The sequence below is a fragment of the Dendropsophus ebraccatus genome, chromosome 2, assembly GCF_027789765.1.
Source record: "Dendropsophus ebraccatus isolate aDenEbr1 chromosome 2, aDenEbr1.pat, whole genome shotgun sequence".
NCBI classification, from domain to species: Eukaryota; Metazoa; Chordata; class Amphibia; order Anura; family Hylidae; genus Dendropsophus; species Dendropsophus ebraccatus.
In genome coordinates, this window is record NC_091455.1 from 194,833,711 (window position 1) to 194,977,889 (window position 144,179).

General features: G+C 43.6%; 1 protein-coding gene across 10 annotated transcripts; it reads right to left on the reverse strand.

Moving 5' to 3' along the window:
- Nucleotides 1-5,732: 5,732 nt before the first annotated feature.
- Nucleotides 5,733-98,887, reverse strand: SVIL (supervillin). 10 transcript variants are annotated; one of them, XM_069958998.1, is made up of 41 exons: nt 98,737-98,887; nt 92,514-92,577; nt 86,467-86,558; nt 84,551-84,608; nt 84,327-84,457; nt 81,213-81,834; nt 67,041-67,871; nt 66,586-66,756; nt 66,138-66,181; nt 64,685-64,746; nt 62,176-62,312; nt 60,630-60,725; nt 58,618-58,870; nt 55,869-56,451; nt 49,684-49,900; nt 47,179-47,317; nt 38,132-38,179; nt 37,549-37,626; nt 35,473-35,541; nt 31,362-31,512; nt 31,156-31,245; nt 28,582-28,668; nt 27,253-27,430; nt 23,461-23,633; nt 22,809-22,964; nt 21,406-21,542; nt 20,579-20,726; nt 20,221-20,366; nt 19,066-19,241; nt 18,818-18,965; nt 17,938-18,217; nt 16,141-16,289; nt 15,404-15,509; nt 14,653-14,860; nt 14,176-14,309; nt 13,388-13,543; nt 12,299-12,442; nt 11,554-11,675; nt 11,030-11,185; nt 8,145-8,191; nt 6,758-6,844 (listed from the first exon to the last, which is right to left on the reverse strand). In XM_069958998.1, exons 1-40 carry the CDS (start codon nt 98,795-98,797, stop codon nt 8,189-8,191), a joined length of 6,804 nt encoding a protein of 2,267 aa, XP_069815099.1. In that variant the 5' UTR covers nt 98,798-98,887; the 3' UTR covers nt 6,758-6,844; nt 8,145-8,188. The 10 variants fall into 10 exon arrangements, with proteins under 10 accessions (XP_069815095.1, XP_069815100.1, XP_069815097.1 ...); XM_069958997.1 differs by having other exon boundaries at nt 6,808-6,844; nt 8,140-8,191; XM_069958994.1 differs by lacking the exon at nt 8,145-8,191 and having other exon boundaries at nt 5,733-6,844; nt 98,737-98,886.
- Nucleotides 98,888-144,179: the final 45,292 nt, after the last annotated feature.

The window sequence follows — 144,179 nt, forward strand, 5'->3', positions numbered from 1 at the left end:
CTCCCGACATACATGCTAAATATGTCCATAGTGTGGCTTAACATGTCCAATATTGTGTCTGTATACCAGTACTGGACAGAATAGTGTGGTAGCCCCTGCTACTTCCATCCAACAGGATCCTTTAGGAAAGCTCTCAGGATAATATATAGGCTTTCGGTTGACGGGTGCCAAGGTAGGGCATAAGCCATATGTTTAAAGGAGAAGCAAAAATTTTTATTAAAGTATTGTATTGCCCCCCAAAAGTTATACAAATCACTAATATACACTTATTACGGGAAATGCTTATAAAGTGCTTTTTTCCCTGCACTTATTATTGCATCAAGGCTTCACTTCCTGGATAACATGGTGATGTCACTTCCTGGATAACATGGTGATGTCACTTCTTGGATAACATGGTGATGTCACTTCCTGGATAACATGGTGATGTCACTTCCTGGATAAAATGGTGATGTCACAACCCGACTCCCAGAGCTGTGCGGGCTGTGGCTGCTGGAGAGGATGATGGCAGGGGGACACTGAGGGACACAGGGCACTGGAGGGACACTGAGCATCCCTCTGCCATCATCCTCTCCAGCAGCCACAGCCCGCACAGCTCTGGGAGACGGGTCGTGACATCACCATGTTATCCAGGAAGTGACATCACCATGTTATCCAGGAAGTGACATCCCCATGTTATCCAGGAAGTGAAGCCTCGATGCAGTAGTAAGTGCAGGGGGAAAAAAGCACTTTATAAGCATAATTTGTATAACTTTTTTGGGGCAATACAAATACTTTAATAAAAATTTTTGCCGGACTTCTCCTTTAATAGATCTCAAGTTTATCAATTTATATATGTATCACCAGATTGTCAAGCGGCACGGCTCCCCCTCTAGAACGGCAGTGGTACTACAGGGTGTGGGGCTATAGGGAGCCATCCAAGTAGCTGTCCTTTTTATTTTTTTATGTAACTGTCCATGTTAAAAAAAAAAAAAAAAAAAACAACAACTTTGGACCATAACCTGCTCCAGTTTTCACATTGTCCACTAGAGTGCACTGGTGCTTTCTTTGCTCAGTCTTCAGTTTTGCAGTGTAGACTGGGATAGGATGAGCAGAGTCAACTCATTATCACTGAGGAGGAGTCATGTCATGGAAGCTCTATGTCAGATCCAGTCTCACACCCTGAAAGTCATATGGTTTATTGGATTTCTGTATTACTTGACTCCCATTCATTTCAGCTGCCACAAAGTACTGTACAAGGAGGGACTGTATGTTTCACATGCTGCATTCACACGTTCTGTGTTCTGTCCTTAAATTACGGGTGTTGAATTCCCAACCTGCACGGTTTCCCCGCTTGGCATGATTTATCAATATCATGCCGGCAGCAGGGAAACTCTATGAATCGTCGCGGCTCTGTCATTACAGAGCCGCAGAGATTCAAACTGCTTCCCCGCTCCTGGCATGATATTGCTACATCATGCCAAGCGGGGAAACAGTCCATGTTTCACGGGCAGAACATGGAACATGTGAAGATACATGAACAGAACCAGAAGCAGACAGCGCCATACATTACTTAGTGGCTGTTCTGGGTTACTGCAGGTAAGATCCCATTCACTTCAGTGTAATAACACAGAACAGTTGCTACACAATGGCAGGTCACCAAATGTTGACACGCCACTAATAAATTGATTACTTACCCCAAGAATAGGCCACCCGTATGTTTAGACTGAAAAATAACTTTAAATTCTGCAATATAAAACACAACTCTTGGACTTTTTTTTTTTTTTTTTTTAAATATGGATGTACTAAGGAAATCCCTTTACAAATGGCATCTTCTAAAGGGGTTATCCAGATTTAGATAAAACACAGCTACATTTTTGCAAAAACAGCGCCACCCCTGTCCAAGAGTGGTGCTGTTTCTGAAAGAAAGCGGATATGTTTTTCTAAGGCTGGATAACCCTTTTAAATAGTGGGGTATGGAATAAACGTACCTGGCATGTTCTGTATCAGCATATATAGGAGATTTTATGACTGTACCTGCCAATATCTTCCACAATCCCATAAAAAGAGAGTATACAAGCTTCTATATTAGTCATTCTAACTATACATTAGGGAATCATTATGTATGCAGTCCCGGGGGTCAATAAATTGGAACCTATAAATCACTGGTGTTGATGCTACCAGCGGGTCAGGGTGAGGAGGACGGCCTGGTTGTCATTGACCACATGCATTTAAAAATATGACATCATGGACATAGCAGAGGAGTGTGGGGTCTGAGGACCATGTTATCACTTCAATAATTATGCGCAATACCAAATTATAAGTGAAGAGGAGAAGAAATATATAACACACACACATATATATACATATATATATATATATATACATATATATATATATATATATGTGTGGATTTCCTAAGTAAACAATGGAATTACTTCAATTTCTTGTACCTGTGACCCATAACAGACTGAGACAGTGAAATACACATGGCAACACATTACAAGTAAGGCTGAAGTGCCCTCTAGTGGGCAAAAGCAAAATTGTAAGTTACTTAAAAAAAAGTGCTCAATGATGATGGCCCACTGGAGACTGAAGGAAATCTGTCTTTTCACTGTACATCCTGTTCACACAGATTTTGCACAAAGTAAGCTGATTATATGGTACTCTATATACATAGATACATATACCACTAAAGTTGAGCAAACGTACAGGATTTGTTCCTGAATCCAATGAATCTTGTGTTTGCAAGCTCTGTTCAGCTGTAAAATTGCTGAAGTTGCATGAATGCAGTCAGGTATGACACGAGGCGTCCCAGGACTGTATCCTAATGGAGGACAACAGGTAATCTTCCAAAGAAAAAACTGTAAATCCAATACAACATCCACATTATTATCAAATAATGGATCAGTAATGCTGAGGGTTGTAGAGTATAAGCCTCTGGGGCAAAAAAAACTGAGAATGATTATTAAAGGGGTACTCTGGCGCTGATATATATATATATATATATATATATACACACACTGTATATATATATATATATATATATATATATATATATATATATACATATATAAAGAAACTAAACAATCATAAACACTTCCCACTCCCACTTACCATCCCTCTGGGGTCTGTCTCAGTTTGAATTTCCCGCTGTTTGCAGGTCCCTGAAGCTTCAGTTGGGGTCTTCATTTTTTCTTTACTTCCTGGTTTGGGCTTTCCCATGATGCACTTTGTCTCCTGTGATTTCTGACTCTGTAAAACTGTTAGATGGCTTACATCTTGTTCAGCCAATCAGAGCTGAGTCATCTGACAAAGGGAGGCTCTCCTAACAGGGCTTAGATCTGCCTCCCTCTTGATGATGTCATTGCCACAAAATGGCTCCCACAGAAAAGCCTGGGGTCAACAGTCATTAGGTAAAAATGAGTTTACTTCACTTCCTGGTGGGGGGATTGAAGGGGGCAGATAGGTGATTGAAGCATATTACAAAGTTATATAACTTTTTAATGTGTTTCAATTACTGGGAAAAAGCTTTTCGCTGAAGTAGCTCTTTAACCTTTGACCCTTGCAGGAACCTTCTGGCCCAAGGGACTAGGGAAGGATTGCACAGACCTATCTGATATGCTGGCAGCAGACTGCATCCTTGTGCCCTGTTATACGTGGCACCCTGCACTTTGGTGATTGAACATACACAGTGATGTACGATATATTGCTCGTGGGGCATCTAGCCTTGAAAGCACCCAGGATATGGCCACTAAAACTGGCCCTAGGCAATATATAGACTAGCCGCACAAAGTGTGGCAGTTTTTGCCACCCAGTACAAAAGGGCCTGGTGCTTTGTTTCCCCTTAACATGATTCTTGCACCTGTCCAAGGATTAGGATAAAAGTAAGTAAACCGTTTCCATACGTATGACTCCCTGTGTGAAGCATCCAGCATGGGATGCTTATGAAGAAGGGTTATTAGTTTAGCAAAGGATCAATAAAATCTATCATGTCTGTCATATAAGACGAAATCATGTTGGTCTTTGGAGATGGTTATTTTTTTTTGTATCAAACTAATATTGATGAAATGTAGAATGTGACCTATAAATTAACTAGGAGTGATATATACACATACATATATACACCACTCCCTCCTACTGTATAACACAGGGTCAGAATAATGCGCTTATTCCGTAGTGTGAACACACCCTAAGCACATATGCACCTTGTATCATCTACAGTTACCACTGACTTCACTTGTAGGAATATTGGCCCATGGGGTCAGTGTCACATCTCACAGTAATTTCACATTAGATCAGTGTTTCTCAACTCCAGTCCTCAAGACCCACCAACAGGTCATGTTTTGTGGACATCCCATACAATGAACAGCTGTGGCAGTTACTGGTGCACTGACTATAATTATATCACCTGTAAAATCCTCAACACATGACCTGTTGGTGGGTCTTGAGGACTGGAGTTGAAAAACACTGCCTTAGATGGAGGTCCTGACATGGTCTGAACAGTCTTGTTCTACATTGTCCCAGTGATGTTCTAGAGCAGGGATGGGGAACATTCAGCCCTCTAGTTGTTGGCTTTAGCTGTCCAGGCATTAGTTTTGCAACAGCTGGAGAGCTTAAGGTTCCACATCAGTGTTCTATAGGATAAAGGTCTAGGGTCTATGAAGACATGGGAAAAAAAGAAAAGCTTACAAACATGTTCCGACAACTAACAGTGAAATCCCAGCCCCAGATAGCTTAGCACTAGAGATGAGCGAACCTGGAGCATGCTGGAGTCCATCCGAACCCGAACATTCGGCATTTGATTAGAGGTGGCTGCTGAACTTGGATAAAGCCCTAAGGCTATGTGGAAATCATGGATATAGTCATTGGCTGTATCCATGTTTTCCAGACAGCCTTAGAGCTTTATCCAAGTTCAGCAGCCCCAGCTAATCAAATACCGAACGTTCGGGTTCGGATCGACTCGAACCCGAACCCGGTTTGCTCAACTCTATTTAGCACCCATGACCAAGCCTTGTTGAGTCACTAAGATCACTGGCGTTTCCCATTTTTTCTATTGTGGATTATTATTAAACATGATTCACAGGAAATAGATAAATTGATTTTATGTTGCACTTCCAGGTCACAGGTCCAACAGGCAGTGGAGGGGATGGGGTTGTCTTGAGAACCCTATGGAGGCATCCAGAATTCCGGAAGCACATCTGAAATCCGTCCGGAATACTGAATGCATTGCATAGCAGCCCCGACAAGCGCCAGCACCCAGGTAACTGCCGCCAAATGCTGACTCTGGCCCTTTAACTGTACAAGCTCCTTATCAAAAGCGCATACAGTTAATAGTGGCACTATGATTGACCGTGCCAGGAACCATTGGTAACTGACCCTGTCAATCACTCTTGTGGCCGGAATCAGCAATTTTATTTCCAGCCAAAAGAGGCCTCTACCTCCCCAGTGTTGTGATGTCACTCACGCACACGAAGAGCGAAGAAGCTGTTTTGATGGTTTCCTGAAGGCCCTTAAGAGGCTTTCCCATTAGTATTTCCCTGGCTGTGGGAACTACCACGGACGTGTGAAGGGGGACTTACACACTTTATACATTACTTATGCCTGTAGTGGCCTTTGTGCCGTTCCTGTCCATGTCACCAGCCGTGTCACTCTGCCTCTCTAAAATCTAACAGGTAATGTGGTACACAGCTCCTTGCGACATCGCCACTCCCGTGAATAAGTCACACAACCACATTCTGTGAAGCTTTTTTTTTTTTTTTAATTTGGGATCTTATATCACAAAATACATGTTTAAAGTTTACATCAGGTATTAGAAACTGAGATGTCTTCTATTATAAAGTACAAATATCAGATGCTTATTTTTTTTCTTTTTTTAATAACTGCGTCCAAAAAGGCAGACTACATTTTTCCTGTATATAAACTGTACACAAAAAAAAAAAAACAAGGCACTATACAGTCGGTTATGAGCCCCTTTAGTCTGACATGTAAGCAAAAATACAAACAAAAGTGAAAAAAAAAAAATCTAGCAGTGCTTCTGTAGGGGCCAACACACAGGTGGGTCGCCCGCACGCTCATGTATGACCGGGGACAGCTAGCTCGGCTGTTTGCCCCATTACAGGGCACCGTGGAGAGAAGCAAGTCCACACATGATGTGACCATTGTATTACTAACCACCACATGCAAAGAAAAGAAAAAAAAAATATGACAAATGCATATGGTATACAGACAGCCTGAGGTTATCCGCTGTTAGCACAGTATTGGCATTGGATTTCATGGTTTGTGTAATAACACACAAATCTTACACAGTGATTATATTGCATAGTTAAATACACAGTGTCGATATAAATACATTCTATTGGATCTGACAAACTAAACATTTACAAGAGAGAGCGAGAAAGAACCTCATCCGAGCTGTGACGTCTCCGGCCAAGGAATAAAGTCTGTATTTAGCTTAAGTGCATGGTATATACTTGTGGGGTTCCTTGGGGAAACGCTCCTCTTCTGATCGTCTCTTTCAGTACATTTACAATGGGACAGGAGTCACCAGGCAGTGCAGTAACCACAGTCGTCACACGCGAGGTGTCTGTAGCGTTCCTTTCGTTTCATCGTCCTATCCGCGACGGCCGCACACAGGATTGTAAGACGGAATTGTGCACATGCGTAAAGACGGCGAGTGCAAAACTCAGCAGTGATATAGTGGAGGCGTCTGGAAGACAACTGCGGGCTCACAGGTGATTAAGCAAACCGCGAGGGAAGGGCAAGACCACGCTATTGCTTTTTAGAAGAGTCCTTTAGCTTTTTTAATGTTGGATTGTTTCCAGGATGGCAGCGTGTTGTATTCTTCTCTAGACATTTCTAATGCAATCTGAAAAGAGATGATATATTAGAATAAAATGGGTTTCTGTAGTAAAAATAATATAAATAAAATCTCTCACAGAACAACAACAATAATAATAATATTAATAACAATAACAATAACAATAATAATAATAATAATAATAATAGATAGGGTATAACTAGTCAAATGTCCCCTAAGTGGAGCAGCAGTGCATATGCTTGGCCACAGCATTCTTCACAGTCTATGGGATCTCCAGACATTGTTATGTGCAGCTCTCAGTAATGTTTGGAAACCCCAATGACCATGTGTAGATCAATGGGCAAATATCTGCTACCACTTCATTCACTCATGATCAGTAGTCGGACCCCCACCCCATTTAACTAGTTATCCCCTATTCTGTGGGCAGCAGATGACTTATAATCTTGGGATAACACCTTTAATGCAAATCTGCACCAGCTGCCACCCACCCCCAAAACGCTGGTACAAGTCTCGGCCACCACCCGTTCCCAGTCGTCATATCCCGTCTCGGGTTCTGCTTTTCTCCAGTGTTTTGGCTAAAAACAAGTTTTACTCCGTGGCATAGTTAGGCGAGGCCTAGAGAGTCTGTGCCCTAGGCCTGCAGCACCTCTCTTCCCACCTTTATCCAGCCCGGGGGCAAGCAGAAAAAGAAAAGAAGCGGGGAGAGGGGTGCTACAGGCCTAGGGCATTGATGACACTCTGCCTCACTGCGCAACCAGAATAAAACTTGTTTTTAGCCAAAATACGGCCCCAGGAGAAAGGCCGACACTGGACTAGACATGGTAAGATAAAGTGTAGAAAACGATACCACCAGTTTGGCGTGGGTGGCAGCCAATTCAGATTCGCTTAAAGCAAGAAATATCCCACAACCGTGACCGTGCATGTGAGTGTACATGAGCAAGCGTGTGCCAACGTGAGCGTTTGAGTGTCTCTCTTTAAGTGGGACTTGTTTAAGTTTCCAATGCTAAGAGGTTCTTCGGAGCGCTATAGTGCCAAGAAACAACATGTGTACAAGCACTTAAGTAGCAACATGAAGGGTAACTGGAATGGGAACTGGACCCGTTTCCAGTCCAGTGTCCATTACAACAATTACACACAAAGAGAGCAAAACGCTTAACACTGATCTCTTTCTTTCACAATAATTTCATAAAGGAATCAGATGAGTGAATTTACAGTATAAATCATACAATGGGAAGCAGCAGTGGTCAAAAAGGTGAACCAGCCAATAGGTCAGACATGATACATACTTTTCACTGGGTATTTGGTGTGATATTTGGTGACTAAAGAAAGTTTAATATACCAACCATACACAGAAAACAAATAGCTGGTTCTGCAATCCAAAGTGAGCATTGGTCACTGAGAAGAGAGGATAAGAGAGGGGGCTGAGCATGGGCCGCTGTACTCCATACGCCATGTACGTTGTTTCCATAACCCCACATACAGAGGGCACTGCTCACACTACCCAGATTTTTCTAATTCTCCTCAGCCACTTTGGCTTGTTTTGTCTTTATATATGAATTTAAAAAAAATGTCAAAAGGTTTTGCCCCAGTACCGACGTGCCACTAAGTACTGTATTCCACCTGTCCAAAGGTAACTCTGTCAGGTGCCACACTCTGGGATGATGGGCGCCTTACTGCACCATTACCACTCGCTCTCCCCTGTCTGTTGGCACGGCTGAAGGAAGGAAAAGGGTTAACTTATGTGTTTTACTGTTCACCAAACACTAGCTTCAAGTGACATCAGTAGATAGAGGCGACAATAGCAGCTCCCTGTGGAATGACCTCTTCACAGGTCACAGAGCGTGCTCAGTAATGTCTCACATTCATCTCAAGGGGACAGACTCTATTGCAGTCTATGGGGCATATTTACTAACAAATCTAAAAACACGATTTTGTCAAAGATGTTTTGGCATAATTTCCAATTTAACCCTTAGGGGACACAGCCAGTTTTCATTTTTGCGTTTTCGTTTTTCCCTCCTCGTGTATATAAGGCCATAGCGCCTGCATTTTTCCACCTAGAGACCCAAATGAGCCCTTATTTTTTGCGCAACTAATTGTACTTTGCTATGGCAGATGTAATTTTTGCCTAAAATGTGCCGGGAAACCAGAAAGAAATTATATGTGTGGTGAAATTGAAAAAAAAAATGTTTTTTTTTTTATTTGGGGGGGGGGGGGGGGGGGGGTTGTTTTTACTATGTTCGCCCTGGGGTAAAACTGACTCGTTATATATGTTCCTTAAGTTGTTACGATTACAACGATATGTAACATGTATAACTTTTATTTGATTTGATGGCTTGTAAAAATTAAAACCTTTTAAAGGGAACCTGTCACCCCCCGTGCCGGGGTGACAGGCTCCCGACCCCCCGTTAGAGACCCCTATACTTACCTCATCCCGCCGGGTCCCGCTTCTGGATTCGGTCGGGTCCCGGAGATCTCAGCCGCTGCAGCCCGGCGCGCGCGCTGACAGATGAGTCCAACGCTCATAGAGAATGACGGAGCGCTGGACTCTCCTGTCATTCTCTATGGGTGTTGGACTCATCTCTCAGCGCGCGCGCCGGGCTGCAGCGGCTGAGATCTCCGGGACCCGACCGAATCCAGAAGAGGGACCCGGCGGGATGAGGTAAGTATAGGGGTCTCTAACGGGGGGTCGGGAGCCTGTCACCCCGGCACGGGGGGTGACAGGTTCCCTTTAAAGAAAATATATGTTCCTTAAAATCGCTCCATTCCCAGGCTTATAGCGCTATTATCCTTTGGTCTATGGGTCTGTGTGAGGTGTAATTTTTTGCGCCATGATGTGATCTTTCTATAGGTACCTTGATTGCGCATATATGACTTTTTGATCGCTTTTTATTACAATTATTCTGGATTTGATGCGACCAAAAATGCGCAATTTTGCACTTTGGGATTTTTTTGCGCTGACGCCGTTTACCGTGTGAGATCAGGAATGCGATTAATTAATAGTTCGGGCGATTACGCACGCGGCGATAGCAAACATGTTTGTTTATTAATTTATTTATTTATTTTTATTTATAAAATGGGGAAAGGGGGGTGATTCACACTTTTATTAGGGGAGGGGGCTTTGTGTTATTAAAAATACTTTTTTCTTTTACTTTACACATATACTAGAAGCCCCCCTGGGGGACTTCTAGTATATGCACTCTGATCTCTCATAGAGATCCATGCAGTATAGTTATACTGCATGAATCCATGAGATCGGTGTTCTATTACTTTTGGCTGCTGCAGCCAAAAGCAATAGAATGCCGAGCCGGGATCAGCGCCATTACGGAGCAGACCCCGGCCCGGGATAGATGCGGGGATCGCCCCCCCGCAATCACGCCGCAGGGGGGCGATCCCCCCACTAGACCACCAAGGATGCATATCAGCAAGTATTTAGAAGCAGCTGTCAACTTTGACAGCTGCTTCTAAGTACTTAATTAGCGGGCACGGCGATCGGACCGTGCCCGCTAATAGCCGCGATCCCAGGCTACATGCGGCACCCGGGATCGCGTCAGTTCAGAGGGGGGTCGCCGCGCGACCCCCCTCTGAACTCCCATAGCGGCACGAGGACGTTCAATAACGTCCTGGTGCAGCTATGGGTTAATGTGTTTAGTCAAATTTATGTAAATTGTCTAATAGCATAGTAAATGTGTCTTAAAAATAATGGTCTTTTAATTAGTCTAATAAATTCACCTGGTTCGGAGCAGACGTAGCGATGCGCCAATATATACTTTTTAAAAAATTGCGCAGTTAATAAATTTAGCTAAAAAAGAATTCAGGTGCACTTTTGATCTAATTAACAACAAAAAATCTATTCAAAAAGTTGCATCTAATTTGGATAGTCTTGTCTAAAAAAGCTTCATAAATACATATTAAATTTATTTTGAGCGCAAACTAGATATATTAGACTTAAAAAAGGCGCAATTAGTTTGATAAATGCCCCCCTATGAGTCTTGCTGTAAAGCATGTCACTAAATGCTGTTCGGAACAGCCCAGGCAAGATGGCAGCCCCACAATAATGTACAAAAAGGGAAATAAAAAAATTTGAAACAGATTAATAAGTTTTAGTATGTGACTCTAATCGGTAAAATGAAAGAAAAAAACGAAATATGTGACAGATTCACTTAAAGAAACCCAAATACCTACCAGCCTGAACACCCCAATAAATCAGGCAGCGAGCCAATAAATGAGATTTACCTCAAAATCTTTATCAGACAGATAAATTTCAAGCTTTAATGGGTCGACTCCCTCGGGCAAAGGGCGGGCGAGGAGATCCTCTAGAGGGTAGATCATCTTGCACAGTCTGGCCAGGACATCCTCCACAAGGATTATCTGATTGGAGACTTCAGCATCCTGTACAGACGCACAGTATACAAGCAGAACGTTACCTCATAACCTGTATATATGGAGTGACATTTATAGCAACTTATAACGTCAAGAGTTTTATATGGAAACATTCCACGTTTTGTAGAGGACTAATAATAAGGCATCATATCCCTACAGCAGGCATGTCCAAAGTCCGTCCGGAGGGCCATTTGCGGCCCGCGTTCCGAACTTTTACGGCCCCCCAGGTATCCAGCTTGCTATTATCTGCCTGTGTTATAAAGCATATAGCATGTAGCATGTAAAATGGTTGGCCCTCGAACATGTTCACTTCATCAAATTTGGCACTCTTCGAAAAAAGTTTGGACATGCCTGCCCTACAGCTACGAGCAGGTCACCTTCTCTGTGATCTGGGCAATGTCTTCTCTATGCTCCCAGCTGGGGAACATGTTGGTGAATGTCAGGGGTTCCAAGCCGGCGTGGATTAGATAGGACTTTGGTGGCTTTTTATTGTTCTTGCCTAAAAAGACAACGTAAATAAAAAAAAAAATAAAAAAAAAAGTCATAACATGAATACAATGCATACATTATAAAATAAAACACAAGACCCGGCTCTGTTCGGAAGTGAATGTGACAATGCAGTCTGATCCGGCGCCAAGGGATTACTGCAGCTGTCTGAGCAGAATTTCCCTTGTAGCGCTTAGAAATTTACAAGGAACTTTTCTTCCTATATCAAAGTCCGGTATAATGGAATAAATCTTCATTGTGTTGGAACAAGCGCGACAATGTAAATGTATCTAAGTGAAGATGTAGTTTTGCTGTAGGTCAGGAGATCTCTGTACTCTAACTCCCATCATGTCCTGATGGCCTAAGGTTTTCCAACCTGTGGCAAAGCTACAACTCCCATCATGCCCTGACAGCCTAAGGCTGTCAGGGCATGATGGGAATTGTAGTTTTGCTCTAGGGAGAAGAGTAAAGAAAACGCTCGGGAGTTGATTGTAATAGATACAGACTATAAATGATAAAGGTGACTGCACCTAATGGCCAATAGTTATACTGAATCTCAAAAACCAGTACACAGACTATGTATACTACATATGGATATAGTAATCCAACCCATCCTCACCATCTCCAGCTTCTCACCTTTGCAGTACTGTAGCACAGTCTCCATTGCACTTTTCCGGTCTGTGTCCCATCGTATCCGTGCGGACCCTGTAATGATCTCTTCCGAGGGCCACCAGCCCTGCCAGAGGTAAACCTCGTGATGGTTGTCAACAAGGAATAGAGCTGCAGTAAAAAGACATAAGACTTATAAGTATCTGTCCAAGGCAGGATGCATGGTCACTTTAATCACAGCAGCATCTTCACAATCCTGACTGCATTTTCCCTATTAATAGCTAAAAATTAAAATAATTAAAAATAAAAAAAAAACATGGCTGCTTTCTCTCCTGTCCTCAGATTGGGTGTGGGTTATGCAGCTCAGTTTCATTGAAGTGAATGGAGCTGAATTGTAATACCACACACAACCTGAGTATTGGGGTGGTGCTGTTTTTTTTAAAATCCTGGACCAAAATATTTCTAGTTTCATATGTATCAGAGTTGTGCCCCTTCTTTTCTGCTTTGAGAGCGGAGCAGGTGGTCTAAGGACTCACAGAAAGTCTATAAGACTTTCTACAGGTCCTTAGACTGCATTCTACGAGTCCGTAGACTGCAACCCCTTTATTCCAGTGATCATTAGGGGTTGCAGCACCCGGATCCCCACCGATCAAAACTTCTGAAGAACTTCAGGAGCTTATAAAAATAAAAGGTAACGGACGTGGTGGATTATAGTAGACATAGTAAAATTGGGTTGTAGAGAGACGACTGGAAAGAGTAAGTAACATAAGTTCCATAACTGACTGTAATGGCCAAAAAGGATGTGTCACTGCGAACAACCTTACATTCAATACTGTTGTTCGTTAATGGAAGAGTATGTTCATATATCACTACCAAATCTAATGTGCATTTCCGAGACTGATCCGGTATGGGAGATCTCCGTGAAGGATTAGCCCTATTGTCATTCTATGGTGCTAATCCTCTGCACAATCTGCACCAGTGCCAAAAGTCCACACCAAGTGGATGGGGTTGTGTCAGATGCAATTGTTGGAGCGGACACAAAATGTGCACCAAAATCTGTGTCCAGTCCAATATATGTGAACGGGGCCTAAAGTTACAAGAGCAGAGAGTACGTGCCTGGCTGCGAGGCTGTGTACAGGTCCTCCTGTAAGAACGGCATGGAATTTACCACCGACGTCAACCTGGACGGATACATGAATTCTGTAGCGGTGAATTCTCCGGATGAACTACTGAGACTGAACAACCGGGGAGTAAAGTTAAATTTCCCAGGATCTGTTGAGACAAGGAAAGAAATCAATAGTGTAGAATTACAAATCAAACACTCAAAGGGCTGAACCTGTTTTTCTAGTAGTCCCATGTAGCTCAGTGAAACACAGTAACCTGTGAACAGCTCATAGCAGTGAACATTACGTTTTATATGCTTTTATAGAAAACAACGCAAAAAACGGCTTTATAGAGGGTTTTACCCAAATGATGTCTGACTACTGGAGCTGTACCATGGACTCCGGTATAAGGGGGCATCAACAATCCAGAACTAGTGGTGCAATATACCAGATGTAGCAACCTTTAAAAGTGGTTATCCAGGCCGCTTTTTTTACAGAAACAGCACCTCTACTGTCCTCAAGCCTGGGTGTGGATTTTGCAGTTCAGTTCCATTGAAGTGAATGGCGCCAAATTGTAATACCACACACAAACTGAGGGCAGGGGTGGTGCTGTTTGTGCAAGAAAGTAGCTGTGCTTTTTCGAATCCTGGATTATCCATTTACTTTTCACATCTGACTAATCACATGGCATTCAAGAGAATGATCTGTAATTTGGTAAATGCAAATTTAAAGTTTTGGACATATGGATGCAGATAAAACAGTCTGGAGATGGTATAATGGGAATGTATAAGTAAGGATTACCTTGTAACATGCAGTCATAGGCTTTACGGTCTCTTCTGCCAAGTGCATCCCAGAATCCCATGGGTTCCGATCCCTCATCACATTCATATATAGTCACTTTACTGCTGCTGTGCAACCCGGCCTCTAGAGGACATCTGTACGGAAAAAATACATTCATCAGAGACAATTACAGCCATATTCTATGTCTTTATTCTATAGTAGGGCTGATGGATCTTTTATCTCTATCAGCCTTTCTACTTTAAGTCAGTGCCAGCGCCTCACCTGTCCTTGGGTTATGTCTGGTATTGCAGTTGAGGTCCACAAAAGTAACGGTCCTCCAGTGGACTCTAGCTGTCCACGCATAATGTTGTAGTTTTACAACACCTATAGGTTGGGCTCTGAGTATTTCCTCATACACTATACAAGTACAGGTCATGTTCGGGATACTTATAGGGTTACACACTCGCATTGGGCAGTGTATATTGCCTCCATACTCACTGTTCTTTAATCTTGTTGGCCGCCGTCCTCCCTACTTCCTTTGTGTGGCTTTGTGCTTTGCAGCCGTGCCAAAGGTAAATGACGGCTTTATTGACATTGAGCAGTATCATGGATGTCCGAGATCGCAGGCTGCTACAGTGACAAGCCACTTCAATAAGATTACCCTCCACGGGAACCTCTCCCCGAACACAATACAGTCTCCAGTCACCTGGTAGGGGAACAGAAGAGGCCATAGTCAGATAAATAGGTGGGGGAAGGGGGGAGCGACACAGCTGAAAATCCCTGGTATATAGCATAGATGCAGTATGGCCTGCAACTAAGTATGATTATGTAGATGTCTATGAAGTAAGAGCAAAACCATATTGTAGCTATGAAACACGACTAATGGCTATTACCAGGGACCGTTATTACAATGAGAACTGCACAAGTATCGGCATAAGCTGCATTCATGAACCAGCATGAAATGTAATGTTGAGATAACTTGCCAAAAAATTGCGTTCAGCAACATTCAACCAAACTGAAACACTCAACATTTGAATACCAGCGGCTGAAGATGTTGGAAGCCGTCCCAGGGCTAACAGGGAAACATGTATACAACATATGGCTGTATCCATATTTCCCAGTACTTCCTAGGGCTGCATCCAACTTCTCCAGCCTCCGGGAGTCAAATATTAAGCGTTTGTGTTTTTTAGATGAACTTTGCCGAATAAGAACTTAACGCTAATAAAATCTACGTATAATGGGGACATACTTTGGGCATTTTCTTCTTCCTCTTCTCTCCTCCCAGCATGCACGATCATACTCCCTTCAAAACACTGAAGGAAACATGGCGGCTCCTTCCCTTGAAGTACTTGAACCTGGAAAATTAGAGACTGTTAGTTTTGCTGACGTATACATCTATATAGTGACCACCCCAGGTACACATGGCATTCAAGGATCTGACAACACTGTCACTTTAACAAACTTTTGATATGTTGCTTAGTGCTGGGCTATAGATCCAGATATACTGTAGCTGGGAAAATCGCACGTCTGTGAGCTTCGCACCCCAGCTCGCTACTTCATCCACTAGTAGCAGGAGACAAGCGCTATTGTAAGTCTATAGCGTTTGTCTCCTGCAATGCATCAGAACAAGCAGCAAACTGAGGAGAGAAGTGCACAGCCGTGTGCTTCCCCCCGTTATATCGGTGCTGCTTCTATTATAGTTCAAGAACAAAAACACAAGAGAAGGTGACCACCCATTCCCTGAGGTGTTTCTATTTCATGGAAAGAGTAACTTTTTCTGTATGGCTGCACATTTAGGTTCCCCGCTATGATAGTTATGAGCCAACCAGGAACCTGTACAGGAAATAACTCTTGAGGTGGGGGTCATGTCAGTGTAATGTTGGGGGTGGATGCCTATTCTCAGGGATAAAGCTTCCTAATGAGCTCTTTCTCAGGGTCACTATAAATTTGTATAAGCAGAAGGGATATCTGATGGCCGTAACTTGCCTGCGCTCCCCGCTCCTCATCCAGCTCGATTGTCATTAATGCCGACGTGCCCTTTTCACTAACAGTCGACTGTCGTCCCTGCCAGAAGAAGTAGGCGCACTTTTCTTTTCCCGCCACCCTCACATGTTCAGTCTTCTGTCGCTGTCCAACTAAATCAGGAAGAGAGAAACAGACAGGATTTAGGAACTTACACAGTTCTTCGGTTTAGGGAAAACTTTGTAGCTGAACTTCAAACCCACTTTTTTTTAACACATCTACATTTATACGATTTTTGATCTAGAAGTTAGTAACTTTTTCATACAAAAATAGCCCTTGACTTGTACTGATCCTGAGTTCCAGACTGTAGTTTACTCCAGAGCTGCAATCACAATGAGGCCGACTCCAGGAACTCACAAAAGTGACCCAATTTCTCATATAGATGGATTTCAATTTTTAATCGTGTTCAAGGACCCTTTAAATGGGCACTGTCACTTAAAAAACAAAGCCTTTGACATATCCTAAAAGTTTTGGTTGGGGTCTGGGTTTTCTAACCCCACTGATCAGAAAGAGCTGGAGGAAGCACAGCTTGCTGCCTTTGCTCCACTGTAAGTCTATAAAGACTTCTTCTGCAATGAGAGGGAGATAGTAGTGAATCTTCAGGCTCAATCTAATAGGTGGTGGTCTGAACACCCAGACTTTGACCAATGAAAACTTCTAGGACACGTCAAAATATTTAAACACTTTAACTTCCTAAGAATCACCAAAGAACTAACAAGAGTTAAGCAAACATCAACCACGATCAGGTTTGTCTGAACAGGAGCGTGCAGCATTTGATTAGCAGTGGCTGCTCAAGTTGTATACAGAGTGTCCTGGAAAACATGGATACAGCCACTCCCATGACCTTATGGGGGCACAATGTGCAAAATAAAAGTAAAAAAATAAAGTAAAGTCAAAATGATAAAATTAAAATAAACAAAGTCCCCAAGAGTTAAGATCACTGGTTCTTGCTGTTCCTTCCTTTTAACCATAAAGAACGAAAATACAAAATACAAAAATAAAAACAAAAAATACAATAATGATAATATGATAACAACAATGATAATAATGATATGATAATAACAATGATAATAACAATAACAACTATTATTATTATTATTATTATTAATAATAATAGATAATATATCTGAATAACCTAAGATAAAACTTGATGTGTCTGATCATGGACAGAGGAAACTAACCCGCTCCTGAACTTGTTAAAGCAGAAACTAAGCAAACAACTGCATTTAGGAAGAGTTCCCCCTATAATAAGCAGCTATTGATTGTAATCCTGTTGGCGGCTCTCACGATGGGTTTGTGACATTCAGAGCGGATAATCTGGCAGTGAATGTAGCGGATCTACGTCACTAGGAATCAAAGCCAATTACTGAAAGGGAGGAACTGTGAGCCATGAGGTACGGGGAAGAGATTATACACGTTATGAGAAGCCAGGCACAGAATACTGTGCATTGTGTTGTTCTGCACTAAACACTTCTATTTATAGTGGCACAGACCGCCATATACTGTATCAGTACTGCAGCAGTCCTATGTAAGGCAGAGTTCACATATAAATCAGAAAGGCCATGTAAAATTTTGTCAAAATTTGATTGGTCAGGGCCTGGGAGAAGGACTCAGCTGTGCTCTTCATTCTCTAGCTCACTAAAAGAGATGGACTCCATAGGCTTACTAGAGAATTTTTTTTAAAGCAACAGTGTCCATTTAAGTAAGAGTTGACAAATTACTGCCGAATAGGTATCAAACTATTCATACCAGCCTTCTTACCTGTTGTGCTCACCATGTATTTCCATTTCACCACATACGCATCACCCTCATGGAACTGACCAATACTCTGCTTCGGCAGTCGGCTGTAGTCGAATTCCAGAATATGCCAGACGTCCACAGATACCGTCGTAATTTCATACTGTCTGCCGTCATCTCCTTCTATCAGCCCGTAACCGCGGCGCACATTAAAGCCATCCAAGACCGTCCCCACGGCCGCCTGAGACAACGGGACCATTTGCATGACATCGTAACCCTTGACATTTTCTTCTTCATTCTCAACCTGTCATAGTAAATGGATAGCCGGAAAGTTAGGTTTCGAGAGGCCAAAAGAGACTGAAATTACTATGAGATCTCATTTCAAGTAACTGGCGCTATACTGTAGGATTAGGTTTAACTGCAACTTTGAGACCCGTATTACCGTTCGCATATAGGGGGAGATTTATCAAACATGGTGTAAAGTGAAACTGGCTCAGTTGCCCCTAGCAACCAATCAGATTCCACCTTTCATTCCTAACAGACTCTTTGGAAAATTAAAGGTGGAATCTGATTGGTTGCTAGGGGCAACTGAGCCACTTTACACCAAGTTTCACTTTACACCATGTTTGATAAATCTCTCCCATAATCTATATAACAAGAGACACCAGGATACAAGCCAATGATTCGCCCCGTTCCTATATATCAGGGGTAGAGAACCTCGGCTCTCCAGCTGTTGCAAAACTACAACTCCCATCATGTCTGGACAGCCAAAGCTTTCGCTTTGGCTGTCCAGGCATGATGGGAGTTGTAGTTTTGCAACAGCTGGACAGCCAAGGTTCCCTACCCCTGATACATACAGTATATGTAAAGCTTAGTTAACATGATATAAATCTATCGCTTTTGCCTTTTGCTTTGGGGGTTCCTCACACAAAGTCTTCTCAGCGGGTTTCTTCATTTCTGTCCAGTCCAGGAACTTTTCTTTAAACAATATAGTCTCATTGTGTTCAGTCAGACGACCAAAGATGGCCCAGTCTGGACGACCGTGTCCTTTCCTGGAAAACAGCAAGATAAATAGAGGTATAAAAGGCTATGTGAAAACTAAACTGGAAAGGTATAAGACCCGTCATAATGTATAAAGTGTAAATATCTTACCTGGGTATAAGAGAATTGCATTCCCCAGGATCTAGGGGATTAATATCACAGTTCTCATAGTCAAAGATCCCATTCCAGAGGTGTTTGGCCAGTTGGAAGGCCACTTTCCTTTGAGCCAGCGTCACCTCCTTGCCGTGCCACACATACACCTCACTGCCAAAATCAAACACCAAAACCTGCAGAGAGAATTGTGTACAAGATGGTTACTGCGCCTGTCAGACTATTTTATACCCTGTACTATCATACAAGCCAAGCTTGGTTGTCACAAAAATCCTTCTCCTCATTAATTCCAAGGCTAGGTTCTCCAGGGCAATGCCTTTAATCCCTTCAATCATTTCCACCATTCTTAAAAGTGTACTCATCACTTTAAAAGGAAGCCTGTCACCCCAGCTGCCGAGGTAAGGCCCCTTATATTTACCACTTCCTCGAAGTCCCAGTCCCGGAACCCATCCCGGCTCTAAGAAATCCCCATTGGAGGTCGTGCGCTCGCCCACCAGAGATTAGTCCGGCGCCCATAGAGAATTACTGCTTCAGTCATTCTCTATGGGCGTTGGATTCATCTCTGGTGAGTGCATGCACGGCTTTTGATTGAGATATCTCGGCAGCAGGACGGGGTCCAGGACCGGGACTTCGAGAGGGGGATAAGAATAAGGGGCTCCACCGGGGGGGTCGGGCAGGCTTCACCCCAGCAGCCGGGGTGACAGGTCCCCTTTAACTTCTGAAATGTCAGAAGTTCATACTGCCAATTGCTAGTATAAAGGGGCACAAGTGCACAGCTCCTTTATGTCCGATATAAATTGCCATCATAAGCGGCCTACAGGAAGTCTATTGGACTTTTGGGATTACCGTATACAGAAAGACCCATAGACTTCCACTATAACTGTGCACTGCTGATTAGAGTGGATTATGAAGGAGCACGGCGTGTGCAGAGGTTTGTGGTGTACCTTCACTTCAAAACCTTTACTACGTGTCTACACCATGTAAAAATTTAAATTTTTTTTGATGGGTCACTAGAACAAGTGGGGAGAGAAGTGCATGGCTGAGCACTTCTCTCCTGCCTGCAACTGAGACTGTTTTATTGACTTATATTTGGAACTCTATCACAGTGTGGCGACATATCACAGCGAGTCTACGGCACGACTATACACCACTAACCTCCTTAGACTGCAGAAGAGAGCACTTGGGGACTTTACCCCAAAACTCATCGACAGGCACCAACTTATCATCCAACAGGCGGTATATACAATTGGTTTCAATGATTGCGTTTTCATAGCGTTCATCTTCTTCCGGGTTTCCGGCATCTGAAATTACAGAAACAAAACCTAAAACTCCTGTTCTTCATTGTTTCAGCCACAGCCTTCCATATCTGCAGAATCAATATCTGCCTGTATAGAATTTCTATGTCTGCCATTAGTTTTAGGTGGAGTAAAACCTTGCTCCCGGGACTGGTGATATTAAGACGCCATGTATGTTCCCGGTCATATGTCTAAGGTCAGCTTCACACAAGACTTACCCTGATACTCTCCCTGTCCACTCAGAAGTTTCCAGAAGTCGCGAGCGGAGTGGGTATGGGTGTTTATCCCCTCTTCTATCGTTTGTACATAGGACGCTCTACATCCCAATTCCCTCTTCGTCTGAATTATGGAAGCCAGCTCTGAAGCCTAAAGACAAGAATTTTTTTTTTTTAATGCCCTTTCAGCACTTAAGTAAAATAAAAAACAACTTTCTGTAAGCGGCCATAGAGATCACAGCTTATATTACAAGCCCATCTGTCCTCACATGGACCACGGCTTTTAGTATTCTTAATGCGCTCATATGTTCCTCATTTTCTCCTCCATGGTTGTTCGGGTATGGATGAACTCATTACATGCAAACAAATTGTAAAAATTATTGTCAAGATATCCCCCCCCAATGCGGGAATTTCCTGTACAGTATGTAAGGGGGGAGGGGGGTGTAAGCAAAGACTACAGAGAACCATTGTGCCATCTCCTCCACAAGAAGCATCTATGTACTATTCTCTACAAACAAACTACTCCGCAGGCTTGTATCTTGTCATCACTGTGCAATGCAATAGATGCAAAGAAACAAAAACATGTCCTCCGCACTGGTGGCATGTAACCTCCTTTCCAGAGGATTTCCTGGCTTCGCACTTCAAAGCGCCTGGCGTGTTGTAATCCTAAACCAATATTTTTAAAGCGTGCAGACATACGTCGCTTTCCTCCTGACCTTGTATAGTGTTGTGAGATGACAGCATCCCCTTAGTTGTTTATATCGCTGCCAGAACTAGTCCCATCGCTCTGCGGGAGAGGGGACAGCGGGTCAACATTGCAGCCCACTAACCTTTGCTTTCTCGATGACGTTCGCAAACTCTCCGACCCACAGGAAGCAGTAGTGCGGGGAGATCAAGAGGAAACAGTCACCGCTGTTCAGGGAGGAGGCCCGGGGCTCAACCAGCCTCGACTGAACGTGTCTACGACCTGAACAGAGAAGTGGTTACAGTATATATGTAATTCACAGGACAGTTCCCGACCATATACTGTATAAAAACTAGCTCTAAGAGGAAGACTATTATTTCTAGTGTCACCGATTGGTAGCTGCTTATAGGTGACATTACAGCAGTGCTCCCCAAGTGTTGCAAAACTACAACTCCCAACATGATGGAAGTTGTAGTTTAGCAACACGTGAAGAACCACAGGCACGAGGCAGACACGAGGAGCACTGCCTAAATCATTTCTATTTCCCTGTATCAATAGGAGTCTCCCTATACACTATGACAGCGTCAGCTCAGACTTGGCATAGAAGAGCCCCACTGAAATTATGCAAGTGTATATATATGTATACCTATATGTACATGTATATATGAGAGATGAGCAAACCTTGTCCGAACCAGAGTGTAAAGCATTTGATGGCGGCTGAAGAAGATGGATGCAGCTCTAGGGAGTCTGGAAAAAATAGATACAGCCTATGGCTGTATACATGTTTTTCAGGGAGCCTTAGGGTCCTATTACACGGAGCAATTTTTAACGATTAACAATGATCGCAAACGAGATTGTTTATCATTAACCCGAAATTGTTCACCATATTACACAGAACGATGGTCGCTAGTTACAATCGTTACTACGATAGTTATTGCGTTTGTTACTAAGATTGTTTACTCCTTCTTATCCCAGCAAAACAATGGACAATGTTCAATTACACTGAACGATTAGTGAAAAAATGGCGCATGCTCTGGTTCGGACATGGTTTGCTCATCTCTTGTATGCGTGTACATATTATAAAAGTGGAGATAAGTATGTACATATGTATGAATGCAAGCACTGCAACCAGAGATGAGCGAATCGACCATCTAAACAAAGTGAAGCCAGCTGCCTTTCAACTCTGCTCCGCTCCCTACTGCTCCACCCCGGGTGTTGGAAAAAGCTGGATCCAGTCCTGGAAATCTTTTCCCAGTTTGCCAGGACTGGATCCAGCTTTTCCTGGCACCCAGGGCGGAGCGGCAAAGAGTGGAACAGAGTTGAAAGGCCGCAGGCTGATAAGCCTCTTGCTGATCAAACGAAGTGCTTCACTTTGCTGTGTTTAGACGGGCGATTCACTCATCTCTAGTTACTACAAACTTATTCCAATCACATTTTAAATCCATATAAAGTGCACTAAGACTCGGGATCAGCAGGCAGACATCCATAACATACTAACATATACGTTACACCATGCTAATGTCTACTTGGCATATCCTATTCACATACCTTTAACCTGTATTAACATAAGCTTCTTATATGGCACGGCGCTGTTGTTGGAGTGCTGCTCCGTAAGGTTAACACTGCGTAAACTAACACTGCTGAAGTTCTCTTTACTGGCCAGCCCAGCCAGCGCCACTTCAGAAAAGTTGGAATTTTTTGACACTACAGGAGAAAGAAAAAAAAGAAAAAGATATCAAAACTCACAGAATTTTGCAGGTTCTAATGTATTGTAAGTTGTGAGTTGTTGGGCACAGTCAGCTGGCAATGTATCTAACAGCAGGGTTCAGCTTTGCTACATAGGGTCAGCAGTAAAGATGAGCGAACCTGGAGCATGCTCGAGTTCATCCGAACCCGATCGTTCAGCATTTGATTAGCTGGGGCTGCTGAAGTTGGATAAAGCTTTAAGGTTGTCTGGAAAACATGGATACAGCCAATAATCCATGTTTTCCACATAGCCTTAGGGCTTTATCCAACTTCAGCAGCCACAGCTAGTCAAATGCCGAACAATCGGGTTCGGATGAACTCGAGCATGCTCGAGGTTCGCTCATCTCTAGTCAGCAGCCAACTTTTTTTATATTCGCAGCTGGATTTGACCACTAAATTGCAGTGCAATATCCTAATCTTTACCATGGCACAGAATGGACAATGGTATACATACTTTTTTCCACTTTCATCCTCTTCGATTCCATGAACGCCACATTTAGCCTGGTCTCTGTGTACTCCTGCAGGATGTCCTCTCGGGCTGCCAGCATTTTGAGTGGGTTCCCTGAAGCCTGGACCTTTCGCGTGGGTCTCACTGCCCGCTTGTGTTCTGCAACTGCGGAGGTCAACCTGGGTTTACAACAAAAGGGAAAAAACTACTTAAAAGGGGTTGTACAAAGGAAGAAAACCATAAAAGCATCAGACATAGGCCCCCCCATACACAGAAAAAAGTTGGTTGAACTCACCCCAAAATTTTGGCAGGACTGATCCACTGTCTAATGTGTAGACAGGTACTGAAAGTGATATCCTATCTGGGGGTCTGACTACTGGGACCTCATGATCACAAGAACAGAAGTCAATTGTCCCCAGAGTAAATGGGGCAGCAGTGGGCATGTTTAACCATTTACTGCCTATAGGGCACCCAAATATAGCTAAGTGCTACATATACCAATTGACAGTGAATGAAGTGGAGGCGTACATGCTGCCACTCCTTCCAGTTGAGGGAAAACCGACCTTTGTTCTCAAGATCAGTGGGAATCCAAGCTAGTTTTCCCCTTTTAACCTTGGGATAGCCCCTTTAAACAATATGGTCACATGGTAGCTCCCACTTTTGCATTAACCCATGTCTCCCCAGACTACTGAACATATACTGCTAGATTTATAGCCTTCATCTTGTATCACACAATAGTTTGGGGAAAAACAGGGTGACAAGCTTTGTAGGCACGGCAATGGGGACCATATAGGTTGTCACCCAGCAAAGTCACTGAACAGAATTTTGAACAACCTGAGAGAAGAAACCACAACGGATTATTTTTCTAATGAAAAATCTACAGAGCTGTAAATAAGAAAAGGATCGGCAGAGAAGCGTTTCCCTCACACAACATATGGCAGGATAAAAGCCGGCAAATATTATGTTACAATAGATCAGCTCCCCTCCTCCATGTTCCTGGCTTGTACCAAATGGGGAAATATAATCCATTTAAGGCAAGGCACGAAGTATATGGGCTATGTAGCCGCCCGGCTGAAAGCAGCGATTCCACCGAGAGCCTGTAAACAGAGGAGACAGATGCCCTGGACGTTCCTGCGGAGCTCTATTAGCAGGCAGAGCGCCTCCAGTCCAAACAAGCAATAAAAAAGGCATGACATTTAATATCCATTAATGCAATTCCCACTGGCTCTGTACGGACTCAGCGCACGTATTAGGAGAGGACAGAAGCTGTATTTATGCAGAGAAATGTGCCTGTAAGGGATCACTGAGGACAACCTTCTTCTAGGGACAATGAGGCTTTATTCAAAAGGTTATGACTACAGGACAGGGAGGATGACCACAGGCCAGGAATCACATATCTATGACTATGGATGTGCATAATCCTTATTGCTGGAGGACACTGCATTGCTCTTTGCTACTGGGTGTCAAGCTAGTGCTAGTAACATGTAAAATGTGGGGCTTGTGCAACCCTGCAGTTTCCAACACAGCTATTAGTGGTAGCAGAGAGGACATGTTGCCCATACTGCTCACATATTAAAAATATATTACTATTACTATTTACTATACTGTATTACTATTTTTTAATATATACTAAAATTAAATAAAGTTATATTACGCAACCAGGAACAGACTATAAAATAGAGATCATATGTCATAAAGGAAAGACTGAGATCTCTCCTCTTTTCAAATCCATTCCTGGCCTTGGCTGGCCACCATTTATAAGCTCAACATAGTCTCATATTAGGCTATGATAGGTTTCTAGGTTATCTTTTCTGACCACTACCCATAACACAACTCCCCCCCCCATCTGTATTTTATCACAAGTTCTTTCTACTCTATAGAAAATCCACATTTTCCAGAATTATTGATGTATTAATATAATGAACCTACAGACCACCCGAGTGTTTGGTCACTCTTGTAATGTCTGGAAATTAATGTTCTTCAAGCGTGCCTCCAGCTGTGTACATATCTGAGCGGGCCACGGGGGTGGGATGAGGGATGATGGTAAATACATTGACCCATCTTAGGTACTGCAATATGATACCCAGGGGTCAGAAATTCATGGGAAAGTCGGGAAGCCAACTGAGAAAACATAGCTAGGAGGGGTATTATACAGCGAGACCACTCCTTATGTCAATAATCGACACGGTGCTCCCATTCAGTGCTCGGAGCCGGGAATGAAGAATGGCTGAAACACTAGAACATCCTGGATTATAGAAAACCATTCACTGTCTATAGTCATTTGTGTCCACTTAGTGTCCAGCCAACTTCTAAAAATAAGTTAAAAATATATAATAAAAAATTGCACAGCATGTGACTCATTCTAAAATTCAATTACGGAGTCGGAATTTTCAAGGGTCTAAAATACAGATTAAATGTAATGACGGATGGGTAGCCTGCAAACTCACAGCAAGCAGAGGAGTCCGAGCAATGCAAGATGGTCCAGAAGGTCAATCAAAAGTCTCATCTGAAGACTTGCTTAAACTCCAATGAAATCCATCAATTTGACAGTGGCCTGCAAACCCTGAACCAAGTATGCTTTATAATCATAGACTTAAAGGGATTCTCCACTTCAAATAATGCCTACCTGAAGTTGATTCTAACTGTCCCCTAGCGATCAGCTGTGATCTGTAGGGAAACCTACACATATTCAATTTTCCCACAGCGCCACTACAGGGAAAATTAGGTATTACACAGTGCCTATTAAAACTAATAGGCTGCCTGTGTAATGCAGGACAGGACAGATCCCCCCTAGAGGAAGAGATGCTCTTTGTAGCTGCTCTTCATTTACAAGAGATGAAGGTGCTGAATGAAGAACAGCACAGTGCCCCACCCCCCTCGGAGTTCCACCATAGAGTATATTAAAAAGGGGTTCTTTGCTTTATGCAATCCCTTTTGTCTTCTGGGACCCCCTAAGTGAACGGCCATGGCCAATAGCGAAACCTGTACGTGTCCAGTTATCCTGCAGCGTCACCAGAGGGAAGATGAAGCATAACACAGATCCAGTTCTAATCAATGGACTGTATGTAATGCCAAACACCATTCGTCTCACCATGCCACTCTTTGTAACCGCTATCCATTCTGGATAAGAGATGAGGATTCTGAATAGATGACTGCATCTATTAACTTAAAATCCTCTAACAGAGTATATGATATATTTTCAAAACCAGACAATCCCTTTGAAGTGACTCTGTACCCACAATCTGTCCCCCCCAAACCACTTGTAACTTCGGGTAGCGGCTTTTAATCCATGATCTGTCTTGGGGTCCGTTTGGCAAGTGATGCAGTTATTGTCGTGAAAAACAACTTTTAAGCTTGCAGCCCTGTGCCAAACTGGTGTGGCCTAGAGTGACTATGCATTAGGCTGGCACAACCTCTCTGTCCCTCCTCCCCACCCTCCTCATCATTAGGAATGCTCCAGACAGATTGTCCTATTCCTCACTTGTCTGAACACTGCACAGGTGCCTTAACAATCCAGCCCATGTGCCGTGCTCACACAGGTGATGAATAGGAGACAACCTGCCTGGGGCATTCCTAATGATGAAGAGGGCGGGGAGGATGTGCCAGCCTAATGCATACACACTGTAGGCCACGCCAGTTTGACAAAGGTCTGAAAGTTTAAAAAAAAAATTTCAGGACAATAACTGCATCACCTGCCGAACGGACCCCAGGACAGACATTGGATTGGATTGGGAGGTTGTGGGTACAGAGTCACTTTAAATGTTACTTGATTCATCATGACTGATCTCATTTACTCACTTTGGTTCTTCAGCACTAAATAAAAGATCAAAATCATCATCAAAGAAGAAGGGTGCGGGGCTGGCCTGGAACTCCAACGGGCGGTAAAAACGGGAGAACGTCTCGTCGTCATCGAGCTTCATGACTTCTTTCACTGACTTACTGGTGACTGATAATGTTGTGTCCTGCAGGCCTCCCACTAAACAAATAGAAGAGAGATACATTTATATCCGAAATATTGCATAGAACAAACATGCAATTAATCAACTATCCCAAGACCATAATGTATCAGCTGTACATAGGATAAGTAATAAGTCCGACTGCTGGGGCCCCACCGATCATAAGAACAAAGTTCCTTGCCCCTCACGTGAAGGTGAAATAATGCCTTGACCACTGCTTCATTCACTCACAATGAATGCTTGGCCATCTTCACCAGTCCCTAAGGCCACATTCACACGTATCGTAATTCCAGAACCATTCATTTAAATAGCCCCGTTCACATGTTCCATGATCTTTCCAGGTCCTAGTACAAACCTGTGAATGAGGCACGGATCTCTAGTTTCTATAGGGTAAGTCCGTGCATTGTGGACATCCTACTTATGCACTTTCGTAAGGTGTCCGTAGCTATGTACGGCCTACGAAACATGTGAGTGCCTGAGAAAGTGAACAAAACAGTGACCAAGTGTGCCTGAAACCGCGCCATTCTCACAGGATACAAGGGAATGCCGCTCTCTTTTATGACTCATAAGAAGATCATTATAACGTGCCAGCTCTGGATAGATTCTAAACATGGGATAACCCCCTTTAAAGTGAACCTCCATTATTCCAGCGAATTGCTGGCTAAAAGTGCCATTGTCCTTCTACAGTTTCCTGGTTTCAGGGCAGCAATAGAGGCCACAGGCCAGATCTTCACTATTAGGATACAAAGTACAGAATCTATGGAGATGCATGAAGTGTTTGCTCCTGGAATACTCTTATTAGGTGATTTTTATGTGTATTGATCACAGTATACTTTGTGACACCATTGTGAAGTTAATCTGGTGTATACTACACCATGGCAGATTATGCTTTGTGTGTCCCACAAATAACACACATCTATACATAGTCCAGGGGGTAGGGAACCTTGGCTCTCCAGCTGCTGCAAAACTACAACTCCAGTCATGTCCGGACAGCCAAAGATAAAGCTTTGGCTGTCCAGGCATGATGGGAGTTGTAGTTTTGCAACAGCTGGAGAGCCAAGGTTCCCTACCCCTGACAGTCACTTTTGGTCTAATGAACCCTTTAGCCACACAATGATATATGTTTCAATACTTTTTTTTTCCTTTTTCCTGGTAATCCAGTGACACTCACCTTTATTGTGCAATCTTCCCAAAAAGGATTCAAGTTTATCCAATTTTCTATCAGATTCCAAGTTCAGATCAGGCTTGGCTTCAATTTCTAGGGGGAAAAAAAAAATTGAAAAATAAAATCACAGGGGCGACACTGCAAAATCACAGGGGCGACACTGCAAAACAAAAAGGCAAATTACATGATCATATCCGACCAGGAACTGCTAAAATGAATGGGCCTTACAGTGTGTGCTGTCCAGAAAAGCAAACAAAGAGATGATCAATTCACCAAGTGAACTCAAGAGGGGGCTAAGACCCTAGAAGACACTCGGGCACAAATACTAGATGCTTAAAGTATAGTAGCATGGACACAATACGAAGAGGACTAACTGCTTAAAGACAGTGGTTAGTATAACGCTGCATACAGAGATGTGCCTACAACGGGGTGGGGAACCTCCGGCCCTCCAGCTGTTGCAAAACTACAATTCCCATCATGCCTGGACAGCAGGGTGGGAATTGTAGTTTTGCAACAGCTAGCTGGAAGGCCAGAGGTTCCCCATCCCTGCTTCAGATGAAGTGACCACTCCCTGCATCCGTATGGTCAGGAGTCTTATAGTAAAGAATGGCCTTGCCAGTTATTAGACTGTGTGACGGGCTCCGCAAGAACCGACCCCAAGGCACCAGAATCCGGTCATAAGAAACGGCTGACTAATTGACGCTCGCTGGGATTGTGACAGGTATTTTCTCATGAGGAAGCCATGTGGTCTGCTTTAATTTCACTAGTCCTATACGCTGCCAGATTACGGCTTTACTGCATAGCTGGAGTTTTCCTTAAAGCCAAAATAAACTCTGGCACATTGTTCTGGAACTGTACAAATAAATCTGTATTTATTAGCCTGATGCAAAAAGCAAAACCTTAAAGGGGTTGTCCAGCGAAAATCTTTTACTTTCAAATCAAATGGTGCCAGAAAATTATATAGATTTGTAATTTACTTCTAAAAAAAAAAAAAAAAATCTCAAGTCTTCCATTACTTATCAGCGGCTGTATGTCCTGAAGGAAGTGGTGTATTCTTTTCAACCTGACACAGTGCTCTCTGCTGCCACCTCTGTCCATGTCAAGAACTGTCCAGAGCAGTAGCAAATCCCCATAGAAAACCTCTCCTGCTCTCCAGACTGGAGAGAATACACCACTTCCTGCAGAGTATACAGCAGCTGATAAGTACTGGAAGACTTAAGATTTTTTTTCTTAAAAAGTAAATTACAAATCTCTGGCACCAGTTAATTTGAAAGAAAAATAAATTGGGTAAACAACCCATTTAAAAAGACATAAGGGAACAACCTGTATGTGGATAGATGCTTTGCCTGTCAGAAGCTTTATTCTGCCATTTGCTCCCTATACTGTACATGGCAGGAACGTCATCCTCTCTACAGTATATATGCAGTCCACCGCCTCCTACTCCATCTAGTGAAGCATCAATCATTGGTGGTCATTACCCCTGACTACCAATGAAACACAGTTCTCTTAACCATGTGACCAGTGGTGACTGAACTGGTACTTTGGGTCTCCACATAGAGCACATGAGTTGGATAGGCAGCCAGGCATGTCTCTCTCCACTCTAGTTTAGAAGACTCTTCAATGGAGATGCACGCATGGTATCCACCCATATGGAGTGTCCATCAGAGGGAGAAAACGGCCCTTCATTCTTCTACAGAGGAACCACCAATGGCCCCATGCTCTGACACAATGGGCACCAAAGATGGAGCAAACGGACACCCCTTTAGACCAGGGATAGGGAAGCTTTGGCTGTCCAGGCATGATGGGAATTTTAGTTTTGCAACCGCTGGAGGGCCAAGGTTCCCCATCTCTGCTTTAGACCTTAAAGTGTCACTGTCTGCAATAGTACAGGCGATTTTAAGAAACTTTGTAATTGGATTTATTAGCCGAAAAATGAATTTTTATCATGAAAAAGCAGTTTGAAGCTCTCCCCCCTTTTCCTATGGAGAGAGAAAGTAAAAGCAGCAAAACAGGACAACAAAGAGTTAATTTACATTTACATCACAGGCTCTTTCCTCTGACAGTCACCAAGGACCTCTCTGACCTCTAATTAGGGCTCTGAATAGCTCCCCAGCTGAGCAATCCTTTATTCTTGGCTCTCAGCTGCCCGCTAATCTCCCTCCTTCCCCCTCCCCCCCTCCCCTCTTCATTGACTGGACAGATCTGACTGATGAAAAAACAGTCGAGATTTCCTGATTCTGAGGAGTGGATGACAGAAAGGAGAGAAGGGGGGGACCTGGGAAAAGGCTTTTTACATGCAGATAATGGCAGATTTGGCTAATAAACCCAATTACAAAGTTTCATAAAATCGCCTGGACTATTGATTTCTGCAAAAAAAAATAAAAATTTAACGACAGTGACTCTCACTAAGTGGATGTGAACATGTTCTGTATAGGAGGCAGGTGCAAAGATTTCTACCAAGTGCCCGGGGCACCACACAGAGGTGGTCGCTCGGCTTTCCACACGTACTGCAGTATTCCATAACAATTTAGACGTATAGACCATAAAGTGTAACAGATGTTAGCTTAGCAATCCACAAACCTTCAGGGGGCTTTGCAACAACATTGATGGACTTTGGTTTCAGAGCTGTTGGAGATGGTATAGATGTTATGGCTGTGGGTGAGGCCAGGCCTAAAACAGAGAAATAGGCAATAAGAGAAACTTGCTTACAGTAATAACAGGATCATCTTTCTATCAGCAAAACTATAGGAAGATCTAAGAAAATTGGTTGTCAGAAGTCCACAAACCTTTTTTGACCATTCGCCCAGCGACAGTAAACTGAGTGGAGTCATTGGAGGCTCCCATGCCCTTAGACTTCCAGGCTTCTTCTCGAATGGTGATCTGCTGTTTCCTCTCCTCGATGCTCATGTGTGTCCCAGAGCCATCTGTAACCCTTTGCTTTGGAGAGAGAAAAAAAATAAAATCTATAAGTGGGGGGAAACCTTTCAGCATATCTCCTAACCATCTGAGGTCATCGGTTCCTTGTAGTAGAAACACGCCGGGGATATTATAAATCTGGTTTATAAAGGTATTTCAGATTAGTACTGTTCCTACTTGTGAAGATCACAAGCTGCTGTAGGGAGTCTTAAGATCCCCATACACCTTATACTTTTGTTGACCATACCCGCTGCTCGCGGCCGTTAGTATAAGGGCCTATTCACACTACGGAAAAGAGGCGGAAACTGCGAGCAAAGCCCCCTTGAGTGGAATCCGTCTATCTGTTTCAATGGGATGACTTGCACCCCTCCGTGGGCGATGGTTTCGCTTGGAGTATTTGCCCGTTTTCCGTAGTGTGCACGGGCCCTAAGGTTTATGGGACTCCACTGACAGAAGCTGGGCATGATGGAAAAAGGCTTATGGCCACCACTACATGCAATAATCTCTGGGAATGAAATCCCGTTCACATCCCCGTAATTTAATTTTGAGCCCCCAAACTCACTAGTAAATGAACAGTAGCCGAGTATTTATCTAGATACGTTATAATCTCCAAAAAGTTCCTTGGAGCCTGATCATAGTACTAGCACATTGAAGAAAACACAAAACTGTATATATTGGGGAACCAGGTTAGATGCATTAAAAAATCATATGTAAAAACTCTGATAAAAATAATCTGGCCAACGTGGGGGGGGGGGGGGTTCTATGGCGTAGCAATGGCCATTCTTACTCTGCTCGCAAACAATGACTGACTGACTGACTGACTATATCCCTATGGGTGGGTTCACACTATGGAATCCACGCAGATAAATTTCGGCGGATTCCAACGCTAGTACGCGCTCATGGCCGCACGCCTCTCCGCCCGTGCCATAGACACCATTCTATGCATGGACGGATTCCGCTGAAAGAATTGACATGTCAATTCTTTCGCGGATAGTGGAATTTCCCTGCCCATAGAATGGTTTCTATGGAGCCGTCTGAAAGGCGCGCGGCCGCGAGCAGGTACAGGCGCCGGAATCCACCGGAATTTATCCGCACGGATTCCGTAGTGTGAACCCACTCTATGACAGATCAGAAACCCACATCCTGACATCAATGTCAGTGGCTCTCAACATCAATGCAGCAAAGTGATTTCTCTTGACAGACAAATCGTTCAGTAGCATCCTAGCATTTTCATTCATTATGACGCCAGGAGCCCCAAAACAGCGTGTCAGTACAGTAGAGCAAAGACGTGTCTGATCTCCTGGCATCATAATGAACCATGATGCTGGGAATGCTAAACTTCGTTCCGCAGTACATAGTCATTAGGAATGCTCCAGGCAGATTGCTTCCTATTCCCCACCTGTGTGCATAATGAACATGGGCTGGATCGTTAAGACACCTGTGCAAAGCTTAAACAGCAGTAAATGTTCCTGGATCATTCCTAATGATGAGGAGGGTGGGGAGGAAGGATGGAGAGGTTGTGCCTTATGCATATACAAATGTAAGCTCCGGCCGTTAGACACAGCGCTGCAGGATTAAAAGTTGTTTTTAGGAGAATAACTGCATCACGTGACGAACGGACCCCAGGACAGATCTTGGATTAAAAGCAGCTATCCGAAGGTACAAGTGGTTTGGGGGGGTCAGATTGTAGGTACAGAGTCGCTTTAACACCAAACCCACACTTGAACTGGAGACAAGAGTGGTGTTGTCTCTGGAAGACAATGGACATGTTTTCTAATGCTGGATAACCCCCTTTAAAGAACTTGCTGAGTATTATTCAGTCCTTGTCAATTCTATACATCTAGGAATTGATGTATAGAATTGGTGACAATGTCCTTTATCATACAAGGAAGTTTGAGACAACTTATAGCTTAAGTGTTGAAAATGAGCCCAGCATTTGTCATCCCTTGTCCTACTTACTCACAAGCCGCTCAACCTCTCTACCTGTTGGTCATGTCTTAGCGATTTCCTGATGACACAATAGATGGAATACCGTAGATATGGAAGTAAATCATATTCTTTGGAGATGACTTGTACCGATTTACTATTATGATGGAAGAAGTGATGGCACCGAACATAACATGGGATGGTCAGAAGGTAAACGCTTCAGTACAGGACCACAAATAAATGCACTATAAGTATCACAACTTCAAATACATGCACTAGAAGTACCACAACTTTAAATAAAAAGACACTATAGTGCCTTTTTATTTGGTTGTGAGGCTTATAGTGCCTTTTTATTTGTAGTTGTAATGCTTATCACAAATACAAATAAAAAGGCACTATAAGCATTGCTTGGTAATATCTTCTCGTATAGGTAAAGTTACAGAAATATTTTTAATCAGCGGGATCTACCCCTATGTTGCAGCCGCCAGAAGAAACAGATTGAATCTCTCTTGTTCAACACATGGTGCCAACACATCCTCTAAAAAAAAAAAAAAAATCAGCTCTAAAAGGGTGTCTGGCCGCCCCTCATCTCCATACAATTACCATACCTGCTCATCTAAGCTGGATATAACCATTCGGTAATGAACTCCATGGACTGCACAGTCGAATTATTTCATACGCAAATATGTTTGTTTTACGAACTCTCCCCGATTCTCCCCAAATGGCCGATAGCAGATGGAGATGAGCCCTTTGCAGTCTAGACATATGGCATTTGACCTTTATTGCTCTCATCTAGCTTAGTGAGGGAGATGGAAGGGGGGTTAATCTGTGATGTTCAGGATCTGTTCCAAACGACAAGACGTTCTACCTGTGCCAACTCACTCTAAACTGGATTATATGAGATGGCGGGAGGCCAGAGGTACTCGCACTTGTTAGATAAGGCACGCAATGTCAGCGTATGGAGAATTGGTCACACGGTTCGGGCCAGCAAACACAATCTCAACTATTTCCATCCCCTGAGAGACTTGTTTGACTTATAGTCAGCATAGAAAGGACTCACAAAATGTTAAAATTTTTTATTTCGGACAGGTTTTAAAGCAAAATGTTCACCTACATTGAAAGATTACTTTTAAAAGCTAAAAAAAGAACTTTCAATTGGGGACAACCTTTAGTGCACCTGTGACCATCATACAGATTGATGCAAGACTCCTTCCCAGTTGCTGACCTGTTAGCCCACGCCAGCCTTACTTTGCTGAAGCCGGCCGTGCACTTCCGATAGGCATCACCTACATACCGTATATGTATGCTTGGTGAAGCATTCATGTATGTCCTGAGTGGAAAGAAACTTGCAACAGGACACCTCTGGTGGATGGGCAATGTGAGCAACATGCCCCATCCAGCAGCATTCAGGAGGTCACCATACACGTTAAGCTAGGCTCCCATCTACTTCCGACTCTGGTCAGCTGGTCCGCTACATGATGGGCCCAACTAACTTTAAAGGGGTAAATCCATCAGAGCTTGTTACCTCCTATCCATAGGATAACAAGCTCAACTCTGAGGATCTGACTGCTGGGACCCCTAACGATTCAGAGAACGAAGACCCAAATCAATGGAACGCTCAGCGCACCTGCTTAGCCACCTCGGTCTTCACTCCATTCATTCTCTGTGTGGCCTCCAAATGTTTCTGAGCAATAAACTCCAGTGAATGTTACATTTGTTGTGAGGCCACTGCTTCCCTGTTCTTGGAATCAATGGTGACCCTAGTAGTTGGACCTCAAGCGATCAGCTTTTGGATAGGGGGATAACACGTTTAGATGGGAATACCCCTTCAGGTTTCCAGATGGTGTCCATCACTGGATTTCAACTGCAGTTGACTACCCCTTTCTTTCAGAAAATCCTGATTAAATCTCTAGAGTTTGCCTGTTTTCTCAGATACATATGGCCAACTTTACACACAGGCATCTAGTTCATAGCGAAGTGCTACACCACATTGATATGCATTCTAACATCCTAACACATTGTACCCCAGGGAATCTTCTATATATCTAAAATCACCTTCCATCTCCAAGGATGACGTTCTGCAAACATCACCGGACTGGACTCTCTCATTCTATTATTACTGACCTTAAGGGCAAAGAAATATAAAAAGAAAATAAAGAAAGAGAAATGCACTATAGGAAAGAATAACACACCAAACAGCAACCAGCCAGAGCTGCATGTATTTTAAAGGGGTACCAATGCGGGAAAGGCACTTAGGCACCAGTAGTAAGACTCACACGGCCGAGTTACAGGGAGAAGTGAAGCAGTTATAGGCAATATGAGCAAGCTAAGAGTTATAATAAAAAGGCTTAGTACTGACACTCGCGTGACTAGTTGTTTTACTGACTTGCTGGTCAGGCACTCAGGACATCGACATGTCAAGTCCACACCTTGTAGTGACCATTCATATATACTATAGGGCGGACAGCTGCGCTACCATATAGATCCCATATAGTCATCCTTATTTACGCTATACGTAAGATTCCAGGTGGCATTAACTGACCATATTCAAATCTCTATCGACATTTGCCATTAAGAGAGTTGGAAGGCCTTAATATACATTAGATGGTCAGCCGAGATTGGCAGCTTTAAACAGGAATCCAATATGTATACCAGGGACACCGGTCCATTGGGCTTTTTCTTCTACACATTACCATACTCCTGCCCATCTACTTCAGGGATGGGGAATAGAGATGAGAGTGCAGCATTGGATTACCAGTGGCTGCATAAGTTGGATGCAGTCCTAGAGAGTCATAGAAAACATGGACACAGCCTATGGCTATGTTTTCCAGGCAGCCTTAGGCTGTATGCACACGCCGCAATTTTGCAGACCTGATGGACGGGGAAGGCGAGTAATGGATTCGTTCCCTGACCGGTATGATGTGTCGATATCATGGCGGCAGTGGGGAAACTCTTTGAATTGTTTGAAGAGTTTCCCCACTGCCGGCATGATATCAACACATTGTGCCGGCGTGGAGCAAATCTACTGCTTGACTTCCCCGTATGTTAGGTCAACAAAATTGCCTGAAAAACATAGCCTTAGGCTGTAACCATGCTTTCTAAGACTCCTTAGGGCTGCATCCAACGGTAATCAAACGCTCTGGTTCGGAAAGACCCAACTGTGCTTAAAATTCAGTCATCTCTAATGGGGAACCTTAAAGGGGTTATCCAGCGCTACTAAAACATGGCCACTTTCTTCCAGAGACAGCCCCACTCTTGTCTCCAGCTTGGGCGGGTTTTGCTGCTCAGTTCCATTGAAGTGAATGGAGCTTAATTGCAAACCGCACCGGAACTGGAGACAAAAGTCGTTTTGTCTCTGAAAGTGGCCATGTTTTTGTAGCACTGGATAACCCCTTTAAGCACTCTGGCTGATGCTAAACTACAACTATGATCAAGCCTGGACAGCCAAAAGCCAAAGCTCTTGTAGTTTTGCATGAGCTGAAGGGCCACAGGTTCCCCATCCTCAATCTACTTTGTCAGGACCTGCACTGTTGCTTTAGTCAAGTAAATATGGCCGTGCACTGGAAAAGGGCCACACCACTGAGGATTGTAGGGTATCGGAGTGGACCCCTCATGATCAGCCTATCCTAGAAATTCATTACTTGCAACCATGCAAACAACCCCCCCCCCTTTTTATTTTAATCTTTTTGAGGGGCCAATATTAGATTTAGCCCTCTTTCCAGGAAAACGCTCGCTATATAGTGACAATATTCAAGGAATAGCTGAAAGAAAACAATCGGACAGAGAAAGGACCCTTAATGGCTTTTAGGTAGAAATGTGAAGTAAGGCCCTGGTGAGAGGTGGCACTTATGTGGGTTTACATAACTTGATCAAATTGATCTAAACCCCCATCTAAACATATTCCTCCTTCCTAAATCTTCGAGAAATCATAGTTTGCATGCAAAGGCACAGAAATCTAACTTCATTGCAAAACTAAAGGTTGGAAGGTTCCCAACTGTTGCTGGAAATACTAATGTTATTTGGTCCCCCACCATTCGTCATTTAGGGCTCTCACTTTTCGGAACAACTCTGGGCCCCCGTTTCTGGTAAAGAAGCAATAGTGATATTTGCTGGTGCACACGGATTCCTCACCTGATGTATGGGAACAAAATACTGGCATTTATAGGCAGCAGATATAGCAGGAGTGTAAATAGAAGCATAGACAGGTTCCTATGGACAGAGGCAGAAGCAAAGCAAGAAAATTAGAAGAAACGAGTGGTCATTAAAAAACAAACAAACAAAAAAAAACAAAAAAGGCCTAAGAAGCAGTATAGAGCGACAGAACAGGCAGGGGGGGCAAAGAACCAGCAATGCAAAGGGGATAGTTCCTTCTGTGCTTTTAGAAGCCATACAGAACCCATGCAGTGTATACAGCCAGAGCACAAAGCAAAGACTATAAATGTTCCTGTGTATGACCCTGTATATCCCTAAGCCCAGGCCTGCACAAATCCATCTCCACCTTCTATACATGTCATAGGTGCGTGTGGGTGCACAGAGCTGACTTTGGTTGGAATACAGCACAAAGCATATATCAGCACCAATAACTCATACATCAACGGTACAACCTAGCAGTCTCTGATGACATCACTTCAAAGCCGCACAAAGAAGCGTATGAAAGCGCACAGCCAATATTAGAAACACTTCTTCCAAGCCGTAGTGGCATAGTCCGGCTTACCCACAGCTGATTAGACAGGGCATAATCATCTTTAATATCTCCTTCTTCCTACAGGTTAAAACAAACAGGGTGATGAAGTAGAGAGACCCAAGAGAAGCAATACTTCATACATCATAGGTTACAGGCAGCACAAATGCTATAGGCAACAAGGGCGATGCGACCCCATAGACCGCAGCACCTTTAAGGGGCATAAGGAGGGAGGAGGGGGTTATTCAGAATGACACCATGCTCACAAAATGATACGAGGTTGCACATAACACAAGATACTGAACGGCGTCACTATAGAATCGGACATGGATTTAAAAGATCACTTATTTTAAATCATTCGCCAAGTGACCGTCTATGAGATTCCTAACATTTATGTAAATCCCTTCATTTACCACAAAAGACTCCTCACCCCAGAAAAACCATGCTAAATCTCGCCCACAAAGTGTCTCACTTTTCAGCAATCTGCTGTTATGAGAATTCTGTCTCTAGTAACAGGCACAGCAAGACAAAACACAGGAAGGGGTGTGGGGCTTGGTGGGGATTGCTCGCTCCTCAGCGGATCATTGTCTATAGTACACAGGGCGATATGTGCCCAATTTGACAGAAAATTTGTAACAGGACCTTTAGTGTGACCTCTATATTTTCTTTTATTTCTACTCACACAGCATTCCGCAGTAAGTCATCAACCCCTTCTCCCCCCACATGCCATGTTTAACAATCCTATGCAAATCATTACTCCAGCATAGCGCCAGCCTGTTCAGTGCACCAGCACTATATCATGACATAGATAGGAGTATGTGCTGTGCGGTCCCTGGACAGGCAACTAAGGAGTAAATACTTGCCCCCTAAATAAGGAAAGAATGAGAAACCGTGGGGAGCAGGAGAGGTTTTCTATGGGGATTTACTATAGCTCTGGACAGTTCCTGACATGGACAGAGGTGGCAGCAGAGAGCACTGTGTTAGACTGGAAAGAATAAAACACTTCCTGTAGGACATACAGCAGCTGATAAGTATGGGAAGACTGGAGATTTTTTTTTAGATATAAGTACATTACAGATCTATATAACTTTCTGAAACCAGTTGATTTGAAAGAAAAAGAGGACCACTTCAAATGTCACATTATACTGGTAGAAATATAAAGAATATTGGCATCCAACTGAAAATAATGTGATGCCAAATGTTTGTGTGTACAGGGAAGTTGGGAGACATAACTATCCAGCCAACAATTATTGAACGTGTGTGACCACCATTTATCCCTTTAAATAATTTAGCTCTACAAACTCAACGTTGTCTGAGGAGTCTGAACCATATTTTCCATTAGAAGTGCGTTCCCATTAACGTTGGTGCCAATGATGCTTAATGGTATCTCATCGAAGATGAAGGGAGCCAAACATGAAGTAAGCCAACACTTCTGCAAATGTCTTAGAACAAGGCATATCTGGAAAGAGGTGATTATCCCCTACCACCACCGCCCCCTATTACCCAAGAGAACAGTACAAAGAACCCATCCGGCAACATTTAATAGACATGCAAACATGGTGTAAAGTGAAACTGGCTCAGTTGCCCCTAGCAACCAATCAGATTCCACCTTTCATCCCTCACAGACTCTTTTGAAAATGAAAGGTGGAATCTGATTGGTTGCTAGGGGCAACTGAGCCAGTTTCACTTTACACCATGTTTGATAAATCTCTCCCAATGAATTCACCTTGATTCGCTCAAATTCTAAGAGGATTTGTTGTATAAGTTTCCTGCCTGACCTGGATGGGGAACATTAGTCTCTCCAGCTGTTGCAAAACTACAATCCCCATCATGCCCAGACAGCCAAAGCTTTAGCTTTGTAAATTTCGTAACGTCAGTGGAAAGTATGGAGATTCCTAGGTGTAGAATAGCATGTTGCATACCCTCCGGCAAACTGTATATCTGCTATGTTTTTAAGCATAAATAAGTGTTAAGACATGCTTGGGATAACAGAATAGAATTTCAGAAATTAGTCAAATAGTTGTGGCGGCTTGTAATTATAAACCATACCGTGTAAGTGAGCCTAAGGGAAACTAAACACTGTCATTGGGCAGTACTGCCACTTTAAAGGGGTTGTCCAGGATTAGAAAAACATAGCTGCTCCCCCCCCCCCCCAGAAACAGCGCCACTTCTGTCCTCAGTTTGTGTTCGGTACTGCAGCTCAGTTCCATTAAAAGTGAATGAAGCAGAGTTGTAATACCACACACAACCTGAGGATTGGGGTGGTGCTGTTTTTGGAAAAAAGCAGCTTTTTTTTGGTAATCCTAAAAACCTCTTTAAAGGGGTTATCCAGCGCTACAGAAACATGACCACTTTCTTCCAGAGACAGCAGCACTCCAGGTCAGGTGTGGTTTGCAAAGGCTGGGTTCACACTACGCTTTTGCAATCTGTTTTTGCAAAAAAAAGGATGAAAAATGGATGGAAAAAACAGATGCAACTGTGTGCATCCACTTTTCCCATTGACTTCCATTATAAAAAAAAAAAAAAAAAAAAGAAAAAAAACAAAACGAAATCAGTTTTTTTTTTACGGACACAAAAACTTGGTCGACCACGTTTTTGTGTCAGTCAAAAAAAAAAAAAAAAAACGGATCCGTTTTGATTTTTTTTTTTTATAATGGAGGTCAATGGAAAAAACGGATGCATCCTTTTTTTCCCATCCGTTTTTTTGCAAAAAACGGATTGCAAAAGCGTAGTGTGAACCCAGCCTTTGTTCCATTGATTTTAATGTAGCTGAGTTACAAAACCTGCACCCAAACTGGAAACAAGAGTCATGTTGTCTCTAGAAGGCAGTGGACATGTTTCTGTATTGCTGGACAACCCCTTTAAGTGTAGTAAAATTCATAAGGCCCTGCCAAGGTAGGCCAGTGTATGTCTAATAAGGAGTAGTTTTTTTGGAGGTATACATTGGGAGACAGAAGGTTGGAATGCAATGTGAACCCTGACCGTCCTACAAAGAGACAGTGATTTGTTGCAGGATTTGACTTCTCTACTGAAGTTAAAGTGGACCTGTCAGCAAGAAGTAGGGGGATAAAAATAAGACCAAGGCTAGACAGACCTTCTCATTAGGGTTCCGGGCATACTTTTTTTTTGTCTCTATATTGTCTTTTATAGCACTGACTGAGATTGAAACTATTTTGTTAATATGTAAATCAGGCTCGGGTGCCCAGGGGGCGTTCCCCAGCGTGGCAAGAGCCCAGGGTTAACCAGCCCATCATCTCTTATTCACCATCTCCATGCACACTGTTATATGCCTCCCCCCCCCCCTTTGATTGACAGATGACACAGATGTGGAGAATGTCCGGCTATTGACGTGCTGAGGAACTCCCCCCAGGAACTTGAGCCTCATTTACATATACATAGCTCATAATGTATGACCACAATCCTGTATAGAAACTCTATCTAGCCATTGACTTATCTTTACCCTGGTCCAAAAAAAACCCCAATGTTTTTAAAACAACTGATGGCAGAAAGTTATATACATTTGTAATTTTCTTCTATTTACCTTCCAGTTCTTATCAGCTGCTGTATGTCCTGTAGGAAGTTGAGTATTCCTCCGGTCATTGTTCGTGACAGGAACTGCCCAGAGCAGGAGAGGTTTTCTATGGGGATTTGCTCCTGCTCTGGACAGTTCCTGACATGCACAGAGGTGGCAGCACAGAGCACTGTGTCAGCCTAGAAAGAATAAATCTGCAGGACATACAGCAGGTAATAAGTACTGGAAAACCTGAAATTTTTAAAGTAAAAATTACGAAACTTTCTGCCACCAGTTTAGAAAACATTTTCGAATTTTTTTTTTTTTTTTTACTACCGATGTACAGCTTAAAGCTGCTGACTGGTCTGCTTGAATTGGTAAAATCCACAGATAATCAGTGTCTCAAATATAAAGAACGATACAGTATACGGCAACAATAGAGGCATGAATGTTGACAACGTTCTTTCGTTACCCGACTAACAGAAGACAAGAACAACTTTCCTAAAGTGCGTTCTCTATTTCAAGAACACATGTATTTCATCTTCTTTCATCTCTGGTAAGTGATGGAAGGCTCTGCGAGAGCCGTGCACCGCATATGGCTATCAGCTGTGGGAACACTACACCGGAGCGCATACTGTATAGGGCCATCACTTAACATAGTTCATCTACCAAGGTATTGGTGGGCGCACCTGGAACCCATTACGAGACCTCCAAAGACCCTTTGATGTTAAGTGGGCAGGAATCCGTCACTAGGAGGCATAGGTACGTTTTACAATACTGTGGACTTAAAAGATCAGTCCTTATTAGATCAATGTGTATAGGAGATTCTACATGTAAACTGACTGCCTGTAACCTAATCCGGGATGGAAAAATGTGTTCAGACATTAAAAAAAAAAAAAATTCCTTGCTTATACATCCATCATAGCCATATACTGCTATTCTTCTCAACTACAGTACAGACAAAATATGAGGAATAGGACCAATAAACACCTCTATACACAACCAAATAGTAAAATATACCATAATATACAGATATACATAACATATATGTGACAACGTGGGCCTATTGAACCCCACCTATAAGGTCTATTACTATATAGACATATGTCACTATTGCTAATTGATATTTCCCGTAGGTCGGATAAGAAAAACATAACTTCTTTCTTCCAGAAACAGCGCCACTCCCACTCGTCCTCAGTTTTGGGATAGTATAGCAGCTCAGGTCCACTGAAGTGAATTTTTAACGCACACAAAAACAGTCAACCTTATTTTTGTGTCCGTTAAGAAAAACGGATCCGTTTTTCTTTTTTTTTTTGTAATGGAATTGAAATGGAAAAAAACTGATAAAAACGGATGCACACACACATCCATTTTAAAAAAAAAAACAGATTGCAAAAAACGTAGTGTGAACCCAGCCTAACCCATTCTCCCCTGTCTAAAACTAAAAGGGGGTTAGACTGCTGGGACCCCCTATAATCTTAACAACAAACTGAAATGGAGGGGCGGCTGTGTGTGACCCCGCTCTATTCAATATTTATGTGAGTTTGGCCATCTTTGGCAGCTCCCATAGACAATGAATGGGGATGTAGGGCACATAAGCAAATACTGCTCCATGTTTTCAGGATTGGGGTGAATGTCCCAGCAGTCTCACCCTCTGCAGACAAGTCGCCTATCCCCCTAACCTACTGTCAGGATAGAGCTGAGAGGAGTCATACACAAACAATGGTCAGCTGATCCTATAAATTGGGGTCCATGACACACTAATGGTGTCCATCACTGACAGGCTTGGAACTGCTATTATGGTTCCAGTTGTAATAAAAAAAAAAATGACGGTAGTATGAATGCATCCTTGGGGCCCTACTACACAGAGCAATAATTAATAAAGACAACAATATATTTAGGCCCAGACCCCAAAGTCGTCAGGCTGCGACCGCGCATTGCTACGTGTAACCGGGGTGCGTAGCTGACGGCTGACAATTCAACAGATAACATCACCTGTCCACATTCCCGGTCTTCTCCTGCACTCTGTTTCCTTCCCGGTCCCCCGGGGAGACCGCTCATCCAATCACTGGTTGGACAGCCTGTCAGCTTAGACAGGCCGCTCTGAAGCTGCAGCACGCGGCACCAGGAAGGAAGCAGAGCGCAGGAGAAGACCGGGAATGTGGACAGGTGACGTAAACTGTTGAACTGTCAGCCAACAGCCACGCATGCCTATTACACGTAGCAATGCACAGTCGGCGCCTGACAATTTTGGTTCAGGGCCTAAACTGTTTGGGCAAGGGCTGCACAGACATCGCTAACGATGTCTGTGCAGCCCTTGCTTAACGATTATCGGGCTGTGTAATAGGTGCAGCAAATGAGCGCCGATCTGGCAGTTCGGCGCTCGTTTACAGTATTGATCGGTCAGTCATCAGCCCGTGTAATAGGACCCTTACTCTTACGTGTTGTCAAATGTATTACCAGCAGTTGAGCAAAGGTGGAGTGTAGAGATGAGTTCAACTTGAGCATGCTCGAGCCCGATTGCTTAAGCATTTGAATATTGGTGGCTGAAGAAGTTGGATGAAGTCCTAGGGAGCCTGGAAAAACACATAGGCTGTATCCATATTTTCCAGGACTCCCTAGTGCTGCATCCAACTTCTTCAGCCAGCGGTAATCAAATGCCGAACAATGGGACTAGAGTATGTTCCAGTTGTGCTCATCTCCAGAGGTGGACCCTACAAGATGTCTAGGATAAACCTAAATACTAGAAACCAACATACCTAACTTTTTTTTTTTTTTTTAAAGGATTGTTCTTCTCTTAAAGCAAATCTCTAGAAGATCCCGTGACAACTTTCAATCTGGAGGTGCTCAAGTCACTCAGAGCGGTAATGAAACCAACATGGGCAAAACCAATAAATTCCTCCCGCTACTTCCTAACTAAGCACATCCATGTACAGGGATAGTAAATACTTCTACGCTGATAAGGGGAATTACCTAAATAAAATATCTCCATCTGCCGCAGGATATGCCCCAGCGAATGGTTTCTTGTCGGTTATTTCCCTTCATGTCAGTCATACGGGAACAGCAGGATATAGAGAGACTAGTATGTTGCCTGGCCCTTGACCTTGGCTGTAAAGAGTGAAGTCGTATGCTGGATAACACGGAAGCAGTGCGGTGTGCAAAGTATGACCTATGGACAGTTATGTGGATGGGCAGATTGGTCCAAGGGAAACATGGTATCAGTTTCTGCAACTATAATTCATTCCCCTTGACTGTAGAAACCAGTTTCATAAATGGTAGATATTTGGTTTCCCATTAAGAAAGGTCTTGTCTTTTCCCCTAAATCGACATATTTTGACTGCCAAAAAAGAACTGTAACAGGGAAGCAGACAAAAGCCGCTGCGGATTCAGTTGCTGGCCCCTGTTCGCGGCAGCACGCATCTCCGCCCGTGCCATAAACACCATTTTATGGCCGGGCCGAGTCCGCCATCCGCTGAAAGAATTGACATGTCAATTCTTTGGACGGATAGCGGAATCAGTCTGTGCCTAGAATGGAGTCTATGGCACAGGCGAAGATGCGTGTGCCCGCGAGCAGGGGCCAGCAACTGAATTCGCAGCGGCCTTTATGCACGTATTCCGTAGTGTGCATGCACGTAATTGTTATCCCGCTGTAAAAGGCAGCCCTCTTCAGCCCCCATCCTGCTCAGCCAATCAGCCACTGACTGGCGTGGGACGTCCAGACGCCTTGAGCCCCGGAGCGTGGAATCGGTAATGTATGTACCGGGCCACGGGGGAGTTAATGGGGTTGACTTTTACATATTTGGAACCTGTCTGATTGTTCTGGCCCCCACTGATCGTTAGATAGACCTGGGAGAAGCACCTGGGTGAGTTCTTCACTCTCTGTCTATGGAGATGGAAAAGGCAGCAAGCAGAGTGAAGAGCTCAGATGCTCTTCTCCAGACTAACAATCGGCGGGGGCCCTGCACACCCAGATCCCAACGGTCACAAGGGCAATGTAAGCCCATTATCAAACCAACCTCATTCAAGATAGAAGCCGGGGTGACCTCCGGACTACTCCAGGTTCTGCTCATGGCTAACAGCTGATTTTGCAGGGGAAACTCTGGCCACCACTAGGCAAATGCACATTGGTGTTACACGGTAGCCACTCAGATGGCTGCCCATGTAACTAACACAGACGTTCCAGAGCAGAGGTCGATACTGATCTGTGCACAGACCAGCTCTCCATCCAGGCTTATAGAGGGGGCACATATGAGAAGACCCCCCTCTATAAGGTTCATATGCTCTAATAGAGCCTATGGACCACTATAAGCACTTCTCTAGTACCGTCCTGCCCTGTTACAGTTGAAGGTTGTCATTGCATTATGGGACGTTTCACTTTTGCTGCGGGAGCCACAGGATAGGACGACACCGGTTTAGGTCATCGCTAGAGATCACTAATTTGAAGTTATGTGCTGCCAGAGGCTGTCAAGCGCATGATGGGAGGAGTTGTAGTTTTGCAATAACTGAAGAGACTTGGGTTGAGCAACAACGACTTTACACAACATGCACCGTAAAGAATAGCTAAAGCATGAGCTGGCCTGACAACCTATGGAGAACATCTATTATTTAGGAGGCATGAATAGTTTAGGTCAGTGTTCCCCAACCTGAGGCTTTCCAGCCGTTGCTTGGATGGTAGTTGTACTATTGCAAACAGGAAAGCTATAGAGTAGGGGACAGCTTGGGCCACGGCTGTTAATATGGAGTCATGTGCTACACTAGAATCAGAATTGCTGTCGGCCTATTAGTGGCAGGAGACCCCGTTGTGCTAAAGCAGGGATAGGGACCCATGGCTCTCCAGCTGTTGCAAAACTACAACTCCCATCATGCCTGGACAGCCTGTCCAGGCAAGATAGGAGTTGTAGTTTTGCAACAGCTGGAGAGCCAAGGGTCCCTACCCCCGTGCTAAAGGGACACCCCGACTGTTTATTCAGATTGCCCTGGATACACCATCAGAAGCACATACCTATGCCAGCATGACTATTATGGTATGGGTGTATTACATAAAGACACAGCCATTACCGGATTCAATGGCGGCTCTATCTATACCTATGATCCTAAAAAAACATATCTGCAAACTATATACTCAACAAACCCAGCGTGGCAGCCTAAGCATTAAAGACAAATTCAACTAATAAATTCAACTAAAAAGTTCCTATACAGTTACAAAAACAACATAAAACCTTTAACCGAGCGTAACAGTCCGGACTACATCACCGGCTTGTCGTCACAGCTTTATTGCCTTCAAACCCATTTAAGCCGTTCCAAGAAACTTTTAAAAACAACACATAAAAATTAATGTGCATTAACCAACCCGGGTGCAGCGCTCGGCTCCCACCAGTTAATGTGATCGGGTTTAGGAACCTTGCGGTCAGAGTTAAGTAGCGTACGAGTCTTGTGCTTCGGCTCTCCGCAGCTATTAGCTAGCATCAAGCAGGGCTGTTAGATGTCAAAGTGCTGAGACAAGGGGGCAGTGGGGAGTACGGGGGGGGGGGGGGGGGGGACACTTGTTTCCTAACATGGTTTTCTTTACCTTCTTTTTCAGCGACTGCTCAATTTCTTGCAGCTGGGTGCGGGAGCTGCGCTCTATGACAGACGTCTTGCTGTACTCCTGCTTTTTGTTAAGCCTGTTCTTCCAGTCTTCCTCCCCGCTCTTCTTCAGCAGAGCCAGCCTAAGAAGGAATAATATGCCACATTGTTTGGGAGACATTCTTAGCAAGTCATGCTGTCCACAGAGACCCAAAGGAACATTTCATTAGGCTTCTTGGACGGCGGCCTTATCCATGCTAGAAGTAAAGGATGTCCCTACGCTGCTAAAGCAATTGTCTAGACTCCTGACATTTGGTTTTCTGCAAGGAGACACAATTTAGACAGTGCTGTCAGTGATACGTCACCGTAGAGTGGCACCATATAGATCAGGACTATGGTGATGCCACTCCCTGGGCCCATACTATGTGATACAAGATCAGCAATAAAAAAGGAGGCTGCAGTTATACATTTATATCATGCAGCCTCACACACTTGCAGTATATGGCAATGTTCACACTACGTAAGTTCCATGGAAATCACGGCCGTTGTTTCAACGGCTGTGATTTCCACGGAACTTACATTGTGCTGCAGGCTGAATGGATCCTAGCCGGAGTGTATACTATGTGGCACCGTAGAAAACTGACATGTCACAGAAAGCCCAGTCGGTGCACACTATGGAGCGAGTGGCTCTGGCCGTATGCTCCATAGTGTGCAGTGGGGAGTTATGATGCGGGTGCACATGGATGCGCCCGCATCAGAACTTAGCGGTGCTAAAGATCATCCAGCCGACCTGGTCACGGAACGGTCGGTCTCATACGCAGTCTGAACATAGCCTATCAGTGTATGTTCACATGTGGCAGATAAGCTGCAGATTTTCACAATTAAAGGGGTAGTCTGGGCAGGTACATAACAAGCTATACTTAACCATCTTATTGACCCCCGGTCCACCCCCACTGGTCTCCTGGTTCTTGCAAATGTCATGGCCCTACTGGAACTGCCCGCTCAGCCAATCAGTGACTGTGGTAGTGTTCTGCCTCTTCTACAGTCACAGATTGGCTGAGCAGGCATTTCCTGTGGGGCAGTGATGTCACAAGAACAAGGAGAGGTGTTGTGACACCGACTGCAGGGGCACCGGGATGGGCAAGTATAGTTATGTCCAACCTGGATTTTTTTTTTTTTAATCATCCCTTGACTACCACTTGTGCCAGGAGGACCTAGAAGCAATTTAAGTACCTGGCCTATTCCACTTAGTGCTGGTCCCCCTGTGACATATGAACAGGTAATGCCCGCTCAGTGGCAGATCTCTCTGCTGTCAATGCTAATCAGCTTCTGGGTGGGCATTTTCTGTCTGCGTGGCACATCACTAGAACTGGAAAACCATGGTGGACACTGGTTGCTCCAGAGCCGGCCTGGTAACTACGTCTCTGTTATTGTCACCGCAGCCCAGGTCACGTATTTAAAAAAAAAGCGTCCAAGCTCCGACAACCCCTTTAACTTCAACAAAGAAACCAAAACCTGCAACACATCAGTCCCATCTGAACACGCTCCTAAGCAGAACTGACATCCGAATAAGTAAAACTAGACGTATAAATATATTAGTGCTTCTATAAGACAATGATTCCGCCTGTGACGGTGCTTTTAACTCTCACATCTACGCACACTCGTTAATAGAGCTACGGACAGAAAATACATTATTCCATGAGACAGAACGATGGTCGACAATTAGACACAATTAAAAAGGAGAAAACACGGGACGTGTACATCATGTCGACTCTGGACATCTGAGATGGAGGGTGAAGGACAGTAATCTACCGAGTCCAGAGACTACTTACATTTTAATAGAATATCGCTCAGACCCTGAAAGTTTCTAAAAAAAGAGACAGAAACTCATTGTATCCTTTGGGGCTGTCAAAGACAGATAAAAACGTTGCGTCACAACACATAATAGGCAGCGGACCCCTTTGTTTTGCGGTGTGTGTATATGGGACTGTGTTATCCAATGGATACAATGCTGCAGCTACTGACTAAGCCGGCCACTAAAAAGTGTAATGAGAAACATATGATTCAGACTAGAATATGATTCAACGTTACCCAGTCTCACGACTCCGCTGAGCGCAGGAGAGCCCTATGACAGCAATATACCATGTATTTTAGTGTAACAGTGTGATCATATAGGTGCATCATTTGGATGCAAAATCTGCATTTGGTCCATGCCCGAATCGGCCTGCTCTGCAGAAAAACTACCCGTGATGTAATGGCTTTCATAGTGCACATAGGAAATGAAAAAAGTGCAAAAATTTTTTAAGGGGTTGTAAAGGATGTGCAGATGTCTCCCATTGCAATAAATGAAATCTGCATTTAAATTATATATCAGATATGTATAGTATATATCCTTTGCTTACCATAGAATAAGTATACTGTCCATTGACAATAACTAAGCAACAAGAGGAGAGTAATTCTGTTATATTGTATAGTACAGACCATGCATCCCCGTATGTTGTATCCTTACCTGTCTCGGATGGACATGCTTTTGCCGGAGCCGTCGATATCCTCTTCTAAATTGGTCTCGGTCTGGTGGAGAATCTCAGGCGGCGTCCTCTCCGGGGTTTTCCTTTCCTCTAGCTCGGCTGCTGCCTGTGGTCTGCTGGATCCCGCAGGCGAAGTGTGAGAAACTGCTTGTGATGCTGCGACGGTGCCAAGAGGTTCAGAGGCCGGCTCCACAATCTCTGCTTATTGTGAAGAAAAGCCCAGCATTAGTGAGCGGTCACATGGCCCGCAGACTTCTACTTGTAAACTCCCCCCCCCCCCCCCCTCCTCTTCTAGCCTTGCTTCACCGCTGTAATCTGCCAGCTGAGCTCATCCCCCTGGTTACACAGGTTTCCCTTAAAAAAAAAAATGATATTTTCTAGACATATCTGAAACGTAAAACGTATCAGTCGGGAGATTTAACCCGGTCTATCCTCTTGTTTGCAGGTCTCCTTAATAGGTAAGCGTCTTATCCGCTCACCTCCTCCCGGTGTGCACATAGCAGCAGAGTCTTAGCAGAATAGGGCAGAATAATGCATAATGCCGAGTACTACGAGACGCTCAGAGGAAGGAAAGTGCTTCTGAATGAACATTTTATGAGTCATTGGAGGTGGCAACATTCATGGTAACCTTTCCCTCGGGGCACCGGGGCAGGACAGCCACATTGTTACACAGGACAGGATGTTGTTAATCTACTGTACACAGAAGAGGAGGCTTGTACAGACTAGACACAATGTTGACAGTGTCGACAGCGAGGGGCTGTGCTCGCCTATATGACTACTGCTGCTCCAACAAGGGACTGTGCTCACCTATATGACTGCTGCTCCAACAAGGGGCTGTGCTCGCCTATATGACTGCTGCTCCAACAAGGGACTGTGCTCGCCTATATGACTGCTGCTCCAACAAGGGACTGTGCTCGCCTATATGACTGCTGCTCCAACAAGGGACTGTGCTCGCTCATATGACTGCTGCTCCAACAAGGGACTGTGCTCGCCTATATGACTGCTGCTCCAACAAGGGACTGTGCTCGCTCATATAACTGCTGCTCCAACAAGGGACTGTGCTCGCTCATATAACTGCTGCTCCAACAAGGGTCTGTGCTCGCCTATATGACTACTGCTGCTCCAACAAGGGACTGTGCTCGCTCATATAACTGCTGCTCCAACAAGGGACTGTGCTCGCTCATATGACTGCTGCTCCAACAAGGGTCTGTGCTCGCCTATATGACTGCTGCTCCAACAAGGGTCTGTGCTCGCCTATATAACTGCTGCTCCAACAAGGGACTGTGCTCGCCTATATGACTGCTGCTGCTCCAACAAGGGACTGTGCTCGCTCATATAACTGCTGCTCCAACAAGGGACTGTGCTCGCCTATATGACTGCTGCTCCAACAAGGGTCTGTGCTCGCCTATATGACTGCTGCTCCAACAAGGGTCTGTGCTCGCCTATATAACTGCTGCTCCAACAAGGGACTGTGCTCGCCTATATGACTGCTGCTCCAACAAGGGACTGTGCTCGCCTATATGACTGCTGCTCCAACAAGGGACTGTGCTCGCTCATATAACTGCTGCTCCAACAAGGGACTGTGCTCGCCTATATGACTGCTGCTCCAACAAGGGACTGTGCTCGCCTATATGACTGCTGCTCCAACAAGGGACTGTGCTCGCCTATATGACTGCTGCTCCAACAAGGGGCTGTGCTTGACTATATGACTGCTGCTGCCCAACAAGGGACTGTGCTCGCCTATATGACTACTGCTGCCCAACAAGGGACTATGCTCGACTATATGACTGCTGATCCAACAAGGGACTGTGCTCGACTATATGACTGCTGCTCCAACAAGGGTCTGCGCTCACCCATATGACTACTGCTGCTCCAAAAAGGGGCTACGCTCACCTATATGACTGCTGCTGTTATAGGAGTAGTAGATAACTGCAAAGTCTTAGCTACTTTCCAATTTAAAGGGTTATCCCTAGAACAGGATCGCTGGGGGTTCAACCACTATGGCCCATGCTGATAGGAAACAACCTTTCATCTGGGGATAACGTTTTAATATAGCATATGAAAGAGAAAGCTTCTCTTTATGCTCCGGAACAGTGCCATCCTTGCTCAATGGCAGCGCCTGATATTGCAGCCAGAGTTTATTAAAACTATACAGGTCCTAGGAGCATCTCTTCCAGATGCCTGCTATATATTATACAGCAAACTAGCACTTTAAAAGCAGCAGACGATGGTATCTAACTGGTTAGACAGACTTACAGCGCTGTCTCCGACTCTCCCATCGGCTCACCCCACAACATCAAAGGTTGTAATGGGTGGTATTAAAGACCCCCAAATCTGACATATAATGAAGCCTATTACCCCTATTAGTAGGACTTCTAGTGGAAGCGACACAGAGGAAAACTATAGTGGAACCATTCACAACTTTTTTTCTGAAAACAATGGCCACAATACTATGTGTCTCCGCAAATATAAGTAATGAGCAAAAAAAAGAGGATCACGTGTACAAGTCGCCTTTTGGAAATAAAGCTAAAAAGTTACAAACTAGATTATCTATGTCCCCAAAATAAGTCACCTTGCAGAAATTCCCTTATGTGCTGTTAGGCTGGGTTCACACTAAGTTTTTGCAGCCCAGTCCCCCTGCACAGAGTCTGTCTATTCTCCAGCATCGGCCCGGCCTGAAGTACTGTAGGCGTGGCTGCTGGCCCCCAGTGTGACGAACCCTCCTACCTCCATAAGTATCAATGGAGCCATGTCAGAGAGGGGGTCTTAATACACTGGGGGGGTGGCGTCCCGCCTCCGATGCTTCATGCTGGGCCGGTGCTCGGGAACAGACCGGAACCAGTACCAAAGGAAAGGACCGCAGCGGCGCTGATCCATTCATGTAAAAAACTCAAAGGGACATACCTGATAGTACATTAGCTTTAACATATCTTTTTTATGGCAAAAAATATGCAATTGTTTGGATCCATTTTCCATTATAATATTTAAGAAAAAAAGATCCATTTCGATACATATTATACAAAAAGATAAATTAATTCCATCCATCTATTAATCTCGGTGAGTGCACTTTAATATTTTGCTGGCGTCTCTACAACCAGCGCTGCTCATGTTTAGCCTCTTCTCCTGAGGTCTGTGTGTACTGAGACTTATACACAAGTGATGTGATAGAACGCAGTCATGTTTGTAATGTAATACATATGAGGTGCAAGGTAAACTGTTTATTATATACAGTGGGGGCTTCCTAAAACCCACCTTACCGTAAACCATAATGCTGCAAAATAATCATAAATATCCATCACACAGCAACTAACTCTCCTGGCCACCAGGGGGTGCAAAACAAACAATGATGTATGACGGAGCCAAATAACTCAGCGGAGCTGACCCTGATCTTTACAAGCCAGTGGCCTAAGATGACAATACCCCTTACTGTCTGTACACTGCCTATTAGGAGGTAATCCTTATTATGGTACAGTCTGCTACCAAGAAGACAGTCTGCAACCTGTAGTTCTTCAGCAGATTTGTTAGAGTTGTGGCATTAGAAAACCTGGAGAGTCACAGGTTTCTTAGTGCATGTTAGGAGCTGTAATTCTGCAACAGCTGGAGAGCCACAGGTTGGGGATCACCGCTATAACGTGAACGGGAACCCAAAGCAAAATCATCTATTAATGATACTACAGCAATTCCTACATTACATTGAATCTCCAAACTTCAAGGTGTTTCCCAGTTGCTAAAACAATGCCATACTTCCAGAACAATGACTAACACGGATGCAGTACAGCCAGAACACTCTACGCTTAAGATCAAAGTCCAGGATATAAAACTGGACTGTGGTCAATGTCGTGATGACAATAGCAGAATTTTGCAAAACCCGCATGTATTGGCGCTTTAGTAATGCGTGTACTCAGAACAGCGCCCCTTCTGGTGGACTTCTGACATTGATTCTGACTGGGTATTACTTGGACTGTCACTGTTTTTAATGGTCATGTTATAGTACATTTACCCTGCAGAATGTCTGGGTGGACAAGGCTTTCCATATTGTGTGTACTGGGAATGTCTGGGAGGGCTGGATTAAAAAAAAAAAAAAAAAAAAGAGACAAGGCTTTCAAATAACAGCATACCCTTCCTGGCCCAAAGTACAAATCTGTAGCAGGACCCTCTACTTACATTGTGCCATGTATAATAATAATGTTATATGGCGCTGAGGCACTAGGGTGTGGGAAGATCCACTACTAGTGGACTAACTTATAGTTACACCAATGGAGAATAATGCCAAAGTTGAGTCAGAACTTTCTCCATACGAAGTACTATTCACTAAAACTAAGTGGTTTTAGGCCATTTACAAGCATTGGAGTGAGGTTAAAGGGAAATCAGTAGGTTGGACAAATTTAACCTGTTGATACCTTCCTCCTCGGAGTCTGTCTCTTACTCTCCTCCTCGATGCCATACCGATGCAGTTAGTCGTTTGCTCTATGGTCTGGTCAGAATGTTAGAAGCACTGCCTGCCTCCATATAGCCGAACCGGCCCACTCCTAACAACCCACTACATTGATTATAATTCGAGAAGGGTGGGCTGGCTGGCCACTGATTGGTACTATGGGGGCGGGCAATGCTCCTAAAAGTCTCACCGGACCAAGGGGCACATGGCTAACTGCCCCAGAACAGCGCCGAGGAGGAAGGTAAGAGACATACCTTCCTCCTTGGCATCTCCTCTGCAATAGGGACATATCAGAAAGTTGGATTTGTATAATCTGCTGATACTTTCCCTTTTAACAGGACCACCCACAGTTCATGCCTAAATGCCATGCACAAAATCCTGCAACCAGAGAAGCATTTAACAGCTACATAGATAGAGATCATATACGGCCATGTTCACACCACTGTCACTGTTTCCACTGTCTGCAAAACAAAAAACAAACTGCCAGATCCTCTACGTGCAAAACACCAAGAGTGCATGATAGACCTCGCAGACATTAAAGGGGTCCCGCAGGGTTCTAAATTTTAGTGGACAAAATAGTGCCGTGGGATATGGGAGAGAATCTGCAAGTCGGATAGCTGCTTTAAATCTAAGATCTGTCCCGGGGTCCGTTCAGCAGGTGATGCAGTTATTGTCCTAAAAAACGAACTTTTAAACTTGCAGCCCTGTGTCAAATTGGCGTGACCTAGAGTGTCTGTGCCCTAGGCCTGCGACGCTTCTCCGCCCCTAGTCATCATTAGTAATGCCCCAGGCAGGATTTCTCCTATTCAACACTTGTCTGAACACTGCACATGTGGTGGATCATTAAGGGACATGTGCAGTGTTCAGACAGGTGATGATTAGGAGAAATCCTGCCCAGGGGCATTACTAATGATGAGGAGGGACGGAGAGGCGGTGCAGGCCTAGGGCACTGACACATTAGGCCACGCCAGTTTGACACAGGGCTGCAAGTTTAAAATATGTTGGGTTTCTTTTTAGGAGAACAACAGCATCACCTGCCAAACGGACCCCAGGACAGATCTTGGATTAAAAGCAGCTATCCGACGGGTGTCATATGTAGAGTGTAAAGTGACAACTCTTCCCACTTACATTCTATACACCTATGGCAGTGATGTATTATTAAAGGAACACCATAGAGATCAATGAAAGCCAAATACCACCCCACCCCTTCAAACCCACATAAAAGGCATAGAAATTACACAAGGAAGAAGGCTTAAAGGGACAATTCTATCCAAGGACACAGACACTGACACATTCATAGGAATATTCTTTACTTCTAGTACAGGGAAGGGGAACCTTCAGTCCTCCAGCTGTTGCAAAACTACAACTCCCATCATGCCTGGACAGCCGAAGGCTGTCCAGGCATGATGGGAATTGTAGTTTTGCAACAGCTGGAGAGCCAAAGGTTCCCCATTCCTGTTCTAGTACATTGTATTTATGTATTACAGAAACACAATGGAGATAGATGAACGCCACATAACCACCCCACCCTTCACTCTCATATACAGGTATAGGAATAGAAGCAGAGATATAGCCAGCTGTCACCAGGGTCTTGGTATTGATGTCTGCAAGACTAACAAAGAGGGGACAACTCCCTATATCTCAGCTTCCAGTAAAAGCAAAGAATCAGAAGGAAGTACAATAGTATATAGATAGATGATAGATATATAAAATAATAGAAGTGTTTCTTACCCCCAGCACTCCTCCCGCTCCACGTGGTCCCTAGTGATTGCAGATTCCTCCTCTCGTCTTGCATATCATCCACCTGGACCTTGAGGGCGCCTTCTCCTATAGGCAGATCTCGGCGTGGAGCAGGCTGTAACACCGGCTGTGGGCTGAATAACTCCGCCGGGCTCTTACTTGAGATGACATGCCCGATCATCCTGACAGGTTCCTCCTCCCTTGTAACGTCCAGGGCAGGATGAGCGGCTTCCTTCTGCACAAAGCTAGATCTCCTCAAGCTGCTGCTATCTTCTGCCGCAGACGCTCTGGTCTCGTCAAAGAGCGGCTTCCTCGCTTCTTTGTCTTTATCGACAGCGGGAGAACTCCACGATCCTGACAGCAACAGGCTTCTCTCCGTAGTGTTTCCTGTCTCCATTGAAGTGTGAAGCAGAGTGGAAGCGCTGGAGACACTCGATATTCTCTCGTCATAATTAGATGACTTTGTGACATTCATGTCCCGGGGATAGACGGGAGACGATCGAGACGTTAAAGTCGCCACAGATGTTACCACAGTCTGAGATAATGGAGCGATCTTCTCACTACTGTTCTTAAACTGCACAGACGACAAACCAGAAACATGTGTCAGCGACAGCTCTATATCAGGGGTGGTAGACGGCTTTGTTATTTTTGAATATTTTTTTATTTTTGAAAAAATTTAAATATATATTACATACACACACACTTTGGGGGAAATTTATCAGACATGGTGTAAAGCGAAACTGTCTCAGTCGCCCCTAGCAACCAATCAGATTCCACCTTTCATTTTCCAAAGAGTCTGTGAGGAATGAAAAATGGAATCTGATTGGTTGCTAGGGGCAACTGAGCCAGTCTACCTGTACGCCATGTCGATAAATCTCCCCCTAAGTATATATACACACACACATTATATATATATATATATATATATATATATATATATATATATATATATATATATATATATTATATATACACACACATATATATACACCCATACATCACACAATAATATATACAGGCATGCGCATATATTATATATATATACACACACACACACACACACTATATATATATATACACACACACACATAGAATTCTATCTACATACATATACATACATAATTACAACTACATAAACACATCTACTTCTAGTCGTCCTGAGGCAATAGTTATATACCATGGTATACCATTTATGAGCTTCTTAAAGGAGTATTCCCATCTCAAAGTGATGTGATATTGCAAAACTTTATGATGGGTGGGGGGTCCAACCCCTGTGAAGGAAGGGGTAATCTAGCATTCCTTCCAAACATTAATAAAGTGAATGGGGTTGGCATCCATTCCCTGCACAACTCAATGGCCATAAGTGCAAGAAAAACAGTAAAAAAGGGGCTGCAACACCCTGTCAGTGGGGGGCTCCCACAGGTCAGCCACCAATCACAAATTGGTATCCTAGTTATAGGGCATCACTTAAAAGGATATTATCATAAAGTTAGAAGTATGTAACCTGCTGCTACAGTGCACAGAGGATGAAGTTAGTTAGTTTCTTTCTTCCTCTGTGCAGTTTTCTGGAGTTTATTCCATATGCTTATTAGGCTTCCTGGGGCACTGGGGGCAGGACTAACACCCTCAGTGCAACAAATGATCCTGCCCTCAGCTGACAGACTCTGACCATTAGCCCCGCCCCCAGTGCACCAGTATGCCCAATTTACATAAGGAATAAACTCCTAATAGCACTGAATTGGTGCCGATGATGAAGGTAAACTAACCTTCATCCTTAGCACTTTGCGCACTATAAGGACATATTAGCAGGTTACAAACTTCCCTTTAATAAGTTCTGCTTTCCCCTTTAAAAGTCTTTCCATCTATCTCCTCCCAGATCAGAGATGCGAAAAACTCTTCTTCAGCTCATTCTGTTGGAATTCGTAGATCTCAAAGATAACATAACACCTGCGCTCAAACAGGACAGATCTAAAACACAGCGACACTGCACCACGTATAAAAACCGACTCACATAAGACCTAGAAACTTACTTTTTCTTCTATTTCCTTAGTTAATATTTCCTAGAAAGGGCAGAGAATTGCAGCTGTGTTCACCAAATCACCACTATGCAAAGTGTGAACACACACACAAGTACATAGTTTCTACTACTGTAATCGTTAAAGAGGGTTTGGGTGTCTGAACTCCATAGTATTCCCAGTGAATTAGGCTGGGTTCACACTTTGATTTTGCAATCCATTTTTTTCATCTGTTTTTGCAAAAAAAAAAAAAAAAAGGATAAAAAACAGAAGCATGTGTGTGCATCTGTTTTGATCTGTTTTTCCATTGAAATTATAAAAAAAAAAAAACAGATCAAAACGGATCCTTTTTTTTATCGTACACAAAAACGTAGTCAACTTGATCTTTGTGTCCATTAAAAAACAAAAACAAAAAAACAGCATCTGTTTTGATCCGTTTTTTTTTTTATAATGGAATTGAATAGAAAAACAGATTAATACGAATGCACACACATGCATCCGTTTTTTCCATCAGTTTTTTTGCAAAAAACGGATGGAAAAAACGGATTGTAAAAACATAGTGTGAACCCAGGCTTACCCTGGAAGTAACCTGGGAGGTGCTCATGTTGGGGTAATTTTATTCTTTTTTTTTTTAATGGTCTTATTTTTAGCTAGACAACCCCAATGTCTATGTGATCTGCTATAGAGGTCACACTGACTGTGGGGTAAATAGGGGTCGGAGATACCTGTTCAACTTCCACCATAGTGACGGGCTGAGTCTGGTAGCGGGCATTCATCCTCCTCTGCCGTATATCCATCCTGGTTCGGGCAGACTTCTCCTTAGTGACTGGTTGGGAGAGCTTATTGAATAAGGCCATCTTTTCAGCCAAGGTCAGAGAGGAGGAGTCTGGTTCCTCGGGGCCTTCAGGTTCTGCTTTGGTTTCCTTTGCGATTTCTGGCTCTGCCTGGGAAGCGGCCTTGTGCTGTGCGGCCTGTAAACTAACATTTAGCGACAAAGAACAGGCATATAAATAACATATATACAAATACAGCTGACCAGATCTGAAAATCCCATGCGACTCAAACATGCTGAACCAAGCACATAAGGTTTTAAAAAGTCACAAGAGTGTACACAGTCTAAGGTATAGAGGTGGTCAGATCCTGAAAGTGATGGCATTAGACATCCAGCATGTTTCTTCTAAAGGTGGGTCCACCATAAAAACTACCCTTAGCAGACATCATAAATAGGGGTCCTCTACTCCGAGTCTTCCTAGGCGGACTCTAGTTGTACTTGTATAACACAGACAGTTATCTAAATGGCCATCATGCAATACCACATCCCTCCAACGTTATATACTAAAGAAGAAATGCTTAGCTAGTCCGAGCTTCTCCATGCAAAATTTACGGATACCAGGGTGATACCTGCTGATTGTCCTGGGGGCTACATTCTTAGAGGGATTATCCAGGAATAGAAAATACACAGCTGCAAAAACAACGCCACTCCTGTCCTTAGGTTGTATGCGGTATTACAATTCAGCTCCATTCACGTCAATGACACCGAGCTGCAAAAAGCACACCCAAACTGAAGATAGGGGTGGTGCTGTTTCTGGATGAAAGTGACCGTGTTTTTCTAAGTCTTTTGGAAAACCCCTTAAAAAACAGGTAAGCACGCTACAGCTGTACCTGATTAACTACTGTACTGATTTCCTTACTACTGTATTTTCTGTCTTACATTTGCGACTATGACAGACTATTTAACAGAGCGACTCCACTACATAATGTTATTACATGGATTTCTCTGTGATCAAGTCCTCAAAATGTCAGTGAGCCTAGTGCAAAACAGGACATTACCAGAGTTCACAATCATGAAAGATACTTCTTGCATGCGGATCCTCCCCATGTACATGCACAATACACAGAAATCTATGAAGCCAAAAACATCCTGCACAATCAGCTGTGGAATTTTTCCCTTTATTGTTACCATACATTCAGCAGGTTAGCAAGTAGCAAAGAACAGATAAAAAGATGACAAAAAAAAGTGTCTGACTACAGGATTTGTTTGTAGTCTGTAACCATAGAGATACAAGTCTATATGTGAGTTGCAGACATCATCACATGCACAATTTAAAGTGATCTAACTAGTAAATTTCTGGCAGTGACCCCAGGAGAGCAGTAGCACTGGACCAGGAACGACAATAAGTTCCCAAATATTGCAGAAATGCCACAGGTTTTATAGTCAATCTGTCTCTATAACATGCTCTGAACTAAAGTGTCAAAGAGGCAGGGCCAAGCCCCAGCAGGCACTTCTCCTTGCTCCCGCACCCCTTTCCTGCTTTGACTCATCGATGCGCAAAGTTCAGTGCTAGAAGACAAGCAATGTATCTCGATCGGTCAAGGCAGGGAGGAAGCAGACATGCATGCTAAGGCTTGGAACCGCCTCCTTGACACTTGAGCTGACAGATTCCCTTTAAACATGGATTTCACCACTGTAATATTGGGGTATAATACAATGACTTTGTATTCCTGACATATCTTATGTTATTTTCCAAACAGAACAAAATAACTTCATTGACTGTAGTTCTATACAATGTACTTTTTAGGCAGGTTAGAAGTCATGCATCCACACCATACGACCTGTTATGACGTGAGTGTAACAGCAACAGTTGGTGTTAACACCAGAGTTAATATTTAATGGGGCATCTGGCACATGTGACGGTGGTTGTGCTCGGCAGCATGCAGGACACGTTGCCTCTAGTACCTGATCTGTTGCACACAACTCTTAGTTACAGTGGGACTAGGGAGTCTTGGGGTTACAGTGTGTGTAGTCACTGTGTGTGCGGCAGGGCTAGGCTTGCTTTCACATTGAAAGGAAGAAAAAAAAAAAAAGGAAAACAAGAATAGTAAATGAGCAAGGAGAAAGGAAAAGGGTAAAATATACAAAAAAAATATAGCAAGTAATATTAGCTGTGCTGGAGAAAAAAAAAAGCATAAGAGCCTTCAAGTGAATGATAACGAAAGGGAAGACCAAACATAAAAGTTTGGAAAAACCTGCATGACTTACAATACATATAATCATAAAAAAGTACATTTTCTGAGCGTCTTTAATAAAAGGTATGCAACTTTTGTAATATAGTTTATTTTTTTTTTTCTATTCAATGGCATCAGTAAGGGGTGACATTGTTGTGTCGGGAACTGCAGAGATGCACAAGCCCAGGTGCCAGTACAGCAACCTATATGTAACTGTGCCGGGACTAGGGCTTATGCAGCCCTGCAGTTCCTGACGCACACATTGGTGGAAGCAGAGGGGTTGGGTCACCCATCACTGCTGCAAATATAAACAATTATAAAGTTAGGCTGGATTCACACTGCATTTTTGCAGTCCATTTTATGCCAAAACGGATGAAAAAAACTAACGTTTTTCATTTACTTCCATTATAAAACAACGGATTAAAAACACATCTTTGGTGGACCGTGTTTTTGTGTACGCTAAAAAACAAAAACAGGTGCATTTTGATCCTTTTCTTAATAATGAAAGTCAATGGAAAAACCAGATCAAACAGATGCAAAAAAAATATATACATTTTTCATCTTGTTTTTTTTTTTTTATTAGTTTTTTTGCACAAAACGGATTGCAAAAACGCAGAGTGGAACCAGCCTTAGATAACTTAAAGTAAAAAAAAAAAGAAAAGAAAGGATCCCTTTAAGGGGGTGTCTAGCGTTTCTGATACAGCGTCACTTGACACCAGACATTTTGGTCCTGAGTGTAGCCATGCATGCAGCCCGATTCTGCACAGGGGATCGGCTACAATATAGATATAGGAACTTCATAATTTTTAAACAGAGTTGTAAAATTAAATTATAAATTTGAATTTTTTAAAAATTTAAATTATAAAACCAGAAATAATATAACTGCTCGACCTTCTTAAATTTCTCACCGCAACCAGGAAAACCTCACAGTTCCAGCTTAACGTTACTTTCTACTTAAGTACTATGTAGCTGTAAGTAACACCAACTCCGATTTCAGGACACGCAGCGTGTACTTTATTTGGTGCTAGGGGGATGAAATAATGACCTATTTTTTTCCTGGAAAAGCCTCGACTACAGTGCAGCTAAATGATTCATGTCTCAATTCCCTTTGGAAACGCAGTGCATCTCGCTCAGTATCCATCATTTTGGCAGACGTGCTGTGAAGTGCCCGGGTCCCTCAGCTACAAGTACTTCATTCTCCCCTCCAGGCTAATAAACTGGGAACAGAGCCCAGCTCCCCCGCACTAACAACCAGCAAGGGTCGTGCCAGCACTTACGTGGCAGCGATTACCACTTCTTCTGTGGTGACTGGCTGAGTGCGGGACCTGTCCTGGGCACGCCGCAGCCTTCTCTCCACCGCCGCGTTTCTAGCACGTGGCTTTGCGGCTTTGGGATCCAGAGATTTTTCCATTTCCTGCAATGGAAACAACAAGGAAGTCAATGGGACAAATTATTGTTCAGGTTTTAGGTCACCCACAATCCATTAAACTACTGTACCCGGATTATACGTGCAAAACGCTGGCATGGGGATAGATCCGAGGGAATTCGGGATATATTTTACACATTAGTGTATGAAATGTTGGCACAACAAGAGATACCACAGTGGTAAAAGGGATAAAAGCTGCTTCTTGTAAGTACAAGACAGACATAATACGGGATTAAAAACGCCTGGAGAAACTGCTGGCAGGAAACGTGTTACACTCCACTGGTAGCAATGCCAAGAAGAACAACTGAGTCTCACGGCAATGAACAAAGAAATAGCGAAATAATCATTTATAATTAAATTGATAAAAATGGGGTCATAATCTAGGGGGAAAAAAAAAGATCCAAAAAGAGCATCAGACTATGGGCCCTATTCCACCGGACGATTATCGTTAGCATAATCGTTAACGATTAACGATCTCAAACGACCGCTATTGCGAAAGACCTGAAAACGTTCACTCATTTCCATGGAACGATAATCGTTACTTATGATCGTAATTGCAATCGTTTCTTCTTCCGTATTTATTCGCTATTGCGTTCGTATCTATTGCGAACGACCGAACGATGTCTTATTCAATGCGAACGATTTGCGAACGAGCAACGATAAAAATAGGTCCAGGCCTTATAAAGCGATCAACGATTTCTCGTTCGGTCGTTAATCGTTACTGCATTTCAACCGAACGATTATCGTTTAGATTCGAACGATTTAACGATAATCTGAACGATAATCGTCCGGTGGAATAGGGCCCTATGTAATATGGCTCATCCTTCAAGTGCAGAACTTTCGGGAGTGACAGCCCCAGGGGGTGTCAATCTCCAGACGAGTTTGTCCAAGTGGAGGCTCTGCAGTCAGCTGGGACACCGGCGACACGTGAGGACACAGAGCACGGACAAGTAAGGATAACAGTGTATGAAGTGTATTAAAATAGACGACCCCTGGACAATCCCTTTGAGTGTGCGCTTCTGTGCCATTAGTAGTTTATCTTCTATGCTAATTAGGCATTATGGTGCACTGAAGGCGGGGCTAGAACAGATTTACCCCTGGCCAGGGGCGAATAGGTGCATTGACGGTGGTATCCAGATAAGTGCACTGGGGATGACAGTCCTGCCCCCAGCACACCTTAACAAGTAATTAGCATTGAAGATGAACTACTGATAGCATGGAAACGGCGCAAGGATGAAAGTAAGAAACTTGCCTTCATCCTCAGTGCCCCGTGCACTATAGGAACATAATCAGCAGGTTTTACAATAGGGGCTATAAATGAAGCAGCCAACTTAACTGGTGGTGGCTACTCTTTTGGCATGCCACGCTACTAGCGTAGTGTATCAGAGAGTGTCTGTAGGAGCAGGAACACCTGTCGAAGTTAGGGGAGTCCCTGCCCCAGTACATACTTTCTATGGCAGCCTATGACATCAGTTTAGGGCATCTTAGGAAGTATGTACAGAAGCAGGGAACACTGTCAAAGCACGCCCAACAAATGTAGTTGCTCACCTCCAGATTGTGTGTATAGCACCAGGACCAGTGATTATATAGTAATGAGCAACAATGTATACAATACAGTACATAGCATTACTCCATTTAACTGGAAAATACATACACGTACTGTAATGAGTGGCAACATGTGTACACATTGCAGCTCAGCCCTAAAAACTCGCCATGCCATCTTGCATTTGGCAATGGCCACATCTGTATCGCCAATAGGGGGCCCTAAACAGAACACACTCTTTGCCTTTTGGAGGAGAGCTACTTTGCATGTTTTTTCCACAGTGATCATGACATGCAGCCTGTACAACTCCCTTTGCCAGCCCGGCCATCTCTTAGAGGAGACTGATCCCCCCCCTTAGTAATAGGAGCTTGCAGTGATGAGAATATCCCTGCTCTGTAACCGTACAGTATTTGTATCGGCTGTTCTTGCGTCATCTTAGATGACCTCATTATAGGTTATTAAAAATAAGTATTATCCCCATCACTGTAAGATCAGGAGCAATCAGGCGTAGAAATTAAAGACGACAAAGTAAGAATATCTATATGACCAATTCGGAACACAATGCGCTTTATGTGTAGTAAACCGTAGCCGGCTGGAAAAACCAAGGTCTACTATTAAAGCAATCACCGGATTTACGGTTGATGAATGAAACTATTGACAGAGTCTTGGGTAGCAATAATTAACAGTTTTTTCTCTATATTGGAATAATGCCCAAAAATGATTCACCCGGTAATTACATGGTCTACATGGTAATAAACCTGAGCAGCCATAGCAAGGGCTACACCATTACCTGCAGATGCCACAACATTTTACTTACCCTAAACAAGAGCCTCTTTGCAGCGACACTAAGCTTTGCTCTTTCATCCACCTTCGCTTCCTCTGTAGGGAAAAGAAATTTGAGGAACCAAATTCAGTATATCCATGAACGCTATGTAGACATGCACTAGGTATGGCAAAATATAGAACTGGAACAAATATAGCTTGGCTGCTAATATAACAGACCAACAAAGCTGTAATTATAGTCTAAAAGAAAAATATGTGAATTTTATAAATCTAGAAAAAAAAAAAAAAAAAAAAAGTTACAAAAAATGCAGACGCAATTTTCGCATCGGACAGCTATCAATTGCCACTGATGGGTTGATCTGGATGGAGAATTCTGTATCCAAATCAGAGTGGCAGGAAAAATTCTCTCTAATAGCATTCAAAGGGAAATTCTATACTATGCTGAAAAATCCATGAGGAATAATACTTAAAAAAAAAAAAAAAAAAATTGACTTTGTTGCGTTTTCACGTTTCTGTGTAAATTCTACATATTAAAAGTCAGTGAGAGATTTACAAACCTAGATAAAAGTTTGCATTAAAATATGGCAGAATTTTTCACGTCTTGAATTTGCAGCATGAACAAGCCCTAAAGGGGTTTGAAAGGATAAAACTGTTCCATTTACGTTGAGGCCCCGTACACACTGAGTAAAAGCAGCAGGATCCCGCCTGCCTCACACAGTGTCTCTATGGGATGGCTCGCACGCTTTCGCTTTCGTCGTTCTCCACTCAAAGAATTGACATGTCAATTTTTTGAGCAGAGAAAGCGGAGGCGCGCACGTCATCGCATAGAGACACCGAGGCAGCCGGGATTCTGCAACGGGGGGCTCTGCTGCTTTTACTCAGTGTGGACATACCCTAAGGAAACTAAGCTGCAAAACCTACACCCAAACTAATCAGAAGTGCTTACAGTTAAATGTGGCCATTGGCTTCCAACCCTATCAAGCACGATTCTGTCTGGAGGCTGCATTATTACTCCGGCCACAAGAGGCCGCTCTCTCTCCCACACCAGCGTTGCAGTGTATGAGTGATGTCACTTGTGCACTCGTAAAGCCCATAGACAGAGGGAGAAGCATGAAGGAGGTCCCTGCTGCAGCTGGCGAGTATGTGGTTTTTTTTATCCTCCTTTTTACAATCCGGAAACACTGATGGTTTCCTGAAGCCTTCCAGATCAGTGTTCCCTGATCGTAAAAATGGCCACGGAGGTGTGAAGTGGGCCATATTGGTTTTAATTGTAATATAAGAAAAGTAGGGACAAAGGTAAAAAGCCGGCTAAGGGGAAGGGGGGCTGGGATAGTCTTTGTTTGAATTTCAATGTTTTTATCAGTCTTCAAAAAAAAATAATATATATATATATATATATATATATATATATATATATATATATCTCAAATACCAAATCAAGAAAACAAAATAAATAAATAAATACAAAAAGGTGGAAATATACTTGCCTTCTTCAGGTGTTTGTACTAGTGGAGAGGGAAAAAACGCTGTCCTGTGGAAGATAGAATAATCATTATCCAGTCTTATGTCAATCCACTGATGTTCTCTCATAATGTAAAACTCATGCAAAATGTGAATAAATCCATTGCACAGCAAGTTAACAAAAAATAAATAAAAAACAAATACAAAAAGTGCAAAAATGGCATTTTAAGGATTTAGGTTTCTCCATAAGTTGTCGATGTGCACAAAATCCAGAGAAGTTCTGAAGCTACTATATATTATATAATATATACGGGACTGAAAAACAAGGAAAGCAATTTCTTTAAGTTTTAGTCGTGGGCGCAAAATAAGTAAAATAAAAGCGTGATCCATTGGGCTGCTGCCAAAACACGCGCTCAAGCCATTCAATCATCGGTCCCAACTGTATGGGCTCTAGCTGGTCACTCCTATGCGTACCTATCGGTTTCTTTTCGTTCAGCTGAGGTTACAGGTTGGGTTCTAAATCTTTCAGAAGTCTTTCTATTGTCCCCGGGAGAGATATAGAGTCTTGGCCTTCGCGGGCCTCTTTCCCGCTCATTGGCTGCACCAAGATCAACACTTGAGGTTGGCATTTCAGCCTTGGGTTCACTTTGTAACCAAGATGGAGGTTATTGGAAAGAGAAGAGGGAGAGAAAGAAAGAAAGATAAGGATGAAAGTATAGAACACAGCAAACATGTCAAACATCGAACACCATGCAAGAGGACGAACAACAACATTCCGAGAGAGAGGATGCTTTGTGCTGACAAAGAGTGAGTATTCTTATTTGGTCACCAAACAAGTGCATCTAAGGATATATTGTGCGGTAAGTTGAGGACGTGCAGGGGTCACACACTATTAATGGGGGGAAAAAAGTTTTGCAAACATCACCCACGGGTCTGCTTTATTGCTGGAATTTGCCGTCTCCAAAAATGCAGTCCTAAGCTGGGCCACAGACACCTTAGTGTTTACCATTCCGGCTTCTCCATTGGCAATGTGGGTATTCTCTTCGGTGCCTGAAAAGACCATTTCTTTTTGTACTTCTGAAGCTTTAAATTGAATTGCTTCTGATTTGGGTGTGCCGGAGTCGGACATTGAGCGCACAAGCATTTTATGCTTCATGGTTGAAACTTCCTTGGCTTGCCCTGGTGGTCTGTACGCCTGAGGGCTCAAGCCGCTCTGCAGGTACATAATGGCTTCGGCTTTTCCCAAGCTGTCGTTTGACTTTTTCTGGGGTATAGCAATATGTGACATGTATGGAAGCGTCTCCTTAGGAGGATCACTCTTCTGCTGGTCGACATAGGAGGATATAAATCTTGGAGTTTCCTCAAATGAGTCATGAAGCTTACCATTACTAGTCTCGGCTTTGTAGGGCTCAAACTTGGGACCTTGGTTGAGTTGACGCGGTTTATCAATGTTCACCTCATTGACTGCCCGTGGATTTCTTAGTGAGGTAGTAAAGGCAGACACCATAACGTTGTCAGACTGGGTGCGGGAAACAATCTTAGGGGCGTGGGCAACATTAGCTGGCTGGATGTAGCCGTGAATGGGTTGACGGCCCGGGGTGGGCTGCTTAAAGACTCTATCGAATGCAGAGTTCTCGGACTGAAAAGGCTTAAAGTAGACCGGGGCGGCAAGGTGCTTCTTTTGGGTGGAGGTCTCTGTATCAGCTTTTGGACTCCCATGCATGTTCTCATCTCGCACCAGTCTCTCTCTAACTTTAACTCTTTAAAAAAGAAAATTAATTAGAATTTCAAACTTCACTGTATGGAAAGAATTAGTATAATGATCACAACAAAGTATAGAAAATGAAAAAAAGAGGACATAAAAGAGAAGTAACTTGAGAAAGCCAGATTTATTACAAGAAGCAACACAAATCCTGTAAATTGGGAAGTTCCTTTGAGGGATAATTGTCCCATCTAGCCTGAGGTCTTGGTAGATAATCTCTTGGCTATGCTCTGCAATGTGCTTCTAGGTCCCTCTTAGCATCAAGATTTAAACAGCAGATTTTGTCATGTAGAAGGGCAAAGAGGAGTCACAATTTAGGAACTAAAAGTTTCCTTTAGTACCAAATACATGGCAACCGACATTTACCTACTTTATCTATCAAACTCACCGCTTATCCCTTCTATATGATCTCTTGCGAGTAGTACGGTTATGACAAGCAGTATTAGATGGCAGTAAGTAGTTTTCTTCTAAAGTGCATCAGCTTAGAAATAAGTTGTATTATAAATCTTCAAACGTAAATTATCATCTATATTTATAGGGAACCAAACCTTAAAGGTGGAGTGTGATCTGGCCCCAGTACCTTAAAGCTACTAGGCACAGCTTTCAGACGCTGTGACTGGCAATTAAAAATAAAACAACAAAACACACATCTTTAATGCTCGGTCCAGACTCCCGATAACCAAGCATGAGGGTAGTCACGCGGCCTCCGCCCTCTTCCTGGCCACTGACGCTTGATTGGCTGTTTTTTTTTTAAACAGCTGCCCTATCATAGAACTAGGGCCAGATTACTCTCCAATCAGGGAGTTTCACTTCCAAAAAGGAAAAAAAAAACAAAAAAAAACAAGACACTTTACTGCAGCCCTCTTTTTTTAAACTCCCGATAAACATCGGGCAACCAGCCATACAATTTTCTTAAAGCAAGAAATACATGGACACATCCGGTCAACAGCAGCATGCTAGTTGAGGTCCAATCTGGGTATGTAGACTTGCGTGTGATCAAGGTTGCAAAGACCTTAATTGAATGGGCACTTGCAATGGTGGTACTGCAACACTAATACCACACTTAGGAGACTGACAATCTTCTAGAAGAAAAAAGGAGGGGAAAAAAAAAAGGAGCCCAAGTTGCGTAAGAATAAAGGCCGCCGTAGGACACTTACTGTAGGTGTAGTGGAGACCAGGCTCACAAGATAACACGAAGGATTCAATATTAGAGATAAGCACAACTCGCGCATGCTTGAGTCCGAAAATTTAGCATTGTGATACCAGTGGCTGAAGAAACTGGATGCAGTCCTAGTGAGTCCTTGAAAACATGGATACAGTCTATGGCCTATGGCTTTATCCATGTTTTCCCGTTCTCCCTAGAGCTGCATCCAACTTCTTCAACCACCAATATTCAAATGCTGAACGCTTGGGCTCAAGTGTTCTTGAGTTGCGCTCATCTCTAATATATACTAAACCAAGACAAATAAAATTGAATACTCCAAGTAACAAAGCGCTGACTTATACAGAAACATCATCTAGTACTGCCCATTCCTCATTTTCCTGCCTAAGATAATCCTTACGGCTGACACATTTCAGATTTGTTAACAGTCAAAACAACATTAACGTCTCTTCTTTCATTACTATCACTGAAACTTATCTCCCTCCCTGATGGGGCCAGCTGCAGACAGCCTAAATCCATCCAACACCAGTGAAGGAATCCAGTTGTGCAGCCTTAAGATTTCACACGACCTTTCCCGCTCCCCCCCCCCCCCCACCGCACTTCCAGGTTACGTAGGATAAATGTCAAGATTCAGGTTTATTTCTACAGCTTAACATTGTATTGCAAATGTTTAATGTATGCTAAACCTATAGCGCCCCCTGAAGAGGTTGAGGCTGATCTACACGTAGACAAAAACAAGAAGCAAAGACGGAAAAGTTTCACAAAGTATCTTTGATCTTCACAGCATTTAACAGGAATGAGCAAACTTGTCGAACGTATGCGCAAACCCAAACTTTCGGCACGTTCGCTCATCTTTAGTCTTAGTGTATTCAAATATAAGGGTTACAGTTTTTATTAGCCATTGTGGTAACTATAAAATTAGATTATACTTTTATCCTTTAGTTTTTTTTTTTTTTTATTTGCGATCCAATTAGTTGTGCAATAAGTTTGTGGCAGGGAAAACAAACAGGTGCGTAAGTGATGCCACAGGGGCCATTGCTGTTCTGTGGTTACGGGATGGATGTGGTTACATTTGGATTTGGTTAACGTTTTGGAAAGAGCAACCGAATTAAAAGTAGGTAAGAATTAGCCACAAAACCACAAGCACTGGTACCTGGAGGGCCAGCTGATGAGAGACGCTGTGTCCCCATCGGAATCTTTCTGAAGGAACCACTCGGGTTTCTGCTTCCCTGCTCTGCTGCGTAAAAGAGACCACCTTAATAAACCGCACGGTAATCACATGGCAAGTCATAAAAAGCAGTGGAGCAGGTGCTGGAAAAATGTAAAGTTACAGTGTTTGTTGGCAAGAAAACTTCTCTGAAAGCTGTGTGGAGCAGATAAACTTTCCTCCTTTTCCGTTTTGGTACTGGAGAGAGTTTGGAAAGGAAGAAGCCTGCCTCCCCCCTTCCATGTATCAAAAACTAGAGACAGGCAACACATGCACAGACAGACAAAAATAGAGACGGAGCAGATGGACAAACGCGATCCGGATGCTCAGATACAAGTATAAAGCTGGACCTAAACCCTCCAAATCATCCTAAACATGGGATAAAAAGGAAAAAGAAAGGGGAAAGTGCAGAAGAATTATCACATTGAAAGCTTAGGAGGACATGTAAAAAAGTAGGGATCATGAAGGACACATGATAAAGTAAGGATGACGGGGAAAAACTTTTTTGTTTTCAAACTATTTTGAGTCTCTAACTCCAGTCCCCCCCCCCCCCTCCAAAAAAAAAAAACAACAACTGCATCCAACTGCACTGCCTTTCCCTGCCATTATAAAAACTTGACACGTCAAATGGTTTGTTTGGTTGAGGTCTGAGCATATAGCACTAGTAGGATCATGGAAGGGATCACAAAGTTATGAGTTTTACTCTCCAAGTCACTGCATGAGATAAGCATGAGATATTTTCTCTATTGGGGTCTGAACACTTACACGCCGCCCAAAACTTGGGCACAGAATCTCATTCATTAGATATATAAATATCAGCTGTATTGCCATATGGGAAAAATTTAGTTAATTAGCTTCCATCTCCAGAAGGAGAAAAATTTAAAACAAAGTCACATCAGCCAGACCAGAGTCTTCTCAAAAAAGATGAGACATTCAGCTGTAGACAACAGTTTCAAGATTCTTGTCCCTCATCAGAACACAGTATGATTGTAGGTTGTAAGCTCTGGCGGGCAGGGTCCTCTATCCCCATGTACAAGTCTGCCATTTACCTTATTAATGGAACATGTTTTGATTTGTTCCTGTATGTCAAGGGTGCTTTAAAGGACAAGTGCCATGAAAAACTTTTCCCAGTAATTGAAGCACATTACAAAGTTATATAACTCTGTAATATGCTTCAATCACGTATCTGCCTCCCTTCCCTGTCTTTTTCCCCCTCCACCCCCCACCAGGAAGTTGTCACCGTCACCAGGCAGCTCCTTCTTGTGAGGATATGTCATCAACTGGAGGGCTGGGCTAGCTCCTGTTACACCAGTCTCCCCCTCCTTGTCAGGTGACTCTGCTTGCTCAGCTTATCTTCTCTAGTGACATGACTCATTCACTCACTGAGTCCACAGCAGCAGGAGAGGGGGTATGAGGGGAGGGGGGAGCTGCCTATGTGCTGGAGTCAGTTGGAGGGAAGATAAGCAAGTGACATGTGATGGCTTGCAGTTGTTCAGCCAATGGGAGCTGAGCAAGCTGAGTCACCTGACAAGGCAGGGAAGGGGAGAGGCTGGTGTAACAGGAGAAGGAGCTGAGAGAAGAGCTTGGTGACGGTGACGACAGTAATTAGGTCTGTGTGAGTTAGGACACTTCCTGGTGGGGGGTGGAGGGGGGGGGAAGATAGGGAAGGGAGGCAGATAGGTGATTGAAGCACATTACAGAGTTATATAACTTTGTAATGTGCTTCAATTACTGGGGAAAAGTTTTTCATGGCACTTGTCCTTTAAGAATAAAAAATATATAATAATAATAATAATAATAATAATAATAATAATAATAATAATAATAGTGGGCTATAGAGATGCAGATCAGAGTCACAAACTCTTCCTTTTGCAGGGCTAGTAGGAGATTTATTTTATTTTCATCCATTAAGAAAAAGGTAAAATTGATGACAAATTGCTGGCTAGCCCCCACCCCCAACAAACATCATAAAATTATTCAGTTAAAGGAATTAGGGGGCCCATTTATTGCATTCAGGAACCATCTACAAAAGCAAGACTACACAGGTACAAGAAGCAAGACTGCATACACCTATTATACTAAGTCCCAGTCCAACCTTGGGTCCAGACACCCGAACTGAAGGCATCTTAAGGGCCTATTACACGGGTCGTTTAGAGGAGCAAACGAGCACTCTCAGCACTCGTTTGCTCCTCGTTCCCCGCTCGCTGCCGCCGCTATTTAACGCGGCTGCAGCGAGCGGGTGAGTGCGGGAGGGGGCAGCGGGGAGCTGCCCGGGTGATGCTCCTATTCAACGGAGCGACAGCAGCAGATCGCTGCTATATCAGTGGCTTGTTTTTCAACATGTTGAAAAACAAGCGACTGCAACGATCAGCCGACATGAACGATGTCGGCTGATCGTTGCACTCTATTCCACGGGACGATTATCGGACGATAACCGTTCCGTGGAATAGGGCCTTTAGTAACCATGGGTAGTGTTGAACGGAGGCGCCAAACTGTTAGGCAACAACATTCTCCGAGCCCCAACGCTCGGCAACACACTCCCTGTGGCTGCAGAAGTTAGATGCAGCCTGTGGTAGTCCTGGAAAGTCATCTCCCCCCATCTCCCAGCTGTCATATTTCCAGGAGGCCCCAGACTTTGTGAAGTTTTATTTCCAAGCCAGATATCCACAACAAAGCCATAAAACACTCAGGTAACTTTTAAACCCCCGCAAAACAAGAAAACGGAGATAAATGGAGCGGTTTGGTAAGGTCCACCCCATGTAGAGCCACTTTATCTGTGCACCTGCCTGTAATATGGTGGGATAACTGGTCACTGCGCCGGACGATAACTTTGCAAGACGTCCTAAGTTTTGAGGGGTTTCTAACAGGGATAGAACAAAGAAAGAAAAAAATGTTACTAAATTCTTTTTCCTTGTTTCATGCTCAACTACAGGCCCAAATAGGACCTTAGTGGGGAGATTTCCAACCAAACCAGTGTGGTCAGTGGCCGTGCCACGTCCAGGGTATGAAAGTAATGGATTTGTAAAAATTCACTCTTGGAAGAGAAAAATGCAGTTGGGAGGACTAGGTGCCAGAGGTCTTCCTTAAAATTTCCCAGCAACTTTTTTGGCCAGCTGGAAAGATCTAGATGAATGGCCATGACTTATAAAGGCCGTGTATATATTTTATACTGCCAGATAGTGAGTATACTTTATAGTAGATTCTTTTCTACCTGGAATGAAGTTAACAGAGCGGGGGGGTTGGCCAACAACAGCTGCACATTAGGTAATTGTATTGTGGTCTCTAGGCTGCTCAATATTAGACAAACTATGCAATGTAACATGACCTGCTTGAAGCCCTGGATCACACAGTGGTGGTTAGCTTGGAAGGAGGCAGCGTGCTGGAAGAATTTACAATGCTCTGCCTACCATTCCAGCTTCTCCAAGGTTCGGAGAGGTAGTTTAGTGTCCAATAAACACTGAAAGTTTCAGATTTCCTTTAAATAAAGAAAATGCATAGCAGAGAATAAATGACTAGTTCTATCCAGTTAGAAAAAAAAATCTCTTCCCACGCAAGAGTCATTAGCAGAAATACGCTTCAGTTTCCAAAGACATAATGATCCAGAATAACATGAGATCTGAGAAGCTCGAGAAGAAGAAAATTTTTTTTTTTTTACTGATGACCTATTCTTAATATAAGCCCCAAATATCAGACTTGTGGGGAAAACCATTTTCAAGCAACACAGGTCCACCTACTTTGTAGCAGTAGTGTCTGGTACTAAGATGTACTAGGCTGCAGTACCAGGCACATCCACTATAACATACATGGTGCTATGCCTGGCAAATGATGAGCACTTGCACATAGGCCATGACCTATTCGATCAGCCTATTGATGGGGGTGCCAAGAGATGGAGCGGAACTGATTAAAGATTCAAAAATCTAAAAATCGGTCAACAATATTAAAGTGAATATAACTTGAAATTTACATTGTTTCGCTAATGCTAAAAGGGATATTCCAGTGGATTTTTCTTTTTTCAGACACCAGTTCATTTAAGGGAAGGAGAAAAAAAAAAAAAAGTTACACAGATTTGTAAATTACTTCTATGGACAGAGGTGGCAGCAGAGAGCACTGTGTTAGACTGAAAAGAATACACCACTTCCTGCAGGACATACAGCAGCTGATAAGTACTGAAAACTTGATATTTTTAAATAGAAGTAAATTTCAAATCTGTAAAACCTTTTGGCACTTTATTAGAATTTTTTTCTCCCTCCGGAATACCCCTTTAAGCTTCAAGTCTAATTCCAGTTTAAAGGGTTTGTACAATTTTGACAATTCCTTTGTGTTAAAAGGGTGCCCAACTATAAACCAAATCTTAAGGACATGTGGGGACCCAGCCAATAGCTGTAATCTATATGAGAGTCAGCTGGCTAAGAGCTGTATTACACGGCCTAAATGTTCTGGATAAGTGAGTGCCGCTCTGCTAGATTGGTGCTCGCTTACTCAGCTTATTACACGGCTCAACTATTGTGCAGCAAGAGCTGTATATAGAAAATAAAGTTTTCTTCCTTGCCGCCAGGAGCCGCCACAGAACCTTCCACACCCGTCTCTGCAGTGACAGACTGCTCAGCCAATCATTGACCAAGACCGGACAACGCAGCAGCCAGTGATTGGCTGAGTCCCCTGTCACTTCAGAGATCTACTTAGAAGATCCAGCGGTGGCAGCAGGCGGAAGTTAGGTGGATACTGGGGAGCGTGGACAGTTTGGATTAGCAAAGTTACAGTCGGGGTGAAATAAAGCCCTTATTTCACCAGGTTGAGAGACAACGATCAGCTGATGATCGTTTCCTCGGCTGATCGTTCTCTTTATTACGTGGTGCGATAGTATGCGGATAATAGGTCTGACTGATCAGGTTATCGCTCCATGTAATATGGCCATAACACAGCGCCCCTACAGGAATAATGGCAGCTGAAAAGGAGATACTAGGATAAGAAAATAATAGCTGCTTTCCTCCAGAAACAGCGCCACTCTTGTCCTTACTTTGCCTATGGTATTGCGTTTCCATTTAAGTGAATGAAATTCAGTTGTAATACCACACACAAAACTCGAGGATAATGCAGTTTTTGGAAGAAAGCAGTATTTTTTGGAAAACCCCTTTAGGGTGCGTTCACACCTACAGGATCTGCAGCAGATTTCATTTAAATAACTGAACACAGCATCAAATCTGCTGCAGATCTGCTGCAGATCCTGTAGGTGTGAACGCACCATTAATGGAGAATTTGCCATGTTCAAAAATTAATATAGTAAATTATTATGTGTTTCTATACCTTATTACTCTAGGACCAGACAAGGATCTATGCTGAGCCCCCACTTCTCTTACAGAGCTGAGCTCCGTCTCCAAGACTCCCACATCCAACGCTGCAGATTCGTGACAGACATAATCACGCTTAAAGGGAATCTGTCAGCTGTATTTTCTGCTAAAAGCTAAAGACATTGTGGGATATCTGGGTATAAAAGCAAGGTGTACCATTCCTGGAGCTGATGGCAGTTGCCAAACTTATATCCTAATTAATTTTTTCTATCCAAGTGTCATGGAGGAGGAGCCGAGCTGCTCAAATGTCTCCTTGTTCACCCTCACTCCCCAGCTTCTCTGACGGATGTACAAGGCTCTGTACATCAGTCAAGGAGGTACTTAGGGTCCCTTTACGCAGAGATTTATCTGACAGATTTTTGAAGCCAAAGCCAGGAATGGATTTGAAGAGAGGAGAAATCTCAGTCTTTCCTTTATGATCTGTTCTCTGTTCAAAGTCTGTTCCTGGCTTTGGCTTCAAAAATCTGTGAGATAAATCTCTGTGTAAAGGCATCCTTAAGGCGGTATTCCACGGCCTGAGGAGCAAACGAGCGCTGTCAGCGCTCGTTTGCCCCTTGTTCCCCGCTCGCTGCCGACGCTATTACACGCGGCAGCAGTGAGTGGGTGAATCCGGGGAGGGCCGGGGGGAGGAGCTGATCGTCTGGGCAGCCCATAGGATATAGTGGCGGTCTGCTGCTGCCGCTCCTATACCACGGAGCGGCGGCAGCAGATCGCTGCTATATAAAAGTCGATTGTTTTTCAACATGTTGAAAGACAAACGACTTCAACGATCAGTCGACATGAATGATGCCGGCTGATCATTGCCTCCTATTCCACGGGACGATTATCGTCCGCAATGGCCGAATACGGACGATAATCGTTCCATGGAATAGGGCCTTTAGGGTATGTTCACACACGCAAATTTAGAAGCCCGTCTGCCTCAGTGTGACACTGTTTCTCTATAGGAGGGCTTGCACGTCTCCACTCCTGCTCCGGTTTTCTCATTGCAACCAATGAAGATCTATCACTATCCTGTCAATTACTAAAGAGTGGGAGTCGAACAATCGGACAATGCTCAAGTAGCGTTCATCTCTAGCTTTGACTTTAGTCAACCTTAGACCCTAGATAGGGGTGTCAGATTCACGGCCCCCACCTGTTGCAAAACTACAATTCCCATCATGACTGGACAGCCAAAGCTTTGGCTCTCCCAGAATTGGAATTGTAGTTTTGCTACAGCTGGAGGGCGGCCCTAGATGGTTTACTGCCTCGCAAAGGAAAGAACGACAATGGAAACCAAAGCCAACCTGGAGCTTCAGTTCCCATCACTGGACTAGGGTTTTATCATAAGACCAACACACATCCCAACACTATATAGGGGGAGATTTATCAAACATGGTGTAAAGTGAAACTGGCTCAGTTGTCCCTAGCAACCAATCAGATTCCACCTTTCATTCCTCACAGACTCTTTGGAAAAAGTGGAATCTGATTGGTTGCTAGGGGCAACTGAGCCAGTTTCACTTTACACCATGTTTGATAAATCTCGCCCATTATAAGTTGAATAATTTCTAAAATGACCGTAACCCATTCTACTAGCTCGATCCTAACATGAGCCACCTCTCAAGCCCTGTGTACGCAGCCGCCTGCCTTTTCTTTACGTAAAGCTTTATGGTGACAGTGATTGAACCATCTCTTTGTGGAGACCATCCCAGATTCTCACGAAGAGACCGAGTGAAGGGAAAATAGCGAGGATTTATATTATTTCAGGAACACATGTTCTCCATTAAAATACCATCTGACAACCTCTCGCTAAATATTAACATATGGGATTTTGTTTTACTCCACAGTCATTCCGACCTGGCTGCATGTAATATATAGGAGTGCGGAGATCCCAAGATACACAAATTAAACAATTAACTTAGAAAACTTACAGAGAGAAAGATTTAAAAAAAGAAAAGTGAAAAATTATTTTCTATAGTCTTTGGTGAATTATTTTTTAAAGGCTTTTACTTAAGAGATCATAAACACACAAGTAACGCTTCTCCCATTGGACTAACAATTCGTACATTTATATACGATTGATGGATATATAAAGCTTGGGGGAAAAAAAAACATGTAAAAAAAAAAATGTAAAAAACAAAAAACTACATCTTAAAAAACAGGAATTTGCAAACACTTCAATACCCAGCTGTGAAATGACCCCCATCTTCCCAGACCTCTATTCTGATCTGGATTAAGAGCATCCGAACGCGACCAAGGTTATAACGCCTAGCGATAACATCTGTATAAACACACCGCTCTGATGTCATCACTTCAGTGTTTATAAGGAAAGGTCGGAGATTATGAAGGATAACCTTTCCTCTTTCCAACACTAAATAATGGATATTAGACATTTCAAAAGACTTGTGGGCAAAAACAATGAAAGGATATAAATTATACTTCTATACCGTGGCTTTGGAGTTAGGACGAGTCAGTCGACACCAGAGGGTCATTCAGCAGGTGTAAGGGTATGTTCACAAATCGGCGAATTCCATGGTGGAGCTCTCCGCCGTGGAATCCAGCCTGCCTCATTGTCAAACAGTGTGTCTATCGGAGGGCCGCGGAGGCGCGGAATTCCGCCAATTCTGCCCAGTGTGAATATACCCTAAGCGTCCGGGACTCTAAAGCCCTTTGGTCATTACAGAAAAAATATTGTACTGAATATGACTGTGGGTCAAGTAAAGGAGTACAATGATCTATAGGTGTGAGTTCTTAAAGGGGGCAAAAATATATTTTTACAAAGGGCCCCGATCACTGCCAAAATATAAAAAAAAAGGCATACTCATCTGCCCCCATCCCTTACCACTGGAGTTCTGATGGTTCTAGCTTCCTGCTGCCTCCCACCTTCAAACACAAAGACAACCCTGCAGGTACCGCCCGCTCAATGACTGGTAGAGAAGGGTAACCCCTGTGACCAGTGATTGTGAACGGGTGTATGGTACAGAGAGGGGGAAGGAGATTTTTTTTATTTTTTTTAGCAGCACACAGAGCCCATTGTAAAAATTATTTTATATCCAGACAGCCCCTCTTTAAGGGTGCGTTCACATGTACAGGATCTGCAGCAAATCTCTGATTGTAGAGGGGAGAGGGGGGGGTATTATTTCGAGAACAGGAACAGATGTCTCTTGTTAAAATTGGTTCACTCTTTATTGAAGCCAAGAAAACAGCCATGTACAGCATTTGGCTCGCATATAAAAAGAATATAAGGACTGTTAGAATCTAATGACCAATGGGTATATGACATTTCCTATTGATAAGCCATAATATTACAAGCCATCTATACATTAAAATACAGTCAGAATCTAACAATTTTGATCGCGGATCAATCTAATGATTTGGAGGTCATCTTAGTCCGCCTGGGAGATAAGCTTATCTTTCATTCTTTTCCCATGAAAAATATCCATGTACGGTCAGCCTACTGGATTGCGTTTATGGGAAGTCGAATGAGACAGCCGACACCACCTCATGTATTTCCACTTACTCCTGTGACGCTCGCCCACACTTTGCAGGAATATGTGGATGTTTTTGCCGCACAAAGCTATTTCAGGAAGGGTCTCCTCTACAACAAGGCACAATGGTCGCTGTATTCCAACGCGAACGGACAAAGCTTTTATTTACGACCCCAATGGCTGCATCACATAGGATAAGTACAAAGAACGTAACATTCTGCTGATCAATTTCCCTAAGTCAAGGACAGTCTCTACTATCAATACCTTCATTTACATGCACAGCGAGTGTTGTCTGAGACCAGGGCGGCCTTCCTGGAAATGACCAAGAACAGCACTCGATCACTGCTGGGATGTCAAGAGACAGAAAGCATTCCATACATCATCCTTGATCGCAGGCAGTAAAAAAAAAAAAAAAAAAAAAAAAAAAATCCTACAAAACTAAATGTTCCATTTGTTTGTGATATATCCCTTTGGATGTATACAAGGATCCCTGGAATGTGTATTTGGCTCCATAGTGTGTCAATGGCTCCAATATTCACAATAAATACCTTCAGTCTTATGTAACCCCCTGATGAGTTTATGGGTCATAGCTAGAGCAAAAGAAAAGTGTAATGCTGCCCATAATAACCTATGATGACATATTACTGCCCAATCACGTTACATGCCATTTCCCCCACACAACTATGACTCTCATCCCCCTATCCAAGATCGCTTTGGGGAGGTCACAGACATACAGAATTCTATACCCAATAGACGTTCAAAGCATCTGAGCAATGCATTAACACATGGCTCCCTTGGATCGTTCACATACCAATCCCCAATAGGGTCCCTTTTATTAACTTTTCACTTTGCTCTATTCTGTCTCTCTCCAAATTTAGAGAATTGCCCTCAACATTTGCAGACAACCACCAAGAGAACCGCAGCCCCCAAACTCACGTTACACGTCAACTTCTCTAATTGTACCGCAAGAACCGTACAAGACATCATCCATGCCCCATATCACTTAATATTATCTTTATCTACTTTGGACTATATGAGTCAACTGTGTTTATTTAGTACTTATGTTGTCAGATATGCACGGTTTTTTAAGTTTTTCAGTGGTTTAACTGAAACTATTATAAATAAGTGATCAACGTACCCCTGGGGGTCCATTTAGCTGTATCACCAAGAGTCCAAAAGTGAATATACTTGCAGCATTTATGTATAAGGGTCCTATTACACACAGCAATTATCTGCCCAATCAGGCCGATTCAGACAGATATTGCCCTGTGTAAAAACAGCAACAATCAGCTAAGGATAGTTGTCTTTCACCAACTTTAAAAATCATTCGCTATCAGCCGTGCACAGTTGGCGGCTGATTAAAATGTATGCAAAAAAAATATAATACTTACCTCTCCATGCTCCCCCGGAGTCCTCCTGCCTGATCTCCGATCACCGGCTGGTACATCTGATGCCGTCTGTGCAATGACAGGCCACGGCGCTCGCCAGTCTAAGCTGCCTATAACTGCACAGATGACTTCAGACGTGCCCGTGGCAACTGGGGTGAGCGGGGGACAGGGAGGAGAACACCTGGGAGCGTAGACGGGTAAGTAAAACATTAGCATTTTCTATATACAGCAAGTGCTCCACGGACATTGCTAACTATGTCCATGCAGCACATGATCATCGAGCCATTTAATAGGCTCACTGAGCGATCGCCGATCTAAAAGATCAGCGCTCTTTACATTAAGAAAAAGAAAACTGGGCCATGTAATGCAACCCTAAGAATTACAAAAATAAAAGTTGCTGAACATGTAATCTGGGGACTGCATCTTAGAAGCAGCGTTCTACATACCTACAAGTATGCAAACGTTAGCAAGTAATAGCAATGTTAAGTCATAAACAATTCAGGGCTTGGTCCCTAAAATTGAGAGGCAATCTGTCCCAAGTCTCTATGGTGTTTAAGAAGGTCATGTTTTCTTCATAGAAGCATAAAACCAGAGGAAAAAAAGTAAAAATTAAAAATTGCCAATTGAACTCAACAGGTCTAAGAAAATTAAGCAAGAGGCCAGATACTGACAATATGGTGCAGCCTTTATCAGTACTACGTTCGGGTACTCCACCACCCGAGTACTATACAGTGTTTAGCAAGACCAATAAACGTTAGATTCTTGCTTACCCTTGCTGCTGATCTGCAGAAATTGGAGACGAGAAGGAAACAGGAGACGAAGAACGCTTTGGAGAGGTCTGGGATGCACGTCGAGGGAACTTAGGCGACAGTGGTGCCTCTCCTAAAATATTTCCCAGCCCATATGAAGAAACAGGGGTCGGACCATCTACTTGCGAGAGTCCATGAAATTGGTTATTATTTTCCAGGTTCTGTAATGCATCACGGGTGGACACGTTTTCGTTAATGTCATGATGTTTCACGTCATGGAGACGAGCCTTTCTGGTGTCTGGCCGATACAGATAATCCGAAGCATTGTCCTTGGCGTCATCATCGTCAAAGATGCCAGACCTCTTCTCTGAAGTGTCACTGTCTTTCCTTGTTCTTGTATACCTGGACGGGTATTCAGAATCTCCTTCAGAGTCCAAGGGTAGGCCGTATTTTTCAGCCAATTGTCGCCTACGTTCCGCTTTGTACCGGGCTATCCGTTCTGCTTTGGATTCCTGGTCTGTTGCCTCTACGTTTCCTGGGACATTAGCAGTCACGGCCTGAAGATCTGATGGTTTCGGGTGATATCTTAACTTTGAATGCGTTTCGACTGAAGACTCTGAAGTTGCGTCATCGTTTGTGTGTCCTGGGGGCAAAAAATTGTATCGAGCAATAAAGAAAAAGGATATAAAGTGCACGTAGAGGAGATCACTGAATGTTCCATGTAAGCTAATGTCAACTTCATTATCAAATATTAATCACCTACATAGCCGAATAACCTATGGTAGGCGAGTGTTGTGCACATGTTCATATCAATTATTCATCCAAGTCGATGACAGGGACTTCCGTAAGATAAGGTATCCCGGAGATTACTGATTATTATAAGAATGATAATAACCTTAATCTGCCTAACACAACACTCTACTTTGGCTTCATAGACAATTATTTTTGGTTGTTAAGAAGATCTGTATCCAGTTATCAAGGAGTGGGAGAATCTTGTTCGTGAAAACCATTGATCTCCAACCTCTAGTTCTCCATGTGTTGCAAAACTCCAACTCCTAGAAAGCCCGAACAGCCGGCATTCTAGGAGTTGAAGTTTTGTAAGAGCTGGAGAACCACATGTTGGGGATTACCACTATAAAAGAATCTCATCACTCAGGTAGGTGTGCATTTCTTTCCATACATTATGCATAATGAGAGATATTCATGTAGACAAGCAGAAGATGACAACATTACACCAGAAGGTTCAGGCTATCGGGCTTAATTCACACGTGGCAGACATGGAATTTGCCTCCGGTTCACAGACATCATTAGCATGGAAACGGGAGCACACCGCGAATGTTCACATCAGGCTCATTTTGATGTAGATATTCACAATGGGTTTGGTCACCTTCCATCGACAGATCGGGCCTTGAAGTGTCAAAATACATAGCAACACGAGGTCTGACTGGTGGGGGTCCAGTTGTTAAGGAGGGGTGGAAGAGCTTAACTGAGCCCAGTGCCCCCCCTCCAGCTATATCCGGCTCTCCTGGGAGTGTCTACGAGTCTGTATAACGCTCTACCAGGAAAGCCAACTGGAGAAGGTCCAAAAGATCAACGTGAGTCTCAGCACCTGGACGACCACACAAGCAAAAATTCTGATGTCACTATGTTAGAAAGAAAAAAAAAATCTCTAAGAAACAACTGGTACTCTAAGCAATGGAAACTGCTGAACCACAATTAAAGGAGACCTGTCACCGCCCGTGCCGGGGTGACAGGCTCCCGACCCTCCGTTACAGCCCCCTATACTCACCTGATCCCACTTCCTGATCCGGTCGAGTCACGAAGATATGAGCGCCCGAAGCCCAGCGCGCGCGCTCACAGGAGAGTCCGACGCTCATAGAGAATGAATGGGGAGTCCGACGCTCCGTCATTCTCTATGAGCGTCGGACTCTCCTGTGAGTGCGCGCGCTCCGGGCTTCGGGCGCTCATATCTTCGTGACCCGACCGATCAGGAAGCGGGACCCGGCGGGATCAGGTGAGTATAGGGGGCTGTAACGAAGGTTGGGAGCCTGTCCCCCTGGCACGGGGGGTGACAGGTCCTCTTTAAGCCTTATGCAACGTTTAGAGTAAAAAGCCTGAAGAATCCTGTATATTTTTGGTATTTGGTAAAATTATATAAAAATAAAGGCTTACAAAAAGGCCAAATAGCACCACTGCACGGGGAACCTACCATCTAGGAGCTTAAAGTGTCACGGTTGTTTCATTTTTTTGCACAAATCAATAGTACAGTACTTTGCAATTGGGTTTATTAGGCAAATATGTCATTATCTGCATTTAAATAGACTTTCCCCAGGTCCCCCCGCCCCATACTCTCTAGTTCACTACTCATTATCAGGAAATCTCGACTCTCTTACATCAGTGAGGCCCTGTCTGTTCTATAGAGAGGGGAGGGGGGGGGAGGGGGGAGATTAGTCGGCAGCAGAGAACAAAGAATTACACAGAGGAAACTGTGTGAAAGCCTATTCAGAGGTCAGAGGTCAGTGCTGACCTCAGAGAAGATAGCCTGGTGATGTAGCTATAAATTAACTCTTTATTGTCCTGTTTTGGTGCCTCATCTCCACCCCTCCCCTATCCATAGAGAACAATGAAGACAGGGGGGGGAGCTTCAAACTGCTTTTTAAATGATAAAAATGCATTTTTCAGCTAATAAACCCAATTACAAAGTTTCTTAAATTTTAACGACAGTGACACTTTAAAGGGTTACTATTTTTTTTTTTTTTTTTTTAATACTACTGACATGTCAGTCACCTTTGGGTATGGGTGAAGAGATCTCCAGGGGTCACTCAAATGAGTGGGTAGAAGGGCTCGCCAGGAGGTGGATTCTATAGAAAGTCTATGGAGAACGTCTTCTGCGGCAAAGAGAGAAAGCGCTCAGCTGAACGCTTCTTCCTTCTTGTTCTAGTCCACATCATGACCAATTAAAACTTTGGTTCACAGTAGTCGGTGACGACCATGTCATCAGTGAGGAATAAGATGGAAGAGGCTTCTACCAGAAGAGGATAGGGCCCCCCACCCAACATTTGGCCTAGTAACCTATACTGTGTCAAAAAAGAAACATACGACATGAGAACACAGGATGATCAAATTGACTCCTACCTATATGAGGGTTATATGCATCAGTAGCTCGCATGTATCTTGGGGTGTCCTCCTCTAGTAGTCTGTTCTGTAACATTATTGGTGGTGCTTCGTTCTCAATACCTTCCAAGCGTCTCGCAATCCTTTCTTTTCTAAAACATGACAACAAATTCATGTAACATGAAAACCTCTCTTTCACTTTTAATCGGCCTACTGGAAAGCTTTGGTAAACACAAGGCTCTTACCGCTTCATCTCTGTTACTACCCTCCGGGTGGGTTCAAATAGTTTTCTTAATTCTGAAACTAAAAGACAAGGAATGGTTTTATAACGGCACAAATAAATCACAGAAAAGTTGTAAAGAAGGTGGACTCCAAGAGTAAAATTCAGTGGATAATTCAAAGGACTAGAAAGTTTACTAGAGATGTGCAAAAATCGAGTAGGCTCGAGTCCGTCTGAGCCTGAGTGTGTGGCATTTGATCATTGGTAGATGATCATTGCTGCATGCAGCCCTAGGGAGTTATGGAAAACATGGATACAGTGTATGGCCATGTTCATACTACTTATGGAGACTGGCCGGGCCACGGAACGGACGGTCTTTGAAAAGATCATCCCAGCCGGTTCCGTGATGATCTTTAGGGCCACAGAGTTCTGATGCTGGCCGCAGAGTTCTGATGCGGGCGCATCCATGCGTGCCCGCACCACAACTCCCCACTGCTCACTATGGAGCCTGCGGCTGGAGCCGCTCGCTCCATAGTGTGCCCTGACAGGTTTTTCTGCGGCTGCTATTCACTGAATAGCGGCCACAGAAAACTGACATTTTAGCTTTCTACGGCGCCGTGAGAGATATATACATAGTACACACTCCGGCCAGGATTCCATAGAAGGCAAAGCAACATATATTTTCGTAAAAAGTACGGCAGTACAGCCGTACTTTTACGAAAATATACGTTGTGTGAACATAGCCTATAGCTGTAACCATGTATTCCAGGCAGCCCTGGGGCTGCATCCAACGTCTTCAGTCGCCGGTATTCAAGTGCCGAACACTCAGGCAGACTCGAGCATACTCAAACTTCCCTGATCTCTACAGATTACTTGTCCTAACTGCATTTAGCTTAACGTTCCTGTATACAGGGAGGACAGTGGTCGGACGGGAGAGATAACAGACAGCTGAGAGATCACAGAAAGCTGAGAAATCGTTTGGTCATCAGTTATTGAAGGTAGAAGGCCATCTTTAATTTAAACATACTTTATTACAAAGTAAGTTTTAGAAGAGTGGATACAAGATCACAATGGGACACATCATACTCCCCCACTGCTGGCATGGCGGCTCAGTTAGCATTGTTGAACACTGGAAATGGGGGAAACCGTCCATATGTTTTTAGTTTGTCCCACTGGCAGCAGGGACTGAGGTGAATAGTAAAAGTGTGTACAGTGTTGGCACTATATAAACAAAAGCAAATAATCTTTATCCAGTTGCTTGTTCCAAAACAAACTTTGTTTATTCAGTAATAAAGCAGACTGTCTGCCAGATTCAGCTAACCCAGTGTTCTGCGATCCTAGATCCTAAGGGCAAATGCAAACGGGTTGGAACTGCTGAAGATTTTCCCATGCAAATCTGTGCATGGAAAAAAATCGGAGATTATTACAGCATCAGTCATGTGGATGAAATCTGAAAACAACAAGATATAGACTGTGCAGAATGTTGTATGCTAAACTTGCAGGTGAACACAAATATATGCTGCACCTACCTAAAAATATATATTGAAAGAAAGAGAGAGAGAAAAAAAAAAAAAAAACTTTCCCCAATGCACAATTTATAACCATAAAGAACAACTATAAACTTAAATATAAAATGTGACGAAATGTTTCACGCATTAACCCCGGCTCATGGTGCCAAATGATCAACTGGGAACAGTAACGTGGACTTTCTTTAGAGCGTCCAGGACTGGTGTTAGAGGAATGGCTTCCAGGTTTCCATATCTCAGAGTTTCCATGATGTGTGTCAGAGCTGAAATATTAATCTGCTGGCTCCACGTTAGGCAACAACTGCAAAACTTATAATAACCGAGTCATAGGATGATATAGTTCACTTCTCCTGACCGTAGATCAGTAGTGGGGGGTACTCTCTGCATTTTGTCTATAAATATAATAAGTTCTTACCTTTAGGAAGAACAGCGAGTATTTGTGCATCAATATCCTTTGAGCTGTTGCCAAAGTCTCCTTGAATTCCACAGCTGAAGTTTTTTTGGAAGCTAATAGAGAGAGAAATAAGAGATAATGTCACTGTGATGCTTCTGTGTGTGCACAAGCTCAATATAAAATAAATACGGCTGCTAGTACTACATCAACAGGCAAAGTTGGGTGATGACCACAGACTTACTTAAAGGGGTACACCATAAAGTTGTAAAGATTTGTAATTTTTTTTTAAAAAAGTTGTATTCCAGTACTTCTCAGCTGTTGTATGCCCAGCAGGAAGGTGTGTACTCTTTCCAGTCTGACACAGTGCTCTCTGCTGCCACCTCTGTCCATGTCAGGAACTGTCCAGCGCAGGAGAGGTTTTCTATTGGTATTTGCTGCTGCTCTGGACAGTTTCCGTCAATGACAGAGGTGGCAGACTAGGAAGAATACACAACTTCCTGCACGACATACAGCAGCTGATCCGTACTGCAGGGCCCAAGTTTTTTTTTTTTTTTTTTTTTTTTTTAGTACATTTACGAATCTGTACAACTTTATGGCACCAGCTGATTCAAAAAAATTTATTTCTCCAGAGTACCCCTTTACTAGCACTATTATATGAAGTAGTACACCACCTGCCTCCGTATCCAATGCTGTTTCTCTAGTACTCTAGGGGAGCTGGATGAAAGCTACAATTACTTACATACATAGTAGTAATCGCCATTAAATATAATAGCTTTAAAGGGGTATTCCGCTCAAACATAACTCAATTCAATTCATTCCATACTTATTATGTATCATGTCTCCTTTTCCCAGTTCTGAGCTGCTGCTTTCTGGTGAAAACACAAAAATCTGTGTGTGAGCTTTTCTCTCCGTCTCCCCCCTCCCCGCAATGAGAAGGTAGATGTAAGAAAGTCCCTGTAAGGCGTTATCTGCAACTTTGTAATTCTGGAAGGGTTAAAGGGGTTATCCAGCGCTACAAAAACATGGCGACTTTCTTCCAGAGACAGTCCCACTCTTGTCTCCAGCCTGGGCAGGGTTTTGCTGCTCAGTGTGGCCATGTTTTTGAAGCACTGGATAACCCCTTTAATCACACTGAGTTCATTAGCAACTTGTCCTCAGAATAAAAGCATTACAAATATTCTACAATGTTGCAGATAACACCTGTCAGGGACATGTTTACATCAGCCATCCCAGATGGCGAGGGGAGGAGGGGGAGACTGAGAGAAAAGCTCACACACAGATTTTTGTGTTTTCACCAGAAAGCAGCAGCTCAGAACTGGGAAAAGGAGGCCACTTACAGTAAAATAGTTCAGTGTACAGTATTAGTAAGGGACTTACTGTATATACTGACAGCAACTCCCTGTGTACCTCAAAGAGCTAAAATCAGACTCCCCTCCTCCAAGCTGTACTGCCCTGCTCTGTTTTGTTTCTGTCCATAAAATGGCGGACATGGAGAAGCATGTGACCATGCCCCGCCTCCAGTGTCCACCACCAATGGTCACATGCTCCTCCATGTCCGCCATTTTATGAACAGAAAAAAAAAAACAGTAGGGCAGCCCAGCCTGGAGGAGGAGAGTCTGATTTTAGCTCTATGAGGTACACAGGGAGCTGCTGTCAGTATATAAATTAAGTACAACTACTAATACTGTATACTGAACGATTTTACTATAAAGTTGCCAACCCCTTTAAGTTAAAACAGCCATTTCCCATATACATTTATAATCACCTAAAGAAATTATAAACTCATTGCACAGCTAGTCAGATGTTGTATGTGGTAATCGCCTAAAGTTAGCAGAAGATTTACAAGGGTAAGCCAGGATTAGAAAAACATTGCCGCTTTCTTCCAGAAACAGCACTACTCCTGTCCTCAGAGAGGAATTGTAATACCACAAACAATCTATTTACTTTAATGGAACTGAGCTGCTAAACTCATACCCAAACTGAGGACAGGAGTGGTGCTGTTTCTGGAAGATAGCAGCCCTGGTATTGTAAGCTTGGATAAACCTTTCAGTAAATGGATCAGAGTTGTAAGAGCATGCACAATCTGAGGACAGGTGTGGCACTGTTACAGTAAGTAAGCAGCTATGTGTCTTAATCCTTGACAACCCCTTTAATTATTGCTTGAAAGAGACGCACTTGTGAGTTGAAAGACTGATCTCTTGTCTGTATGTTACTGGACTAGTAAGAGATAAAATATTGAACATGGACGTTGTGACCGCGCGTGCTTTTATTATTCAGCACACATGGTTCCAAGGTTTGTTGGTTCTAGACAAGTCAGAATTACGTCCTGCAACAGTGTCCTCTCGTATATCATTAGCCGTCCTCTGACCCAAAAAGGAGGAGGAGACTAGGGGTCCGATGGTGACCCTTTAACTGTCTCATAGCGACCAACACAAAAGGGTCAAAAAGCGAGAGACAACCCAGATGGTGGATGTGTCCACTTCAGCTGTTCTCCCCTACGGGATCTCTTGCTGCTCTAGTCTCTCTCAGTTATTCTTTATTTGGTTTCTTTTATCAGTTTTGTATGTTGTTTTTATTACATCATTTTTTGTAACCTTTCTAATCGCTATATTTTCCACGTTAAACGTTATAATGAATAGTGTTTGCTCCTCGCTCACTCCAACCGGAAATGTATGGCCTAGAGGAATTAACTCTTTGAGTGCCAGATGTTAACCTGTTTGATGCTATAATGCAGGGATGGGGAGCCTAAGGGTACTATTACACGGAACGATAATCAGCCGAATCGGCCGATTATCGTTGCGTGTAATAAAGACAACGATCAGCCGATGATTGATGTCATCGGCTGATCGTTGATATAAGTTCAGACCTATAATAGTCGGGCACCGACAGCGCACCACTACGTGTAATAGCGGTGCGCGGTCGACGATTAGCAAAGAGGAATACCTACCTATCCATGGTCCAGGGCTCCTCTTCCTCTGAGCTTCTTACCAGGTCCAGCGCGCTCCAGCTTCAAAGCGGCCTGTCAGCTGAGACAAGCCGCTGTGAAGCTGGAGCACGCAGACCCGCAGAGAAACACTGAGGAAGAGGAGCCCTGGACCATGGATCGGTATGTATACAGTTTAAACAAAGTCTGCAAGGACATCGGTAACGATGTCCCTGCAGCCCTTGTTAAACGATTATCGGGCCGTGTAATAGCAGATCAGCGCTCGTTTACAGGTATTATCGGGCCCCGATCGGCCCTAGGTAATACCACCCTTAGGCTTTAGCTTTGGCTGTCCAAACATGATGGGAATTGTAGTTTTGCGACAGCTGGAGTGCCGAAGGTTCCCCATCCCTGCTAGAACTGTTCAGTCACAATGGGAAAGTGGTGACAGTGAGGAGTTTGCTATGGATGTACGGATTGGTTAAAAACAAATTAAGCGCACCCAAAAGCAAACACATAGGTGCATGTCAGGGTGAGGATACGTGCACACTACGGAATCCGCGTGAATAACCCGCCGTGGGTTCCGCCCCTCACCCCCCACGCATCTCCCCCCATGGCTTCCTAGACTTTTATCAAGGTGCAATATGGCTGCAAGTCATTCAGTATAGAGCAGGGATGTCAAACTCAGGCCCTTCAGCTGTTACAAAACTACAATTACCATCATGTCTGGACAATCAAAACTAAAGATTTAGTTGTCCGGGCATGATGGGATTTGTAGTTTTGCAACAGTTGGAGGACGGCCAGTTTGACACCTGTGGTATAGATTGCCGTGCAACCACACAGGTAAGCAGCAATACTGTATGTGCTGTTGCTTTCCCACGACATTCACCAGACTGGGCTTTCTGCTCCCAGTCCATCAAATTTTAACTAAGTGGTATATACACTATATACTTTATTTCTAAATACATAGGGGCAGGGAGTCACGTCTTCGACAGAAGTCCGTGCTCCTGTACTAATTAGATTCCACATCAAACCTGCAACAAAGGATCCAAAAATTTGGAGATTTGCTCATCTTTAGTCCTAAAATATTATAAATTATCCTTTATTATTGTATTTCACAGAATTGTGTATGTATATATATATATATATATATATATATATATATATATATATTTTTTTTTTTTTTTTTCTTTTTTTTGTACCCAGGGAAATTTGCCATAGATTTATCAAACCTGGTGTAAAGTGAAACTGGCTCAGTTGCCCCTAGCAACCAATCAGATTCCACCTTCATTTTCCAAAGAGTCTATGAGGAATGAAAGGTGGAATCTGATTGGTTGCTAGGGGCAACTAAGCCAGTTTCACTTTACACCATGTTTGATAAATCTCCCCCTTCGCACCCCTATTACACATACTGTCCACCTACTTTTGGACACACACACACACACATTATATATATATATATATATATATATATATATATATATATATATATATATATATATTATATGCGCCTAAAAAGCCCTGCGGGAAGTTGTCACCATCTCTAATAAACCATAGCTAATTACCATGTATGAGACAAGAGAGGAGAGCGCCTGGTGAATGCAGCATTCCTGGAAATGCTGACAGAGTGTCAGGATTATTAGAAGTGACACGGCCTCAGGCTTTAAGGAATTGAAGAAAAGGAATAAAAACTCCAGGATCCCCTTTGTCTAATGAAAGGGAAATCTCCGAGCTGCCTGGCACACGGCGAGCTCGGAATCCTGCACAGATAAGCGATTCTAGGCCGGCGTGGGGTGGAGGAATGTGCGTTGGATGAGGATAAACCCCAATCTTGTGCTCTTTTGCTCAGGGAAGGAAACGGGTTTGGCTTGCACTCTCCGTGCTCTGAGGATGCTGTGACCACACACACACATTCTGAATGGGCTTCGCTCTGCTTACTCATCACATGCAGGGTGTGTGCTCAAAAAGTGCAAACATAAAACGGAAAAAAAAAATAATAATTTCATTTTTGGAAATGTGCTATTTAAAGTGGAACTATCAGCAAGTTTGACGAATCTAGCCTGCTGGTAGCCCTCTATAGCGCCTGAGGAGGAAGGTATGTGTCTTACCTTCATCCTCAGCACTGGTCTCAGCTGTTAGTCAGTGTAAACTCCGCTCTTGAGCACTGCTGTATCATCCAGCCCGCCCCCTTCATTGATTATTATTAGAAGGGGCGGCATATGGTGCAGCGGTGCATCTAACTGTGCTCTGAAGTAGAGTTTACCCCGACTAACAGTGCGGGATCCGTACAGAGGAGGAAGGTAAGACACATACCTTTCTCTTCAGTGCTATAGGGGGCTTTCAGCAGGTTAGATTTGCATAACCCGCTGATCGCTCCCCTTTAAAAAAGCAAAGCGGCCATAAGCATGCATGCATATATATATATATATATATATATATATATATATATATATTTTTTTTTTTTTTTTTATTTAAATTGACAGGTCCACTTTAACACTCTTCATGACAGTACATTATCTCCGCATACGCAGCTCTGCAGCATGCACAATACACACCCAGCTCTGCTACATCAAAATACACAAACACAGCACTGCTAAATAAATATACCCATAGACACACACAGTGCTACTATATAATATACAGACACAGGCCTTTGCTACATCACAATACACAAACAGCTCTGCCACACAGAGCCATACACAGCTCTGCTAAACATATTTACAGTGTACAGCATAGGGAAACAAAGACAAGAACAATCCCTACTTTAAATAAAAAATAAAAATCGGCAAATACACTAAGTACATGACCAACGTGACAAAAAAAAACCTTCTAAAACAGTGACTTGATGGGTGCTGACACTTACTCACTGCTCTTATAGTGTCTCCTTTGATCCTGCCCATGGACCTGTACTCTCCTCATTACTATCATAATATTGCTGCATTCATGGATCCTTTACAGCGCTGCTTCTACCTACTGGCCTCTAGTCAGAAGAGAAGGAGAAGAGAACCCTATGAAACATAACTAGATTACCCTTCTCTAGTCTTACGTATACTGTGGCACATTGACACAATGTGAGATTATATATCTATATCAATCTATATATAATGTCACAGAATTTATTTAGTACATCATGATTTTACGGTACCTTGAAGTTTTTCTTAATTGAAGTCTTGAATTTCTATGAGTAACTGGGCCTTCTCTGTTAAAACCTTGGGAAAAGAAAAAAAAAAAAAACTGGTAAGAATAACCCACCAAAGGTGATGGGTGATGATCATTATAAACATGTCTGCTCTAGAGTTGTCAATCATAGCCAAGAGGAGGCGCCCAGTGCACCTAAGGAGAAGAGTCCGCCCATTGGACACTTGCCGTGGTGGCAGTCAGGACATCATAGCTCGACTGGGAAGCTGGGTAGCTGTACACTGCCCTCCCTGATCTCTGTATAAGGCCTTTTTTAATAATTGTCTGTTTTTAATATTACTGGCAAAAAAAAAGCTGGAAGATGACTGAACACTGAGTTCCATCCATGTGAATGGACGTCAACCTACACCACCATCAGGACTGACTGGGATAAACTTTTTTTTAAGTAAGTGGCAAAGTCTGCTATGGTAGTGCTAACCAGATGCCTGATCCAGGAGAAAGATTAAGCTCTGCGCAGGACAGTAAAGCGCACTACCAAATGCTTCTTCCAAAAATCTTTATAGTCAGTAAGGCTGGGTTCACACTGTGTTTTTGCAATCTGTTTTTTTCATCCGTTTTTGGCAAAACATGGATGAAAAACGGATGAAAAAAAAAACGGATGCATTTGTGTGCATCTGTTTTGATCCGTTTTCCATTGACTTCCATTGTAAAACGGATCCGTATTTTTTTTTTAACAGACACAAAAGTAGTGTCAGCTACGTTTTTGTGTCTGTCAAAAAAAACGGATCCGTTTTGATCCTTTTTTTTTTTTTTTTACACAAGTGAAGTCAATGGAAAAACGGATGCACACAAATGCATCCGTTTTTTTCATCCGTTTTTTTGCAGAAAAAAACGGATGAAAAAACGGATTGCAAAAACGCAGTGTGAACCCAGCCTAACACTTTAAAAGGGGTTGACCCTGGAATACTTTTTACCACAATATGTGCTAAGTTTAGGATTGTAACCATTTAAAAAAACAATAATTTTTTACTGCCCTGCCCCAATTTCCTGTTCCTGCTTTCCAAACGATACCACATCCCACTGCAAGCTCATCCCTGGTCTCGGTCTTGGCACAAGGAAGTGGAAGTTAAACCAATCACAGGGTGCAGCAGTGACTAGAGTTGAGCGAACCTGGCCAAGGTTGGAGTTCGTACGAACCTGAACCATTGGCATTTGAACCCCAATGTCTTCTCGTTCCGTGAGGAAGGGGCCAGTGACCTAGGCTGTATTCCTGTTTTCCAGGCGGGACTCAGGCTATCTCCACCTATCCCTAGGAACGGGAAGACAGTGGGATTCAAATGCCTATGGTTCGGCCCGGATTGCTTATCTCTAGCAGTGACCTGCCTCAGGTGTTGCGCAGCAGGACTATACTCCATCATAGCGGCATTGGATTGGATTATAAAGCATCCTCGAACCCCTTAACCCAAGAGACAAAAAAAGATATACTGATATATATATATATATATATATATACATACATACATATATATACACACACACCAATCTATTATTATATCAATCCAACAAGATGTCATCCCCAACAGACCAGTTTGTCTTGTCACGGATTAGGAGCAACTTTCTTTGGAGTTGTTGTTATACTAGTTTATTACCATGTGAATAAAATATTTTTGGGATGGGATTAAACCTTTGTTAAATATAGGTAATAGGTCACCGCTATAATAAACAGACCAATGTCCAAACACACAGGAGCTTAACAAGGCGCCATGTTTTCTTTTATATCGGACTTCCAAGAACTTAGCTGGACATCAAAGATATTGTGACGGGGTAAGACTTTCCGTTTGGCATTCTCACAGTTCACACTGCGCCTATCAATCTATTCCTTCGCCCTCGTGTTGTGCCCTTCACCTGTAGACAGCTGCTACTGCCCAGAATATAGTCAACATCCGAGTGACGCTCACTGCAAGGCACAAACACCCAAACATTTACTATCCCTAAAAGTGGTACACCGTGGGGGGTGGGGTTAAAGGTTTTTAATCAACTGGTGCAGTTATACAGATTTGTACATTTCTTCTACTTGAAAAGGAAAAAAAAAAGTCAATCTTTCCAGTACTTATCAGCTGCTGTATGTCCTACAGGAAAACGTATATTCTTTCCAGTCTGACACAGCTCTCTCTGCTGCCACCTCTGTCCAGCGCAGGAGAAAATCCCTATAGAAAACCTCTCCTGCTCTGGACAGTTCCTGACATGGACAGAGGTGGCAGCAGAGAGCACTGTAGCAGACTGGAAAGAATACCCCATTTACAACAGGGCATACAGCAGCTGATACATGCTGGAAGGCTTAATATTCTTAAACAGGATTTAACCTCTTCATGCTGCCCATAGGTTGGACATCATACATCTCCTGACAGGCTCCTTTGCCATTATCACGCAGGTTGTTACAGTATTGTTATAGCTTCTTCAATTTGTTTTACAACTATTACACAATATATAATTTTGTTGTCAAATTCCAAGAGCCATAATTTTCTATTGACAAAGCTGGATTGAAAAACACCCTTTCAATTCTTTTATATAGATTTTATTGATCCCTGCTTTTCTTTTTCACTTCTAGAATACATGATTGGGGTACAAACACACACAGCAGATACACAGCAGATTTGATGCTGTGTTCAGTAATTTAGATCTAATCTGCTGCGTATCGCAGCAGTAAATATGCAGCGTATATGCCGTGTGTGTTTGTACCCTTGCAGTGTATTGTATTCATACATAGGAGTACCACAAAAAAAATAAAATAAATAAAACTGAACCTGGCTTAGAATGGAAACATACCTAATTCACGATAAAGTATGAGGGGAAGGGATGTGCATTCAAGACTGGTAAAGGCAAAAGATTTTCCGCTGCTACTCCGTATATGCTTTACTTGCTGCAATATAGCTGGCTATTCTCTTTCCCAGAATAGGAGTGCAGAGGACCTCACCTGTGGGTGATCAGGCGTTGCAACATGGATAAAAGGAAACGTATTCCAGCAGTCCAATAACATACGGTATTTATTGTGTTAATTCCATAAAATCGTTTACAAAAAAAAAACCCAGCAGGGGGCCTTACTACTCTATAGGGGGCACAGCAGGGGGCCTAACTACTCTATAGGGGGCACAGCAGGGGGCCTAACTACTCTATAGGGGGCACAGCAGGGGGCCTAACTACTCTATAGGGGGCACAGCAGGGGGCCTAACTACTCTATGGGGGCACAGCAGGGGGCCTAACTACTCTATGGGGGCACAGCAGGGGGCCTAACTACTCTATGTGGGCACAGCAGGGGGCCTAACTACTCTATGGGGGCACAGCAGGGGGCCTAACTACTCTATGGGGGCACAGCAGGGGGCCTAACTATATGGAGGAACTGTTGAGAAAACTATTATTGTATGTGGCACAGGGCGCATTATAAATATATGGGGGCATTATAAATATATATATAAGTATGGTGGCATTAGAACTGCGCTGTCCTGCAGTAAGGTTATAAGTAAGAATTGTAGGCAGCTTTAAATTTTACTGCAGCCCCCTAAGGTTGAACAAATGTCAGTGAAGGCCTTAGAAACCATGAAAACCTGCCAGCAGACTATAGGCTGCTGTCAGTACATAACAGACAGAGCAGCAGGGAGGCCTCGTGTTACCTGAATTACCCCCAGCGCTTCCTCCATGGGATAGCTGTTACAGGAGGCAATACTAATAAGGCTGTGGTGGTGTGTCACAATGGAAGCGGTTACCTATTAGATTATTTGTATCCAATTTTAATTTACACTCTACAATCTAATAAAATGACCCCCGTCATGTCTTATGTAACACTTTACAGCGGCTTACAATGTGCAAACCTGAGCCCAAACACCTGTCACATTCACAGATTAGCTGCCAGCAGAGAAGCCCTGGGCTCCACCTCCGTGTCCGTGGAGGGGGGGAGGGAGAGCTGGCGTGCTCACCCCGTCCCACTTCTCAGTACGGACAATGGAGCTGTGCAGAACAGTCACAAGTCATTCATATCAGTTTTAATGAAGTGGCACAATCGCAGGGCTGTAGCATTGGCAGAGAAACGTGCCGGCAGGTTTCCCTTTGTGGGTCGGCCAGAGTAAACACAAGTTGGAAAAGGGGATAAAAAAAGTAGCTAAGGTTTCAAAAGACAAATTTGTAAATTTTCCAGCTAGAAATTTCTCTGGAAAATGTGTGTGACGGAGATCTAATCGGATTTCTGAGTTTTCCTTTGCTTCATTAGAGGAGGCACGAATCATTGAGGGGAATGGCTGCGGCCATTGTGAGAGGCGGCCGAATCATGGTGCCAAAATATGGGGGTTATGCAACAAGGTCTCCTATACGCAACAAGGAACCCTGTATGGTGGCACCATGAACGTCTAGGATTCTGTTCTGGAGAATACCTATAGAATACGGAATTGGATAACGCATGCAATTATGTTCTATAGGATTATGTACGGAAGAGAAAGGGGAATCTGTGCCCCCTCCCAACTGCTGCAAAACTACAGTTCCCATCATGCCTAGACAGCCAAAGCTCTCCTTCCCAGTATACAGGTCCTTGGGATGTGTTCTCACATTCAGTTTTTTTTATACATTCATAAAGGTAAGGTTTCTGCATAAAAAAAAAGTCAACGTGGGAACATACCCTGAGGTTTCCTTTATATGATAGAAATCTGTGCAAACATCCCATAATCTGCAATAGGAATCAGTGCGGTGTAGGCTACTTCTGGGGGCCCCTGAAGGCAGTTTCATATGAGTATTACAGAGGCATTTTTGTGCCTGTATTACAGCTGGGCAATAATGACCTGATTGACAACTGTCCGTTCGGGTTATTTAACCAGTGGTCAGGCCGGGGTGTGTGGCAGTAATGCACTTGTGGGAGCTGGCCTAAAATAACCATTAAAGGGGTTATCTTTTTCTTTCAAATCAACTGGTTTCAGAAAATTACATAGATTTGTAAGTTACTTTTATTTAAAAATCTTAACTCTTCCCATACTTATCAGCTGCTGTATGTCCTGCAGGAAGTTCCGGTTTTAGTCTGACACAGTGCTCTCTGCTGCCACCTCTGTTTATGTCAGGAACTGTCCAGAGCAGTAGCAAATCCCCATAAAAAACCTCTCCTGCTCTGGGCAGTTCCTGTCTCTGTGGGACATACAGCAGCTGATAAGTATGGGAAGACAGAAGTAAACAGAAGTAAATTACAAATCTATATACTGTAACTATATATTGTAACTTTATATACTGTAACTTTCTGAAACCAATTGATTTGAAAGAAAACGATCTTCACTTAAAGAGGATGTACCACCACCCGGCCGACCTCCAGTGCTTCAGCACCAGCCGGTACCGCTGGATCGAACGGATTCCCCGTTCCGGCGCCGATCGATCCGTCGGTTCAGGTTAAAGAGGATGTAGCGGGTGGTACATCCTCTTTAAAGAAACTCCCTCCTGATCAGTGCCGTGATCACATGGTAAAGTCCGGTCAATTTATTCAAAAATTTAGTTTCTGTAAGTTCATTAGAAACTCAGATTTTAACTAAAATCGACTGTCTGGGCATTGCCATGTGATCAGCATTACCAGGCTTCATCTGACCATTTAGAAACAAGAAAAACTCCTGCATTGAAGCCTGGTAATGATCACAGGCCAATGCATATAAAGTCAAAACTGCAGAGTTCATATAAAATCAATTAGATTCTAATTACGTAAACAAAGACGTGCAATAAAACTGCTAAATGTGAACAGAGTCTCAAATCAGACAGCAGCTTAACTACTGGCTGCAGCCTGCCAGGTGCACAGTCCAGCTCCCTGCCCAATGCAACCCTCCCTTCCCTGGGCTGTAGCTGTGTACAGACAGGGCGCTACCTGAAATCACACACAGTTCTCAAAACAAAAGACTTACTATAATTTTATATATATATATATATATATATATATATATATATATATATATATATATATATATATATATATATATATACAGAAAACATGAAAAAAAGATCTGGATTAAACTTAGTGACACATTTAACGCTAATGAGGCAAAGTCTATGTAAGCTTATTATCAGATCCGTCTAATCTCTATGCAGCGTATAGGAAAAGCGAGGCACAAGATATAACACAACACAATGTTATCTATAATAACCCACTAAATGAACGCGGCGTGAAATTAATAAAACATAGAATGAAGCTCATTTAGCTAATTCCCCCAGACACTTACCTGGATCCTCTGGGCATATGACACTTCCCACATAGCTGGAAATCCATCGGTTCCTAAACATTGTTTCCAGTCAGGTACCTCAATGTAAGTAACAGATGCAAAGAGAACCCCGGCTCTAGGCCCGTTCCAGTAAGAGGAGAGAGACAGAGCAATTTCCCAGTCCTGCACTGAAGCTGTCAGGCTGGAGAGACTAAGCACAGCGAGTGCATAGCAATGGGCTGGGGAGCCGGAGCAAACCAAGCCAGTAATCAGATTACACACAGAAATTAGGCACTCAAGTGCAGATCGGGCACTGGAAGATGCCGAAAAGTGCACCATTGGCCAAAAAGTGAAGCATATGCTCCAGAACTGAAGATTAAAAGATCAACGCAACAGAAGGAAGTGAAAATCCAAGACGGAAGAAAAAAAAAAATACAAAGTGCTATCTCTCCTCCAGGAGTGCACTGGTCACCCCTCCTATAAGCTGTCAGGATAGTACAAAGATTGCTGTGCTAGGTAGGAGCGTGCAATCCTGCATACACTATATACACATACACTCACCGGGGTCCGGGACCTCTGATGGATGACACCGCTGCACATGTGGTTTATATTATGTGGAATATCAGACACTAATCTCTCTATTAAATCCCAGGAATGACAGGGGTGGTCATGGGGAATGATGTAAAGACAATGCGGGGGCTCAGCTGCTCCGGCTAATTGATTAGGCTAGAACCCATCCATCGACCACAACGCCGATTACATACCGCGCAGAAATATTACTCCGAGCTGTGGACAGCGGCTTATATACAAAGCTGCAACTTATAAGCGATTACAGGAAAGAATTGAAATCCTAGAAACCCAATTCACATTGTGAAATTTTTGACGCATTTTTAGCGCCTATAGTACAAACAATGTAAATAAAATGAAGGAATTCATGATCCATTTGCTGTGGAGAACAAAAAACTTTGCAGTTTCTGCACAGAAAATATGCTGCTATTTTTCACGCATGTTCACACAGGGCAGATGAGCAGTAGATTGTGTGACTTTTAGTGCGGGTTATGGTAAAGTTGTGGGGAAAAAAAATACAATTGTAAGTTGTGGGGGAGAAAAAAAAATACAATTGTAAGCCATAGTTGGGTTCTGCAAGGAATAAAACCACACTAATGTCCCCTATTCCAAGAGCACAAATTGGCTGAGCAAGCTGGAAGCCATGTGATGCGCTCCAGCCAATGAAAAGGCTGCCGGTGTGCACACCTTTTCTCTCCAATTCAATGCTCTGCAACCCGGAAGTGAGGGAGATGCAAGGACGAAGAGGATGGCGGACAAAGATGACGGGGACGCGCGTTGGAGTACTCCTTTAAGATCCTATTCTTACCTCACCACACTCCCCCTGCTGAACCCGCCCACCGCCACAGTGACAGCCCACTTAACCCATCACTGACCACGGCGCTGTCCTGCCTCAATCATGGACTGACTGAGCAGGCTGCCTCTGCCGAGATGAGTCTGTCTAGGAAGCGGTGGTGGGAGCAGGGGAACTCAAAGATGCCGCAGGAGTACCTAGTGGTCTTAGTGTTCTGGTACATTGAAATTCTGCCAATTTAACTTTGGTTCCTCATTGTCTCCTAGAGCTGCATCCATCTTCCCCAGCCACTGGAAGACAAATGCTGAGCATTCAGGTTTGTGAGTACCTAAACTTAAGGCCCTATTCCACGGGTCGTTTAGAGGAGCAATATAGTTCGTATTCGGCCGATATCGACCGCTACGAACGATATTCGTCCCGTGGAATAGAGTGCAACGATCAGCCGACATCGTTCATGTCGGCTGATCGTTGCAGTCGCTTGTTTTTCAACATGTTGAAAAACAAGCGACTGATATAGCAGCGATCTGCTGCCGTATCCTATGGGCTGCCCGGACGATCAGCGATCCCCCGGGCAGCCCCCCCGCAGCTCCCCGCCGCCCCCTCCCGCACTCATCCGCTCGCTGCAGCCGCGTTGAATAGCGGCGGCAGCGAGCGGGGAACGAGGAGCAAACGAGCGCTAATAGCGCTCGTTTGCTCCTTCAAACGACTCGTGGAATAGGGGCATTACCGTAAATTTGCTCATCTCTAACTATTTTTTTATGCTACCTATATTGTATAAATTGTCCAGGTAAATTAACGACAAAGACGACAAAACCATCAGAGCCAACCATCCCATCCCCGTGACCTCTTGGCAGATATTATCGTTATTTGCCAGGCAGTCTATTATCGGTGGTTTCCAAGCTGTTTTGAAGCTACTGCATCCCTCACAACATGAGTTTAGCAGCAGATTGTACCTTGCTCTTGGTTTTATCAACACTGCTTTTCTACATAACTTTAGATTCAGAAGATCAAATTGACTCAAAAGTAAATTCCCCTTATAAAAGCCATGTAACAGAGGGGAGGGGACAGTCATACTGGGGACCAGTGGGACCAACCCCAGTGCTTCATGCCGGGCCGGTGCTCGGGAACAGAGCAACGCCATGCACAGAAACTAGGTGGTGGTTTAAAAAAAAAAAAAAAAAAAAAAAGGGCTACGGCCTTGCCATAGGCTGTATCCATATTTTCCAGGCAGCCTTTGGGGTGCATCCAGCTTCTTCAGACACCAGTATTCAAATGCCGCAAGTTTGGGTATGGATGAACCCAAGCATGCTCGAGGTTCGTTCAACTATAATGAGGACACATCTCATATAGTAACTATGAATATGAAAATCTTCTGATTGAGGTTGCTTGAAGAAGCCTCTTCAGAATATAGAATATAAGAAAGCCACCACTCCAATCCTCCAGTAAAATTCACCTTACTTTATTGCAGCTTCATCTCATCTTCATGAGTAAGACTAATGTGAAAATTGAAAATGAAAATTTTAGGACAGAAACGAGTTGCAGAACTGCTGCGTATTACTCATGCCCGAAATTACGCTGCAATAAAGTAAGGCAAATTTTACGCGAAGATGGGAGTGCTAGCTTTTGTTTTTTTGCAAATCCGCAATTAAAAGGTGTAGTTAAGAAAAAAAAAAAGGGGAAGGCAAAAATGATGTCATTAGCTGTGCCAACACGCCCCCCCCCCCCTTTTCCCAAAAAAAAAAAAAAAAAAAAAAGGTCACATGGTCGTCTGGGGGCCTTTTTAAAGTAATTTCTATCAGGCAGGAAGAGCTTGGTGATGTCACAAAAAACGGATCCGTGATGCAGATGGTTTTGCAGATTGACATGTACTCTCCATAAATTTTGCACTCTCCATAGAATTCTATTGGGGTGTCCGTTCTGTAATTACGGACCGTATTACAACATGTCCTATTTTTTTCGACGCAGATTGTGGATCCACAAATTAACTGGATGTATGAATAGCACCATTGAAAATAATGGGTTGTAATGGATTCCGTATTTCCTGGTCCCCAAAAACGGATGAAAAATACTGACGAATGAATATGATTTTAGGCTGAATTCACATGTTCCGCACGGAACCCGGACATGGAATGCCTTTAATGGAGTCCCCTGCGTCCAGGCAGCATCTGTAATAAGTTGCTGGAAGCAGGGGAATTGTATGTTACTGCGTGACGCATATACAAAGAAGCCGCTCGCCGCTGTCATTACAGTGCAGCCAATATATATTCATACAGTTACCCTGCTCCTAGCATCTTATGGCTGGGGGGTGTCTTCCACGTCCGTGTTCTGTGCAGATCACGGAATGTGTGAATGCGGCTTCAGAGTTTTTAGGGCTGTGATTGCATACAGGGCAGGAGTGTGGTGGGTATAATACCCTTTGCACTTGCAGAGTGCAACTCTAAAGTGATTGCCTAGGACCAAGAAGTCTTGCAATACCAAAAACTACAGAGAAAACAAATGTATTAGTGCTAAGGTAATAAACGCCATGGCTTATTTAGATAGAACAGCCCGCTAATTGTGGACGGACATTACAATAAAATAAACAGTCTCCCCCGGCACTCATTTCTATTAACCAGGTGGAAAGGACTGGTGGTTTTTAGGTTTCCTCCTAAAGTTGGCCGATTGTCTCCTCTGGAAATCCCAGCTTGCCTCTTGCTGAGTGTTAGGGCTTTGTGGCCTGGCAATGCAACCTGTTTTTCTTCTCTGTTTATACTTCAAATCCCCTTTATTAGGTCACAATAAATAGGAAAACGACGGACACAGAAAATGTTACGGGAACAAGTGACCTCAGAAAAACCCACCACGGGCTACAGGATCCCCCAACGTCTGGCGAGTAGGTGGTAACTCATCAATCTTAATCCACAGTAAGACGTTATTAGATGAGTTAATGAAAACTATCATGGGAGAGGATACTTCATCTGTACATTTCAATTACTTTACAATACATTGGACAGTACCCCATTTTGTTTGGCAGACATTCAGCTTGTGGGTTTTTTCCTAAATAAGCAAACCTCTTCTTCAACTCTGTACCATAAGACCTAAGCCTGGTTCACATGGGCAGTGGGAGCTCAGTTTGGGACCTTCGCTGCAGTTACAATCATTTCTGGCAGGAATAGCTATTCTATTTTTTTCCATCAAAACAATGGAACCCAACCAACCAAAAGTCAATAGGATCTGCTGAAAGCCACTGTTAGCCGCTATGTGACAGATCTACCAAAGCTTTAGGGCCCGTTCACAGTACGGAATCAGAGCCGAAACTCCATGCAGAACCCCGCATAGACCAAATCCTGCATACTATGTGTTTGAATCGGAGGGCTTGCGCACCTCTCTTCTCAAAGAGTTGACATATAATGGAGCTCGTCTAGGGCAACTGGACAGAGACGGCAGCACGCCATGGTGTTAAGTGCACAGAATGGGCTCTTTATCTGGTTTGTTCTTACAATTTGTAGGAGTCTGAAAACCCAGACCCGACCAAGGTAAAAAAAACAAACTGAAGCAATTATCCCACCAGACCCACAAATACTGGTAATATTGGTAATCTCCATAAACTATTTAGTATGACTGGATAGCTAATATACCAATAACCAAACCCAGGGCACTCACCAAACATTGCACAGGGCAACTTTGTGCTTACTGTCAAGAGTAATGGCATCACCAAGCCTATTGAATGCAAGGTAGAGATTAGCATGCTCCGAGCATTCGGCATCTGAACACCGGTGGCTGAAGAAGCTGAATGCAGCCCTACGGAGTCCTGGAAAATATAGAGGCTGTATTCATGTTTCCAGAACTCCTTAGGGCTGCATTCAAATTTATCAGCCACCGGAATTCAAATGCAAAACGATCGGACTCTAGCATGCTCAAGTTGCGCTCATCTCTAGTAGGGATCCCACCATGTGAATGGACTAAACTAGCTGTAGCTTCATTCACCCTCTGTAATTGGTAGGGATGCCACCAGCTGGACCACCACCGATCACAATGGACCAGGAAAGCTGTAGCTTCATTTACGCTCTGTGGGATGTATATAAATTGGCGAGCTCAGCCAGTGAATGGAGCGGCAGTGTGCACGCTGTACCACTGCTCTATTAAAACAGGGGCACTCAGAGTCAGGACCCTTTTTCTTGAGATCAGTGGGGGTTGCAGTGGTTGGATACTCCACAACCACACCTTTATTACCCATCCTTTGGAAAGGTAATCGGTTGTACTATTGGGTAGCGATGAGCGGACTTTCCAAACTGTTTGGGTTAAGAAACATCCTCCGAAACTGGATGCTGGACATTTGGCTCCCGGTGGGTGGTGAAGTTGGATGCTGCCCTTGGGCTGCCAGGAAAACATGTATACATCATATGGCTATACCCATATTTTCCAGGACATCCTAGGGTGGCTTCCAACTTCTTCAGACTCAAGCATGCTTGAGTTGCGCTCATCTCTGATGCAAGGTCACTTCTCCTTCCTCTTCCAAGTGCTGTCCTAAGTTTTAGTTTATTAATGCCACTGTGTAGTTTAAAGGGGAACTATCAGCAGGTTAGACAAATCTAACCTGCTGATAGCCCTCTATATCACTCAGGAGGAAGGTATGTCTCTTACCTTCCTCCTCGGCATCGGTCCCACGCCTTTAGCCGACATAATCTTTGGCCGTTAGGACTGTTAGGATGACTGCCCTGCCCCTAAGTGTCATCAATGGAGTAGGCGGGCCGGATTATGCTAAGCGTCCTGGGTGCTATAGGGGCTATCAGTAGGTTAGACTTGTCTAACCTGCTTATAGTTCCCCCTTTAAACTACAAAGTGGCATCAATAAACTAAAACTCAGGAAAGCACTTGGAAGAATTGAGGGAGGAGAGGTAACATTTAGAGATGAACGAACTGGGTTCGGGTTCAAGTCCATCCGAACCCGAACGTTCGGTATTTGATTAGCTGGGGCTGCTGAACTTGGATAAAGCTCTAAGGTTGTCTGGAAAACATGGATACAGCCAATGACTATATCCATGATTTCCACATAGCCTTAGGGCTTTATCCAAGTTCAGCAGCCACCGCTAATCAAATGCTGAAAGTTCGGGTTCGGATGGACTTAAGCATGCTCCAGGTTCGCTCATCTCTAGTAAAATTGCATCAGAGATGAGCGCAACTCAAGCTCGAGTCAGGCGAAGATGGAAGCCACCCTAGGGAATCCTGGAATTTGTCTAACCTGCCGACCGTTCCCCTTTAAAGAATATTTGCAGTTCTAGTATGACGGTCTATCCTTACATTCCTGTATCACGTGTATATCTAGTAGAGCAATATCCATAAGTTGTGACCAAAAAAGTCCCTGCAAAACTAGTCATCCTGTATAAGCCGAGAGCACCTAAAGAATTATGGAAAATACACTATTTACTACATATGGTTCTTGTCAGAATTCTCTCCGACTTTTATTATAATAAAGAATTATTTCTAGGAAAGGTTTCTAGGGCAAGTACAATGGGGAAATTGCATTGTGATCATTGCATAATACCCCATTGAAGTCAAAGGAGATAGAATAGACCAGGCCTAGGGTGTAGTGAATTCAATTTGGGCCACTCACATACAAGAGTTATCTGTTCTTAAGGGTGCGTTCACACCTACAGGATCCGCAGCAGATTTGATGCTGTGTTCAGTTACTTAAATAAAATCTGCTGCGGATCCGGTAAGTGTGAACGTACCCTATAGGGGCTTGTGCAATGATCTTTTTGTGAGGAGCAAAAGAACCTTCTAGTAGAGAAGGGGCTTCTGAATTCTCTTTGTATCCTAATGGGGTCTTTCAACTACAATAGTAAATATTTTGGGGGAGATTTATCAAACATGGTGTAAAGTGAAACTGGCTCAGTTGCCCCTAGCAACCAATCAGATTCCACCTTTCATTTTCCAAAGAGTCTGTGAGGAATGGAAGGTGGAATCTGATTGGTTGCTAGGGGCAACTGAGACAGTTTCACTTTACACCATGTTTGATAAATCTCCCCCTTTATGTGTATCTGTATATACTCTGACAAGTCCATGAACCTTTAGCGGCTGCAAAACTACAACTCCCAGGATGCCCGAACAGCCTTCGGCTGTCCGGGCATCCTGGGAGTTGTAGTTTTGCAACAGCTGAAGGGCCACAGGTTCTAGAGAGTATACAAGTCCATAGTTTGTGAGCAGTGACTTTCTAAGTCCTGTAAAGAGTGATCTGTAATAGCTGCAGTTCTGTAGACCTCCCCTACCTGTGGGTTTTTAGTAGGTCTGTGTGCCAAGTCACATGGCGGCTGGGATTTAATGAAGTATGTTCCCCTGGGCTTCCAGCTTCTCGGCTAACTAGGATAGGCAGACATAGGGAATTACATCAGGGATTATTTTTATCATCTACCTTTAACCCTTAAATTTACACTTTAGAAAAGGAGCATATTACCATACCAGGTTACGTGCGACCTAGAAACACTTTATGTGTACAAAACGGCCTATAGGAATTTCAGAATTTATTTAAAGGGATTTTATTATGATAGTAAGTGGAAAGAATATGGCACAAGTATGTATTTATACATGAAACAACACTTAAATGGTCCATATTTGCAGTCCGGGTTGCATAGATTTGCATTATGGAGCAGTATACAGCCATGTGCAGAAGGCCTAAAGGCCCTATTTCACAGAATGATTATCGGCAGTATTTGGCCGATGTCGTCCGTTATAGCCGATAATTGTCCCGTGGAATAGAAGGCAAAGATCAGTCGACAGCATTATCCAGCGCTACAAAAACATGGCCACTTTTCCCCCTCTCATCTCCAGATTGGGTGGGGTTTCAAACTCAGTTCCATTGAAATAAATGGAGCTTAATTGCAAACCACACCTGACCTGGAGACAAGAGAGGGGGAGAAGTGACCAAGTTTTTGTAGCGCTGGATAACCCCTTTAAAGTGGTATTCCAAGTTAAAACAACATATCCTCTATACATAGAAAAAGTAATAAAGTGTTAAATCATGAGGGGGTCTGAACACTGGGACCCCCTGTGAACTCTGGAATGGGACCCCCAAGTATTTGTTCTGAATGGAGCAGCAAGTCGCGTATGAGTGCCATTGCTCCATTCACAGTCTATGAGTAAACAAGCGGTGTACTCTGTTACCTTTTCCTGCTCAATAGGCAATAATCTCTGCAGCAGCATGCAAGCACTTCACTGGCGGCAACTTATTTCTCCAAGAACAAAAGGTTTGGGCGATTAAAATCTAATGCCTGATCCTTCGCACCCCTGCCATGACCTCTCAGGGGAGATTGGGCCTAAGGGCCCTATTCCACCGGACGATTATTGTTCGCATAATCGTTAATGATTAACAATCTCAAACGACCGCTATTGCAAAAGACCTGAAAACGTTCACTCATTTCCATGGAACGATAATCGTTACTTATGATCGTATTTGCGATCGTTTTTGTTCGCTATTTCTTCACTATTGCGTTCGTATCTACTGCGAACGGCGTCTTACTCAATGCGAACGATTTGCGAACGTTTTGCGAACGAGCAACGATAAAAATAGGTCCAGGTCTTATAAAGCGATCAAAGATTTCTCGTTCGGTCGTTAATCGTTAACTGCATTTCAACCGAACGATTATCGTTTAGATTTGAACGATTTAACGATAATCGTCCGGTGGAATAGGGCCCTAATGCTTTTCCTGTAGTCTTCTGCACTAGAGGAGCTACAAAGAAGCAGATGCATTCTCTGTCAGCACAGAAAGACTGTCTGAACACATCCCTGTACCGGAGCCAACTTCTGGTTAAATCCAAACTTAATTTACCGTAACGAAGCGCAACAATCAAGGGATTATGTTCATTTAACTGATCATCCAAGTTTTAAGAATTAATAAATCTCATGCAGAACATATGGGGATTATTATATATACAGTTATTAATGAAAATAATGGATATTTAAAATGAGGTTAATAGGAACATTGCTATATACAATCTCTGGGATTGTGTCTGTACATGCCCACATTCAGTGTCGGATTTATCCAGGTTTTCTGTACCACCAGGCCCAGGCTGAAGCACTGGAGGCGGGCCGACCCACCCTTATTGGGAGGAAACCCTAGCCCCTCTATGATAGGGTTCCATTGATTCTAATGGAGTCACATCATGGAGGGGCTGCGGTTTCTTCCCACTAAGTGCTCTAGTGCTTCAGCCTGGGCCTGGTGGTACAGTCACTTTAAAGGCCCTATTACACAAAACGTGTAATAAGGGTTAAGTCTTCTGCGCTAGAGAAGCTACAAAAAAGTAAATGCATTCTCTCTCAGCACAGTTTACCGTAACGAAGAGCAGCACACGCACATTGACGAAGTAAGCGTCACTGCTCAGCATGCATGCACCGCTCTTCCTGAGTACGGCACTTTGATGAGTTTAGGGCACAGGACATGCGCGTCATCAGCGGTGCAGGAACTGGAGGCAGATATGAAATTATTTAAAACAGAGAAAGGAGGAGGAAACAAAGAGGAGGCCGGAGAGCTGCAACTGCTTGTTGACACGGTGCCATGGCCCAATTCTCATGCACAGGGCCAGTCTATCCCCAGGTACTGGCCTGGCCTGAAGCACTGGAGGTGGGGGCGCCCTCCCTACCACCATGTGACAAAACCACTCCCCCTCTGTGACGCGGTCCCATTGAATAGAACAGCGCCATTTGCAGGAACTGAGGCACAGTTCAAAAACAGAACTGCAACACCATCATTCCCACGCCTGCGCTAGTCTTCATGTAAAAATCTAAAAGCGATGTAGCTTATGGTACATTCGCTTTAACTACTTCAGCCACCAGCAGCCAAATGCCAAGCTGAACCTAAACATTCAGTAATTTCACTCATCACGCTGTGCAATTCTGCTCCGTTTTTTAACATGCGTCTTCTCTTCCGGTTGGTGGACTCCCTGTCACTACCGTTGGTTAAAACGCAACAAAAATGCACAGTGTGAACACAGGAAATTACAGTTTAGTAAGATACACGCAGCTAAGGCCTATATCCCTGTCAATGTGTACAATGTTCCCTCAGCTTTCCCGGTAACCTTGTTAGGTTATTTTTATGACCACATTGTGGAAATGCCAGGCATGGGGATGAGATCATCTCTTCAGTAATAAGGTCTATCTGCCTTTAGTCTCCATATATGAAAAGAAATCCATGTGGCATATGACAACGTGGTGTTAGCAACAGAAAAACAAAACTTTTTTTTTTTCGCTTGTAAAATAACATGTCTCTGGGATGGTATCAAAGCAACACCTCTGCCTAAAATTACCCAACAACCAACATGGTCACTTCAAGATCTGACCTGCCCACAGCCAGCCAATGTGACACGGATATACGGTGTGTCTTTTTATAGGAACAATATGGTTCATCGAGATGTGTAGACGATCTAATCTTAAACAGTGTGACACTAGCAGGATACACTGGACCACCATAAAACAGTTTGGGTCACACATCTGACAACCAAACACATCAGCTCAATGAAGAGACCAGGACCAGGACTCTACAATGAGAAGGGTCATACCCTTAGGTCTGGATTTCTTTGCACATTTACTTGCCTAAAGAGCTTTCAGTTGTATAAACTAGCTATGTATACTCAGAGAACACAAAGTCAGTAAACAGGAATAATTTCCCTGACAGACATGATTCATCAATGGCCCAAATACATCTTCACTATCGGGTCATTTTTACATAGTTCTGTGTCGAGTCTCTCAACTTTTTCTGAATTTAGTTGTTTTTTTTTAGGATTTTTAACAATTCTCAAGATCAGACTATTTATTCTTAAATGGGGAGGGGGCGAAATCCAATTTAGTAAGAAACAACTGGACAGAAGCCATCTAGGACACATTACAGGATGACCCAGCTCCAGCAATGAGTCAGTCAGTTTGGCAACGCTTACTAATAAGGAAGGATCTTTTCTCTGACACCAGAGGGACGAAGGTTTGGAACCATTTTCTTGGATCACATTAAGACTAACATATAAAAGTCGTGAACAAATTGAATTTGTTTTTGCAAAGCATCATAAAACCCTGATGTAATTGTAAGACGCAAGGCTATGCCAAAAGGTTTGGTTGGAAACACATCATTTGGTTTATTAGTATATAGCATATAGATATTTGGCATGGTCTTTATTTATGCAACATTTTATTTCCTTGCAAAATGTCTCAAGGTTCCTAATAGTCATTGGCTGGTAATGGAGAAGCTGCATCACTCACCTAAGCACTATGACCTCTTAAACCTGCTGATGCTTGGGAGTGTCAAGAGCCACCCCCCACCAAAGTAATATGGGTGGCCTACCCATAGGATAAGTCATCAGTACCAGTCCCCCCAAAAAATCCTGTGGAAGACCTAACAGACTTGATTGGGGTCTAATTTTTCAACTCCAAGTAACATTACTCAACTACCAATGTAAGCAACCGGTTCCAAGAGAAAAGATACACCAGGGCCTATGGGTAGAATCTTACGACAACAGTTTCATGGAAAAGAGGAAACCCGTTCAGGAAAAACAAAACCTGTATACCTACATTAAAAGCATATGTAACCATTACATACTCCATTACTAATACAACGTCTTAACCAGGACTAGCAATGACACACTCGGCAGCTTGCAGTTACGTATCATAATTCCAACAAGAAAACCATTTTAACCATCATGATATAGAATTATGATTATTTTACATGGTCTTTTTCAACTCAGAACTTAATTATCACAAAGTTCACACCTTCATGTGAAACGTTGTTGTAGTTATTTTTGTTGCCCAGTCGAAAGAAGGCCAGAAACCGGATAGGCCTTAATAAAGTCAATAGGCTGCAAGGCTCCATTGGTGTCCATCGTGTAGCAGAGCCTACAACTTTGTTCTTTAGGGCTTCTGCCCCAATGACATGGCACATGAACAGAGAAAAACAAGCTTCTATGCAGATGTGAACATAGCCTTAATAGTGACTAGTTATAGCTATTGCCCTAAAAAAACAAACAAAAAAAACCCCCACTCAAAGCAATATTGAAGACCCATGTGGTTGGGCAGAAGGAACGAACAAGAAGATCCATTACAGCTGAAATGCTGAGTGTTACTCAACCACAAACATCACGTCACAGGTGTACCACCTGTATTGGCTACCATTATTCCATCATCAACGTCTCCATAGAACGAAGGAAGAAAGTGAGCAGTTTATGATGCCAGAAGTGGAAGGACATCTACTACTTCCTGCTGGATCCACTTCCAGCTTTGGCTATGTATGTTTCCAGCCTAAAAGATTACTAGACAACGCGAGTCACAGAAAAAGAATACCATCAAACAAGATAGAAATTTAGCGACGTCATTCACCGTCCCGTTCAGATGACATCTCTCAATATCTCATGCGTTGTAGCTTCCTGGCAGATAACTAAGGCAACTCAGACATTTCCAAATTTAGCCCAAGTAGCAGCATTGGACTGCAACAGATCAAGAGCCATTGTTTAAAGGGGTTATCCAGCACTCCAAAAACATGTTGACTTTCTTCCAGAGACAGCCCCACTCTTGTCTCCAGCTTGGTTGGGGTTTTGCTGCTCAGTTCCATTGAAGTGAATGGAGCTTAATTGCAAACTGCACCTGAACTGGAGACAAGAGTGGAGCTGTCTCTGAAAGAAAGTGGCCATGTTTTTGTAGCACTGGATAACCCTTTTAACACTACTATCTGACAATAGAGTGTACCAAATCTGCACCCAAAGTCTCTCGAGGTCAAGTATCTAAATCCAAAAGCCGAACTTACAGAATAGTAAGTCAAACTGGTCAAAAACAACAAGACAAAGTCGTCCAATGTGATCACCCAAAACCGTAAGATCAACATTGTATATATCCATATAAAGTTAAAAAAAGCAAAAGCAAAAGGATTATATACAAGATATGCTACATATCAAAGTGTATACTAGGAATCCTGTTACTAGGCCTCCACCATAGGGGGGAAAAGAACACCAAAAGTTGGGGGGGGGGGGGGGGGGAGCCATATAAATTTCATAAGAATACATCAGGAGGCCACTACATAGGTAGAAAAAAAAAAGTTGAACCCCAATAACTCCATACATATAACACCTTAAAGTAAAAGGCGGTTTCAAATAATATGAGATAAACAACAATATAAAACCTGTAAAAATACCTAAGGCTATAACTATATACACAAAGAATCTTTAACGAGCAATTCCGAAACTCTTCTAAATTTAGCTCCATCATAATAAAATATCTGCAAACCAACTCCACATGTCCTTCCTACAGCTGTTATTAATAAGGGCTATAAAGCACACCCAGACCTCAGAAACAGCCTTATATCTTTTCATGCAATATCTGCGCATACATTTCATTCTTTGCAACACGACAGAAAAGCCCAAACTTTCGTAACACTTCCATTTCGAAAAATGACTTACTTTAATGATTCCTAGAATCGGCCATTTTGGGATTTAAAAAACAAAAAATTATACAAGAAAAAAAAAATTTATAAAAAGAATTTAAACAAAACAAAAAGACAAAACCAAAGAAGTTAAGAGTAAAAAAAAATAAATTAGGTCAATCCCAGGCGTGAACTGAAGCGCGATAATGAGGGAATATTAATAAGCAGACATTTTCTTCGCCGGTTGCCAAGAAGGTTCTAAGAGGAGTAATCTCAGACGGCAGCTAAAACGCTCTCGCTCCAGACATGTGACCAGAGGACAATCCCAGCACTCCCTCAGAAAATTCTCGATTGGCTCGAGAAAAACTTTGGTAAAAAGTTTCCGGCTGCAGGTAGCAGGGCAGGCTGAATTTGCCCGCGTTGTCTTTATCCATGCCTGTGTTTGCCCGCATGAAATTAGAGAATTGCTACAACCTCAGAAGACTCCAAGCCAAATGCAGTGTGGTAACCTAACAGAGGAGCAACCATTTATGGCATGAAGAGAGGAACACATGCTCCGGGCTAATCTACCATAAATAGCTCTGCAAACTGCTGGGATCAAATCAGCTGTTCTCCTATTTACTGCCTGTGGCCACCGAGCCCGGTTATACAAGCGACATCTTCATTGTATCCTCAGCAAGGCACCAGGATTTTTTTTTTGGGATTACAGACTATATAGCATAAATCAGGTGATTGTGAACAAGGAAATAAACCTGGAACCATTATTGCTGCATATATGGTGGTTGTTTTGTTTAGTTTTTTTTTTTTTTGCATTTTGAATTATTTCCACCAACCTTATAAAAAAAAACAAAAAAAAAAAAAAACACAAAAAGTTGTGTGTGGGGGGGTTAAGTGGTCATTTCACATTTTAGTGATAGATAGATAGATAGATAGATATAGCATGAACACACTGTAGGGCCAGTTTCATGCAGGCGTATTATGGGTGCAGGATCCACAAGTCTAATGACCAGACCTGACGCGCGTCCCGTTCGGGTCAACGGATCTACCATCAGGCCAGGGCCTGCAGTGGTAATACAGACATTAAAAAAAAAAAAAAAAACAGCTGTAATATGCCTGTGTGAATATTAGCCCAAAGGATTTACCATGATTTTAAAAAAGTTGACCTGTAATAAAGGGGTTATCCAGCACTACAAAAACATGGCCACTTTCCCCCTACTATTGTCTCCAGTTTGGGTGGGGTTTTGAAACTCAGTTCCATTGAAGTAAATGGAGCTTAATTGCAAACCACACCTGAACTGGAGACAAGAGAAGGGGGAAAAGTGGCCATGTTTTTGTAGCGCCGGATAACCCCTTTAACTACTGCACATCTACACCACTGGAATAACCTAATCCGCTGAAGATTTGATGGTGGAGATTTTAGCTATTTATATTGGTTATTTAAAATTTTTACAAAGTTGGTTGGGGAATTCACACGGTCCGTGCATGGTCTGTAAAGACGGACAATGTATTACAGAACCGAGTTCCCGCCATCATGATCCATTATGATGCCGGGAGCTTCTAAACTGTTTAAATCTTCGCATTACTGTACTGACCAAAATTGGTTCAGTCTTCGCACTACTAACAGTAGCATGAAGATTTAAACAGTTTCGGACCTACCAGCATCATAACGGATGATGATGTCAGCAAATTTGAATTCTGTTCCGTAGCCTATTGTCCGTATTTACGTTACGTGTGATTGCCCCTTTATTTTTGCAAATCAGTGGGGTCTGACTGCTCACGAGACCCTCACCAATACTAAGCATGCTGGAAAACTGGACAGGAATGAACAGAGCGCAGCACGCGGCAATGTCTTTAGACTGCGACAAGAATGAATGGAATTCCAGGGGCATGCGCAGTGCCCTCCACTCATTCCAGTGAATATCCTGTTGGATTTAATGTTAAAGCAAAAAAATGTAAGTGTAAGGGATTGGAAAGGACTGTGCTCACGTAAAAAGGCTCATTCATTACATGGACCGGTAGTTACTAAAGATGAGTGGAACTAGAGCATGCTCAATCATTCAGTATTTGATTACCAGTGGCCGAAGTTGGATGCAACCCTAGGGAGTCCAGGAAAACAAGAGTCCACTATAGGCCATAGGCTGTATCCATGTTTTCTTGGACGTCCTAGAGCTGCATCCAACTTCCTCAATCACCAGTAATCGAGCGCCAAAAGAGTTGCGCTCATCTTTAGAAGCCACAAGTGCCATAAAAGGAATGTATCTACTGGAGAACATCGCTATGATCTCTATAATACCTAAAGACTTAGGGCCGTATTACACGGAACGATTATCGTTCGAAAAATCGTTAGATCATTCGGATTTAAATAACGTGTAATTTCGTGTAATAGCAGACAACGAGAAATCGTTTAATAGAATTCTGACCTACTGGTATCGTTTGGTCGTTTGCAAATTGTTCGCAAATCGTTCGGTGTAATAAGTCATATCTGGAGCATGCTCAATTCCATCCGAACCCAAACTTTCGGCATTTGATTAGCGGTGGCTGCTGAAGTTGGATAAAGCCCTAAGGCTATGTGGAAATCATGGATATAGTCATTGGCTGTATCCATGTTTTCCAGACAACCTTAGAGCTTTATCCAAGTTCAGCAGCCCCCGCTAATCAAATGCCGATCGTTCGGGTTCAGATCGACTCGAACCCGGTTCGCTCATCTCTACTCTTAACTATTTTAGACCCATAAGACTGCATCAATGGAGGGGGGGGGGGGGGGGTTATCAGGTTCATAGCTAAACAGGACAATGGCTTGGTTGCAAGTAAACATCGAGATCAGATTATCCAACCCAGGGCTCTCGATCTATTGCAAAACTACAACTTCCATCACGCCTGAAGAACCAAGGTTATATACTATACACCATAGGGTCTCCAAATTGCGGCTCTCCAGCTGTTGCAAATTTCCATCATGCCTGGACAGCCAAAGCTTTATGCTACATTTACACGGAACGATTATCGGGCGAATTTTCGCGATAACGATCGAATTTGAACGATAATCATACGTGTAAACACGGCGAACGATCGATAAATCGTTCATTTTGATCTTTTAACTTGTTCTTAAATCGTCGATTTGTTCTTAAAATTCGCCGATCGTTCCGTGTAAACAGTCGTTCACTCATTTTACCTATGTGTGAGATAGGCTTAAGCGATCGCAAAACAAATTTTCTGTACGATATATCGTTCCATCTAAACGCTGATCGTTATAAAAAAAAAAATCGTTACTTCAAAATCGTTAATCGTACGATCGGGCCAATAATCGCCTCGTGTAAACTTCGCATTAGTGATGTCACGATACCAGAATTTTGAGTTCGATACCAATACTTGATTTTTTAGTTCGATACTCAATACCAGTTCGATACCTCGAAAAAAAATACAACCCCCCCCTTATAAGATCAGCACCCTCCTCTCCTGACATCCTCTGTGCTGTTGTGACGTCCCCTATAGATCAGCACACTCCTCTCCTGACATCCTCTGTGCTGCTGTGACCTCCCCATAGATCAGCACACTCCTCTCCTGACATCCTCTGTGCTGCTGTGACCTCCTCTATAGATCAGCACACTCCTTTCCTGACATCCTCTGTGCTGCTGTGACCTCTCATAAGATCAGCACACTCCTTCCTCTCCTGACATCCTCTGTGCTGCTGTGACCTCCCCTATAGATCACCACCCTCCTCTCCTGACATCCTCTGTGCTGCTGGGACGCTGGGACCTCCCCTATAAGATCAGACCCCTCCTCTCCTGACATCCTCTGTGCTGCTGTGACCTCCTCTATCGATCAGCACACTCCTTTCCTGACATCCTCTGTGCTGTTGTGACGTCCCCTATAGATCAGCACCCTCCTCTCCTGACATCCTCTGTGCTGCTGTGTCCCCCCCTATAAGATCAGCCCCCTCCTCTCCTGACATCCTCTGTGCTGCTGTGACCTCCTCTATAGATCAGCACACTCCTTTCCTGACATCCTCTGTGCTGTTGTGACGTCCCCTATAGATCAGCACACTCCTCTCCTGACATCCTCTGTGCTGCTGTGACCTCCCCATAGATCAGCACCCTCCTCTCCTGACATCCTCTGTGCTGCTGTGACCTCCCCATAGATCAGCACACTCCTCTCCTGACATCCTCTGTGCTGCTGTGACCTCCCCATAGATCAGCACACTCCTCTCCTGACATCCTCTGTGCTGCTGTGACCTCCTCTATAGATCAGCACACTCCTTTCCTGACATCCTCTGTGCTGCTGTGACCTCTCATAAGATCAGCACACTCCTTCCTCTCCTGACATCCTCTGTGCTGCTGTGACCTCCCCTATAGATCACCACCCTCCTCTCCTGACATCCTCTGTGCTGCTGGGACGCTGGGACCTCCCCTATAAGATCAGACCCCTCCTCTCCTGACATCCTCTGTGCAGCTGTGACCTCCTCTATCGATCAGCACACTCCTCTCCTGACATCCTCTGTGCTGCTGTGACCTCCCCTATCGATCAGCACACTCCTCTCCTGACATCCTCTGTGCTGCTGTGACCTCCCCTATAAGATCAGCACCCTCATCTCCTGACATTCTTTGTGCTGCTGTGACCTCTCCTATAAGATCAGCCCCCTCCTCTCTTGACATCCTCTGTGCTGCTGTGACCTCCCTATAAGATCAGTCCCCTCCTCTCCTGACATTCTCTGTGCTGCTGTGACGCTGTGACCTCCCCTATAAAATCAGCCCCCTCCTCTCCTGACATTCTCTGTGCTGCTGTGACGCTGTGACCTCCCCTATAAGATCAGCCCCCTCCTCTCCTGACATCCTCTGTGCTGCTGTGACCTCCCCTATAAGATCAGCCCCCTCCTCTCCTGACATCCTCTGTGCAGCAAGGGACCAAACATTGTGTTTATTGGGGACAGCATGGGGGGGGGGGGCAGTAGTGGGCGGATTGACGGGGGGGATCCAGGTTGGGTGAACAGTCCAGGGCCCAGGGTACATTTAATCCGCCACTGAGTACAGACTACAACCCCCACACTGCAGGGAGCTGGTGAAGGCTGCCAGGTCTGGACAGACAAGAGAGGGTTACTCTGCCTGGCAGGTCAGTTCCTGTCAGAGGGCAGGGGTTTAAGGGCAGGAATGTTAGGGGCACACTAGAGGGCAGGGATGTGGGGGGGGGGCACACCAGAGGGCAGGGATGTGGGGGGCACACCAGAGGGCAGGGATGTGGGGGGGGGGGCACACCAGAGGGCAGGGAGGTGGGGGGGGGGGCACACCAGAGGGCAGGGATGTGGGGGGGGGGCACACTAGAGGGCAGGGATGTGGGGGGGGGGGGGCACACCAGAGGGCAGGGATGTGGGGGGGGGGGCACACTAGAGGGCAGGGATGTGGGGGGGGGGCACACCAGAGGGCAGGGATGTGGGGGGGGGGGGCACACCAGAGGGCAGGGATGTGGCTGGGGGGGGGGGGCACACCAGAGGGCAGGGATGTGGGGGGGGGCACACCAGAGGGCAGGGATGTGGGGGGGGGGGCACACCAGAGGGCAGGGATGTGGGGGGGGGCACACTAGAGGGCAGGGATGTGGGGGGGGGGGCACACCAGAGGGCAGGGGTGTGGGGGGCACACCAGAGGGCAGGGATGTGGCTGGGGGGGGGCACACTAGAGGGCAGGGATGTGGGGGGGGGCACACTAGAGGGCAGGGATGTGGGGGGGGCACACCAGAGGGCAGGGATGTGGGGGGGGGCACACCAGAGGGCAGGGATGTTTGCAATGTCTGCACACATCCCCCGCTCTCACTGCGGTACCACTCAAAGCATGAGGCTTGTCAAAGCTGAGGGGAGGGGGATTTGTAAAGGGAGTTTAAGGTGGAACAGACAGCCTGAACCTCGGCCACCAGGAAGATTAACCTTTGCTGCTGGCCAAGATTCAGGCTGTCTGTTCCACCTTAAATGAGCTCCCTTTACAAATCCCCCTCCCCTCAGCTCCGGGAAGCTCCCAGCTGTCAGGTCTCCGTTCCTCCGTGCATATTCATGTGTGCACACTCAGGCCGGTCAGGAAGCGCAGCCACCGAGTGTGCACACATGAATATGCATAGGAACAGCGCCGGGGATGGACGGAGAGCGAGCGAGCATCAGAGTCTTCAGCCCTAGACGCAGCTCCTCACACCGGCTGCTGCATGACAGGGGGACAGGAGGCTGAGGTGTGACAGGCTGCGGGTGATTAGCAGCGGGGGTCTGTTACACATAGTAGCCGACCCCCACTGCTTCTGGAGAGGCTCAGGATGGGTCAGATGCCGCTGTCAGTGTGACAGCGGCATCTGCACAAGTTACATAGCCGGCATATGCGATCTCTGTGTGCGGCTATAACTTCTCACTGCAGTGAGCGGAGGAAGGGGCGGGCGGAGGAGGAGGAAGTGACGCCAGGGGGCAGAGGGCAGCACACAGAGAACATGGCCGGCGCTTAGCTAGCCGCCGGCCATGTTCACTGCTCTATACTTTATATTAAGCTGCGTTATTAGGCAGCTTAATATAAAGTATCGATACCAGGAAATCCTGGTACCGAATCGTTTTTTGGCCCGAAATATCGATAGTAGTATCGATATTTCGGTGCATCGTGCATCCCTACTTCGCATTAGGGTTTATTTACACAGAAAGATTATCTGACAGATTATCTGCCAAAGGTTTGAAGCCAAAGCCAGAAACGGACTATAAATACAGATCAGGTCATAACGGAAAGCCTGAGATTTCTCTTTTCAAATCCATTCCTGGCTTTGGCTTCAAATATTTGGCAGATAATCTTTCAAATAATCTTTCTGTGTAAATGGACCCTTAGATTGGGCTGTCTATGCATGATAGGAAATATTGCTACAGCAGGAGGGCCGCAGTTTGGAGACGCATGCTATAAACCATTAAAATCTTTGACGCAAGTTATTTTTCTTTTGGTTAACGTCCATCAAAGGATAAAGCCCCCCCGGGATGTTACCAGGAAGACCACTGCACTGCGATTCACCAGACACATCTTCCGTCATCCGGTGACCTAAGGCCGGCATGTGACACCATATTCTTCTTCGCGTAGAATCGTAGCCCTTGTTTTGGTTCACTTATCGGACAGACAATTGATTTCCAGTAAATCTTGTGCTCTGTTTGCATGAGGTCATGTATTATAACCAAGACTGTTACTCTACTGAGCGAAGAGTTATAGAAAACAGAGGAGAGCGAGAAACCCTTGTATATATAAACAATCATGGGCTTATATTATTACAACCATACACTGTTCCTCCATTATACCTACTGTAAATGACACTTACATACAGACATCGTACTGTTGTGGGAGTCATAACACCTAGTTGTCAATATAGGAATACACTTACAGCTTGGTGTTGTATTGTTCCTCCTGTAAGAGCCAACGCCCAACATTTGCTTTGTAAGGGTGCGTTCACACTGAGGAATCCGCGCAGAGAAGTTCCCGTAGATTCCGCCGCTCACATATCCGCGCGTCCCATAGACTCCGTTCTATGGTCAGGCAGATTCTGCCATCCGCCCAAAGAATTTACATGCCCATATTTTAGGCGGATGGCAGAATCCGCCTGACCATAAAATGGATTCTATAGAACAAACAGAGACGCGAGCGGCGGAATCTACGGGAACTTCTCCGCGCGGATTCCTCGGTGTGAACGCACCCTTGTAGGGATTACGCTATTGAAGGGGTTCGAGGATGCACAGCTATTTTTTTTTTATTCTTGCAAAAACAGCCCCACCCCTGTCCTCAGGTTGTGTGTGGCATTACAATCAGCTCCCATTGACTTCAATGGAACTGAGCTGCAAAACCAACTAAGGTAAGAAAGGTGCAGTTAGTGGGGGGAAAAAAGCTGCTTGTTTTTCTAAGCCTGGATTACCCCTTTAAAACATTAAGACATTACTCTTGTCCTCAGTTCCATTGAAGTGAATGGAGCTGAACTGTAATACCACACACAAACTGAGGACAGGGGTAGCGCTTTTTTTTTTAGCAAAGATGTATGTTTTTTTCTAATCCTGGATAACCCCTTTAAGCCTATACAATTCTACTTTACACCCATCGTTCTAATTATACATGGTTTATGCTCTACGACTGTATAGTAATCCTGTTACTTAATCACCACAGCAAGCGGCCAAAAAGCGAGCGGGAGGGAGGGGGGAGCCTCTGCGTTCTCCATAGAGCGCTCTGCAGTCATCTATAGCAGCTGTGCAGAAGATTCCCCCAAATCAGTCACTCAGCATTTCATGGATCCCATCCCCGGCCTGTATGATCAGATCACTCTCAAAACCGCACAACAACATGTTTCACCCATTCTCTATGCCAAGTAACCGAGATGAAAAGTTCATGGGAATCCAGAAGGGGCTATGGAAACCGGCACAGAGGAAGTTTCCAGAAGACGGGTGATAATTCAAGATATATATAAAGCAAAAGTTCCAGATGCAAAAAAGGAGAGAGAAGAGGAAAAACATCAGGTTACCATATACACAACTTATCCTCCATCCACATCCACTATGAGAGCCGGGAAAGATGGCTGCATGACTGCCACACCATCCCGATAGGACACTCTAGTCCTCGTTAATGAGATCACCGGTGGTCCCAGTAGTTAGCCCCCTATAATCAGATGTGTCGCCTGTCCTCTGGATAGAGAATAAGTTATGGGGGGGGGGGGCTTACCAGCCAATGTTTACGGCATATCCTACCTAAGATGCTTAAAGGGTTGCCCAAGATTAGAAAAGACGCCACTATTTATTTGCAAAAATAGCGCCACCCCCGTTCTCAGGTTGTGTGTAGTATTGAAATTTAGCTCCATTAACTTTATGGAAACAGAGCTGCAATACCGCTTCCAAACTAAAATAGAAGGGAGGCGCTGTTTTTGGAAGAAGGCAACTATGTTTTTATAAGGGGTCTATTCCACGGAGAGATAATCGGCCGATATCGCTCCGTGGAATAGAGACAATGACCAGCCGATGATCGTGAGCTGAATCCAGCAGTTTCTTATCCAGAATTACATGTATAGATGAGTTAATGCACAGGCCTTTTTTGTTACAAATACATATACATATATATATATATATATATATATATATATATATATATATATATATATATATGTAAAAAAAAAAATAGAAAGTGAGCCGCACAGCATATAGACGTAGGTGCCAGCGGTCAGGGTCCTGACTTCAGGCCGTCTTCATATATCAGCAGAGAATCCGCAGCACACAAGGTAGTCGTGAAGAAAAACGCACACCCTTCTGTAAACTATAATACAGGTGTCACACAGGTGGGGGCAGTTTTTGTTATCACAGGTTTAAATGCAGCAAACAACCCAAAAAGCAACACCCTACAGAAGGTAGACGCTCCGTAGCATAAAGACAGGCTAAAGGCGATCCAAATGTATCAATCCAGCATGACTAATATAGAAACTTTATTGTATACAGTAAGAAAATTAATGCTTAAGACTCTGCACCATGTTTCAAACATCAGTGTGCAGGCTGACAATTTTAAAGGGGTTGTCCGGCGATAAAAAATTATTCACAGAATAACACACATTACAAAGTTATACAACTTTGTAATGTATGTTATGTCTGTGAATGGCCCCCTTCCCCGTGTCCCACCACCCCCACCCGTGTACCCGGAAGTGTGGTGCGCTATACATTACCTGTCACGTGCCGACCACGGTCTCCGATCCTCAGCAGTGACGTCTTCTTCGGGAGGCCGGCGGATCTTCCCGAGTGCCGGCCGCCCTCTGCAGCGTCATCCGAAGCTCAGCCGCAATTGGCTGAGCATAACTGTGCTCAGCCAATCGCGGCTGAGCAGCTGATGACGTGGCCGCGTCATCAGCCGCGATTGGCTGAGCACAGTTGTGCTCAGCCAATCGCGGCTGAGCTTCGGATGACGCTGCAGAGGGCGGCCGGCACTCGGGAAGATCCGCCGGCCTCCCGAAGAAGACGTCACTGCTGACGATCGGAGACCGTGGACGACACGAGATGCGGTGAGTATAATGCACCACACTTCCGGGTCTAGCGTGGGTGGGGGGAAACACGGGAAAGGGGGCCATTCACAGACATAACATACATTACAAAGTTGTATAACTTTGTAATGTGTGTTATTCTGTGAATAATTTTTTATCGCCGGACAACCCCTTTAAGACTTAACTATTGAACCTACAGGGTCACAGAATAGATTAAAGGGGTACCCCGGCAAAAATATTTTTCTTTCAAATCAACTGGTGGCAGAAAGTTATGTAGGTTTGTAATTTACTTTTATTTAAAAACCTCAAATCTTCCAGGACTTATCAGCTGTTGTATGTCCTGCAGGAAGTGGTGTATTCCTTCCAGTCTGACACAGTGCTCTCTGCTGCCACCACTGTCTGTGATAGGAACTGTCCAGAGCAGGAAAAGTTTTCTATTGGGATCTGCTACTGCTCTGAACAGTTCCTGTCACGGACAGAGTTAGCAGCAGGGAGCACTGTGTCAGACTGGAAAGACTATACCCCTTCCTGCAGGACATACAAAAGCTGATAAGTACTTGCGATTTTTAAATAGAAGTAAATTACAAATCTACATAACTTTCTGACACCAGTAGATTAATTTTGTTTTGCTGGATTACCACTTTAAGTCCAAATAAGGTTAAGCACACACCCCACACTGGGTGACACATTCCCTATGTTACCAGATGGGGACGTGTCTGCACAGCCCAGCACTGTCAGCTCTGATTGGATAGTGTCAGAATGTATAGGGACACTCCCACAATTAGTAACACCCACTTGGCTATTTAGTCATAGATTTCTAGTAAGTATAACTGAGGAACGGCAAATCACAGCGCTATACGAAAAGATGTTTCTTAATTGTTATTACATGGGGAATAGAAGCATTTACTAAAACAGACATGTCAGGAAGGGTGACAGGTTCCCCTTTAAGACGACTTTTCTAAATTTTTAGAGGTTAATCAGAGACACTGACCCTGTAGATTCCATCAACCATAGTCTATCCAGGGCTTAAGGCCCTATTCCACGAAACGATTATTGTTTATAAACTCGCTCCAACGACCGCTCGTTAATGATCACTAAACGATTTTTTTTAGCGAACGATAATATATAACATGAACGATATATGTAGTGTAACAATTATTTTGCGGTCGTTACATGGTCGTTTAAAACAATCGCCAAGGGGGATCATGACCATACGACACACCTACTTTTTTTTAAACCTTTTTACGAACGACTGAAAGATTTCTAATTTTACGAACTGATTAGCAAATTATCTTTCAAAGACCAACGACTTTTTTTCGACATGCTGAAAAACAATTTTGAACGACAGTATAATGATTTCCCCTTTGTTGTTCGCTCGTTTACACCAATTCCACGAAGCAATTCTAGTTAACGAGTGGTCATTGGAGCGAGTTTATGAATGATAATCGTCCCGTGGAATAGGGCCTTTAGCTATGCTATACAGAGTGCCACACAATGATGCTTCATTCCACACAGAGCAAATGGGGGGGGGGGGTCACAACCCTTTTATAGTGTTGCGCTACACCACCAATAGAATCATCATCAGCCCATCATCATCAGTCCATCATGTAACACTTACTTTCGCCTGCCTGGTGGATGCTTCGTCTTTAGAGTCCAAAGAAACCATTCATAAAACCCTGTGACCTAGACAAAAAAAAAAAAAAAAAAAGATTTTTTTATTTTTATTAATCTCCTCTTCCACCTGTGTACATGTTATATACATTAAAAGATAGAATCCTGCAGCCAACAATCTGCATCCAATCCATTCAGACTCCACACACACACACATCTCCCCGTACAGCGTTGTGTATGCCAGAGAGAGGAGCAGCATCCAAACCCACGTCCAGGATATCCTCCACACGGCCATCAGTCTTCTCTATTACAGCCTGGGGGGGGTCATATTTTATTATCTTCTATCAGTCGATGACACACACAACCCATCTTACCAGGAGTGTTTCTTAAATATAACGGCTACTAACTCCTAAAGGGGGTATCCAGATTATTCTATAGGAGAAAACCTCCCATTTACATAGAAGAGGCCACAATTGGGTAGCTGAGGACCACAGTGTAGGGAAGGGGTAGGAAACCGAGGCCCTTCAGCTGTTGCAAAACTTCAATTCCCATCATGCCTGGACAGCCAAAGTTTAAAGGAGAAGTCCGGATTTTTTTTTTTATTAAAGTATTGTATTGCCCCCCAAAAGTTATACAAATCACCAATATACACTTATTACAGGAAATGCTTATAAAGTGCTTTTTTCCCTGCACTTACTACTGCATCAAGGCTTCACTTCCTGGATAACATGGTGATGTCACTTCCTGGATAACATGGTGATGTCACGACCCGACTCCCAGAGCTGTGCGGGCTGTGGCTGCTGGAGAAGATGATGGCAGAGGGATGCTCAGTGTCCCTCCAGTGCCCTGTGTCCCTCAGTGTCCCCCTGCCATCATCCTCTCCAGCAGCCACAGCCCGCACAGCTCTGGGAGTCGGGTCGTGACATCACCATGTTATCCAGGAAGTGATATCACCATTTTATGCAGGAAGTGAAGCCTTGATGCAGTAGTAAGTGCAGGGGAAAAAAGCACTTTATAAGCATCTCCCGTAATAAGTCTATATTGGTTATTTGTGTAACTTTTGGGGGGCAATACAATACTTTAATAAAAATGTTCGCCGGACTTCTTTAAGCTTTGACTGTCCAGGCATGATGGGAATTGTAGTTTTGTAGTTTGACACCTGTAGTGTAGAGTGATAAGAGAAAAAAGGTATAGTGATCGTCAGACCCCGCTGACCATGAAGTGATGGCATATCCTAAGGGCCCTATTACATGGGATAATTATCGAACTAAAAATCATAATATTGTTCCAATTTATAGATAATCGTGTCGTGTGAATGCAGACATCGATTGAAAAACCGTTGTGTGTCGTTGATTGCATCTTTTCAGCTGAACCTAAAATCATCATTATCGAATCGTTCAGTGTATTTTCACATCGTTCACTCAGATGGAACAAACAATCATAATAACGATTGTAATGCTGGGTTCACAGTATGTTTTTGCAATCCGTTTTTGCAAAAAACGGATGAAAACGATTGCAACTGTGTGCATCCATTTTTCCACTGACTTTCATTATTGAAAAAAACGGATCAAAACATCCGTTATTTTTTGGACGGACACAAAAATGTGGTCGACCACGTTTGTGCCCGTCAAAAACAAACAAACAAAAAAACGGATCCGGATCAATGGAAAAACGGATGCAGACAGTTGCATCCGTTTTTTTGCAAACAACGGATTGCAAAAACGCAGTGTGAACCGAGCCTTACCGACAACTATCGTTTTGTGTAATGGTGCATTTACACAGAGATTTATCTGACAGATCTGAGAGACCAAAGCCAGGAACAGACTATAAACAGAGAACAGATCATAAAGGAAAGACTGGGATTTATCCTCTTTTCAAAACCATTCCTGGCTTTGGCTTCAAAAATCTATCAGATAAATCTCTGTGTAAATGCACCATAATACGGTGAACGTTTCAGGTAGCTCTCGTTTGCCATCATTTATCGTTAAAACATCTCTTCGTCTAATAGGACCTAACAAAACAAGATACACCTCTAAATTCCCTTTTGATGATGCTACAGGGAAAATTAGCACTTCTCATTTTTAAAAGGTAGTAGCTGGGGCTCCAGGGGCCACTATGATCAGAATATTACTACTACCAAGTAAGAATAGTCTAGAGTAGAGTACCCCTTTAAAAGGGGTACTCCGGAGAAAAAGAAAATTGTTTCAGATCAACTGGTGTGAGAATGAGATCGATAGATAGATAGGAGATAGATAGATCTTCTAATTTAAAAACCTTAAGGCTTCCAGCACTTATCAGCTGCTGTATGTCCTGCAGGAAGTGGTGTACTCTCTACAGTCTGACCCAGTGCTCTCTGCTGCCACCTCTGTCCATGTCAGGAACTGTCCAGAGCAGGAGGGGTTTTCTATGGGGATTTGCTACTGCTCTGGACAGTTCCTGACATAGACAGAGGTGGCAGCAGAGAGCAGTGTGTCAGACTGGAAAGAATACACCACTTCCTCCAGGACATACAGCAGCTGGTAAGTAGTGGAAGATTTAAGGTTCTTAAAATCAGAAAGCAAACTTTCCACAGAACTGAGTGCAAAGAAATGCAACAATACAATAAACAGATCAAGTAGAACGGTGATCGACTTATATTATAAACAGTTTATTGAAGGACTAAAAAACATTTAGACTAATAAGTCCAAAGTCTTAAGATTGTTGTTACCCCCTCAGTCATAATAAATACAGGTTTCTTCCTCCAAAACATTACATAATTGTCAGTGTACCATACAAAAAATACAAGGCCAAAAAAAAATTAAAAAAAATGTGAAAAAGCGGAGCGCGTGGCAATGTGCTCCTATAAATGGGAAACATTCCCTCTGCATCACTGGGGTTGTGGCCCAAGACTTGCTGTATGCGAGACACAATACAATCCTTACACAATGCTGCTATCTACAGTGAACATGTCACTCGGGTTGTCAGGTCTGCGCCACCATGACAGCCACCTTAGGGGGCTTTTAGTACATGTACTGTGCTTTCAGCTAGGAAGTCTGATAAACACAGAGAATTAACTTTTCAACCTGAACTCCAGTCATCTAGGTGGAGCTGCTCCTCTCAATAGTCACAGACCCTGCAGAACCTCCACTCGGGTGTGCTCCACGCTGCAAAAACTCATGTCCTCAGATGGCTGCTGAAACTTTGCAACGTCTTACTTTCTGGCCATAGATTCTCTAGCCTTAGGCTACGTCCACACAGAGGAAAAGGTGCGGATTACGCGAGGAAATATTTCCGCCTGAAATCAACTGACGCTGAATTCCGAGCAGAATATAAGCAGAATGTAAGCAGAATCCCTGCGTATTCCGCTAGGAAAGTGTTCAGCTCGTAATCAGCTCTTGACAAATTCAGCGCGGAATACTCGAAGAATCCGCATAAATTCAGCAAGTATTTGGCGAGTAAACTAGACTATACCAGAGTATATACTAGAATCATCCTCCCCCCTTTTTTCCCCATTTCCGCAAAGCCTAGGGACCCTGTAGGTAGCTGGACCCATCGCTAATTATATATATATATATATATATATATATATATATATATATATATATATATATATATATATATATATATATATATATATATATCTCCAGTTTACTTCAGGGGTTCTCGGCACGTCCCGCTCGGCCAATCAGTGCGCTGCCCCGCCGCAGCACACTGATTGGCTGAGCGGGACGTGAAGACACTAGGAGCCCTGAAGCAAGCCGCAGCGGGGAGCAGGTGAGGCCGGACCATAAGAACAATGATGCACTTTGCCCCTCTTCCATTTCGTCTTAAACCCCCTCCTGATAGTATGTAAGCTCATGCATGCGAGCAGGGACCTCACTCCTCATGTATGGCTGATAATTATATGTATATCTCTGTAATGTCTATTTCTTGTCTATGTATGTACCCCCAGAATTGTAAAGTGCTGCGGAATCTGTTGGCGCTATATAAATAAAAAAATATTGATGATAATAATAATAAATATTAATATCATCATCATCTCCGGCGGCCAGGGGGTTAAAGGGGCGGGCTGCGGACATACTCGCAGCGGGATGTGCAAGAAAAGTGGAATCTGATTGGTTGCCAGGGGCAACTGAGCCAGTTTCACTTTACACCATGGTTGATAAGTCTCCACCGATATCAATATATACACACACACCAGTCACGCCAATGCTTGTAGAGCAGAGTAGTGGTCAGTAACCTAGGACACAGCAACCATACAACACACAACCTGTGGATGGACATGGCACTTTTTTTTTTCAAAGAAAGTGGCCATGTTTTTCCCAATACTGGATACTTCTTTAAAAGTTTTTTGTTTGTTTTTTAAGCAAGAACAAGAAGTGAGGAGGCGCTCTATACAGTGTGACACATGAGAGCACTTGACCTTCAGATTATTCTTCTTAGTAAAGTTTACAATGAGTTGTCTGTTTCAAGATTTCCAGCAGATGAGAAGTATTACCATGTAGACTTGTAGACTGGAGGATGTATGCAGAGAGGCTTCAAATAGATCATCTACTCAATGAAGTGAAGTCATTTAAAATATTGGGGGGGGCATAGGGGAAATTTAGTGCAGTAAAGCTCAATTATCCTAAGCCCTAGATGGGTATGGGATGTAATGTACAGCACCAGAGGAACGACGCTTAGGAGATGCACAGTAGTTTCAGAAAATTAGTTCCAGCAGGGTACCTCAACCTGCGGCCCTCCAACTATAAAACTACAACTCCCATCATGCCCTGACATAGTGAATAGTTATATACAACTGCATGAGAGGCTTTTACAACTGTGGGACAGTAAACACATACAGTACAAACATATTACAGGCTTCTCAAGTGGATTTTTACACCATAAAAATTTCCGGTGGAATACACAGTAGCAGACTTTACTATTTTCATCCAACGAGCTGTGTAAGTCTTTCTTGCAAAAGGTAAATACAGTGGTACCTTGGTTTGAGTAACTTGGATTGAGAGCGTTTTGCAAGAAGAGTTTACAGGTTTTCAAAATCGTGACTTGGTTTAAGAGCTCCCTGTACTGGGAAAGAGCGGGAGTCGGGGAGGGGCATGGTCTGCATAGCGGGGTCTACAGACCCAGGAAGTCTCCCTTAACCTTCTAAATAGCAGATCCACTTCAGGCTGGGGCTTGCTTCAGGGGACAGGACTGTGGAGATAATCTCTTCATGGCTTCAACCCCTTTCTGCTGTATTTATGTGCCCACATCTGCCCTGCTTATTCCTTCATGCTCCCTGCAGTCTCTGCCAGCCCCTGTGTTTCCCATACTCTCCATTCCCACTATAATGTGCCTGCACTTACACTCAGCTATACACACAGCTGTATAGAAAAGTTTCTGTCACTGTCCTCCTGCACAGCTCTGTGATTCTAACTTCCTGATCCATGCTGAACACCCCCCCTTCCCCATTACTGTCATGTGACCACACAGACCTCTGGCAGCAGCCCTGCTTCTCTATTCCAGCCTGGTTTACTACAATATTGCATTATGGGGATCTGAAGTTCCATCCTTTATCTGCTGCTGTTTTTCCTGGTTTATGCAGTTACTATACATTATACTCAACATGCTAATTATTTTTGGGGCGTGGAACCAATTCTCTTTATATCAGTGATTTCTTATGATTAATTTGGATTACAAGTACGGTCCCGGGAATAAAATTATGCTCGTAATCCAAGGCACCACTGTACATTTAAAGTTTTTTTATTGTTGTTTTATACTCAGGAAAAACCATTATTTTCTGAAGAGCGATGGCCAGTAAACTAGCATGGATACTATACAATGTGCAGAGCCATCTACTGAATTACCATGTACTACAGGAGCCATGGCTATAGCCAACAGATGATAAGTGTGGGTGTTCGGCATCAGAACCCCTCCAGTCAGTTACTGGTGGCCTGTCCCTAGGATATCCCATCAACAAATGATGAAAAACACTTAGGGAAGAAAAAAAAAAAGTAGTGAAGTAGTGAGTAGTCACTGGCTGGGGTCAGGGCCCGCTGCAGCCAGTCATGGCACTGAGCGCTCTTCTCTAAAGCAGAAAGATGACAGATGTTTGAGGGACCAAATGGAGCTAGGCAAGTTTAGTATCTGCAACTTCAAATTTCAAAAAAAAAAAAATATTTTTTTTCCTGTTTTGTATATTCTACAGGAAAATCTATAGTGGCAAAACTGAACCAAAAATATAAAAAAAATTCTACCTGATGTCGTACTGTATCATCCATAGGGGAGCAGGATAGGCTAACCCCGTGAGCAGTTACCTGTAATTCCGGCTTCATCTGCCATTGACAATCATAATCCCCTCTTTCCGCACATGTAAATCTGAGGCTGAGCGCTATAAATCCAACTCTGCAGATCAGCTTTTTCTGCTTTTCAGAAAACTCCAAACACAAGAGACTAAAGGTTATGAAAACAGGACTAGCATCAAAAGCGCAGGATCACATAGCAGCTTTCCTGCACACACTAATTCTCACCAACAGTAGGAACACAGGATCCAACAGCGCACTTTCATTATCCAAATCAAACTTAAAGAAAAAAAATATATACACAGTCTTTGAGCTTTAAGAAAAAGCCCAGTCAAGTGAAACCTGCAAGATCAAGAGCCGAGAGGCAGACACTGAGCCGAGCGACATAAAGCACACGTAAATTGCCAACTATAACTGTGAGACATACAATGGGCTGGTGTGTTCAGTGTTGCTAGTGAGAGTAGGTCAGACCCCAGACTACTAAGTGAGATATATAGAACCTCTCTCATAAAAGAAACATTTCCATAAGGCTTTGTTCACACTGATAACAGACTACTGCATAGAAAGTAACATTACAGCATGCTGCCTTGTGCTGACCACAGATAGTAAATGCAGCAGGTGCAGCAATCATTACCTCACTCTCTCTAAATGTCCCAGTAATAATATACATATACAGTGGTACCTTGGTTTAAGAGTAACTTGTTTTAAGAGCGTTTTGCAAGAAGAGCTCACAGTTTTTCAAAATTGTGACTTAAACCAAAGCAATGCTCTTACACCAAGAGCTCCCTGTACTGGGTGGGAGCGCGAGTGGGGGAGGGGCATGGTCTGCATAGCGGGGTCTATGGCCCTGTACTCTGACCTAGGAAGTCTCCCTCACCTTCCAAATCATAGCAGATCCACTTCAGGCTGGGGCTTACATCAGGGGACAGGACTGTGGGGGCAATCTCTCCATAGCTGTAACCCCTCTCTCCCGGGACAGAGAGTGCTGCATGTATGTGCCCACATCTGTCCTGCTCATTCCTTCATGCTCCCTGCAGTCTCTGTCCGCCCTTGTGTTTCCCATCCTCTCCATTACTGTACAGTAACTTATAATATCACATATTCTGCTGTTTCTGAATGTTTGTTTCATCTGTTTTACATGTTATTCAGAATAATAAATCATTATTTTTGGGGTGTGGAACCAATTGTCTGCATTTCTATGATTTCTTATGGGAAAATTTGATTTGGTATAAGAGTGGATTTGGATTACAAGTGCGGTCCCGGAACGACTTATGCTCGTAATCCAAGGCACCACTGTATATGTGTGTATATGACAATGAGATGTAGGTTACGCTGGAGGAGCTGGTCAGAAATGGTGACATCACTCAAAGACAACACCACATTGAAAAGAACAACAGCTACACAACTTCCTGTCTGAGGTGAAATCACATAAAAACCTGCTGAGGCCAGTACCATTAGTAATAACACTATATTTAGCAAATTATATAATGTGAAGGTGATCGGTGGGGGGTGCTAGGTGCTGGACCCTCATTGACATGATGGCTATTAATTTTAGAAGACTAACGGCATACATATATGGGGAGATTTATCAAACATGGTGTAAAGTGAAACTGGCTCAGTTGCCCCTAGCAACCAATCAGATTCCACCTTTCATTTTCCAAAGGGTCTGAGGAAGGAAAGGTGGAATCTGATTGGTTGCTAGGGGCGACTGAGCCAGTTTCACTTTACACCATGTTTGATAAATCTCCCCCAATGTGTTATGACAGCAGCAATACAGATCAGATCCTGTCTGAAGATTAATGTGTACAGTCCGTACATACATCTACACAGACATAGTCACAGATTCTTCTATGTCATAGCTAAGCCATTAAAAATAGATTCTTATATTTGGTAAGGAATGACATAAGCGTCTATATAGAAGTGGATGATGTCAGCTGGGTGATAGAAGCTGTCAGCAATGTGACTCAGAGGAGAAGCCTTAATGTTCAGCAAAACCCTCAGATAGTCACCTAGTAGCAGTAACTGAGTGTATACAGGACAACACTAAGGAATATGGGACTGGGCCATCCAGAAACTATACTTTTTTAAATTATTTATTATTTATTATTTTTATTATTATTTTTATTTTTATTATTATTCAATCTCCACAAAGTGCTGTAAACCATGATGTGCATGCTGCCAAACATACAGACTCACTGGAACCCCCTCACGTTCATATTTTCCAAAATATGCAGCCAATTATAGGGAACTATCAGCAGGTTAGATTAATCTAAGCTGCTGATAAGTCCTTATTGTGCAGGAGATGCTGAGAAGGAAGGAATGTCTCTTAATAAAGTGTAGTTTTTACATTACATTACAAACTCCATATACTTTAATACAGTCTATAGGCTTTTACATGTACTGTGCCCCCTGCTGGACACTCCATTGGAATTTCATCGGATTCGTGACGTCACAGTTTGAGAGAATTTGAAGTCTCCATGATCCACTAAATTAAAAGGAAATATGTGCCCTATATGAGCTTTTCCCATAATTAATGTACATTAGGAATTTGTCTAACTTTCCATCGGTAATAACATATTAAAAAATACTTTTGGGCGGAGTTGTCCTTTAACTTCATCCTTAGCTCAGTTCCAATGCAGTTAGTGGTTTGCTCCACAGTATGGTTAACACAGTTAGGAGCACTGCCCACCCCCATAGCGACGATCCAGCCCTTCGCCCAGCCAGGTGGCCGCCTTTTTATTATCATTACAAAGGGGCGGGCAGCCAGGGGTGGGACAGTTCTCGTAACGGTTTTACCGGACCATCGAGCAAACTACTAACTGCACTGGAACAACGTAAAGGAAGAAGGTAAGAAACATACCTTCCTCCTCTGTGTCTCCTGCACAATAGGGACTATATGAGCAGGTTAGATTTGTCTAACCTGCCGATAGTTCCCCTCTAAATAATATACTCCAGTAGGGGGAAAAAAAATTTATGTTCGAGTCAACTGGTCATAGAAATTTTTTAATTACTTGTACTTGAAGAACCAAGGCCTTCCAGTACAGTAAGTGTATGTTCTGCAGGAAGTGGTCCATTCTTTCCAGCCTGACACTGTAAATCCCCAAAGATCCTGCTCTGGACAGTTCCTGACACAAACAGAGGTGGCAGCAGAGAGCATCGTGCCAGTCTTTCTGCAGGACATACAGAAGCTGATAAGTACGTACTCGGAAACTTGAATTGTATAGAAGTAATTTACAATCTGTATAACTTTCTAGCACCGATCTAGTTGAAAACTTTTTTCCCCCTCTGAAGTCCACCTTTGAAGTCTATGGTCAAACACTGAAATTCTCATATACATATAGGGGGAGATTTATCAAACATGATGTAAAGTAGAATTGGCCCAGTTGCCCCTAGCAACCAATCAGATTCCACCTTTCATTTTTCAATGGAAGGTGACATCTGATTGGTTGCTAGGGGCAACTAAGACAATTCTACTTTATACCAGTTTGATAAATCTCCCCAATAATTTTTGTAATTGGCGTTTTTATGGCAGTTGGTGTCAGTGCTGTATGTAAAGGGAACCTAAACCTGGTGTGAACAGAGCTCAAAACTTCATGCTGAAAATAGGTCTGCTAACGGTGGTCTAAGGCTGCATTCACACGTTCCGGATCCGTGCGCACGGACCATTTTACAGCCCATTGCTTACTATTGGGCTATTCAGATGTTCCGTGATTTCACGGATCAGTGATTCGTTCCGTTAAAAAATAGGACATGTCATTACTCGGAACGGATGCACGGAAAGGATTTCCCGTAGAAATCAATGAGATCCGTGTTTTTCACGGATGAACACGGATGTGATGTAATCAATGTAATTTAAAATGCTTTAACACAGATCCATGAAAAAAAAACGGACACGGATACAAAACGGGCGAAAAACGGACTGTTTTGCACGGATCACGGAGGTTGCTGCCGGACCACAATCACGGACCGGGAAAAAACACTGAACGTGTGAATGCAGCCTAAGGACTGTATATGTAGATACATAGGCAGATAAATAGAGGGGGAAAAAAAAATTATGAATAAAAAAATAAAAAAAAAAAGAATAATATGTGCATGTGTGTGCACACACATATACAAACACACAGCATATGTACACATTTGTGATACATGAAGGATTATAAAGTCTTGTCCGCACCACAATCCTTCCACTCAGTAACTGGGACGCTGACAATGTGACAGTCACACAGCCTGTACTAATAGTGACACCCAATGGCAGCTCCATGGCTGACACCTCAGCAAGGCAGCAAACGCTAATGGTGAAAACACAAACAAAAATCAACGGGTTCATCCTGAAAAGGACAGAACACCCTTGTGTATAATATCAATCACTTTACCCTAAAAAAATAAAAACACTTTAAATATTGGGTATTGTTAAAATGTGAGATTTTGCAGCTTTCTTGTGACACAAAGTACGGGCAGCCTTTGGTAAAGACAAGCCCAGCTCTCACCGTATGGGTAAATGATACAACAATAAAATCAGCAGATATAACATTCTTAAATACAAATATTATACGCAAAAATCTGTACACATCCAGGCTGTCATAGTCACCATGAAAATACCGCCATATGGTGTGGATACTAGGTTGAGAAATCCATTAGCTATATAGGGGAATATTCTGCTTTTCCTTTGATTATTTTCACTATTTAAAAAAATAAAATGTATCCTGTAAGAGGAAGGAAACAAGGGATTCTGGGAAAACCACATGTGAAATGTTCACCAAGCACACAAAAACATTTCTTCAAGTGGTAGTGAAAAGGCACTTAGGCTAAGAGATTATATATATATATATATATATATATATATATATATATATATATATATATATATATATATATACATATATACATACACACACACATACAATAAATAAATATATATATATATATATATATATATATATATATATATATATATATATATATATATACACACACACACACACACACATATATACATACACACTGTAATAATAATAATAATTGCTCATATATTCATTTAGTCTTGGAATGAAGAACGACATTTACAAGTGTTTCGACTCCTTGGAATCTCATCTTAGACCTCTTCAGAAATTGAAAAAACTTCTCCCTTGTCAATCCGGTACAGCGGTGAAGATGGACACACAGCTAATAACAGACTATGGATCTGGTATCGGTGTCCTCTGCCAGATGTTAGAGGAAAGGTTGCTTGGAGACTGTAAATTTAACAGCACAAGGAGTTAAAGGGGTTATCTTTTTCTTTCAAATGAACTGGTTCCAGAAAGTTATATAGGATTTGTAATTTACTTCTATTAAAAAAATCTCAGATCTTCCTATACTTATCAGCTGCTTTATGTCCAGCAGGAAATGTTTTATTTTCAGTCAGACACTGCTCTTTGCTGCCATCTCTGGCCGAGACAGGAACTCTGTCTCAGTTTTCTATGAATCTCCATAGAAAACCTATCCTGCTCTGGACAGTTCCTGTCTCAGCCAGAGATGTCAGCAGAGAGCGCTGTGTCAGACTGAAAAGAATAGAACATTTCCTGCAGGACATACAGCAGCTAATAAGTATGGGAAGACTTGAGATTTTTTAATATAAGTAAATTACAAATCTATTTAACTTTCTGACAGCAGTTGATTTGAAAGAAAAAGATTTTCGCTGGACAACCCATTTAAACGTCTCTAGATTTTTCTGTGGTTTATAAGACAATGATGAACTTGGCGTAGTATTAGCACAATACAAACAGCCCCAAAGACATACTGGACAAGAGATAATGAAAGGGAGACAAATAAGGACAGATAGAGAACCAGGTTATGGAGGCCACATTCTGCAGATAGGACACTGACCACATTCTCTCTGGTTCACACAACTCTAGGGGGTTTTCCTGGATGAAAAGTCTAATAGCCGGCCAAAAAAGGAAAACAAAGCCGTTCCTCACTCTTAAAGTGGACGTGTCAGCGGGTAAGCATGTAAATAAGTCCATGGATAGCTAGGGCTTTTCACGAGGATTCAGGCGATATCTATCTCCAAAGTCCAATCCAGTGCCGAGATATAAGCCTTTGTGTCCATATGTAAATAAAGGCTCAAGTGTCCAGGGGGCGATCCCCAGCATGGCAAAAGTCCAAATAAACCAGCCCATCTCCCACCTGTGCCCTCGTTCATACACCTATACTCCTTTCAAAGTCACGCAGGATACAGAGATTTGGAATAAGAGGAGATAGGTTGGCTAACCCAGTGCGAATTATATAGAGACAAAAAAAGTGGCCGTTCCCGAGCATGGCAAGAGCCCTGGGTTGGCAAACTCATCCCCTTATATTTACATCTGTATCCTCCATCTCTGTCAAAGGAGGGTAGATGTATGCAAGCGGGAAGAGATCAGATAAATAAGAGAGGAGATGGGCTGGTTAACCATGGTATATTGCTGTGCTGGCAAACAACCCCTGGGCACTTGAACTTCATTTAAATATTATAAAAAAAACAAAACAAAACACACATCTGTGGGGAAAAAAAAAAAAAAATAGGAAAGTCTAGGCCTAGAATCGGGATGCCTGGCCCTAGCCTAGGCCTAGAATCGGGATGCCTGGCCCTAGCCTAGGCCTAGAATCGGGATGCCTGGCCCTAGCCTAGGCCTAGAATCGGGATGCCTGGCCCTAGCCTAGGCCTAGAATCGGGATGCCTGGCCCTAGCCTAGGCCTAGAATCGGGATGCCTGGCCCTAGCCTAGGCCTAGAATCGGGATGCCTGGCCCTAGCCTAGGCCTAGAATCGGGATGCCTGGCCCTAGCCTAGGCCTAGAATCGGGATGCCTGGCCCTAGCCTAGGCCTAGAATCGGGATGCCTGGCCCTAGCCTAGGCCTAGAATCGGGATGCCTGGCCCTAGCCTAGGCCTAGAATCGGGATGCCTGGCCCTAGCTAGCCCCTAGCCCTAGAATCGGGATGCCTGGCCCTAGCCTAGGCCTAGAATCGGGATGCCTGGCCCTAGCTAGCCCCTAGTCCTAGGCTTGTTTCGCCCCCCCCCCCCCCCCCCTCTCAAGATGTCAGGTCCCCTTTTTAAAAAAAAAAGAAAAAGCCTTTTCTCACTCTTAGCCAGCTATGAACTTACCAATCCTCCTAAAGCTTTGCAGCAGGCAATAAGGAGCAGTCCTCTAGGAATGGTAAGATTTCTGCAGGTGTCAGTGATGCCTCTCAGATGTTCAGCTATGTTTAGCTATATGAGGCCGGTTAGCTATATGAGGCCGGTTTCGCACCCCATTCCTCCCTCATGTGAATGTATTTTTTTTGGCACAGTATGAATGGATACCAGGCCAGCACAAGGGAGAAGAGAAACATTAGGCTATGTCCACACATGGTCATTTTCCACCATGGATCTGTAAAACTAGGCTAAGTCTATTACCCTGTAGCCCTACAAGCCCTGATTTTTTATGTAAGACGCAAGAAAAGGTTTCGTCCAAGCAGCAGTTCCAGGGGAGAATAAGGTACTATAAACTAGGACTAATCCTACACTGGTGTTGGAGGCTCCATTGAAATAGCACAGCTCGGCGCACTATATTATCTGGTAAAGTTCAGAACACCATGATGGAAACCCAATGGACTCCATTAGATGAGGTCCTTTTGGTGCTATTCATGTCTGGCATATAACAGATCCACAAGCAACATTTTTTTTCCTTTGGTGTCCTCAGGGCAATGAAAAATATAATACAGGTGTGAACACGGGCTAACATACAAATCTGTAACTCATTGCCAACAGTTTACATATGCGTGCACATAAAAACTCACTAAGGGTGCGTTCACACCTACAGGATCTGCAGCAGATTTGATGCTGTGTTCAGTTATTTAAATGAAATCTGCTGCAGAAAATCAGCTGCAGATCCTGTAGGTGTGAACGCACCATTAGGTTACAAACACACACGGCATATACGCTGCGTATTTACTGCTGCGATACACAGCAAATACGCAGCAGATACGCAGCAGATTAGATCTAAATAACTTAACACAGCATCAAATCTTCTGCGTATACGCTGTGTGTGTTTATACCCTTAGGGTATAAACCCACACACCGTATATGCAGCGTATTTACTGCTGCGATACGCAGCAAATACGCAGCAAATACGCAGCAAATACGCAACAAATACGCAGCACATTAGATCTAAATAACTGAACACAGCATCAAATCGAAACCATCAAATCTGCTGCGTATTTGTTGCGTATCTGCTGTGTATACGGTGTGTGGGTTTGTACCCTAAGGGTATAAATCCACACACCGTATAAGCAGCGTATTTACTGCTACGATACGCAGCAAATACGCAGCAGATTAGATCTAAATAACTGAACACAACATCCAATCTGCACCAACAAATCTGCTGCGTATTTGCTGCGTATTTGTTGCGTATCTGCTGTGTACACGGTGTGTGGGTTTGTACCCTAAGGGTGCGTTCACACCTACAGGATCTGCAGCAGATCTGCAGCAGATTTGATGCTGTGTTCAGTTATTTGAATGAAATCTGCTGCAGAAAATCAGCTGCAGATCCTGTAGGTGTGAACGCACCATTAGGGTACAAACACACACAGCAGATACGCAGCAGATTAGATCTAAATAACTGAACACAGCATCTAATCTGCTGCGTATCGCAGCAGTAAATACTCAGCGTATATGACGTGTGTGTTTGTACCCTTAGGGTACAAACCCACACACCGTATACGCAGCTTATTTACTGCTGCGATACACAGCAAATACGCAGCAGATTAGATCTAAATAATTGAACACCGCATCAAATCTGCACCATCAAATCTGCTTCAAATCTGCTGCTTATACGGTGTGTGGGTTTGTACCCTAAGGGTGCGTTCACACCTACAGGATCTGCAGCAGATCTGATGCTGTGTTCAGTTATTTAAATGAAATCTGCTACAGAAAATCAGCTGCAGATCCTGTAGGTGTGAACGCACCATAAAAGCATGGAACGCACCTTAAAAGCAAAAAAAAATAAAATAAAAACAAAATGTAGGCCAGAACCTTGTACAGCTTCCTAGGCGACGTCCATAGCACATGGCAGCATGGAGCAGCTGGTTAGCCCGCAGACAGAAGAGGACAGCTGGCGAACGCTGGACCTCGCATGAACAAGCTGCTATTTTATCCCAAATTCTGCTACATGTTTATACCCAGCACAATGGCAGACACGGAGTGCGGCTTCCCGGCCGCATGCAGAGCAGCTGTTCCGTGCTTCATCTACATAACCACCAACAAGTGACTGCAGACCAGGCACATATTTCACTGCTGTCTTCTCTTTCCAAAGCATGAGTTTAACCTCGGAATATGAAAATAAACAACGTGTCTCCGAATAGGACCAGTCATTATGTACTGGGAGACGTGATGGCATGTGTGTGCGGAAACCAGCCCTGGACGTGAGTCCACAGATGTCATGTGATATATACATAGCGGAGGATGCTTATACAATCAATGCTGAAGCATAGGAGTGGTCCCAGTGATCCAGGACCGGGGGTCTCATCGGTTACACCAGCTGTCTACAGTCCTTACATGTCGTCTATGGTTGAACGCTTTATGGATTATGAAAATAAATTACTACTAATGTCAAATAGAAAACTGATACCTATCAGCTCAATATAATTAACTTCCCGACATTTGGCGTAAATGTATTGCATAAGGCCGGGAACCCACCCCACACACACTATATTACAGCTGACACCCACCACCAGTGGCTGGAATCAGCGATAACTCCAATCTCCGACCCTAGCTATTTGGACACCTAGATGCTGTGGTCAATAGTGAACACAGCATCTAGGTGGTTACACGTCTGTTTGTGATTAGATAAAGCTCTAAATAAATAAAGCTCTAGATAAAGCTCTAAGGTTGTCTGGAAAACATGGATACAGCCAATGACTATATCCATGTTTTCCACATAGCCTTAGGGCTTTATTCAACTTCAGCAGCCACCGCTAATCAAATGCCGAAAGTTCGGGTTCGGATCGACTCGAGCATGATGGAGGTTCGCTCATCTCTAGTTGTGATTTCAATTAAATCTTCTATGACAACGCGAAGTTGAAATCCTAATGAAAGGCTCACGCTGGCCATCTTATACCAGGCAGATGCACAGTATGGCATGCAAAATCTGCTACATGCAATTTGAAATCTGGGTATGAGTTACATTTCTGCAATTTTTTTTCTATGGAAAAATCCCGTGTGTTCTTGTTTTCACCATAAGGAAGTGCAGACTTCTCTGCAGGGAAACAGAAATACCAGCGACGTGGTCAAGAACAGAACCAAGGGTGATCACTAGGGTTTCAGCCAGAACGCGGACAAAGAAGGAGAGCAAAGAGGCAGAACCAGGAATCTGACAACACACAATAAGCAGGCAACCCAACAAATCTCAACTAATATAGATATACTTCTTTTAGCAACTGTGCCCTCTTCTCCTGATATGCCGCTCTGGCCCTCCTTATGTTAAAAGTTTGTTGTCTAGGTTACCAATCACCACTCTGCTCTAAAAGCAGTGGTCTGGGCAAGATATATTTATTTATACAGTGTGTGTGTGTGTATATATATATATATATATAATATATACACACACACACAAACATACATTAACACACACAGTATACATACACTATGGGGGACATTTATGGTGCGTTTACACAGAAAGATTCATCTGACAGATTTTGGAAGCCAAAGCCAGGAATGGATTTGAAAAGAAGAGAAATGTCAATCTTTCCTTTATTACCTGTTCTCTGTTTATAGTCTGTTCCTGGCTTTGGCTTCAAAGATCTGACAGATAAATCTTTCTGTGTAAACGCACCATTAAGTCCAATGTACTCTGGCCCCATTAGCCCGCACATCTCTTATGCTACGTTTACACGGAACGATTATCGGGCAAATTCGAACGATAATCGTACCTGTAAACGCGGCGAACGATTGATAAATCGTTCATTTTGATCTTTTAACATGTTCTTAAATCGTCGTTCGCAAAAAAGTTGCCGATCGTTCTGTGTAAACAGTCGTTCACGGATTTTACCTATGTGTGAGATAGGCTTAAGCGATCGCAAAACGAATTTTTTGTACGACGGAATTTTCCGTGAGGAATCAGCGCTGAAATTCAGTGCTAATTCCTCAGTGTGAACTGGTCCTAAATCAGGCACGGGAAGAGGCCCGCCTTGCCACAAAGCGCCACCCACCCATTAGGCGAGCAGCAAATAATGCTGGCATATTCCATGGAGAAGGTAAGAATCTGCGCTATTCCCTGGCATACGCCATGAGCGCAACCTTCATAAATGTCCCCCTATATGTCTATACATCTACATCAGTGCCTCTCAATTCCAGTCCTCATGGCCCACCAACAGGTCATGTTTTGAGGATATCCCATACAAGAACCCATGTGATAACACCTGATGTACTGACTATATTTAAATCATAGCTATATACACACACACTAGCCAGACCACTGCTTTTAGAGCAGAGTGGTGGACCGTAACCTACATAAAGAGCTGTCAACAATGGGAGGGAAAGGGCAGCATGTCAGGACAAGGGGGAAAGTTTGCTAAATGATTGTATCTGCAAAAATATTTTACTTCAAGAACTATTTGAGATAAGAATGCCCCTTTAAATAGCGCACAAGGTCTAATTTCAAGAAAAGGTGTCAGTTGCCATGGTAACCCGGTGTACTTTACAACCAGAACAATGGAAGAAATAGCATCCGGTTACCTGGCAACCAAATGCCGCCTGTGACTGCGCTGAAACCAAGTGGAGTAATAGAAATTTCTTTGGACTTTGCAGTCATGTGACTAAACACTGAACACAGCTAAGAGAAAATAAAGGATTGTGTTACCCCATACACTTCGGGGCCCCTTTAATGTGAGAATGTACAGTATGTGTATATAGAGCGCCCAGGAGACGGCTGCAATCCAGGAACTAGATAAACACGAGCCGCTGTTGTCACACACCCCCTAGCAGGGAACACATTGCAGCAAGATTGACTTCATCAGCTGTGACAACACACCCGTCACATCCTTCCCCCAGTCATCTCCACATAACACACGTACAAGTGTCAACCTGTACCCGACGTGCAACCAGATAACCCCTGTGTGAAGTATAGAGTATGACTAATGGCAGAACTGGGGGTAGGGGATGGGGACTTTCTGGGCCCACCAAACAAAATGACCCCCTGATCTATATAGAACACGTGCATCTGTGCTGTAACTGCGTCAGGTCACGATTAAAATGTAATAAATTAGACCTATAAGATCCTATAGATCAGGGATGTGGAACCTTTGGCCCTCCAGCTGTTGCAAAACTACAATTCCCATCATGCCTGGGCAGCCAAAGCTAAAGCTTTGGCTGCCCAGGCATGATGGGAATTGTAGTTTTGCAACAGCTGGAGGGCCAAAGGTTCCACATCCCTGCTATAAGCTTTGACGCAATAATGGGCCCCTAAGACCCAATTTGGGGCCAGAGTCTTGAACAGGGAAGGGGAACCTTCAGCCCTCCAGCTGTTGCAAAACTACAATTACCATCATGCCTGCACAGCCAAAGCTTTAGCTGTCTAGGCATGATGGTAACTGTAGTTTTGCAGCAGCTGGAGGGCCGGGATGACCCTGTCAGATTTTGACAAGCTATTCAGGGTCAGGAGAAAGTGGGTGACAACCATTATAACCCCTGCCTTTAGGGATTGTCACTTTTGTAAACTGAATGCATGGAAAGCGACCAAGAACATTGTGTGAATTGACCCTCAAGGTTATAGTTTGACATCACAGAAAAAGCTTCACCATTTAGCCTCTTCCACTACGCCACCGGTTTATGGCGCGCGGCTTAGTACTACACACGAGCAGCCCTATCAGTTTCTGGTTTCCCGATGAAGAGCTTAGAGGAGAGGCCTGTGTCCCGGCAGCTGAGTAAACAGCAGGGATACAACAGCTGAGGACTAAATTAAACCTTTCCCAATGGATTCTATTGTACGACACCGACACAGGTAGAACAGTCACTTGGTTCACAACGAAAATCCCCAAAACGGAGCACATGCCTTCCAGAGACTGGAAATGAGTGCGGATAAACAACCACGTCCCTCCGAGCACATGGCAAGTGCCAAGCAGACGCACCGGACTAGGAAGGATCCAGACAGAGACAACAGTATAATGCTGCGTTTACACGGACCGATAATTCGCCCGATCTTACGATTAACGATCTCGAACGATTTTTTTTTAGAACAATCAGCGTTTAGACGGAACGATATATCATACGGAAAAATCGTTTTGGGATCGCTTAAGCCTCTCGCACGTAGGTTGAATGAACGATCTGCGAATTTTTAGCGAACGACCAACGACGATTTGAGAACATGTTCAAAGCTGAAAATGAACGATTTCTCGCTCGTCGCTTGATCGTTCGCTGCGTTTACACGTACGATTATCGCTCGAATTCAATCGTTATCGGGCAAATTTGCACGATAATCGTTCCATGTAAACACAGCATAAGTCTACATGCTTAACGGGGTAGTGCGGCGTTATATACGTGAATGGCCCCCTTCCCAGTGTTCCCCCAACCCCAGAAGTGTGGTGCATTATACTCACGCAATCACTGTTGACCCCGGCAGGCCTCCTGAAGATTGTCCCATCCTTGTCCCATGATGGCGGCCGGGGTCGACAGTGATTACATGAGTATAATACACCACACTTCTGGGGTGGGGGGGACAAGGGGAAGGGGGCCATTCACTTATATAACACACATTACAAAGTTGTATAACTTTGTAATGTGTATTTTTTAGTAAATAAATGTTGAACGCCGCACTACCCCAATAAAAAAAAAAAAAAGACACACCAACCACACACACACACCACAACACATTCAAAAACATACAAGTCATAG

Excerpts from the sequence above, each read along its gene's own strand:
- SVIL (XM_069958994.1), bottom strand. The coding sequence starts at position 98,797 with ATGTTTAGGAACCGATGGATTTCCAGCTATGTGGGAAGTGTCATATGC. Across the intron at positions 86,559-92,513 it reads CAATTAAGAAAAACTTCAAG|CTTCCAAAAAAACTTCAGCT; the intron begins GTACCGTAAAAT and ends TCTCTCTATTAG. Across the intron at positions 20,367-20,578 it reads TGGACAGGGAGAGTATCAGG|ATGCCGGAAACCCGGAAGAA; the intron begins GTAAGTCTTGTG and ends CTGTAATTTCAG.